Source organism: Harmonia axyridis, chromosome 4 (assembly GCF_914767665.1).
Source record: "Harmonia axyridis chromosome 4, icHarAxyr1.1, whole genome shotgun sequence".
In the NCBI taxonomy this organism is placed as follows: Eukaryota; Metazoa; Arthropoda; class Insecta; order Coleoptera; family Coccinellidae; genus Harmonia; species Harmonia axyridis.
The window spans coordinates 37143290-37287468 of NC_059504.1; the positions used below are offsets into that span (position 1 = coordinate 37143290).

At 33.2% G+C, this 144179-nt stretch overlaps 4 protein-coding genes and 1 long non-coding RNA gene across 6 annotated transcripts; 4 read left to right on the top strand and 1 right to left on the bottom strand.

The window, feature by feature from the left end:
* The first annotated feature begins 4624 nt into the window (after positions 1-4624).
* Positions 4625-54359, top strand: LOC123678918. Of its 2 annotated transcripts, none has more exons than XM_045616187.1 (13): positions 4625-5026; positions 11683-11870; positions 14318-14781; positions 19966-20280; positions 23671-24103; positions 26753-26836; positions 30374-30820; positions 30980-31259; positions 33993-34495; positions 35772-36342; positions 37507-37881; positions 43267-43476; positions 54132-54359. In XM_045616187.1, the coding sequence occupies exons 1-12, from the start codon at positions 4675-4677 to the stop codon at positions 43434-43436; spliced, it is 4182 nt and encodes a 1393-aa protein (XP_045472143.1). In that variant the 5' UTR covers positions 4625-4674; the 3' UTR covers positions 43437-43476; positions 54132-54359. The 2 variants fall into 2 exon arrangements, with proteins under 2 accessions (XP_045472143.1, XP_045472144.1); XM_045616188.1 differs by having other exon boundaries at positions 30374-30700.
* LOC123678920 lies at positions 49620-51811 on the bottom strand. The gene is made up of 2 exons (XM_045616189.1): positions 51577-51811; positions 49620-51502 (listed from the first exon to the last, which is right to left on the bottom strand). The coding sequence occupies exon 2, from the start codon at positions 51423-51425 to the stop codon at positions 50304-50306; it is 1122 nt and encodes a 373-aa protein (XP_045472145.1). The 5' UTR covers positions 51426-51502; positions 51577-51811; the 3' UTR covers positions 49620-50303.
* A 5375-nt stretch (positions 54360-59734) lies between the features above and the next one.
* Positions 59735-96101, top strand: LOC123678702. The gene is made up of 7 exons (XM_045615848.1): positions 59735-60192; positions 66782-66969; positions 75142-75605; positions 86739-87053; positions 91665-92088; positions 94184-94267; positions 95985-96101. Exons 1-7 carry the CDS (start codon positions 59832-59834, stop codon positions 96099-96101), a joined length of 1953 nt encoding a protein of 650 aa, XP_045471804.1. The 5' UTR covers positions 59735-59831.
* Positions 92002-96100, top strand: LOC123678921. The gene is made up of 3 exons (XR_006747315.1): positions 92002-92088; positions 94184-94267; positions 95985-96100. It is a non-coding gene; the product is annotated as an uncharacterized LOC123678921 (long non-coding RNA).
* Positions 96102-96111: 10 nt separating the features above from the next.
* LOC123678922 (E3 ubiquitin-protein ligase TRIP12-like) lies at positions 96112-115095 on the top strand. Its single transcript, XM_045616190.1, has 7 exons — positions 96112-96432; positions 96592-96901; positions 98360-98862; positions 100914-101484; positions 102649-103023; positions 106477-106686; positions 114787-115095. Exons 1-6 carry the CDS (start codon positions 96226-96228, stop codon positions 106644-106646), a joined length of 2136 nt encoding a protein of 711 aa, XP_045472146.1. The 5' UTR covers positions 96112-96225; the 3' UTR covers positions 106647-106686; positions 114787-115095.
* Positions 115096-144179: the final 29084 nt, after the last annotated feature.

Consider the following 144179-nt stretch of genomic DNA (forward strand, 5'->3'; position numbering starts at 1 on the left):
CTCGCCCACATAAAATGTAAGCTTAATTTAATTTTTGCGAATATTTTGGTTTTCAAGAAAAAAATTGAAAACTACTTTTTATGCGACATCTTTAGGGGGCTATAATTAGCGGGAAGGGGCTGAAAAAATGGATATATGAAAGACCCACCCTATTTTTTTCAGATAACTACACGCTTAAAGGTAGCTATATTTATATAGTTTCTTACTTGAATTAAAGTTTTGTTGATGTGGTAATTATTTTGGGCTTAGTACGCAAATTCTAGGGAAGGCTAGCAATATTTTAAAAGTTTCCAGCAATCAAATTCCTAGGTATCGCTCGTTAAGAGGCGTATAAGATAAAATTTTCATGAATATTTCATTGAATGACACGAAAAAAACCATATAAGAAAACTGCAAAATAATAAACCAAATATTAAATACAGAGCACTATCTTCTAAAATTAGTGAATTTTAAAATTGTTTTTTCTAATTTTCTTGGAGCACTTTGAAATATAATGTTTCTGCGTGCGATTATCCATTGTTTGGTTAATTGTTTATCCTTTGAAAAAGTATATTACTTCCCACTTTCAAAATTTTTATTACAGCTTGTGCACGTAGCTACAGCGCATTATTCGGCATTTTAAATAATGATTATTAATCACAAACTCGCATTAAATAACAAAAAACGAAAAGCAGTTCTAGACACTAATGTCCCAAGCACAACTAAAGGGTGTTTTTTAGAGCTATAGAACTTTAAATTGCAATAAAACAACGATGGAATAGTCGATTGACATGAATTTTATTTATCCGCAAGATGATTTCTGGCATATGACCGCCACGGCTGGCTCGGATGTAGTCCAATCTGGACGTCCAATTTTCGATGACTTTTTCCAACATTTGTTCCGTATATCGGCAATAACACGGCGAATGTTGTTTTCCAAATGGTCAAGGGTTTGTGGCTTATCCGCTTATCACAAGACCTTGGAGGCCAATTCACAGGTCCAAAACGTGAAATTAGGCGGTCACCAAACGTGTCTATTGTGGCACAAGCAAGTGACCTTTTGCGCCGTCTTGTTGGAAACACAGCTTCTGGACATCATGGTTGTTCAATTCAGGAATGAAAAAGTTAGTAATCATGGCTCTATCCCGATCACCATTGACTGTAACGTTCTGGCCATCATCGTTTTTGATGAAGTACGGACCAATGATTCCACCAGCCCATAAAGCGCATCAAACAGTCAGTTTTTCGGGATGTAACGGTGTTTCGACATACACTTGAGGATTAGCTTCCCTCCAAATGCGGCAGTTTTGTTTGTTGACGTAGCCATTCAACCAGAAGTGCGCTTCATCGCTAAACAAAATAAAATGGACGTAGTGCGCGTACGTATTCCTCACAGAACCATTATTTTCGAAATAAAATTGCACTATTTGCAAGCGTTGTTCAGGCGTGAGTCTATTTATGATGGATTGCCAAACCAAACTGAGAATAAATCCCTTGACAGCTGTTAAATCGGTCGCCATCTTGAACAGTAATGCCAACTTAAAGTTATATACCTCGAGAAAAACACCCGTTATAATTATACATATAATATGACTTTCACATTTTCACAAACTAAACAGAACAGCCACAAACTCATGATAAACAGCGCAGGAGCACATGCAGAATCCACTCCCAAGCCTAAGAGCATACCGCGTGTAAGTGTATCGCGAACAATTATCTTCATTACAAAAAACAAACAATCAAGGGCGGAGATCTGGGTATTACTAAATTAGAGTTACGGAGGAAAATGAGAGATTCCTTGAATAATTTTAAGAATAAAAAGTCCCATGAATATTGATTTCGAGATACAGGGTTTTCTAGTGCGTAGTACTTTTCAGTAATGCTAACCTGTATCAGTTTATAAAATCTTTATTAATCCTCGCTACGGAGTGGGTAAATCAATTCCAAAACTTATAATTCATTCATTACAGCCAGGGGCGGATCCAGACGATGTTTGAGGGGGGGCCATAGAAATTCACGGCTCATATAGGTTAGCAAAATAGCGGAATTTTTTGTTGGTATCTACTGAGTCAAGTGTTTTTTTTATAGAAAGATGGATTTTAGTAAATCATATCATATTCAGTTTCCAAAATATTTGTGGGATAAAAACAAGTTTCAAAAAAATTTCACATATTTCATAAATATTTGTAAATTTGTTTCATACGAAAAGTCAGGCGCAAGAAAGTATAAAGTGTAGTTCAAAAAAAAACCATTATTTTTGCATGAAGAACAAGGCTTCAATTACCATAGTTAGAATGATCCAATTTGATTCTCTGTTTCGTTCGATAACTACGGTTCCAAGTTAACAGTTGTGCCTTAGAGGAACAGCTGTTCGTAGATAATTCCCTGCCAATTTCACTAAACATACAGTAAAACCTTCCTGGCCGTTTCCGAAGGCTCACCGCGTTTCGACTACGACCGTTTTTGCTTGACGTTGTCATAAATGATCCACTTTTCATCACCAGGTACCAAGCGTTTCAAAAATGGGACGATTTTGTTGCGATTCTGCAATGATTATCAGTGGAAATTCGGTTCATGCGGTTTTTTGCGTTATCTCGTGTGGTATCCATACATCTAGCATCTTCTTGAGATCACCCTAATGCAAATAGTGTTTCAAACGGTTTATTGTGCACTCTCAAGCTCTTGAGCAATCGAAACAGGTCTCGACAATTTCCAAGCTTTTATCGATATTTTCGACAATTGGCTTGGCGTGGTGCATCTTTGACATCGAAATTACCGGAACGGAATCGACGAAACCAAAATTCTACGTGATTGGCTATTACAGTATCAGGTCCAAAAACAACATTTACATTTTCAGCCGTCTGGCTGGTATTTTTGTCTTTATTTAAGAAAAACTATAAAATATAGCGTAGTTTCTTTTCGCTAGTGTTCATCTTTGTGGCGCGCTCAAACTTAACTGAGTCAACTCATCACAAAACTATCAGAATGTTTTTGTAGTGCAAAATCCCATCTTTCTAACGCCATATAGTGAAACCCGATCGAACTTGTACAACGCGAGATACAGATAACTAAAGCCATCTATTGAAAACATAATGAACATATAATCAAATATTAAAATTTAATGAAAATTCTAGTCTCCTATTTTTTGACTAGCGTATCTTTGTATAAAATTTTCAACATTCAAGACTGCTGCAAATGGTTCTATGTATATGCATTAATGCCAATACATTCAACCTGACTTCAACCATTCTAGATCAAATTTTTTTCTCGAAATCAAAAGAAGATACGATAAAACTATAACAAACGAAAAATTATAGTACTGGACCAGAGTTTCTTTTTACATTTTTCTAAATTATCAACGGTTCACCAAAAAATAGTTCTGGAGGAAACAAGCAGGCACCCTTCCAGAAAAAATATCATCCTGTAGATCTGCATTCAAAATTAGCATATCACATGATGAAAACTTTGAATTGGAATATCTATGGCCAATTCAAATGAAATATTTGTGAAGGGAACGTTTTATGAGCAAAAAATTTGAACTTTAACAACTGTATCTCAAAAACAAAGTGTTTGGGGACTTTTTTCTTAAAATGATATCAGAAATCTGTAATTTTCATTTGTTACTCCAATTAAGGAACACCGTCAATTAAAAACAGATGTCTTCACCAATAAATTTCAATTTGAATGAAACACAAAAATTGTAAATTGTATAACACATCCCAGACAATTTTTTATGCGAATTACTCAATTCAGTTCTTTGATACCTACAGTATTGAAATTTTTTGACGAGAATGATACAAAAAATTATAAACCTTGGACGAAGACGAGCTTGGAATGCAATAAAAGTACTCATCCTGAAAGCGATAATAAACTCATAAACCGTAAAAAGGTTCGATTTTTTTACTGCCATGTGGATTTCAATGAAAAGTAAGTATAAGTGAGAGTATTTGAGGAACGGTTTCAGTATTAATTGATAGACAGAAGTAACGAAATTAATACCAGTAAGTTCGAATCCTGTATCATTCCCCAGATTTCGTAAAAATCCGTGTTTAGTAGTTTGAACTTCAAGTTCAAATTTACTGGCATAAATTTCGTTCCTTCTGTCTATCGATTTATAGTAAAATCGTTCTTTAAATGAACTTATCTATCAAAATAAGCCAATTCATTTAACGACACCGTACTAATTTGAATGACAATTCATTTGTTTGGATTGTGGACACTGATAGGAGAACTAAAATGGCGAAATGTGACGTCATCCCTAATAGAGCGTATTCTCATCAACAAATATATTTCGAAATTTTATATTATCTACTAATAGCAGAATAAAACCCATGACAATGTTCTGGAAGTAATTTTCAGTTTGGAGATAATATAAAAATTATAAAAATATTCACTAACAATTTATTAAGCGTCAGAAACATTTAAGAGCCAAAAGATTTCTTACCTGCTGGGCTCAAAATTCTTCCATAGTTTGGGTCGAAAGTAATTGTTTTGGTATTGCCTGTGTGAATAACGAGTACTAACGCCTACAATTCCAGGTATTACCCCACCCTTCAAAAATACGAAAAATTCAGAATTTAAGTACTTCGAAACCAGTGCGTATGTTTCATTTTCAATTTGCATGTACCAGTGTACATCACTTGTTGTTCGTGATGAAAGTTCCATAATATTTTGATTTTTTATGTGTTGTTCAAAATGAACGTCGAACTAATAGGTGAAGGAATTAAAACGTTGTATATCATCAAGAAGAATCCTGCCGAATCTGAGGCTGATGTTCCTTTATCTTCTGATGGAGAAATAGAAGACGACAAACCATTGTCTCATGAAGAATTCGGAGTAAACTGTTTGGAGAAATCTTTTGGAACAAATTACTTTCCATTCAGCTACTATAGACATGATGACGAAGACCTCACATCATCAGATTTTAGCCCCGAATTGGATTTGAATACAGTTCAGGAATCTTTGAAGTATGATCTTGAAAAAGATAGTAAATCAGATGAAGAATATCGCAATAGTGTATGGCATCGTCTGAGTACTTTGATGGAGGGTAAGTAATTTTGTCATTAAAAAAATATTTATTGTCTTTTTATTAAATTTTGAAATTTTATATGACAGCAGAATACATTTTCCAATGTTCTTCTAATTTTTGCTTATCTATGTTAGGGTTTATTTTCAGGATGATACTATTCATGATAGTACTATTGTGATATTCCTATAACGCTGTCGCGACAGTGCTATAGTAACCATCGAGTAGTTAATAAGGTAATAGTTCCTGCGATAGTTACTATCATAGGTGTATAGGTACTATCGTGAGAGTACTCTCATCGTTAAAATGAGACTTTACTCCAATTGTTTCAGGGCTATAAAATTTTGAGAATTTGATTTCATAATCGATAAAAATTATTCTCATTTCAAGGCAATATTCATCATTCAAGTATTTTTATTAATTTCTTTCAATTAATATTCTTCTAGGAAAACCCCTCTCTTCTTAGTTTTAGTTATTATTGATTTAATAATTGTGCTCTTCTCATGAGTAAAAGAAAGTTTTTTCTCAGTATACTTCTATAACATTGATGTTTTCTATTTGTTAGGAATAACATTTATTTGTTATAAACAACCTTGAAATTTGTATAATATACAGAGTATTTCCAAATTAGACGTGAACCTTGGAGGACGTGTTAGTATGACTCATTTGCTGTCATTTGAACCATATTTATTGATATCCGAAAATTAACAGTTTCCGAGATATTTCAGTTCTTGTGTTTTTTAAAAGATTTCTCACCTTACTTAATTTCTTACTTAATTAAAAAAAAAACTTTTTTTGAATAAACTCTTATTATTATCATTATTATATATGTTTTCGCATCTCAGATATCATGAATGCAAATAATAATAACGATGGTGCTTACTCTGTTGTAAAAATACTTATTTCATTATGTCTTGAGAATGGCTACAAACAATAGCCGAAACGTCGTCATTGCTGAATAAAAATAAAGAGTATTTCACTGGAATATATTTGTTTGCATCTAACACCGTTAGATTTTCATGTTTAAAAGATACAGTGTATGAAAGAGAAATACATACATATGCACAAATTGTGGAGAGAATAGATGAAGCAGCAAGAAGATTGATAGTAAATTTCAGACAGAAAGTAACAACTGAGAAAAATAAAAAAGAAGGCAAGTGCTTGTATAAGGAATGGTGGAGGTCATTTCGTTCATAATTTATGAACACATTTTTCAATGAAATTATGAGTTTAATTGCAATAAAAAAATATTCAATTTTCTTTCCTTAATTCAAAAGAGAACTTTATGAAACGAAACTAGTGACTGCATTCTTACGAAAACTTCTTTAGGAAATAAAGAAGGAATTTGTCAAGTTTTTAAAATGTTTTTGTCATAATGTTTCCCAAATTAAAAATAGCTGAATTTCATCCGAGAAAATTATTCAATTCAATTGAACTTGGAAGTCCTTATATACATTCAGTTAACAGATAAAGAGAATGATTACCTATTTATTTATCTTATTCCCCGTAAACCCAAAATTTTTCCCTAAACTTTTGGACAAATCCCCAAATGGGCATTACTGGCCTTGCATTTGAATAATGGCAAGACATCATGTCAAAGTACTCGTACCTGACATTAATGACCCCTTATTTGAATAAGGGCAATACATCATGTCAAATTACTCGTACCTGAGGTCCATCGTTACCCGGTAAGAATTTCAGCTACTATACGGTCGATTAGCTTTCCACGTTAAAGTAACGTTAAAGTTATTTTCTCTAATTCTGTGGTTATTCCGTTCATTCTTCCACATCTTGTAGAACAAAATCGTGCGAGAATATATCAGAAACGCACAGTTTTCATGGTTATATTTCATTATTATATGTTGGTACTTTCCGCCACGGCTTTATCTGTCAATTCATCAATGGACTAGTTTTCATTTTTTTGTTGAGGATTAATTCTAAAAATTTAAGTAAAATGAAACAAAAATGTGGAAGAATCATTGAAATATCTCTAGAAATGAAAAAGTTATGGGACTTTGAAGTTGCGCTTGGAAGAATAATTTCATAGTACGTGTAAGTGTCGTGACGTCACACACTAGACGACTGGTATTCGCAGAGTGCTTACTACGAATTCATTGGTGTACAATCACTTGTGCCGTTCGTGTCGTGTTTTGTTCGTTACACGATGGCTGAAATAACTTACTATATACAGGGTGTTCTGATTTGTTTCCGACAAACTGAAATGGGTAAAAGATCACATCATTTTAAGCAAAAAAGTTCATATGAACATGGGTCCGGAAATGCTTCGTTTCCGAGATACAGGGTGTTGAAGTTGAAAAACTAATTCACGTTTTCTTTAATATGTTTTGACTGCTTCGAAATCCTTTCATGAAATTATTCCTATTCAAATATTTAATTTAAATTTATTTTGAAAATTTCTAAGGCGAAATGCATGCGGATTTTCTATTGCCCACTAATAAGTAGAAGTGGTATGCTATGTAATTATTGTTTTTAAGTGTTCTGAATATTCTGTTTCCTGAAATATTGAGTTGTTGGGATGCTTTACGAATACTGAATTTTTTATTTTCTTCGAAGGTCTGTAAAATCCTATTTCTCTGTGGATGATTTCTTATTTGAATGCTTCGTTCGGGCTTTTGGTAACCAATACCATTTTTATGTATTTGTTGATAAGCTATCCACTTACTTAATTATAATTAATGACACAAACACACTTTTAATCTGTCATTGTGTATAGCCATTTTAAATCTATTGTGATTGGCATGGAAAACCAGAATAATCATGTCAGATTTAGATGTCATTAATTATAATTATAGTCAACTAAGTTAATAGCTCATCAACAAATACAGGAAAATGGTTTTGGTTACCAAAGGCCCGAACGAAGCATACAAAGAAGAAATCATCTGAGGAGAAATAGGATTTTACAGACCTTCGAAGAAAATAAAAAAACTCAGTATTCGTAAAGCATCCCAACAACTCAATATTTCAGGAAACAGAATATTCAGAACACATAAAAACAACAATTACATAGCATACCACTTCTACTTATTAGTGGGCAATAGAAAATCTGCATGCATTTCGCCTTAGAAATTTTCAAAATGAATTTAAATTAAATATTTGAATAGAAATAATTCCATGAAAGGATTTCGAAGCAGTCGAAACATATTAAAGAAAACGCGAATTATTTTTTCAACTTCAACACCCTGTATCTCGGAAACGAAGCATTTCCGGACCCATGTTCATAGAAACTTTTTTGCTTAAAATGATTCGATCTATCACCCATTTCAGTTTGTCGGAAACAAATCAGAACACCCTGTACATACATATAAATTACTTTTTTCTCTTTTTACTTTTTAGTCCTCACTTAAATGTGTTTTGCCATTGATAGACTTCAACAACCAGTACTCAACTACAAACTGTTTATGAAACGTTTTTTGAATAAATCATCGTTATAAGTTGAACCATGATGAAGCAAACTCAAAAGTAGATACTTACTTGAAAAGTTTAACTCCTTTTATTTCTGCACTGACATAAGATGGATTTGAAGAAAAAAACTCCATCACTGCGAATATATCTATTTTAGGCAAATTGTCACTTTGTCCTTTCACGAAGCCTTCTTCCATTATGGTGACATAAAAACAAAACTCGAGTTAAAACTACACTGTACAACTACAAACGGCGCGAGAGCCTTGGCGCGGTTAAGTATTTAAACGCAATTTATGGTGTAGCGATCACAGGCAAGACCAAAGACGTTCCGCGCTAAAATACGTAAATTTAAATAATATATTTCTCAGTCATTTACTGATGGATTTTCAAAATTTTTTCACTGATTTATCAGTTTTGCTCTATATTTTAATTCTATTGTGTCAAATATAGTATAATCAACATCACTAAACTAGTCCATTGGCCTTAAATAAATCAGTTCTGCCAACCAACATTTTTCAATGCAAAAATTACTAAATGATATTTATGGAAATGATTCATTAATTTCAATAAAAATGCAACGAATTAGAGAAAATAATGTATAATACTCGTACAGAAGGCTCATTCTACCACTCGTTCATTCGAAAACTCGCCACTTCGTGGCTCGTTTTCGAATTTTGAACTCGTGGAAGAATATCAATGCCTTCTGCACTTGTATTATAAATAACTATTACGTTCGAGGCTGCAGAAATGAAGGGTACTGATGGTTATCACCCACCCACACCAATATGTAGTTATCTAAGACTGAACTGAGTAATTCGCAGTAATTCGAAAAGTTTTCTGGGCTGTGTTGAACAATTCATTGTGTTTCATTCAAATTGCAATTCATTTGTGAAGAGATCAGCTTTTAATTGACTATATCTACAGGGTGTTCCTAAATTGGAGTTACAAATGAAAATGACAGATTTCTCGGATCATTTCAAGAAAAAAAGTCCTGTAAGATGAGTCCACAAACGCTTTTTTTTTGAGATATAGGGAACAAAGTTTAAGTTTTTCTTCCCTTCACAAGATATTCAACTAGAATTGGTATACATTTTCCAATTTGAAGTTTTCATCATGTGATATGCTAATTCTGAATGCAAATCTACAGGGTAAATTTTTTCTGGAAGGGTGCCCGCTTCTTTCCTCCAGAACTACTTTTTAATGAACCACTAGTAGTTCAGAGAAATTTTATGCGAAACTCTGGTTCATTACTACAATTTTTGTTTGTTGTAGTTCTGTCGTATCTGCTATCGATTCCGAGAAAAATTTCAAACAGCTCTCTATAGAAATCCTCAGTAAAATCCAAATTATCATAAAGATTCAGTTAGGTAGTAGTGAGAAATTGATTAATTATGAGTTTTTAACTTATTTTCTCTAATTCTGTGGTTATTCCGTTCATTCTTCCACATCTTGTAGAACAAAATCGTGCGAGAATATATCAGAAACGCACAGTTTTCATGGTTATATTTTATTATTATATGTTGGTACTCCGAACTTTCCGCCACGGCTTTATCTGTCAATTCATCAATTTGCCTTAAAGAAATCAGTTCTGCCAACCAACATTTTTCGATTCAAAAATCACTAAATGATATTCATGGAAATATTTCATTAACTTCAATAAGAATGAAATGAATTAGAGAAAATAATGTATAATACTCGTACAGAAGGCTCATTCTACCACTCGTTCATTCCAAAACTCGCCACTTCGTGGCTCGTTTTTGAATTTTGAACTCGCGGAAGAATATCAATGCCTTCTGCACTTGTATTATGAATAACTATACCAATTCAGTTGCTGAAATTAATAATGATTCGATAAACTGGTGAAGCATCACAAAAAAGTAGGACAACAAGAAAAACTCTGTATCTCGAAGACTAAAGCGTTTGCGGGATCATGTAAATGGGATATTTTATTCTTAAAATTCTCCTATTCGGGAACACCTAGTATAAGATAAGAACGATAGAATTGGTAATTAAAAAAATTATTTCGAGTAATTAGTTTCAAACTTCGTTATCAAACCTCTTTTTCCCACATTACTGACATGAGTCAACGTTGTCGTCAAAAAAATTTTTTCGATTACCCCCCCCCCCAAGCAAAAAAAGCACTACGTTTTTTGGGAGGGGTCTGTAAGAAGGGGTTACACCAATGATCTAATTTTTTATATTTATAAACAATATCAAAAATTTTGTTTCTGTCAGATCAATGATACGTACAGGGTGGGCAAATAAACGAGGTAAGCGGCTATATCTCAGGATCCACTAATCGTAGAGATTGCGGTAAAAAATTTTACGACTAAAATGTACTAGACAACACACTGGAAATAGTTTTGAAGTTCATACCTCTACCGCTAGGGGGCGTAATAGCTATTGTCGAGTAGATAAATGAATTTTACTCGAAAATGTTTCATATGGAGTTGAAGAGAAAATATCATCACAGTATTCCTTGGAAAATTCTCTATCTTTTTGAATTGTCACTTTCGCTCACTTAGCGCTCACGTCGTTTTTCAACCCATATCGTTTTGGGTTCAAATCAAAAGTCGATCAACTTTTGACAGAATATCTAAATGAAAATTTTGAAAGGATGTCGTTGATTGGTCAATCCTTTGTATAGCTCAACTCTAAGGAGGAAAAGGGACCCATGCCCAACCAAGTAGCCAGAGTTATCTTAAATGAAATCTCAATGAACACACCAGTATTTTTGACATCTGAGGTACTAGAAATCTCTACCCCTCATGGAAAAATAAGTCAATTAGTCAGTCGGCACGAGAAAATATAGGATTGAATTTCGAAAAATTCTCCACTTTAATTGCTACTTTATACTCACTAATCACTGCTACAGAACTCTACTATTTTCAGATTATTCATCTGCTCTTTATTTACAGTAGATTCATCAGTCATTTACCAAAGATATGAATGTTTTGTTATAGTATATCCAAAGTCACTTGGAGGAAGCTGAATATTTCGATTATACAAGTTGTCCAAGTTTCCAGAAATTACTGAATTTAATTTCTTGAATTTAATTATTTTATTTAGTTGACAATTGTATTTGTGATTGAACAATTTGTGTTTGTTTTTGTCTCGCAAAAAAATTTTTCTTTGTTTTTCAATCAATTTCTTTCCTGAAAATTCTTTGTAATTTCGATTAAATGGATCGATTGATGATAATATCCGAATAAGGGTTCTCATGCTAGTTTTAACAACCATTTTTATTGTTGTAGGGGATTATGTTGAACAGTTGAAAGCAATATTCCGGAAAAAACGTCCAACATTCCAATTAGAAACGACCTTGGAACTTCTAAATTATTTATTACTAGCAGATATCAGGATCCTGATTTATGGCGTCATTTCCTTGGCTGATGTCCTGCAATACTTGGAGGAAAATCCGGTGCAACTGATGGATCCAGCGGTAAGTTACTCACTTCAAAAAAGTATACAGAATCCTAATTTTCGATATCTTTCGATCACCAACATGTAAATGTTTTCGATACCCCCAAACGAGTGCCACTGATTTATTTTTTATGTCTATTTGATAATAGCAGAGTGATCAAGTAATTAATTTAATTTCCGTAATAAAAAAATATTTTCATCCTTCATTTGATGGAATAAAGAGTCACTTTCAATCCTCGGGGAATTAAAAGTAAATTTGATCCCTGAAAAATCCATATTAGTTTCTTTGATTAGGTACTGTAATCTTGAACATTGAATAATTATGCATTTCATAAAAAATTTTGAACCAATATGAATATTGAATGCTTAATTAGATTCTCATGATTATTACGAGGGTTGTGTCTAAGGTAATGATCAATATTCATTCTTTTTGACATTTTATGTACCAACTTAGAATTCACCATCATTGTGAATACGGACCTGTTAATCACTTAATAATGTGTTGATCTAATTGGCAAAACAATTAAATGATTGAATCTTAGAGAAACAAGTCTAACGACCCAATTACACATGTATTGAATTTAATGTTTTGCAACTGAAAATCACTGATCACAAGATCAATTTATAAATTAGAAAGAGCTTCATAATTCATTTTCCAAATTTTCCGCATTTCTTCTTTTTGGCTTTTTTTATTGAAATCGCTACAGCTTTCCTCATTCCTATGGTCTATCACGTACCCCATAACATGCTGCTTGAACGCAAGTTTCCTTTTTTTGACTGGTTTCACCAGGCTGGCTTATTAGACGTTTATATGGAAAACTAAATATAATTTTGAGCTGAAAATCTTCATATTGGGATTTGAGATAATGATCTTTCTCCCTAAAATATTTTCAGATCTCTACAACTTCCGGTTATACCGAAAACAGACTATTACTTCCTTATTTCAAACGTCACACCCAGTATATTATTTCATCATTAATTTCGGTAATATGCCATACCTTGGGTAAAAACTCAACAGTTCATGAGTGAATGGGATTCTTATGAAAAAAATGGTGGCGATAAGGACACATTTTTTGGAATTTTTCGACAGAAAAAGGTTTTTTCGGCAACCGTCCGGGAAGTGCTCACTTCCCGGACGCTTTTTCTCTGAGAAAGTAGCATTTCCCGGCCTAGTCCGGAAAGTACGTACTTCCCGGACTAGGCCGGAAAAGAATCATAGAATCCATAACAACCGAGATAACGGCTGACAGTTCATATGAAATTAGTTGTCAAAAATTTGCATGTTTTTTGATCGCAATCGTAATAAAATATGGAAAGCAGCAGCGATAGTGTTATTTTACATGGTTGCCGAAAAAATATTGTACGCAACACGCCCGAAAATGGTTTTTTTGGACTCACAGACTTCCAGGACTCGCTTACGCTCGTCCTGGAATTTTGTCTATTCGTCCAAAAAAACCCTATTTTCCGGACTTGTTACGTAAATTACTATTTTGAGAAAAATTTTATTTTTTCGATTCTGCAAATACGTTGTTTGCGGTTTGGACTAAAAATGTACAGGGTGTTCATAAGAAGACCATGAACTTCATTAATTTTGAACTCGTGGAAGAATATCAATGCCTTCTGCACTTGTATTATAAATAACTATTCCGGTATAACTGGAAATTGTAGAGATCTGAAAATATTTCAGGGAAAAAGATCATTGCAACATGCAAATTTTAAGATCAAAATTTTGATTAGTTTATCATTAACGTCTAATAGGCCATCCCGGTGAATCACTCTGTACCTATATTGGTAAAAAACAGGCCTAAAAGTTAAATTATGAGGAAGAAGAAGATATTTGTGTTGGAGCATATTTCAACACATACCTAACCCATTCAATATCTACATGATCTGGAGTTGGGATCAAATATTAATTCCTTCTACAGATTTTCTATATTAGATTGAAAATTATAGTTATGAATTTAATATTGGAATTTTTCGAGGAATATGGAATATCATCTGCAGAACATAGAATTAATAATTGTGCCAGACCTTTTTTTAGGGTATTTATGTTGCAAGTTGCAGTTCGCCAGTTAGTACGCGGCATTATTAGTTTTTCTGAAACTTGCACTCAAGCGTAAATTATGTTATATTTTATGTTACCAATTCTTTATCCTATATAAATTCACCGAAATATTTTTAATATCTGTATTCAATACCAACACCTTTCAGTTGTTACCTTAATCACATTTCAGAATCTTTTGAGAAACTTGTCACCATTTATACATTTTCACGCATTAGGTCAGTTGATTGTTCATTGAAAAATTGCAAAAAAAATCTATACCTACATATGCTTGATTGTTTGAAATTAATATTTTGTATTTGCTCTTTCTCAAAAGAATATATATATATACCTACATAAGTATCAAAATAACTGCTGGCTGATTACTCATCATTACATTGAACACCTTCTAATTTCGAAAGTAGTTTTCAGCTTTTAGGAAGACGATGCAGATCATCATGAGGAATTGCGATTTCCTAGAAGATAGTGAGAGAATAAAAATACTTCTCTTATTGAATAGAGATAGAACTATTATCGAGAAGTTGGAACTACGTGCTACCAAGCATTTTATAGTCAATCTGCTTACTTTTACTCCTAAATTTTGTTCTGTCCCTGAAGGGGTTTCCTTTGAAGAAATACTTCAAATTATTCATGGAATTTATCTCGAATATATGCATAAGTCAGACATCATTGAAGGTATCACTTCACTAGAAACGACTAATGTATTACACAAGGTACTGAGGAATACCAATGCAATAATACCAGTGAAGCACTGTGTGATGGAGATTTTGTCGATCATTTGTGCCAACAACATGCAAGCAGCTTCAAACCTATTAGGAAATAATATACATCTAACACTTATTGATCTGGATCAACAATATAAATTCAAGTAAGTTGCTCATTTAATTAGTTATATATTATATTGTATATTGAATTTTTATGTTTTTATTGTGCGAAATAAGTCCTCATTCAAGCGGTTTCTTAAAATGGGAAGAAAACAACGAGCTCATCGGGAAATTCATATTATTGTGAGGAATTATGTTTAAGAGGGAATACCACCACGCCACTGCCCAGTTCGAATGGAAATTATTGATTTTTCCTCTGACAACCATCGATGTTTAAGGTGTTTTCACATAATTTCTTCAATATATAATCTACATTGAAAAATGACAATATTTTTAATTTGCGAATGAAAAATGAATGTTGGGAACTCGTTTTTTGCAAAAGAATTGATATGTTTCACGTAAGCGTGTCACTGGATTTTGTGACTTATACTCGAAGCAAAATTGAAAAATGACCCATCAATATCATAGTATTTTTCACGGGCTATCCAAATATGTTATTAAAAAAACTATCAAACCAAGCCATGGAAAGTTATTGAGGAAAATCCGTTTTTCTACAAAAAATTTTTATGCAAATTCAACTGTTCTTCAAAATAAGATGTAGGATAGACAATTTCTCACTAATTGTGTCTTCATTGGAATTTTCAAGAAAATGGGCTTTTATCTTGCAAAATATACTTTTTTCATATTTTCTGAATGATCAATCGATTCTGAATCCGAATATGGAAATAAAGTGATGGTTTTATATATATATTTCAAGTTATTTAATTCATAATCATCGCCAACGAGGTAACTCAAAAAAGATCATTTTGAGTTATCGCACCTTCCACTTGAAAACTGATTACTGAGCTTGCCAGGTGGTTCTTAAAATTTGAAACCTTATGGTACTCAGAATAAAAGAGATAGACCAAACAGATGTGATATATTCGAAATCAGGGGAAAAAGAGCTAATCAAATATAGAAAAATATACAGGGTGTTCCATTTGAAAAAATGAAGTTGCAATCAATAAGTTGCCCACTCTGTATATATTTCGTTTTGTGAAATAATTTTGAAAAACCTTAGTCGATTTCGTGAAACTTTTGTAGAAAACATTTTTTTGTACCTCTTTTAGTAACAAAGTTAAAGGGGGGGTCAAATTATGGTGAAAAACCCGGTACAACATATTCTCGAAAAGCGACTTTATCTTTTAGTAGTTATGCCGATTGATAGCAAACGAATATTCTTAGAACATATTTCGAACGTTTGAGACTCCACAGAATGTTTTTCTATTTGCACTGATGGCATGTAAAGTTATTGGTGAAACACTCTGTGAAATAAATCTGTAGATGTGTTGAAAAATTCGTATTGTTAATCTTTTTGTCAGGTACGACCGAAAACCGTTAGATATACAGGGGGGCTTGACTTACAAAAAAGGTGCATTATTTAAGGATTAGTGTGTTGTTGTTAACAGATCCAAAATATCTCCAATGGTTTTTGTGATATCTCGAAAAGACTGAAAAATGGAGATTTTCTGTATAACTCATTTGTTTCTGGAGATAACTTCACGAAATTCGGTTCGAAGCCATTATCCAATATAAAGATTCTAATGGTGTCGTCTGATTTTTTCTGTTTTTCATTGTTTCAGAGACGCGATTGTCATTTTTTTTTCTTATGGACGCCATATGAGGTAATAAAGAAAAAAAATACGAATCCAATGATGTATCACACTCTACAAAAATATCGCGGTTAGCTACGCAAATTTGAACTTCGTTCTCATTTTTTTGTTCAAGTAGTAGGCTGGTGCCAGAATTGTCAACTTGTTACTTCGTTAAGGTGTTATATGTGAAACCATGACTTGATTCCTGTGAAAACCTCAATCCTGTTTGATAAGTAACGTCCTATTAATTACATACATAGCGTATAACTGGCAATTTCTAACCCTGTATAATTAACAACCTAATTCTTTAAAATAAAGAGTTTCAAAATTTCAGCGAAGTCAAATGTTAATTGGATTTTTAATATGATATAAAATATTAACTATAAGTGAATGTTTACAATTCGAGCTGGGACTTTTTCGCCGTTTTGTATTCGAATAATCATTCTTAAGTTTATTAGATTATTGGAATAATTCTTTCTAACAAATATTCATGTTCGATTATTCATGAGTAGTCCTGAATATTCAACTATTCATTGAATATTCAATGAGTATTCATTGATTATTTAGTGATTATTCAATGAGTATTCATTGATTATTTAGTGATTATTCAATGAATATTCAGTGAATAATCAATGAATATTCACTAAATATGCAGTGATTGAACTCATGTTTCAATGAACCAATGAAATCTGCAAATTTACCATAGTTACGGCGTTTCGATAAGTGAATATACCCTTGACGACGTGGTATAATCGTTTTGGTGATTCGCCTCCCGCCATATTGTGATCATTTACATAATAACGTAATTAGACGTTCGCCAAAAAAAATAAAAGTCAAGCTCAGTGAAATGTCATTGAATTTTTCGAAAGGCATCGCTTTGATTGTAGTTCTATTGATTAATAAGAAATTAAAATTTTATTTATTTCAATTATACAAACCTTTTCATGGACATATTTCGCGAAACAACACTTAAATTGAGCTCTCGTAACTCGGTGTATGATCGAATATTGTCTAATTGATATCATAACTAATTATTCAATCGATATTAAGTAAATATTCAATGATTATTCAGTTAATACTTATTCCAATATTCCACTCAAAAAACCTAGCCACCGAAGACTAAACAGGATCTTCGTATCTAGCAAGAAATATGCATAATTATTCAACAGATCTATTTAACGAACAGGTAATACTGAACACAGTTTACTTCTATCTGATGTAAAAAGTAAAAACTCTCATTATTCTTGGAAAGCCGGGAGAACTTAGGTTTTACAGAAAAAATTGTCAAATTTTTTTAATCAACTTGTCGTTTGAGAAATCCAGAAATTAATTTTTTCGGCAACCGTCTGGGAAGTGCTCACTTCCCGGACGCTTTTACTCTGAGAAAGTAGCATTTCCCGGCCTAGTCCGGAAAGTACGTACTTCCCGGACTAGGCCGGAAAAGAATCATAGAATCCATAGCAAACGAGATAACGGCTGACAGTTCATATGAAATTAGTTGTCAAAAATTTGCATGTTTTTTGATCGCAATCGCAATAAAATATGGAAAGCAGCAGCGATAGTGTTATTTTACATGGTTGCCGAAAAAATATTGTACGCAACACGCCCGAAAATGTTTTTTTTGTCTATTCGTCCAAAAAAACCCTGTTTTCCGGACTTTTTACGTAAATTACTATTATTACATGAGACATGACAACGTACAAAATACAATAGATAAATATGATAAATAAATAGACGAAGTAAAACCTTCGCTGGGACACTACAATCTACATAGACCCATTATTATTATACAGGTACAAAAAGAATGATCAAGCCGATTCTGAGATCAAAAAATCCTTCAAGAATACACTTTCTATGAAAGAATTGAAAAACTTGGTTTTTCTGATTCAGTTTTGTTTGGGGAGGATGTAACTCCAGTTGATATGTGTACATTTTTAGACCCCAGAATAGAAAGATTCGTCGGTTCACAATACGCTCTATTAGAGTGACGTCACCCACCGCCATTTTTGGTTCTCCTGTCAGTGTTCGGAATCCAAACAAATAAATTGTCATTGAAATTAGTACGGTGTCGTTGTAGGAATTGGCTTATTTTCATAATTAGGAGTATTTGAGGAACGATTTCAGTATTATTTGATAGACAGAAGGGACGATGTTAATACCAGTAAGTTTGAATCCTGTATCATTTCCCAGATTTCGTAAAAACCCGAGTTTATTAGTTGAACTTCAAGTTCGAACTTACTGGCATTAATCTCGTTCCTTCTGTCTATCAATTAATAGTAAAATCGTTCGTTAAATAATCTTATTTATCAAAATAAACTAATTTCTTTAACGAAGCCGTACTAATTTGAATGACAATTTGTTTGTTTGGATTCCGAACACTGACAGGAGAACTGAAATGGCGGTGTGTGTCGTCATCACTAATGTATTCAGCGTATTCAGAATCAAACAATATTTGACCACTGAAATTGGGAAATGTAAGAAATGGCAATGCATACGGAACAGGAAAGCAAAGTTTCATATGAAAAAACTCTGCAATCGATCAAAATGACGGCATTAGATTTCAAATGTAGAATCTTATTATTATTATTATTCGAATTCGTTGTTGCTAAATTCATATGTTAGAATCTCATATTCAATTTTTATATTTTTTTATTGATGATAAAATCCTAATTCTATTCATGTTTCTTTGGATTAATACTAGTTTCTACCATTAAATGAATAACTTCTATTAAATTGTAATATCAATAAAACGAATTGTCCATAATAAATTACACAACCTTGTTTTAATTATTCCTGAATAGTGAGTTAAGTGATCATTGAAACTTTCATTCGTAACTTCTCAAATGATTAATTACGCAACTACTCATCACCAGTGAATATTTATGAACAATAACGAATATTCATAAATATAAATATCCAACTACTCACTGAATAGAAAACTATTCACTGAATAATCAGTGAATACTCAACTCAACTATTCACTGTCATGAATATTCAACTATTCAGTGAATACTGGACTATTCACTGAATATTCGACTATTCAGTGAATATTCAATCAATATTCAATATTTAAATAATTCGTTCATGATTCCCAGCCCTATTTACAATAGTGGTATAATTTCAATGAACTTGAACATCATAAGAGAAATGATGAGCCAGTTTATAACTATGATACAGGGTGATTCACTGCGATGGCCTTTTAGACATTTATGGAATACTAATCATAATAATTATAATTTTGTGCTGAAGATTTTATTTTGGGGTTTGAGACAATGAGCTTTTTCCCTAAAAAATTTCAGATCTCTACAACTCGTACCAGAAATAAACTTCTACTTCTTTATTTCAAATGGCACACCCAGTATACTATTACATATTCAGATAGACAATTTCAACAAAGAGGCATACCATCGATATAAACTCAACAGTTCATGATGGGATTTTTATGAAAAAAATGGTGGCGACGAGGACATACATTTTTTTGAATATTTTTGCAGAATAAGTTTTTTCGGAAAAAAAAACTACAACTAACAAATATTGCTTTGGATTTATTATACTCATTATATACCTATTAGTACCATTTATATTACTTTTTAGGATAGAGGCAGTGAAGATGCATCTCGTAACCCTTATTTGGTCACTTCTTCCATGTTTATCAAGAATATACCTCTTCAAATTAAATGATGATGTCCGTGAAGAGACCTTCAAAACTGCAAATGTTATTAAAATGGCGGTATGGCATATTGGAGTAAAAAAAGATAGTCGGGTTCCATTCATTCCCCGATTGAATTATCTTATCGAGCAATCTTACAGAGAAAATGTGAAGGAATTCACTTATTATGACGACGAAGAAATGAAAACTCTTGACTTTACTCGTATGTGTATCATAGATGAGTCAACGGCAAAGGGACTGTAAGTATACAAATTTCACATATAGACATATTCAAACATGTAGTATACAGGGTGGTCACAAGAAACACTCTTTTCCTTCATCAATTCCTTCGAATCGTCCCCGTTTAAATAATACAGGAAAGGATACAGGTTGAAAATCCATAAGAAAAATTGATTTTAAATTATATCTCTCAAATGGTTCCATCGAAAAAAATTATTTTTGGAAGAGAGTTTTTCATTGATATGATCTTAAAACAGAATTCCATCCAAATCTTCCAATTTCTACATTATGACCATCACATTCCATAAAATGCCAGAAAAACAAAAAAACCCAAATCATTTCAATGCTCATTAAAGAAGATCCGACCATTTTGAAAAATAAATGTATTCCTCATATTTTCTCGTATACCTAATGCGCCGTTTTCAAGTAATTTGATCTTGAAAAAAATCATCTGTGAAATTAAAAAAAAATTTTACAACTGGAGTTGGAGTACTGCGTTGGCATTATACAGTCATCAAATAGTTATTTATGCAACAAGTGCAACAAGTGAATGTTTATTGCACTCGACGTGAAATTGTCCGACGAGGCCGTTAGGCCGAGTTGGACAACACGTCGAGTGCAATAAACAATTTTTGCACGAGTTGCATACAACATTTTTTCTACGTTCATGAGAAAAGCAAAAAATGATTTATTGAGGTGCGGCAGTACAGACAGTTTGCTCTATGGAGGTAGACGGTTACAAATCAGATCAGTTTTGAAAAAGGAGTTATTCTCGAGAAGGCATTGTTTGTTTATCTCTGGCTGCTAACATTAATACAAAATAATATAAAATATGTAACTGTTTGAAACGTGTTGCCAATCTCACAGAATATCTGATAAATATGTAGTGGGTTTGAACGTTTATGTTTGTCTTGATGAAAGCACGTTGAAGTAGAATGACAGATGAGTGCAATAAAAACTTTATTGCACTAGTGCAATAAAGAACTTCTTTTTCCACTAAATATAGTTCAATAAAGTTTTGATTTTTGCATAAATGTAGAAAACTACATTTTTTTATGATTCTGAACTTTCTTTCACACTATGGTATTTCAAAATCACCATGAACGTTGTTTGCATAAACAAATATCTATAAAATTTCAAATTACCGTCATAAAAATACTGGAAATTTTACATTATGATTTATTTTTTCCTACAAGCGTGCGTTTCAAATTATTTCTCCACACGCATTTTGAGTCACAAAAAGTCACTTTCCCTCACAGTGCGGAAAACTCCTAATGTTTCTTTTCCGCGCGCAAATATTAAATAAATTAAATTCTGTCATGTCTCTGTGCACCGGCAAGGGCGTAGATTTTTTTTTCTTGAGGGGGGGGTTTGTAAAAACAATTTTTTGAAGACATTGTTTTCTCATATTTATAATGTGAGAAAAAGAGGTTTGATAACGAAGTTTGAACCGAATTACTCGAAATAATTTTTTTATTACCAATTTGATTGTTTTTACCTTGCACTGGGTGTTCCTGAATAGGAGATACGAAGGAAAATGAGAGATTCCTTGGATAATTTTAAAAATAAAATGGCCCATATAAATGAGCCCGCATACGCTTTGATTTCGAGAAGCAGGGTGTTTCTTGTAGTCCTACTTTTTTGTGATGCTTAACCAGTTTAAGGCATCTTTTTTAATCTTCGCTTCAGAGTTGTTGAATAAGAACCAAAACTTATAATCGATTTATTTATCACAGCTACCTGAATGGATTTTTATAATAATTTGGATTTTCCTGAGAATACTATAGAACGCTATTTGAATTTTTCTCTCGAAATCGATTGCAGATACGACAAAACTACAGCAAACCAAAAATTTTAGTACTGAACCAGAGTTTCTTTTCAAATTTTTTTAAACTACCAGTGGTTCATAAAAAACTAAGCGGACACCCTTCCAGAAAATATATACCTGTAGATTTGCATTCAAAAGTAGGATATCACATGAGTAAAACTTTAAATTGGAATATCTATGTCAATTCAAGTTGAATATCTTGTGAATGTGCTATGAGAGAAAAACTTGAACCGTAACTCCTGTATCTCAAAAACAATACGTTTGCGGACTGTTATGATGTTATAGGACTTTTCTTCTTGAAATAATCCGAGAAATCTGTCTTTTTCATTTGTACCTCAAATTTTGTAACACCCTGTAGATTTAGTCAATTCAAAACTGATATTTTCACAAATGAATTGCAATTTGAATAAAACACAATGTATTGTACAAAGGGACAATTTTTCGATGCGAATTACTCAGTTCAGTTCTTTGATAACTGCAGTAATGAAATTTTGTGACGAAAATGATACAATAAATCGAAAACAACGAGTAAGTGTATACCGATGACGAATGCAAAAATCACAGATAGCAAATAAGGGGCGATGTCGAGAAAGCGGTTAGATAAAGGAAACTAATAAACCTTGGACACAGACGATCCCGTAGTGCAATAGAAGTACTCATCTTGAAAGCGATAATAAACTCATAATCCGTAAAGGTGTCGGATTTTTTACTGACGTGTCGATTTCAAAGGAAAGTAAAATGATTATTATTGGTTCATTTTATGGAGAAATTTCCATTCTTTGTCTTTGCGAGATCTCTGAAATTTTATATTTTGAAAATCTTGTGGGGAGGTAATTATCCCCAGTATCCCCCATGTCTACGCCCTGTAGTGAAGAGCGATAGGTGGAAAAAAATTTATGAACAAGAAACGTATTTTAGGAAAGCTGCCGATTCGATATGTCAAAATACACCCTTATAGCTATTCAAAAACAGAATAGCGAACGATTATGGCGGTGACAGAAATTTCCAAAAAAAATTTTTAAACGTATTTGAGGATAATTAAAATTAGGCATATTATTCTTCGAAGTTCTTCTTCGATTTTGGGCATTATCAAACCACGCTTGACAACATCTCATAGTAGTAGTTGGATTTCTCTACGCACGGTTAGCGATTTCTCGAAATGACAACCCCGCCTCCTGTAGACCAATAATTCCGAATTCGTACTCTTTCAAATTCACTTAGATGGCGATAAATTCTGCGTACACGTGCTCTAGGCGTTTTAACAACTGAACATCGACTTTGGATCTCCTCGAACAGCTGATTTGTTGTGAAATTTTAAAAAAATTCGAAAATAGACTACAATATTTAAGTAACAAAAATTGTTTACATGAAAAAATCTTCACGATCTTTGTTTTACCAAAAAAAAAATTTGTAATTTAAACAGCTCCTTCTGGGCGCTGCAGTTTCTTTGTCAGTTAGTATACTTAGTTCGTTAGCTCTAATTGATCGCTATCTGTTACAACTTTCTGAACGTATAACTTTTTTTTTATTTTTCTTTCTACTTGTCTTTTTATAGTGATTTATGGAAATATTTTTTTTGTAGGCCAGTATCTCGTGAAGAGATTGAAATTCACAGACCACTATTCCTGAAGAAAAGCAGAAAACTTGAAGGATTTCATTTCAAAAATCGTGATTTTATTGATTTTTCCTATAAATTTCTTACGAGGAGGTTCTCTCTAACCTTATATAAACAAGAAAAATACTATTGTATGGAAGCGTTGTTGTCTGTTTTAGAGTTAATGAACTATGAACAACACGATAAGCTCTTGTGCTGTGCAGAACCTGAAGAATATGTTTGGAGAGCTGACCAATTAGTTCAAATAATGGTGACACTACTAAAACAACATCCAATGTATTGTCAAATGTTCGCAGTTCAGACCCTATCATATCTAGCATATGCTCATGGTTTGTCCTATGAAAAAATTTTTGATGTGTATGGAATAGGAATATTATTAAAAAAATTCAGTGAAGAGAAGGTAAGTTTATAAGGAATTGACTATTTTTACATTTTTGGCGAGGTGTTTTCAAGCCAATTCGTTGAAATATTGGTTTATAAAATATGTTGTACGAACACAAATAAATACTAAATGTAGAGCAAGTTCCCAGAGCTGTTAGACATAACTTATTTTCTGATGGATGTAATCTTAGGCCAGGTGACTAAATCTAAAAGGTACATTGATTATTTTTGAATGGGTGATTTTCATATTTCAATTTATCCCGAATTTATGCAGCAAAATTCGGGAGGTGAATGCTCGTATGAAATTAAGATGGGTCTTTCCTAAAACAAAATTTCCACAACACACTCCTCTCCGAGATATCACCCTCAAAAGGTGGTGACTAATATTCGGTTTCGACTTTTTTTTGTGAAATTTCAGTGAAACTAGAAGAAATTTATAAACAAAACAAGGATTTTAATTTATAATTTCATTTCATGAAACTTCATCCCGAAAAAAAGTTTTGATTTTCAATTTCACCCCTGTATGTAACAGGAATATTGGAAAAATACCCGTTGTTATCCCTTTGCGAGTAGACAAAAATAACAGAATTTCAAGTTTCCAGCTTCACTGGAATTTTAGAAAAAAAATAAAACTGAATTTTAGTATCCACATTTTGAGGATGATATCTCGGAAAGGGGTGGACTGAGGAAATTTTGTTATAGGGAAGACCCATTTTAATTTCATACGAGCATTCACCTCCTGAATTTTGTTGCATGAATTTAGGAACACCCTGTATGTTTTGTAAAATTTACTGTGAAGTTATATTGAGAGCGTCAGACGCTTTCCACGAACCAAAACTTGAGTTGGAAGCGTCAAGGCTCTACGAAAAAAACATGAACTTTTGTTATTTTTAAATGGCTGATTTTTATATATAATTATTGTAGAATATAACCTTGAAGTCTGAAATTATAACAAAAGCAAAGCAAAGCATCAGACGCTTTTCATGGACCAAAACTTTAGTCTGAAGTTCGGAGGTACTACAAAAAAAATGACCTTCACTTATTTTCAAATGACTGATTTTTACATATTATGTATATAAGACAAACGGATACCTTGAATTAAAGTCATTATGGAGGACTCATATCAAGAGGTTTCAATCGCCCGAGTGCCTTCGTTTGGGATATACAGGGTGATGTTCATCTTATGAGTGGAATTTTACAGTTCAATAATTCTTTAACTAATCCACCGAATAATTTCAAATTTTGAAGTTTTGTCATTCTTTACTTTCGCCTTCCTATTTTTGAAATCGAATAAATCAGATCCGGCCTAGGAAAATTTTAGACTTTTTCTATTTTCGTGGATATTGGATCATCCTGTACGTTAATTTCTTGATTTTATTTCGTTTTCGTAACCACAAAGAATCAATTCATAAACAAAAATTCTAAATCTCTGCTTGGCATCGCCACATAGGGTAAACAATAAACATTCCCTTATGACTGAAACTCCATACTAAAAGAAATCTTGAATTCATCGGTAGAATTATTTCGAAAATTGCAGTTTTTTCACCCTTTACGAATGTCTTCCTTTAATATTACTGAAATCGAATGTATCAGTTCCAGACTAGGAAAGTTTTAGACTTTTTCTATTTTCATGAATATTGGATCACCCTGTACGTGAACAATAGGATTTTTTTCGTTTTTGTATCCACAAAAAAGTAATTCATTATAAAATGGATGATCAATTAACATTTTCTAATAAAAGAAATTTTATAGTTCAAAATATCTTGAACTTGTCGAAAAAATTGGGGACTCAGGAGTCAGGATAATCCCAAATCAGTGATTCATAAAAATTCCTAAGTTAGATTCTGGATAAATGTTTGGTGGGGTATCTACAACAATCGTTTGATTTTGAAGGAAGGCGATAGTAAAGGGTGACAAAACTTAAAAATTTGAAATTATTCGGTCGATAAATTAAAGAGTTATTGAACTGTGAAATTTTACTCGTGAGATGAACATCACCCTGTATATCCAAACGAAGGCACTCAGGCGATAGAAACCTGTTGATACGTGTCCTCCGTGATGACCTTTATTCGTGGTATCTATTTGTCGCATTCTTCCCGGGGAAACACCTAGTATAAGAAAAAACAAATTATTTTCGAGCATATTTTCAATTGTCTAAACTATTTATACATGTCTATGAGAAATATTCATGCGTGAATTATTTTTCCATATTATAATTCTAACCTAATATCTGTGATCATATCTAATGAAAACATTGCTGTATTTCTTTAAATTATTAGATGGTCCTGGAAGATGTCTCGTTAGAAGAAAAAATTAAAATTAATTCTCGTTTGCCAAATTGAATTTCATTTTCTGAATTAACTCAATTTTCAAGGGGGTCATGTCCCCCCCCATCCGAAATGAAACCACCTAATACTAATATGCGTTTCAAGCAGACAATCGACTAATATTTCTATGTTATACGTTATGTTCACAAATACCAATACAAGCTACTTGTATGACATTTACGATCTATTTATTTCGACTACCACTTACCGCTACAGCCATCTACTGCAAAACGGCGGAAGCAAAGTTGTACAGCTTATATGTTTTCTTCAGGATAAAATCGTATCTCAAACCATTTCCAAATTCTTTATAGAAGTTCATATCAATATTGTTTTTTTTTCAGGAACAGTTAAAGAGAATCCACGTTAGCGGAATGGAAAGACTTTCTTCATTGGAATACGAATTCGTAAATTGGACAATAAATCAAGTGAGTTCAACTTCAATTCTAATTAAGGTCAGAGCTCGGCGAGATATTCTCAGCCAATTTCGAATTTCGCGAAATTGAAATACCGCAATCCGCGGATTGCGGTATTTCATCACAGGATCACTGATGGAAGTTACATTTTATGTACAGGGTGATTGTTTATATCCCTTACACTCCCGAATAATTTTCAGCGAAGATTTCATGTATCCACACATTTTTTCTATCACATATGTGGACGAAATGTTAGGTCTAATTCAAAAAACAAAATAATTATGTCATTTTGACAGGTTTTGATTATACTCACGATTGTGATGTTCAAGAGTCTATTAGGTATATGCACAGTTGTGACGGTGTCACAATTGTGAGCACCAGGAGTGCTCGTATACTAAGAATTAACGAAGGAAAAAATAGATTATTATTTTTTATTGAAAAACGAAGCAAAAAAATGTATAATAACAACAATAGGAAATGTTATTTTTTGTATTGAAAATTTGGAAACAATTCCGGAATCATCCACAATATTGAGGATTTACTCCCAAGAGGTAAAACCTATCCCTTGGCATTGTATCTGCAATTGCTGAAAATTTTAACTTTTTGCTCCAACACATGTGAATCCTCGGAAATTAAATACAGCTCATAGTGATGCATGTGATGGAATGCATTCCAAAAAATTTCGTAGTTCTTCGGCATTTGAATTTAGTTTGAGTTCTTTTCCATTTTTCTGTAGATAATATAGTTCGGCAAAGTTCGGAAAAAGAGTCTTCCAAATACCTCCTGAAATAACTCCATGCAGATATAACTTGAACTTCCAAACTTAGACTTCTTCCACGAAAACGTTGCAATACTTCTGGAAAAAGATGCGCGCATTTCGGGTTGTATTTCGCTTTCTTCGATCACTCTTAAGAAAGAGTTGATTGGGAACTATGTTTGGACACGAATAAATCCTCATCTTCATCAGAGGAGGATTTATTCGTGTCAAAACATGGTTTCCAATCAACACATCATCATCGTCTTCAATTTCAAAATCTGAACCAACCTCGTCCAGAAGTTCGAATAATTCATCAGGATTATTCGCCAATCTATTGAGATCGACTTTTTCAGTTCGTTCTGTGAAAAAAAATTAAGAAATTTGAATTGGTAAAGACCAACACTACGACAGACTCCTATTATTTTTTTAATGGTTCACTCCTGACCCTCACAATTGTGTTACTCTTTCAAAACTCTACTGTAGTATATGAAGTAATTATTCAAATTTTATTATCAAGCTTTAAAATAAAACTATGGGGCATCCTCAACAATTTTGCATTGTTTTAAATACAAAAAAAAATTTTTTTCAATATGTGCCTACTTCTTGATGCCATTTCCAACAGGGAAGCGAACACACAACTTCACAGTGTCTGGAATAAACATAAACACCAACTTCCTAGTAAAATGCATACGCAACCCTGTTGGCAGAAACACTCACAATAATGTGATGCAGGATCAAACCCGTTATAACTTTATTTTCGCTCTTATATCCAGTGAAAATAAGACACTCAAAATAGTGAGTATACGGAGCGTAAGGGATATTTCACTTAATATCTATCTCACTAAATATTGGCCCTAAAAAAACGTTTAATTGGGCATAGATGAAGTATTATTTATGGGGATTCATTATTCAGTACTAGGAAATCCAAAAAAGCATTATAAACATAAACGTTTTATGTGAACAGGAAGAGCAATACAAATTGTTAATGAATCATATGTGTCGATGAATCTCAGTATTAGTAGAGGAAATGTAAACGGGGCATCATACATTTGAACATATGATGCAAGAGAGCAGATAAAAACCTCAGCAAAAACTCTGTCTCCCCGTAGATATAGGTGTAGTGATTGTTTTATGTATTTGTTTACAAAATAAGCTGACATATTCATATTGAAGGGTTTCTTCTTCATCCAAATGAAATCCTTTCATCTTTCCTCTTCACCAGAAGTTGACAACGCATATACACTAGGGGAATAAATTAAAGGATCAAAATAAAATTCGAAATTTTAAGAGGTTTTTCAAATAGATGTATTTTCGATAACAATGGTTGTATCTCAATTTGAAAAGAAGCTTTTTGAAGCTTGAAGTTCAAGTTTAGAGATCTCATGATGACAAAATTTTTTCAAGCAACGTGTACCGCTCAATTCTAAGGAATACAGTGTTTAAAATTTCTGCGAAATGTTTTCAGGTGTTATTTTTGGCCTACAGACTTGGACATTTTTTTCCAACTAAACCTCTATATGGATGAGATAACTTGTTCATTCAGCTTCAATATCCTTTTTCAAAATTTCGATACTAGCATTTCTCTCTGAAATATCGAACTTTGAATTGAAAAGGACCTTTTTGTCTTTATCCATCAACATCTCACCATTCAATGTTTGCACAGAAAATTTAGGGGATGTTTTGAAATCTTGAATGAATTCTCTACAAGAAGTAGCTATGGTATTATCGGAAAAAAAATTTCTTCGTTTTCTACATCAATTTGAAAAGTTGATAAAAAAGGGCTTTTGGAGGCTTTTTGAATAATCAAGCGCTGAATTGAAAATATCAAAAAAACCATCAATGTTGAAGTTATAGTGGTTAAGTTGGAAAAAATGTCTGTGGGCCAAAAATAAAAACTAAAAAAATTTTAGATACTGTATTCATTAGGATTGAGCGGTACACGTTGCTCAAAAAATTCTGTCATCATGAGATCTCTAAACAATAAACTCCAAGCTTCAAAAAGCTTTTTTTCTAATTGAGATACGACCATTGTTATCGAAAATACAGCAATTTGAGAAACCGCTAAAAATCTCGAAGTTTATTTCGATCCTTCAATTTATTCCACTAGTATATTATCATTGAATCTGAAAACAAAAAAGAAAAAAACAAGAAAGGAGCAATAAATCTTATAGTTTCCATCATATACCACATTGAATGATGACAATTGAAAGACCACAATAAATTCAAGGAATAGAAAGAATCATATCGAAATTCATAGGCCAAAAACTAACTAATGATTTTCCAACATAATAGGCCAGAGCACAAACAGAACTCAATAGTCAATATATCAATACATAACTGCTAAAAATCCTATTTCACGGAGTTGTTGCACAGTTGGTTTGGGGGTTTCTTGAAAAAGAATGACCACCATGTCATTTTCTATGGCCAATGTCGACAAAATGAATCAGTCCTGTCCTCAGAAATCCCTTCAATATTCAAGGAGATACTATCGGGAGGGTTTCTTCAACCAGGACCGATTCTCCAAGTTATGATATTTCGAATCCTCAGGTGTACCAGGATCGCTACAGGCTCCTTATATTGGGGAATCATCTCCTATAAATTTGTACTGATTGTATGCCATTAAAAAAACGTTGCAAAAATACGAACGTATTACGTAGGTACCCCCCAGTAGAGCCAGTAGAGCAGTACAGTGCTCTAGGCCCTTTTAGGCTTTCCCCTAATTGAGAAGTCCTGCTCCAGACTTTTGAATTACCTAAAAATAATTTTATCCATTCTAACAATTCTTTTTACAGGTGGAAGAATATACCAAATATTATAACCTGGGAAATACACGTTATCCGAATTACGTTGGAAGCAATATATCGAATAGTTATGGGGGATTAACGGAAACAAAACAAGAATTGGAATATTATAAGGCGTCGTTTTTCGACGAAGTAACATCTGATATTCTAAAGCGTCGGTCCGAAGCTATAAAATACTTCATATGGTATTTAACTGGGCCGACTGAAAGTGATCACAGAATTTGTAGAATGCGAGTTTTCCTTGATGTGTTCTTTGGTATTCCTGTGCAACCACAAGGTCAGGAATTCAATTTCAACAGTCTACTTTTCAAGGCAATGGTAAAAAAACTTCATTACTATTTGATTGATCATGAGGATAAGTATTTCCCGAATTTTGAAAAAATTTTTCGAATAGGTATTAACACCTTCGGGAAGATAGGAGATAGGGTATTTATTCCGGTGAGTACGAAGATATGAAAAAAATCTATTTTTCTATATAATATACAAAAATATTTTGTTATTTCGATTATTCATTGAATATTTTTCTCGAGAAACATGCATTCTCGATTTTTCTATTAGATCTGTCTGTCTTTTACAATTATTTTTCTTTTGTTTCAGATATTAGTTCGATGTTCTCCACCAAATCGAGATGTAGAGTTGAATGTTCGGCCGTTTATGACAATTCAAAACTTGCTGCAGTTCATGTACAATGAATCGTGTCATCATCCCAATAAAAGGTTTGCTACCAAATTTACACTTTCATTCAATGGCATCGTACTTTCTCCCCAGATGACAATTTATGAGGTAATCAGGAAATATGCCATTATTCGTAAAGGTGCTTTCAATCAAAAAAATGTATTCCTTTATCGACAATATGAAGCGCCTCTCCCGTCGAATGGTAAGTTAAGTTGGTCATTATATCATAATTATTGAGTAGTACATTGAATTTTTAGAATAGCGAAGTAGTCTCAGAATACTTGACTTTGGATTGAATAACCAAGTTTTTTATATGAAGCCATCAGTATGAAAATGTGGGTATGAATTGAAAAAATGTTTTGAATATGTATTTAATGGCTAATGAACAAGTTAGACTCCACTTGAGATCAAATTCATTTTATGATGCCTACCTGTACCGTAGTTATATTTATCCAAAGTTCATCTCTGTACTGTAACCATGACTTTCTGATCCAACAAAGACTGTTATTATCACTTTAGTGATAACTTTCTGACATGAGAATATTTTATTTTACATTCAATTCTCAATTACATTCTTTATGTTATAGTCATAACTACTTGTGATATTTGGAATTATAAGCAAAAAGTAATGTCCAGAATGAATAATATTTTTTCTTCATAGATCTTAGAAGCATATTATCATTTAGTTTCAAAAAAAGTCAATATTCAATTATTGATTTATCTTAATGTAGCATTGAAACTAAACTATTAAAATAGTTCAATATAAAATCCACAACTTAATATTCTGCTTCTCTCAACTCACTGATTTTTTTTATTAGTTTTCACATTAAACCAGTTATGGCTCTTTTGAAAGTATGTCACTCATATGATCTAGGATGAATTGATCGAAAAGCAAATAAAAATGTAATTTTAGTATATAGTGTATGTTTCGATGTAACCTCTAATGACCTGAAGAAGAATAAAGTAATGAATAATAACAGGGTAGTAACAGTCATTAGTGGGATTTTCAGATCTCGATTGATGTTATTTTATAGGGTGCTCAGTTTATGGAAATATGTTCACACACGGGTACAATTATTAATTTTTTTACTCGACACCGTAGCAAATATTCTTTTATGTGGTTCTTTGTAACAGAGTTATATTTAGTTTCATCAATAAGCGTTCAAATTACTTTCAAGCGTAGGGTTATTCAAATTTCCCGTATTTTCATAATAAAGAAAATTGAATATCTGGATGGAATTTTCTGTTTATGACATCCATGAGAAACTATACTCCAAGAATCATTTCCTTCGATAAAATCATTTCAGAGAGATAAATGAAACTTACATTTTTTTAAAGGGATTTTCAACATCCTGTTTCTTTTCAACCGATCTGAATCGGAAAAAAAAATTGAATTAATATTATGAGCCCACTTTTCGGTTTCGGTAATTTTGACAGATTTCTTCAACTAAATACAGTACAACTTCGATAGTTCGGACAGTCGCTAGCCCGGACACTCCAGTATTCCGGACACTGCTGGGATTCGGGCATTTTAAAATTTTTGCCTCTGAAATCCGGGCGCGAAAATATTCATTATGCAAAACAATAGCATTTTCCTTCCTATACATGTAAAAAACAGTTACATGTCGGTTGGAAACAGCGAGGCGGCAGCATCTTTCATTCTGCACTTTGTTTTTGAGCGTGCCGGACGCAATGGCTGCAGTCAAACGATCACATTAGACACTTACACTCAAAGAAAAGTCTAGCTATCAGGTGGACTGAGGAGAATAATATTCCCCTTGAAGATTTATAGCTTTTGAAAAGGCTTAAAGACAAGGCAATTGATATAGATGCATCCAAAAAGGGCCAAACTAAAATTGATATGTATTTTCCAGAAAAATAGAAGATATTTAATTTTGCATGCATACATAATATGTATGTATACAATATTATAAATACCTACATGTACATATTTACATAACGTGTTACATATACTTATGAGTTTTGTTCAGTTTTGTCTTATTTTAAGAGAAAATAATATTTTTTGTGACTTGATTAATAAACTTCATTTTGATAATTTATGAGTTGCTTTATTTCATAAATTAAAATCACTCCAGTAATCCGGACGCCTCAATAATCCGGACAGGTACCGGAACGATATCTGCCCGGGCTACTGAAGTTATACTGTATTGTGAAAAAAGCGGAAAAAGCTTGCATCCTTAGGGTTTGTCCATTAATCACGTGAGGCTTGAAAGGGGGGGAGGGGTTTGATAAAAATCACGAAAATAACACAAGGGGGAGGGGGGTGTAGTAAGATATCACGTGTATTTATTTTTTCGTCAAACGCGCGATTTTTAAACAAATATTAAGCGGCACGGCGCGGCGTGTAGTGCAAAGCACAGTGCCAACAACTGACCTGCAAGATGCTTATCCAGTTGTTAGTGTTGAAGAATGTCTTGCTAATCCGTGGTCCGAGGACAATATACATTAAATATATTCATGTACTAGTACAATACATGTTTTTCCTTTGATGACACTCTTCGTTTATTATTATTGTTATGGCAATCAAAAAAAACTTGCAACCAGGTGTAGACATTTTAATTATAGTCCTTAATTTCAGAATAAAATAAGATTATAGTTTATACCTGTATTTAAATAAAGATAATATTCAAAAAATTTTAAGATTCGTTGTAGGTACTAAAAATACACGTGATGTTGAGAAGGGGGAGGGGGGGTGGTCTTAAACCTCACTACGTATCACCAATGGGGGAGGGGGGGTTAAAAAATGCTAAAAAAAGATCACGTGATTAATGGACAACCCCTTATAGCTTTTCGATAAAATATGTAATATTTGATGAGAATTATCCGAATTCGCATTTGTAGGTTTAAGAGAATGCATTTAATCTGGTATTTATAAATCAGATATTGGTACTAATCTTAAGTGCGTTATTTTCAGAAGAAAATAATCTAGACCTCAATGAAGAGTTTATGAAACACACATATGTGTTGGAAAATTATCTGCAACCTAGATCATCAGAATGCGAAGAATTGACGGAAGAGGTTAAAAATGCTCTGCACCTTTCAAATATACTATATGGCATCAACAAACATTGGACTACGGCCTACGAACATATTCAACATCAGAATGTCTTGATTGATCCTAGATATTTTACGAATGAGGATTTGACAGAAAGTGTGTTCCACCGTTTGTTAGATCCCTTTGCAGCCTTAATTGGCAAATATCCTCCTTGGATCAAATACATAGTCGACAATTGCCCATTCGTTTTCCCCCTGAGAATGAGAAGATTAGTGTTCAAAGTTCTGAGCTTGGACAGAATCAGAGCGTTGTACAGTATCCTAGGGCAATACAGTAAATACAGTTCATCGGTGGTCATCTACGAACGGCATACTAGGCCACTGATGGTTGATAGAAGTAATATGGTGAACGATGTGAAAGAGGTAAAGAAATTTTATTTATTGTATAATATGAATTAGCGATAACATTTTTTCGATACGCGTTCTAGGTATTGATGTTTATAGTTATACTTGGCAAGTAGGTACATTTTTTTTCGATATTGCACAATAACTACAAAACAACCTTATTGAATTGAAGAAGTGAACCTTGCTTCGATCAGGCTCTGCTTTGGAAAACTCTTGGTAAAATAATGTGCCTTGCTCTGCTTTTAAATGCCTTTTCAACCCAGAAGTCCCGGAATTTTTCATTCTCAGGCCCACAATTCAATTATATAGTATACATATAGTATACATTATCATTTTTGTTTTTGCTGTTGATTCTGGTGTCCACTTCAATATAAAAACAAAATCACAGAATTTCTTTGTGATAATATGGCCCTTAGTACCACTATCATGCATTGGTGAATGCTGATGCTCTTTCTTTTGCTGACTCTATCGCAGGCAACTACTGTTTCATTCTCAGTTTTGCAAACGATGTCTTAAATACTGGTGTGTCGCCAATCACAATCGAATTAGCTTCGGCTAGCTCGAAGCCAGTACAGGGTACAGAGATAGAATCTTAGTATATTTTGATTATATAGCACCTTTCCTTTACAAAATATTCACCTTAAATTTGGCATAGATATTCCATTTTGAAGTTTTAACCATGTTATATGCTAATTTCAAGAGCAAATCTCCAGGGTGATATTTTTTCTACAATAGTGGCCGCTTCGTTTCTTTCCTTTGGCCATTTTTTTTTTTTTTGGTGGACCACTAATACATCAGAAAAATATGAAAAGTAGTTTTGGTCCATTGCTATACAATTTGTAACGAAGATTAATAAAAATTCGATAAACTGGTAAAATCATCTTAAAAAGTAGGACCACAAGAAACGAAGGAACACCCTGTATCTCGAGAAAGCCCATATATATAGGACTTCCACTTCTTAAAATTGTTCAAGGAATCTCTCATTTTTCATTGTTCTTTTTCATTTAGGAACTCACTCTTTATTTAACTTGTACACACTGTGGATACTTAACTGATTGAAGAACTTTTAAGTAACAACTTTATCTAACCTTTAATCATGGACACTTTATTTTGTTGTCATATAAACCAGTCAATAGACCACATATTTTGTATCATCAATCTAAAACGAACCGACAAAACATTTTTTGGTGTGGCCCTCCTTAGGATAACATCATGTATGAGAATTTCATGGAATCATAATTCTTGAGTTATTGCAAATTTCATTGATTTCAATGATCGAATCTTTTTTTTTCAGTATTTGCTGCATACGAGACCCTCTAGTTTTTTGAAGGTAATTTTCAAAAATGAAATAGGTGAAGGTAGAGGTTTAATCACAGAACTCTTCAATTCGATCGGCAAGGAACTGCAAAAAGACAAATATAACATTTGGACTTCCACCGAAGAAACCCTAAATGGATTCGTTCAGTTCAACGAAGGGTTATATCCAAAACTGGAATTCTGCTCCCATTTGGACTTTTACGACGAGAGCTCTTCCAATGGAGCTGATATATTCATCACCATTGGTGCAATTATGGCGAAGGCTTTAATGGAATTCTCTTTGTTTGAATTGCCATTAGCAACCCCAATATTTAAATACTTGCTGAATAAACAATGTCTAAATTTCGATGATCTGAAATATGTGCATCCTGCAGTCCACAAGGTATTGGGATATATAAGACAATTGATTACAGAACGTGAGAAAATTTTAGACGACAACGAACTGACAGATTCCGAAAAGTCATCTTTAATAAAGGATCTGACTATAAATGGAGATAGCCTTGAATCTTATAACCTGAACTTCGTTTTTCCGGGTCATGAGGAAATTGGTAAGTAAAAACATTTTACAGTTCAATACTGGCCGATCTAGGGAATTTTACAGAGGCGGCATCACTCGATGGAAATTAATATAATCAATGGACTAAACTTGGTGTCCTCAGTTCGAATGACTGTGAGATAATTCTGCAGAACATTTCAAAAACAACTAAAGATATCATTCTCCGATTGATACAGATCCTAACTTAATTTCTATTTTCCACAGACACCCGGGATGTCAATAATTACTGAATGAACTATTCTTGGTAGCTGTTTACCTGACCCTCGACTTAATTTCCATCAATCTCAAACGCTCAATTTTGAATGATAAATGGTTTCTAGTTGGAAAAACTGTGAGACAGCACTATACGGCAGATTTTTCGAATTCACCCGTGGCAAAACTTCACAGCTGTTACCATGAAATAATAATATATTGTGCAATGAGTGGGGAAAGTCCAATTTTTCTCGCGAGTTTGGAAGTTTGTGACACGAACCTGAAAGGCGAGTGCCGCAAACATAAATACAAGCGAGAAAAGGACTTTCTCCACATGTTGCATACTATACTCTTCCTACAACTGCACAAATTTCAATAATTCAAGTAATGGACTTGATTCAAATCAAAATGGCCTTCGTTGACAGTATGTGCTTATTTATTGCGTTTCCATAGAAACGACTCAAAAGCCCAATTTCATTGGTCTACCAAGCGAGGTGTGGGCAAAGTGCTGTGAGAAATAACATTTCCCACAGTATGAGCAAAACATAGTTTTGAAATTGAGTAAGCTATGAAGAATACGCTACTTTTCATAGGAGTTGTAGGAAAACACTTTTATACTACAGTTTGTAGTATAATAGCATAAGACCTTTTTATGAGCATATTTAATAGGCTGAGTCGAGGGCTGAGTACAAAGAGTATAATATATATTGTTAACAATCCCTCATTCTAGCGGATCCGCGGGATTGATAATTTTTATCACGTGGGATGGCTGGATTGATAGTTTGATGCGGGATTGGAATCCCTAATTCGGAGTAATGAAAATATATAACCGACATTTCGTTGGTCCACTATTTACGGGACACCCTGTATAAATTATAATTTTTGTTTGATTGCCAATCGTAGAGTAGGTAGACATTTTCGAGTCGCTTGTTTTCCACAAAATAACATATGTATTTCTACACAGAATTGATCCCTGATGGAGCGAATACATCAGTTGACATCATGAATGCTCATATCTATGTAGATGCTATCATGAAGAAATTGTTCGTTGGCGTACAGAAACAGATGAGCGCCTTGAAGTGGGGGTTTGATCACGTAATAAAATTAAGTAAACTCAACATGTTCGAGCCAGAAGAATTAAAACACATCATTTTTGGAAAGGAAGATGACACTTCCTATTGGACTTACGAAAATTTGATAAAATACGTGCAATTAGAAGATTGCACCGTAGATGATATTGAAATACAACACCTTTTCGGTATATTATCCTCTGCCAAGAAAGAAACGAGAAGAAACTTCTTGGAATTCGTGACCGGCCGTTCGCGTTTGCCAATGGGTGGTGAGTAAACTATTTTTAATTCAACATTGATATTAATGATAATTTTTATGATAATAATATCTTTATTCGCTCAAAATTACAGAACTACAATTTTAACATACATAAACATACCTACCAGAATTTATACAATTGCTCGGCTACGGTAATATATCTAACGAGCGTTCATTAAAATTGGTGGTCAATAGTGCTATGGAGAAATTAGAGTTGATTATCTGTGAGTGTGAGTACCGCTTAGCTTATACCTTAAGGGTGTTCAATACCTTGTTCATACCACTGCTATTTCAGTGCTAATTTCAGTGCATTCCAATTCCAAAGTACAGGTCGGATTCATTTCATTTTTTGAGTGAACAATGACGTGATATAGTGAACTTGAAGATCCCGTCTCGATTTCCAAAAAAAAATCGATAGTATTCCGCAAATCGAACTTTGAAATTGAACACTTTCTTTAAATGACTATTCAGCTTCAGAGAGACTTCTCATTTCAAGTAACTCATCCACAAATGTTCAGTGATATTATGTGTTTTGAATTGGTGCAAAAATTTTTTTAAAATTGCTTGATTTGCTCTAATTGTAGATGATTTTCATATGGAATTATGCTTTTTGGAACGCCTCCCAAAGGTTTACGCCTTTTTGCAACATGAACGCCAATAGAATCTTGGACTGTATTTTATGGCTCGAGATGAATGACACTTTTATGATTTACGAGGGTAGGGTTTCTCTGATTGGCTAAAATTGTGTACATTACTAGTTTATGACAATATTGCACTGAAGAATAGGGAAAGGTAGAAAACTTGTTATGAAATCATTGTTAGAATTAGAAACGATACTGTTCCTAAAATATATATGCTAGCTGATTTTATTCGTAATGATGTCTGGAGAAGTACATTTTGAGCGCTTAGTATCATAAAGAAAATTTCAAAAGTCATAAAGAAATTAAGATGAAAAAAAGGTATCTGGATTTTTGCCGAAATATGGAAAATTATTAATATTTCAGAAATCTGACAAAAAATTCTCAAAAAAAAAAATTTCTTTTGAAAAACTCCCTATTCCCGAAACTCTATCTACAATATTTACCATTTAAATTTAACCCTGAAAATAGGCAATTCTTGATTAAGAAAATTTTCTGGTACTTCCTTCATTAATATTAACTTGAAAAAATTTATAGTAAAAATTTTTCGCTTCGTGAAGCCATTCTTGTATACATACCTCCTTGAAAATTTCATGTCATAAAAGTTTAAGAAATTGCAATATTTTTTTTAAATAATCTTTTTCGTTAACTCAACTCTCTTGATTTATTGCCCTAGAGAAAGAGAACAATATACATCTCTTTCAACTCGAAGAGTTGAACGTTAAATCGTTATTCCAAATTTGAATTTAAAGCAAAGAATTGTGAAAAATATTGAGAATTTTTCTACCTGAAGTAAAAGAAATATTACCAATTCAAAAGATGATTGAATCGAATATTACTTATCTTCACCTATAGCCAATAAGAGTATTGCTGATTCCTATAAGCAATTATTTATATGTATATTATATTTCCTTGAGATATTAACGAGTCCAACTCATTGTTACATTAAATCCTGTTCTGTCCCCACAATGTCAGAAAGAAGTATGGTCTAAAATTTCTCAATTTTCCTGATTCACATGGTAGAAGTTCATCCAAATATATGCCATATTTTATTCCATCATTGAATTAGGCAAATCGAAATGATAAATATAAAAAAGTATGTAAATTTCATTCTATTCAGTTCATAAAAGGTATAAAAAAATATCATGTCTTTATATCTTTTTTTTTCGGAAATTTAATGTTCTTGCTGATAGTCAGCATGGTTTCACGAAAGATAGAAGTACCGAGACTGCTATATTTGAGTTGCTGAATTCTGTTCTTTTGGCGCTTGAGAGTAATGAAGTTCCATTGGCTTTGATGTTCGATTTGACCAAGGCTTTTGATTCCGTCGAGCATAGAACCTTATTGGCTAGACTGGAGTTATGTGGGATTAGGGATATCTCTTTGAAATTTGTTGAGAGCTACCTAAGCAATCGACGTCAGAGGGTTGCCCTCGCTCTAGATGGTGCAGTCCACTTCTCTGGGGAACGATCTCTTACTAGGGGCGTTCCTCAGGGAAGTGTACTGGGCCCTTTGCTTTTTATTGTTTTTGTGAATTCCCTTTGTAATATTAAGACCTCTGCTAATTGTAAATCGATTCTTTATGCTGATGACAGCAATTTTTTGATTATATCAGGTGATGTCGAGTCCTGTAGCAGGGCTGGAATGGATACGGTTTTGTCTATTGATAGATGGTGTAATGAAAGTGGTCTTATTCTAAATCATGGCAAGACTCAAGGTATTTTCTTTTATGACAGCCAGTCGGTGAAGAACTATCCTCCTTTTTTGTGTCATGGTAACGGTCAAATTAAATTAGAGGATTCTGTTAATTTTCTGGGAGTTGCTCTAGATAAACACCTGCGGTGGGATCATCAGGTGTCTAAGTTGGGAAAGTCTCTCAACTCTTCGGCGTACTTGATTTTCATGATCAGGGACAAGTTGGAGAGTGCTGTAGTGAGAGCTCTCTACTTTGCTAGTTTCCAGTCTGTGCTAGCATATGGAATTATTTTTTGGGGCAGTTCGTCTGGTGCCGATGAAATTTTTCTCATCCAGAAAAGAGTGATGAGAATAATGAATAGGTTGGGCTTTCGTGAGTCCTGTCGCGGAGTTTTCAGATCCAATGGAATCCAAACCGTCTTTGGTCTTTACATTTATCGCCTATTTATCTTCCTTAAGTTACGGAAAAACTATTTTTTGCCATATGTCAATAAAAATAATACTCGACAGGTTTATCCTTTCCTTCTTCCTATTCACAGTACTACTAGGTTTGAAAGGGGACCACTTTATATGGCCATGCGTTTATTTAATTTGCTTCCTAAGCAAATACAGGTTGTTGAAGATATAACCTTGTTTAGAAGGCGCATTTACAATTTTATTTTGGGTTGTGAACCTTATTCAGTTGATGAGTTTATTTCATTTTGTAGAAAATAAGCTCTTTTATGACTTGTCTCTATTTTATTCGTTTGCATTGATTTTGATGTTGTGAATAATTTTTGAGATTAATAAATATTATTGTTATTGTTATTGTTATCTTTCAATCAGATGATTTTGACATTTGACCATCTCAGTGTAATAAATCACCTATTTTATTGCTTTTAGGTTCTTGACAGATTGCCCTCAGTAGCATCTCTGTTCGAATCAAGAGAAATCATATATTCTTCTCTCTGTAATGCTTTCTCCTCTACGGGCTTCTGAAAAATCACGTGACACTAGGTCCATGGATATTAGGTCTATGTGTATGACTCACTGATGACGAATCCGTCCTCAACTTCGATTCTGGTCAGTCCTATTTATGACAACTAGATGGATTTATGAGGTTATGAAAATAGTTTTATGATATGCAGCCCTTTCTCACTATCTATAAATCAAACTAAAACCTTATGAAACGTCATTTGTTAGAATATATAAGAAAAGATATTTGTAGATAATTCAATTTTGAAGGCATAACTTATTCCATTTATGAAAAGGAGCTGTCTAATTAGTATATTTCTATATATATTCCTATACCCACTTTTGTGGTCTCCAAAGGCGCATAAAATAAGAACTCGAAAGCTTCTCGAATTTTTCATTCTAGAAATCTCAATATGCACTATTTATGATTTTCTCTGTGAAATCATACACTCAGAGATAATCATATATTTTTTTCTATTATCCATATTCGATATACGTCCATGACAGTGGTTCATTGTCATTTCTGTATTCACAATATTTACAGTAATTATCTTATTTAGTAATATATAACTAAACAAATATAACAAATTTTCCTTCTTTTGAAGAAGTTTTCCAAAGAATTTTGCTTACTCATAATAAGATTGTGATATATAAGGTTGTTACATATAATGGATATTCCTTCTGGGGGGTATATATCCCCCTTATCCCCCCCCCCTAGGATACGCCACTGTATCTTAACTGAACTGAATTTCTAAAGTTTACAGAAACACAAATTTACTCTTTGCTGGGCTTCATCGAGAGTTGAGATTTTATTAGGGGCAATAAATACCAAACAGGCGGTTCTTCAACTTGAATGGGTGTGCCAGGTACAAATCTACCAAAAATTTTCGGGTAGCTCCATCTAGCGGAATTGCAGTTTCAGCGCAAAGTAGTCTACAACCTTAATCTTCCCAGATTCGAAGTATGTAAACAAAATGTTAGTGATATGGAACAAGCCCGTTGTCACAGTAAATCAACTCGAATTTCTCCACAGCACTCTTGACCATAAATTTGAATGATCGCTCGTTATATAAAAACTTGAGGCAAATGAATGGTTTACACAAAGTCATAGAATTTCTATAGAAGTACATACCTGGTTAGATAGAGAGAAAACTTTGTTGGTCTTTACATTCATGCTTTGCAGGAAACTTTCTCGCACTATTTTTGTTTCAGAAAATATCACAGGGTCTTAAATAGTTATATTTCTTACTATCGCTGAAAATAATCCTTAAGAGGCATCAGCACCATGTGGCTGCTCAATTCAAAACGAAATTAGATATATTTCTTTTCACAAATCACCGATTCTAATGGGGTTTTCACAGAATTTCCTTACAATAATCTACATGGTAAAAAGTGAATATTTTCAATTTGCGAATGAAAAAAAATCTGGTAACTTTTCTTTTTTCGCAAATAAAAAGGGTGATATAGTATGTGCTTTGTATAAAGCACTGATATATTTTTAAAATATTCATGACAAAACCTAACAAAAATCATTACGGAAGGGGTAAATTTGTAATATTAATCCTTATTAAGGAACAATTGACTACGCCACTGGAACGTTTACTGAAACACTACTTGTCAATTTTACAGGTTTGTTATTTTCCTATCACACTTTATCATCATATTGTTGTAATAGAGAACAACACAACGCTATTTACCTCTAAGGGCACCTCTATCTTTTCTTTTCTCTGATCAAAAAACTGTCAGATAATTCATAAATTATCCAACTACATATAATTCTCATGGACATATATATTTCTATAGCAACCATTCCAACAATTGCGATTTCTGAAAAATTCGTTTCAATTTATCACTACAGGATAAATAAAAAGATTGTGGGAATTGTAATAATTTGCGAATACAATATTCTCGCTACGCTCGGCTTCGAACTATCAGCCGCGGCAGTCAATCCACTACTTTGCTGCCTAGTAAAACAGATAACTATTACCAATTTATTTTGGTTTAGTGACACTTCATGAAACGAAAAGAGTGAGATAGAGTTAGAAAAAAATCATAAAATAATAATTTATCAGTTGGATTTTCTTTAACACAATTTTTTGTCTTTGTAGGTTTTGCAGTATTAAATCCACCATTGACGATTTACATTTATGAAGGTTATCCTGCGGCGCACACTTGTTTTCACCGGTTTGATTTGAAACGAGGCATGGTCCATTGTGAATTGAAGAAATTCATCGAGGACATAATTCCTGAATCGCTAAACTACTTTGGCTTGGTCTGATGTTGATAGCGCTAACATGGAAGAAGTACGCATATATATGGTAGGTAATTATACTGAATCTACATCAAAAATTCTCTGGCAATGGACTAGTTTTCATTTTTTTGTTAAGGATTAATTCTAAAAATTTAAGTAAAATGAAACAAAAATGTGGAAGAATCATTGAAATATCTCTAGAAATGAAAAAGTTATGGGACTTTGAAGTTGCGCTCGGAAGAATAATTTCATAGTACGTGTAAGTGTCGTGACGTCACACACTAGACGACTGGTATTCGCAGAGTGCTTACGAATTCATTGGTGTACAATCACTTGTGCCGTTCGTGTCGTGTTTTGTTCGTTACACGATGTCTGAAATAACTTACTCTTTACATACATATAAATTACTTTTTTCTCTTTTTACTTTTTACTCCTCAGATAAATATGTTTTGCATTGATAGACTTCAACAACCAGTACTCAACTACAAACTGTTTATGAAACGTTTTTTAAATAAATCATCGGTATAAGTTGAACCATGATGAAGCAAACTCAAAGGTAGATACTTACTTGAAAAGTTTAACTCCTTTTATTTCTGCACTGACATAAGATGGACTTGAAGAAAAAAAACTCCATCACTGCGAATATATCTATTTTAGGCAAAGTGTCACTTAGTCCTTTCACGAAGCCTTCTTCCATTATGGTGACATAAAAACAAAACTCGAGTTAAAACTACACTGTACAACTACAAACGGCGCGAGAGCCTTCGCGCGGCTAAGTATTTAAACGTAATTTATGGTGTAGCGATCACAGGCAAGAGCCGTGACGTCACAGACCAAAGACGTTCCGCGCTAAAATACGTAAATTTAAATAATCTATTTCTCAGTCATTTATTGATCGATTTTCAAAATTTTTTCACTGATTTATCAGTTCTGCTCTATATTTTAATTATATCGTGTCAAAGATAGTATTACCAACATCACTAAACTAGTCCATTGTCGTGGACTATGCCTTCTCGTCTTTCGCTTTTTGAAAGTCAGCATTCACTGTCTTTCCTCTTTGTAACATTATTATCCCCCCAGAAATTTTGATTAACTAGTCCGCAAAGCACGCTGCACACTGTATACTCAGTGTTCCAGGGGGACCCCGAGGACTCGGAGGGGTCTACGGTGTCATGAGGAATAATAATAATAATTTATTGATTTGATTATTTACCCTGTTCACTTTTTTTTGTAAGGTGAAATTTGATTTCAGTGTTGTTACTGAATATATTTATTGTTCACGATATGAACTGTCATTTGATAGGCAACGTTTCGGGCAGTGCCTATTTTCAAGCCTGTAAAATATATAAAAAACAGACCTAATAAACATACAATGGAACTAACAACAATCGAACAAGTATATAATATAGGTAAACTTTTTATATTGAATAGAGATCTAATTCCATATGTTCACTAATTGCCTTCTTATTTAGATATACATCTACATTCTATTTTTGTTTCACATACTCATTTCGTCGGACGTTATTGTGTTGATGAAGTGAGGTTATGATGTTTAATAGACATATACAAATTAAAAATCTATACAGCAAATTAAAACTATTAAAAGCACTGACACCCACGGATGAAACGTCGCATGTGGTATACAAGATTAATTGTAATGATTGTGAAGGTGTATACAGAGGGCAGACGGAACAAAAACTGAAGGACAGACTAAAAGGACACAAATATTCCAAGACACCGACTGCACTATTTAAACACAAGACCTCGCATGAGCACACATTCTATTACGAACAACAGAAATATTAGACAGAGAACCACACAAAAAATCTAGAGAATTTCTCGAAATGATACGTATAAAACAACATGAAAATTTTATTAACGACAGAACCGACATAAAGAATTTACATAAAATGTATTCCACACTACTGACCAACATTGAACAGACAACCGGACATTAGAAAAAAGAAGATATCGAAGTTGACCAACAACCAACTCTATTAAACATCATAACCTCACTTCATTAACACAATAACATCCGATACTCCGACGAAATGAGTTTGTGAAACAAAAATAGAATGTATATGTATATCTAAATAAGAAGGTAATAAGTGAACATATGGAATTAGATCTTCCAGCAAACACTGGGAGGTAACTGTGAAGTACCATGGAAGTAACTTTGCAACTAAAAGCTCGCATGCGATGTATTAAAAACATTGCCTCCCGCTCGCATTTGCAGCGAAATGTCCGCGACATCATGTACGCATTTCAAGTCGTTGTGTTGTTCAAATTGAGACATGAAAAAATATCCCCAAAAAAACATCCATTTGTTGTCACTTTTATGGAAGTTTTTGAGTCAATAAATGTCTTTTTAATAACCACATTGGGTCGTTTCATGCGAGGTCTCTTTGATATCTCTATATTCCATTCCCTTTTTCACCACACATAGAGAATATTATATCAATTTCAATAGGAAGTTCGATTATGATTTCATTAGGATATCATTATTAGACTTCTCAATTCTATTCTTTTTTTCACTACACATAGAGTACACATACTGACTTCCATATAAGATAAAATTTTGAACTTAATAAAACTTTTGGGACAGCGTGACGACTTGGTCGATGGTGGGGTTTAATCAGGCCTCAATCTGCCAACTCCTGATTAACCTCGGGATAACTATAACGGGACATGCGCTAACTAGGTCTTAATCTGCCTACTCCTAGTTAGCGGGAAAAATAAATGGTTTACTAACTAGGCCTCTATCTGCCTACTCCTAGATAGACATATATAATACAAGACAGAAATGCTACATGATGTAGGTTGCTATTTGACTGGGATTCCTCGGCTTATCTCCGTTTAAGATGCTTACTTCGAGGCTTAAGTAGATTGTTGCGCCCTCTGTTGGGGGAAGCGTTAACGTGGTTGGCAGCGCCACCATGACCGTAACGCAGGAATCTGTAATCCCCACAAAACATTACTTTTGTGATATTCATAAAAAAGTCCCTTTGGCACTATACAGTGTGTTTCCAAATTGTATGTATGACTTTGTACAAGATATTCTACCCATTGAATAAATGATATTTAATATAGGTCAAATGCCTTGTATTGTTCAAATTCGGACAAGGATTCCTATATAGAATATCATTTATTTAATGTGTAGAATATCTTGTACAAAGTCATACATACAATTTGGAAACACACTGTATAGTGCCAAAGGGACTATTTTATGAATATCACAAAAGTAATCCTTTAGAAATTTGTACATACAATTTGGAAATGGGAAATGAAGTAATGAAACATCCATATAATAAATAATTATTCAATCTAATATAAAAAAACAAACACGTCACAAAAAAGTGAAATTATCTCTCATAAAATAATAAAATTAACAAACAGAGCCGGTCTTCATTTGACCACTTATAAAAAAATACTATATATATTTTAATTTATTGGTTTTTTGGTGATATAGCTATATCACCAGCCACATGGCAGACACCAACGCACAAATAAAACTGAAAAAACGGGAAGCCTATAGCTATTGTAGTTTTCGAAATATCGCTCGATCAGCCAGAAAAGGGACCAAGTGAATACGTAATCTGTATTTTGTTGCAAAAATGCTTCTATTAGGATCACGTTCTGGTTTCACCGACGACCTCTCGGATTGCTCTGAATCGTTTGTTTTTGTTTATTACATCCAGATGAAGGAGAATAAATAAATATTCGTCGGACTCTTTGAGGGCTGGATATTTCAGTGCCACAGATGGATAATTGAAAATAATAATGTGCAAAGTAGATATTACTATTACATTCACCAGAATAAACAGCCACATTGGGAACATAAAGTGACCCACTCAAAAAGGATTTGAAATATCATCCAATTCATGTTAACATTGTGTAGTTCTCAAAAAGACTTCGTTGCGAAGTCGCTCGATGGTAAACTTTTTAACTACTAATTTACCACTTTCTATGGGGATGGCATTGTGGTTATTTATTAATATCCTCAAATTATTATCACTGCATCTTCGAATTGTTGTTAACAAAGCAATGTCGCAAAATAAATATGTTTAGAACAAGTATGCGTAATCGCAATGAAGATATCTGTCAATGTGCAATTTGAGACTTCGCGAAACTGCCAAGTGATGTAACGTGTTTGCTGGGATCTATATTCAATATAAAAAGTTCACCTATATTATATACTTGTTCGATTGTTAGTTCCATTGTATATTTATTCGTCACTGTATGCTCAGTTTCATTGTATTGATCTATGCAGTTATGAGCTACAGTTGTCCATGCATGCTTATTTTTTCCTTCGTTCGTTGTACATCTTATCTTATTTACTAAGGTTTGGTTGAGTCTTTCATTTAAACCATTCGAAAATGGTGCATTAACTCCTGTAAAAATCATTGTAATCCCTTTTTTCACTAAAAAATTTTTGAAATCTTTAGAGTTTATACCTGGATATTGATCTGTCAAAAGTATTTGAATATCGTGATCTTTTAGTACATTTTCTGTTAGTTTAACAAAATCATTTGCATTTTGTGTTTTCGATGTTAATATGTAAGCATACCTTGAAAAGTGATCTACTAGGAGGTGTAAATATTTTTTCGTGGATCTTGAGCCACCAAATCCACCTATTGTGTATATGGAGACTATTTCGAATGGTTTTTTTGCGGGCCCAAGATGTGACATTAAGCCAATTTTGTTTTGTCCTCTTGTTTTATTTTTTATGCAAACCTCACAATATCTACATATTTTTCTTATGTTTTCTGATATATTTGCTGCTGTATAATGAGTGAGTATTTTGTTTTTCATTTGATTTATTCCAATATGACCAAATTCATTGTGTGTGTCCCTAATTAGTTTTTCACTGAATTCTTCTGACAGTAAAATTTTCTCTTTATTTCTTGCTTTTTTATAACACAAATTATTTTTACTGTCCATTCTCAGTCCATTTTTATTGATTTTTATATCTTTATTCTGCTTCTGGTCTTCTAAAATATCCTCTAATTTTATTAAGTTCACCACTTTTATCTTGTCTTCTTCTTCTTCTTCAGCGTCTAGCACCGGGTTTCTGCTTAAGCAATCTGCTTCTAAGTTATCCTTGCCCGGGCGATAAATTATCTCAAAGTCAAATTGCGCCAAGTAATAAGTGAGATCTCCTAGTTCTTCGTCAGTTCTAGCTTTTATATTCATCTTTTCTAGAGGTTTGTGATCTGAAAATACTTTGAAGTGTTTACCTATAAGCCAATGTTGCCAATACTTTACGGATTCTTTTATTGCTATACATTCCAAATAAATTGCTTTTTTCTTTTTCTGTGATTCGTTCAATTTCTTGGAAAAATATGCTACTGGTTTTTCTGTTTTACTATTTTCGTTCAGTTGTGGTTGTTTTAAAACGGCACCTATGCCTTGCAAGCTTGCATCTGTATATATATGAATCGGTAAGCCTGGATCGAAAATGGCTAAAACTGGTTGGGTGCAAAGAAAATTTTTCATATAATCAAATACATTTTGACATTTTTCTGACCAAATGAATTCCTGTCCTTTTCTCAGTAAATTATGTAGTGGGTCTAAAGTTATTGAATTTTTTGGTATGTATTCGTTGTAAAAATTAATTTTACCCAAAAATTGTCGAACATTTTTTCTATTTTTTGGCACAGGAAAATTTCTTATCGATATTAAATTATCCTTCATTGGCGAGATCGTGTTATGTTTTATTATGTGGCCTAAATATTGTACTGAGTCGAGTGCGAATGTGCATTTCGAGAGTTTTAATCGAAATCCTTCTTTCATGATTGCTTCTAATAACTGTGTCAAATGATCTATGTGTTCTTCAAAGGATTTTGAAAATATTAAAATGTCGTCTATATAGTTAACTGTGAACTCTGATAATTTGTGTTTTCTTATTATATTACTAAGAATTCTTTGGAAAATGGCCGGAGATGTTTTCAATCCGAATGGTAGGCAAGTCCATTGGAAGTGACCTTCTTGGGTTACAAATCCCGTTTTTCTTCTATCTTCAATTCGTAGAGGGATTGACCAAAAAGCAGAATTAATATCGAGCTTTGAAAAAAATTTGCAGTTTCTTGTTTTGATTACTAGGTCTTCTATTAATGGGAACGGTTGTGATTGAGGGACTATTATTCTGTTTAAATCTCTAAAATCTATGCATAATCTTGATCTTCTATTTTCATCTTTTTTAAAGGCTAAAGTTACCGGGGCAGCAAAAGGGCTATATGATTCTTCTATCAAATTTTTTTCAAGTAATTGAGATATTTGTACTTCTATTTCTTTCTTGTCATCAATTGTACATCTATAAGGCCTTTTACTACAATATTTATCTACTATGAGATCAATTCTTGCTTCATAGTCTTTTACGGTACCTATATCGTACTTATCTTTAGCAAAAATATTTTTATATTTGTTTACTAAATCTGTTATAACTTTTTTTTTCAATATTATTCAAATGATTCATTGAAATATTAAAAGTATTTATCTCTACATGTTCATTAAAATTAATTTGATACTCATTCATTAATATATTAGATTCGGAATCTTTTTGTTCTATCTCTAATCTTTCATTTTGTATCAACTTAAATTTTTGAATACAATCTAGGCCTATAAGGAAATTGTACTTGAAATTTTCATTATTGATTATGAACACGTTTACATATTTTTCTATATTTAATATTTTTATTTTTAATTTTACCATACCATCTGTTTCATGAACACCATTAATCGTTCTCAAATTAGTTTTCTTTTTATAGCCATTTTTTGTCTTTACATTAATCAATTTAGCATTTATCAATGATATATTTGATCCTGGATCATAAATTGCAGGTATTTCCAAAATATCATTCAACCTAATTTTGAGTTCAATTAATGGTGGTACGATTAGTTTTTTGTATCATCGGTACTTAATTCTACATCTAAAGTTAAGTTATTTACTTGTCTCAGTTTGTTACCTTTCTTTTCTGGGTCTCTAAACCAACATTCCATTTCGGGATGAAATCTTGTTCCTTTGTTATTATCTTTGCATATTTTACAAGGTATTTTTTCCGTTTTTCCTTTAAAGTCAGGCTTAAACTTTTTGACTTCTGAATTTTTTTTCATGGTTAAATGTTCTAATTTATTCAATTCATTATGTAGATCTTCAGATTTTACTATTTTTTCTCTATCAATTTTGTCTAATATGAAGTTGGGTAAACCCATAGCAATAAGATCAACAAGCGTATCACTATCCATAGTTTTTCTTACTTGTAATAGTAATTTTTCCTTCTTCATAGAATATTCTAATAGTGAGCCCGCTTGATATCTAAATGCTATTGCATATTTTATTGGAGACCAACCTTTACATGAGAAAGTCTTACAAAAATTTTCTCTCCAATCATTCCATTCTGCTGTGATAGTGAGTTTCAATAGAGTACAATCATACCAATCTGCAGCAACTTTTTCCATAAATGATTTCAAAATTTCTATTTTATTACAATTTTCATCAATTTCGAATCTTTCACATTCTTTTTCAAAACTTCTTAACCATTGCTCTGCATTTGCATTTTTTCCATCAAATTTTCCGATAGTAAATTCTGTGGCCAATTTACCCACATTTCTCTCTCCACTATTTTCTTGGTTTTTCTTCAGTATCTTCTCTAATAATTTTTCTAATGAATGTTCTGGAGCACTAGTACTTGTAGTTGTGTCACTGCTTTCTTCACTCACTTCCTCTAAGTATACGCTTTCAAACTGGATATTTCCATCCTCATCGAAATAAGTATTTCTCATTTCTTTTGTTAAACTCACCCACACTCTCCTTGTTTGGCCTCTTTGTGAGCAAGTTTTCTTGATTTTTGTATATGCCGCAGTTTTTAGTAATTCTACATGTAATAATGCATTTGAATACTCATTTGGGATTTTGAATGTATTTCCATCCGTTGTAGTTATTCTGGTCACACAAAGCACATTTGACTTCCCATCTGAAGCAGCCAGCATTTTGAATGTGAACTTCAACTTTTCCATAGTGATTTAAAACCAGAATGTTGTTTTATAATGTTATTAAGTATCTTTCTGGTTGTAATAAAAACAGCTGTGTTTCTCTGTAAATAACAAAGCTTTTATTATTATATACACTATTTACACTTACATACATGATCTAGAATATTAATCCTACCTGTAAATAACAAAGAAACAACATTCAATGTTCTTATTCACTAATTTGTCGTTAGATAAATTTCACAATATTGCAACTCACTGTATTCGGAATGAATTCATCGATCATACTGATGATACGTTTGCGAATTTAACAACGTTCCGTATTGGTATTAAGCAATCTGATTCATTGACCTGACTACTCGCGTAATTCAATCAGATCGAGGAAATTCCTTACATATATTTTACAGGCTTGTTGCCTATCAAATGACAGTTCATATCGTAAACAATAAATATATTCAGTAACAACCCTGAAATCAAATTTCACCTTACAATAAATACTAATAGTGGGCCCTATTCTGTAACTCGAATAGAAATGAACGAATCGGATCGTAATTTGAGAAATCGGGATGTTTCACTTCTATCGCGTCCAAATTTGGTATTCTGTATCCAATTCGCCTTCTAACGCCAAATTTAATTCGTAATTGATATCCATAGAAATTTCACTTGAGTTAAAGAATACAAATTCGAAACGATTCTGGTGCATTTCTATTCGATCCATACCATCTCTATTCGATTTGAAGTTACAGAATAGGGTTGAATAGCTCTTTATTTCCAAATCATGAGATACAAGCAGAACAATGAAGCACAAATGAAGAGAAAAAGGTCAAATAACATTTACATACCCCTTAACAGCAGAAATCTTCTATATTATATGGCTCTAAATTTAGCAATAAACTAAATATCTTTTTCTTGAACAGTTTATAATCATTCATTTATATATTGAAGAACTTTAAACATCTGTATTCAAGCTGCTTTTGTGCTGAATTTATTTTGCATTTTGGAAAATTATATCGTAATGTTCTTGTGTTATATCTATTTTTGATATTTTGATATGGAAGAAAAAGGAGAATCTAAGCAGGTCCGACCACATTCTTCAGGCGGTAAACAAGGCCAAAAGAACCTCATTCATGGTTCAGAAAGCTTTTGGTAGATGTGATCCCTCCACATGTGCTATCCTTTATAAACTTTACGTAAGACCCATATTGGAGTATGCTGTCCCTGTGTGGGGGCCATCATCGAGTAGAGACTCAGCATTGTTGGAGAGCGTCCAGCGATGGGCAACTCGTCTACCCTACGGCATCTTACGTCCCAGTTATGGTGAAAGACTGTCCATCATGAATTTGCCCACATTCGATGACAGGAGGCTGCGTGGTGATCTCATCATAACTTTCCGTGCTCTCCACAAGTTTTTCGGAGTTGACCTCAGTGGTCTCTTCAAGTTGGACCTGGATGACCGTCTTCTAGTTGATGCTTACAAGCCGAGGAAGGAGAGTTTCAAAACATCTCAAAGACAGTTCTTCATCACAAACCGCATGTTTTCCGTTTGGCAAACAACTCGTTCTTAAAGCGTTGAAACCACTCTCGGCACGTTTTTCCACTAATAGCGTCCTCACCATAGCTATTTGAGAGAATTCGATGAGCCTCATCCGCAGATTTCTTCATATTAAAGCTGAAAATTAAAACCTCCTGCAAATGACGGAAATTTGGCTGACATGTTTATTCGAAAATAACTTAATGATGCAGACACAAATCGAATAATGTTTCGATGGCGTTATGTTTACAAATACCTAAACTTATTGTATGACATCTACGATCAATTACTTCGATTATAACTTACTGCTACAGCCATCTATTGCAAAAAAGCGGAAGCAAAGTTGTACACCAAATAGAACGGAAGAAATAACAGAAATTTTAATTTTGCGCATTCTCAACGTCCTTCCTTTCATCTAGAAAACCAGAATTGTGTATGACATAATCTAAGGTTCCATGCCAAATTTTATCAAAATATAATAAGACTTCTATAAGTTTAGGCTGTAACAAGGATGTGTGGATATACATATACCGACAGACAGACACTAAACCAAAGCTGTTATGACTTGAAACGAATTTTGTAAGTATAAATTTTTTAAATCGGAGACCAAAAGTGATTCCAATGTTTCCACTACCTTTGGTTTTCTATTTCAAAATTTCCGTTTGCTAAATGCGTTTAAGATCTTTCTGAAGAACTTGAATTTGATGTGGATATCGTGTTTGGGCTGTAGATGCATGATACCATACAATTTAGCTCTCTCTTTCTTTAGGGTCCGCCTTGAAAATACGTAAACTTGTAGTTCCCGCCTTCCGATCATTCGACTTTGCCGAAATTAGTTTTGTATGTTCGGATTGGGTCTTGAACGATTTAATTTTTTCGGATGTAGGTCTTGTTTTGACTATGTAGACAGAATTTTTCGGAATTTTTATATCATGCGTGCTTCTTGTCCGGTTACGATTAAATTTGATTGGTACAGATTTTCAGGTTGAGATATAAATGATTTCGTAGGAATTTCAGCTCTTTCAAATAAACGATACTCTTTGAGTGCAAAAATAATCTATGATAATCTATTGAGGACTGACTTCAAGAACAAGAGAGCGTGATACCTAGTTCCACAACCGTTGCGGCTGAGTTTTTTATTAGTGATTTGTCATGTAATGAGTTTGTGAAAATTTTTTAAAATTTGTTATTTTATTTTTCAGACTTCAACCCTTGTGGTCAGAGAAAATATATATACCAAACAAGGAATACTTTTTAAGGAAATATTGGTGCGAAAAGAATTTTAAAATCCATTTGTCGGCAGTGTGATTATGCCCAAATTTATTTATTTTATTATATTTTACTATGTATGGTTATTTTATTAAATATTTAAGAATAGTTTTTCGATATTTATGTTATAAAGGGTGTTTTTTTAGAGCTATAGAACTTTAAATTGCAATGAACCAACGATGGATTATTCGATTGACATGAATTTTATTTATCGCAAGATAATCTTGTGGCATTATATTTTAAATATGATTTCTGGCATATGACCGCCACGGCTGGCTCGGATGTAGTCCAATCTGGAGTCTGGACGTCCAATTTTCGATGAATTTTTCCAACATTTAAGGCCGTATATCGGCAATAACACGGCGAATGTTGTCTTCCGAATGGTCAAGGGTTTGTGGCTTATCCGCATAGACCAATGACTTTACATAGCCCCACAGAAAGTAGTCTAGCGGTGTTAAATCACAAGATCTTGAAGGCCAATTCACAGGTCCAAAACGTGAAATTAGGCGGTCACCAAACGTGTCTTTCAATAAATCGATTGTGGCACGAGCTGTGTGATATGTTGTGCCGTCTTGTAGGAACCACAGCTCCTGGACATCATGGTTGTTCAATTCAGGAATGAAAAAGTTAGTAATCATGGCTCTATACCGATCACCATTGACTGTAACGTTCTGGCCATCATCGTTTTTGAAGAAGTACGGACCAATGATTCCACAATGTTGACGTAGCCATTCAACCAGAAGTGCGCTTCATCGCTAATGGACGTAGTGCGCGATACGTATTCCGCACAGAACCATTATTTTCTAAAAAAAATTGCACTATTTGCAAGCGTTTTTCAGGCGTGAGTCTATTCATGATGAATTGCCAAACCAAACTGAGGATACATCACTTGACAGCTGTTAAATCGGTCGCCATCTTGTACAGTAATGCCAACTTTAAGTTATATACCTTGAAAAAAACACCCCATATTTGTGTGATATATTTTTAGAATACATATATTAGTTTTGTGATATGAATTTAGTGAAATATAACATGACCTAATATATACCTAATGACTCATTTACCGATACCCATACCATAATTTTAATTCAGACTTTATTCAGCAGTAGTTGAATGAAATGTAAATTATAATAATTGTTTCTTGTGACTGAAAATCCTCCACCTTTTTAATATGGATACCCGAAAAATTTTTGAAATGGAAAAAACTCAACGCAGTTTTTGGTTCATTTTCTCTTGAACCCTTCGGCTGATTTAAGTTTTTTTAATTTTTATTTTGATTGAAATAGGACTTCACTTTCAAGAGTGTCCAATTTGGCTCTCTCTGTGTACAAGAGCCTAGAAATGGGGGGTACTAGGGGTAGCTCTTTCAATTTGAAATTTTCATCATGTGATATCAAATTTTGAATGTAAATCTACAGGGTGATATTTTTTCTGGATGAGTGCCCGCTACTTATCAGCAGAACTTTTTTTCGTGGAACACTGGTAGTTTAAAAAAAAATGTAGAAATAAACTCTGATCCAGTACTAAACTTTTTGGTTTTTTGTCGTATCTGCTACCGATTTCGTGAAAAAAATTGCAGAATTTCCTCAGTAATCCTCAGGAAAATTAGTTCAGAAATCCAATAAGCTGTGATAAATAAATCACACTTATTTACCCAATGTGTAGAAAATAATAATGAAGGTTCTATCAACTGTTATAAGCATCACAAAAAAAGTAGGACTACAAAAAACACTCTGTATCTAGCAAACAAAACCTGTGCGGCCCCATGTTTGTAGGACTTTTTAATCTTAACATTTTTCAAGGAATCTCTCATTTTCCTCTGTACCTCCACTTTGAGAACACCCTGTATAAGGTAAGAACAATCGAATTGGTAATCAAAAAATGCTATTATTTCGAGTAGTTTTTTGTTGAAACTTCATTATCAAACCTTTCTTTCTTACATTACGGATATACAAATTTTGGAAATCACCTGAAAATAAACTTTGAATAACATTGTATGATATATCGTCGAATTCAGCGTTAAAAGTTATTTCGAAAAGTGTCATAAAATATACAGGTCCGTATTGAAAAAATTAGGTTGAGGGTGGCCCAGAGAGCACGAAACGTTGAATACGAAATCTGATTACGTCAAATTGAGAACAATTCACTGTCGAATAAAAAATTCCTGTAACATTTTCTGATAATATTTGAAATAAAGTGGGAAAAAAAGAAAAATCATAATGACAGAATTTACTTTTCTTATGATATCTCAATAACCGGCCCTGATAATTTCGATTTGTTTGAACTGCTTGATAATGCTTCTATGCATGCAACTTTTTCTCCATCTGACCGACCTTCTAATTCTTATGGTTTAAAAGTTACCAATACAATCCCATTGAAAAAGTGGCTGTATATGTAGTTTCTTACCTTAAATTAAAGTTTTGTTGATATTGATTTTAGGCTTAGTACACAAATTCTAGGGATGGATAGCAATATTTTAAAAGTTTCCAGAATCCAAATTCCTCGGTATCGCTCGTTAAGAGGCGTATATATACATGAAAACCGGGTTGAGATCTTTTGAATTATTTCGCCTGGTGCTCCAATATATTTTTGTTATATTTTTGGGCGCCCCTGCCGACCTTGCGCCCGTGGCTTGTGCCACCTTTGCTACTTCCTAGATACGGCTCTGAAGGATAGTAGGGAAAAAATATTTGTTGTATAATTAATTATTTTTGAAAACCGATGAGGTAAATGTTTCCTTAAAGACTGTTAAGACAGACTTTACTTTACTTTGATCAATGATAAATAATTATTTTGATAATATCAGTTTTGTAAAGGAAAGTAGAGATAAAACTTTTATAAATATTTTATTAAATGAAATGAAAATGAGCATATAAAAACACTGCAAAATAATAAACCAAATATTAAATACAGAGCACTATTTTCTAAAATTAGTGAATTTTACAATTGTTTTTTCTAATTTTCTTCGAGCACTTTAAAATATAATATTTCTGCGTGCGATTATTCATTGTTTATCATTTGGAATAGTTATTTATAATACAAGTGCAGAAGGCATTGATATTCTTCCACGAGTTCAAAATTCAAAAACGAGCCACGAAGTGGCGAGTTTTGGAATGAACGAGTGGTAGAATGAGCCTTCTGTACGAGTATTATACATTATTTTCTCTAATTCATTGCATTTTCATTGAAATTAATGAAAGATTTCCATAAATATAATTTGGTGATTTTTGCATTGAAAAATGTTGGTTGGCAGAACTGATTTCTTTAAGGCAAATTGATGAATTGACAGATAAAGCCGTAGCGGAAAGTTCGGAGTGCCAACATAGAATAATAAAATATAACCATGAAAACTGTGCGTTTAAGATATATTCTCGCACGATTTTGTTCTACAAGATGTGGAAGAATGAACGGAATAACCACAGAATTAGAGAAAAGTATATTACTTCACACTTTCAACATTTTTATTACAGCTTGTGCACGTAGCTACAGCGCATTATTCGGCATTTTAAATAATGATTATTGATCACAAACTCGCATGAAATAACAAAAAACGGAAAGCAGTTCTAGACACTAACGTCCCAAGCACAAATATAATAATATGACTTTCACAGTTTCACAAACTAAACACAACTTCATCAAACTCGTAATGAATAGCGCAGGCGCAAATGCAGAATACACTCCCAAGCCTAAGAACGAATGTCAGCATAAGTAAGTGTATCGCGAACAATTGTCTTTATCTCCATTACAAAAAACAAACAATCAAGGGCGTAGATCTGTTTTTTCTTGGGGATAATCGAAAACAAATTTTTTGACGATAACGTTTACTCATATCTGTGATGTACAAAAAAAATTTTGATAACCAAGTTTGAACCAAATTACTCGAAAAAATTTTTTATTACCAATTCGTTTGTTCTAACATTATACTGGGTGTTCCTAAATTAGAGCTACGGAGGAAAATTAGAGATTCCTTGAATAATTTTAAGAATAAAAAGTCCCATGAATATTGATTTCGAGATATAAGGTTTTCTAGTGCGTAGTACTTTTCAGTAATGCTTATATCAGTTTATAAAATCTTTATTATTCCTTGCTATGGAGTGGGTAAATCAATTCCAAAACTTTTAATTCATTCATTACAGCTAACTAGCTGGATCCTAATATTAATTTGGATTTTCCTTAGGATTACTAGATAAATGTTTGAAATTTTTTTCTCGAAATCAATAGCAGATACGATAAAACTATAACAAACGAAAAAGTATAGTACTGGACCAGAGTTTCTTTTTACATTTTTCTAAATTACCAACGGTTCACCAAAACAACACATCCCAGACAATTTTTTATGCGAATTACTCAATTCAGTTCTTTGATACCTACAGTATTGAAATTTTGTGACGAGAATGATACAAAAAACCGAAAACAACTGGTAAGTGTATACTGATGACGAATGCAAAAATCACAGATGGAAAGTAAGGGGACGACAAAGCGAATAGATAAAGGAAAATTATAAACCTCGGACGAAGACGAGCTTGTAATGCAATAAAAGTACTCATCTTGAAAGCGATAATTCTCTCATAAACCGTAAAAAGGTTCGATTTTTTACTGCCATGTGGATTTCAAAGGAAAGTAAAATGATTATTGGTTCATTTTATGTAATAATTTTGTTCTTCGTCTTTGCGAGAATTCTACCCTAGTACCACCCCTATTTCTACGCCCTTGCAAACAATTCACGCTCTATTAGTGTGACGTCACGCACCGCCATTTCAGTTCTCCTGTCAGTGTTCGGAATCCAAACAAATAAATTGTCATTCAAATTAGTACGGTGTCGTTGAAGGAATTGGCTTATTTTCATGAGTAAGAGTATTTGAGGAACGGTTTCAGTATTAATTGATAGACAGAAGTAACGAAATAACCTAATACCAGTAAGTTCGAATCCTGTATCATTCCCCAGATTTCGTAAAAATCCGTGTTTATTAGTTTGAACTTCAAGTTCAAATTTACTGGCATAAATTTCGTTCCTTCTGTCTATCGATTTAGAGTAAAATCGTTCTTTAAATGAACTTATTTATCAAAATAAGCCAATTTATTTAACGACACTGTACTAATATTGAATGACAATTCATTTGTTTGGATTCCGGACACTGACAGGAGAACTAAAATGGCGAAATGTGACGTCATCCCTAATAGAGCGTATTCTCATCAACAAATATATTTCAAAATTTTATATTATCTACTAATAGCAGAATAAAACCCATGACAATAATCTGGAAGTAATTTTCAGTTTGAAGATAATAAAAAATTATAAAAATATTCACTAACAATTTATTAAGCATCAGAAACATTTAAGAGCCAAAAGATTTCTTACCTGCTGGGTTCAAAATTCTTCCATAGTTTGGGTATGTTGAGGTAAATTTTGCATTTCGAAAGTAATTGTTTTGGTATTGCCTGTGTGAATAACGAGTACTAACGCCTACAATTCCAGGTATTACCCCACCCTTCGAAAATACGAACAATTCAGAATTTACGTACTTTGAAACCAGTGCGTAGGTTTCATTTTCAATTTGCATGTACCAGTGTACATCACTTGTTGTTCGTGATGAAAGTTCCATAATATTTTGATTTTTTATGTGTTGTTCAAAATGAACGTCGAAGCAATTGGTGAAGGAATTATAACGTTGTATATCATCAAGAAGAATCCTGCCGAATTTGAGGCTGATGTTTCTTTATCTTCTGATGGAGAAATAGAAAATTCGGAAGACGACAAACCATTGTCTCATGAAGAATTCGGAGTAAACTGTTTGGAGAAATCTTTTGGAACAAATTACTTTCCACTCAGCTACTATAGACAAGATGACGAAGACCTCATATCATTAGATTTTAGCCCCGAATTGGATTTGAATACAGTTCAGGAATCTTTGAATTATGATCTTGAAAAAGATAGTAAATCAGATGAAGAATATCGCAATAGTGTATGGCATCGTCTGAGTACTTTGATGGAGGGTAAGTAATTTTGTCATTAAAAAAATATTTATTGTCTTTTTATTAAATTTTGAAATTTTATATGACAGCAGAATACATTTTCCAATGTTTTTCTAATTTTTGCTTATCTATGTTAGGGTTTATTTTCAGGATGATACTATTCATGATAGTACTATTGTGATATTCCTATAACGCTGTCGCGACAGTGCTATAGTAACCATCGAGTAGTTAATAAGGTAATAGTTCCTGCGATAGTTACTATCATAGGTGTACCTAGGTACTATCGTGAGAGTACTCTCATCGTTAAAATGAGACTTTACTCCAATTGTTTCAGGGCTATAAAATTTTTAGAATTTGATTTCATAATCGATAAAGATTATTATCATTTCAAGGCAATATTCATCATTCAAGTATTTTTATTAATTTCTTTCAATTAATATTCTTCTAGGAAAACCCCTCTCTTCTTAGTTTTAGTTATTATTGATTCAATAATTGTGCTCTTCTCATGAGTAAAAGAAAGTTTTTTCTCAGTATACTTCTATAACATTGATGTTTTCTATTTGTTAGGATTAACATTTATTTGTTATAAACAACCTTGAAATTTGTATAATATACAGAGTATTTCCAAATTAGACGTGAACCTTGGAGGACGTGTTAGTATGACTCATTTGCTGTCATTTGAACCATATTTATTGATATCCGAAAATTAACAGTTTCCGAAATATTTCAGTTCTTGTGTTTTTTAAAAGATTTCTCACCTTACTTAATTTCTTACTTAATTAAAAAAAAATTTTTTTTGAATAAACTCTTATTATTATCATTATTATATATGTTTTCGCATCTCAGATATCATGAATGCAAATAATAATAACGATGGTGCTTACTCTGTTGTAGAAATACTTATTTCATTATGTCTTGAGAATGGCTACAAACAATAGCCGAAACGTCGTCATTGCTGAATAAAAATAAAGAGTATTTCACTGGAATATATTTGTTTGCATCTAACACCGTTAGATTTTCATGTTTAAAAGATACAGTGTATGAAAGAGAAATACATACATATGCACAAATTGTGGAGAGAATAGATGAAACAGCAAGAAGATTGATAGTAAATTTCAGACAGAAAGTAACAACTGAGAAAAATAAAAAAGAAGGCAAGTGCTTGTATAAGGAATGGTGGAGGTCATTTCGTTCATAATTTATGAACACATTTTTCAATGAAATTATGAGTTTAATTGCAATAAAAAAATATTCAATTTTCTTTCCTTAATTCAAAAGAGAACTTTATGAAACGAAACTAATGACTTGCATTCTTACGAAAACTTCTTTAGGAAATAAAGAAGGAATTTGTCAAGTTTTTAAAATGTTTTTGTCATAATGTTTTCCAAATTAAAAATAGCTGAATTTCATCCGAGAAAATTATTCAATTCAATTGAACTTGGAAGTCCTTATATACATTCAATTAACAGATAAAGAGAATGATTACCTATTTATTTATCTTATTCCCCGTAAACCCAAAATTTTTCCCTAAACTTTTGGACAAATCCCCAAATGGGCATTACTGGCCTTGCATTTGAATAATGGCAAGACATCATGTCAAAGTACTCGTACCTGACATTACTGACCCCTTATTTGAATAAGGGCAATACATCATGTCAAATTACTCGTACCTGAGGTCCATCGTTACCCGCTAAGAATTTCAGCTACTATACGGTCGATTAGCTTTCCACGTTGAAGTTATTTTCTCTAATTCTGTGGTTATTCCGTTCATTCTTCCACATCTTGTAGAACAAAATCGTGCGAGAATATATCAGAAACGCACAGTTTTCATGGTTATATTTTATTATTCTATGTTGGTACTCCGAACTTTCCGCCACGGCTTTATCTGTCAATTCATCAATGGACTAGTTTTCATTTTTTTGTTGAGGATTAATTCTAAAAATTTAAGTAAAATGAAACAAAAATGTGGAAGAATCATTGAAATATCTCTAGAAATGAAAAAGTTATGGGACTTTGAAGTTGCGCTTGGAAGAATAATTTCATAGTACGTGTAAGTGTCGTGACGTCACACACTAGACGACTGGTATTCGCAGAGTGCTTACGAATTCATTGGTGTACAATCACTTGTGCCGTTCGTGTCGTGTTTTGTTCGTTACACGATGGCTGAAATAACTTACTATATACAGGGTGTTCTGATTTGTTTCCGACAAACTGAAATGGGTGAAAGATCACATCATTTTAAGCAAAAAAGTTCATATGAACATGGGTCCGGAAATGCTTCGTTTCCGAGATACAGGGTGTTGAAGTTGAAAAACTAATTCACGTTTTCTTTAATATGTTTCGACTGCTTCGAAATTCTTTCATAAAATTATTCCTATTCAAATATTTAATTTAAATTTATTTTGAAAATTTCTAAGGCGAAATGCATGCGGATTTTCTATTGCCCACTAATAAGTAGAAGTGGTATGCTATGTAATTATTGTTTTTAAGTGTTCTGAATATTCTGTTTCCTGAAATATTGAGTTGTTGGGATGCTTTACGAATACTGAATTTTTTATTTTCTTCGAAGGTCTGTAAAATCCTATTTCTCTGTAGATGATTTCTTATTTGCATGCTTCGTTCGGGCTTTTGGTAACCAATACCATTTTTCTGTATTTGTTGATAAGCTATCAACTTAGTTAATTATAATTAATGACATCTAAACCTAACACACTTTAAATCTGTCATTGAGTATAGCCATTTTAAATCCATTGTGATTGCCATTGAAAACCAGAATAATCATGTCAGATTTAGATGTCATTAATTATAATTATAGTTAACTAAGTTAATAGCTTATCAACAAATACAGGAAAATGGTTTTGGTTACCAAAGGCCTGAACGAAGCATACAAAGAAGAAATCATCTGAAGAGAAATAGGATTTTACAGACCTTCGAAGAAAATAAAAAAACTCAGTATTTGTGAAGCATCCCAACAACTCAATATTTCAGGAAACAGAATATTCAGAACACATAAAAATAACAATTACATAGCATACCACTTCTACTTATTAGTGGGCAATAGAAAATCTGCATGCATTTCGCCTTAGAAATTTTCAAAATGAATTTAAATTAAATATTTGAATAGAAATAATTCCATAAAAGGATTTCGAAGCAGTCAAAACATATTAAAGAAAACGCGAATTTTTTTTTCAACTTTAACACCCTGTATCTCGGAATCGAAGCATTTCCGGACCCATGTTCATAGGAACTTTTTTGCTTAAAATGATTTGATCTATCACCCATTTCAGTTTGTCGGAAACAAATCAGAACACCCTGTACATACATATAAATTACTTTTTTCGGCAACCGTCCGGGAAGTGCTCACTTCCCGGACGCTTTTTCTCTGAGAAAGTAGCATTTCCCGGCCTAGTCCGGAAAGTACGTACTTCCCGGACTAGGCCGGAAAAGAATCATAGAATCCATAGCAACCGAGATAACGGCTGACAGTTCATATGAAATTAGTTGTCAAAATTTCCATGTTTTTTGATCGCAATCGCAATAAAATATGGAAAGCAGCAGCGATAGTGTTATTTTACATGGTTGCCGAAAAAATATTGTACGCAACACGCCCGAAAATGGTTTTTTTGGACTCACAGACTTCCAGGACTGGCTTACGCTCGTCCTGGAATTTTGTCTATTCGTCCAAAAAAACCCTATTTTCCGGACTTGTTACGTAATAGTAATTTACGTAACAAGTCCAGAAAATAGGGTTCTTTTGGACGAATAGACAAAATTCCAGGACGAGCGTAAGCGAGTCCTGGAAGTCTGTGAGTCCTAAAAAACCATTTTCGGGCGTGTTGCGTACAATATTTTTTCGGCAACCATGTAAAATAACACTATCACTGCTGCTTTCCATATTTTATTGCGATTGCGATCAAAAAACATGCAAATTTTTGACAACTAATTTCATATGAACTGTCAGTCGTTATCTCGGTTGCTATGGATTTTATGATTCTTTTCCGGCCTAGTCCGGGAAGTACGTACTTTCCGGACTAGGCCGGGAAATGCTACTTTCTCAGAGAAAAAGCGTCCGGGAAGTGAGCACTTCCCGGACGGTTGCCGAAAAATTACTATTTTCTCTTTTTACTTTTTAGTCCTCACTTAAATATGTTTGGCCATTGATAGACTTCAACAACCAGTACTCAACTACAAACTGTTTATGAAACGTTTTTTGAATAAATCATCGTTATAAGTTGAACCATGATGAAGCAAACTCAAAAGTAGATACTTACTTGAAAAGTTTAACTCCTTTTATTTCTGCACTGACAGAAGATGGATTGGAAGAAAAAACTCCATCACTGCGAATATATCTATTTTAGGCAAATTGTCACTTTGTCCTTTCACGAAGCCTTCTTCCATTATGGTGACATAAAAACAAAACTCGAGTTAAAACTACACTGTACAACTACAAACGGCGCGAGAGCCTTGGCGCGGTTAAGTATTTAAACGCAATTTATGGTGTAGCGATCACAGGCAAGACCAAAGACGTTCCGCGCTAAACTACGTAAATTTAAATAATCTATTTCTCAGTCATTTACTGATGGATTTTCAAAATTTTTTCACTGATTTATCAGTTTTGCTCTATATTTTGATTCTATCGTGTCAAATATAGTATAATCAACATCACTTAACTAGTCCATTGGCCTTAAATAAATCAGTTCTGCCAACCAACATTTTTCAATGCAAAAATTACTAAATGATATTTATGGAAATAATTCATTAATTTCAATAAAAATGCAACGAATTAGAGAAAATAATGTATAATACTCGTACAGAAGGCTCATTCTACCACTTGTTCATTCGAAAACTCGCCATTTCGTGGCTCATTTTCGAATTTTGAACTCGTGGAAGAATATCAATGCCTTCTGCACTTGTATTATAAATAACTATTCTCTAATTCTGTGGTTATTCCGTTCATTCTTCCACATCTTGTAGAACAAAATCGTGCGAGAATATATCAGAAACGCACTGTTTTCATGGTTATATTTTATTATTATATGTTGGTACTCCGAACTTTCCGCCACGGCTTTATCTGTCAATTCATCAATTTGCCTTAAAGAAATCAGTTCTGCCAACCAACATTTTTCGATTCAAAAATCACTAAATGATATTTATGGAAATATTTCATTAATTTCAATAAGAATGAAATGAATTAGAGAAAATAATGTATAATACTCGTACAGAAGGCTCATTCTACCACTCGTTCATTCCAAAACTCGCCACTTCGTGGCTCGTTTTTGAATTTTGAACTCGTGGAAGAATATCAATGCCTTCTGCACTTGTATTATAAATAACTATACCAATTCAGTAGCTGAAATTAATAATGATTCGATAAACTGGTGTAGCATCACAAAAAAGTAGGACAACAAGAAAAACTCTGTATCTCGAAGACTAAAGCGTTTGCGGGATCATGTAAATGGGATATTTTATTCTTAAAATTCTCCTATTCGGGAACACCTAGTATAAGATAAGAACGATAGAATTGGTAATTAAAAAAATTATTTCGAGTAATTAGTTTCAAACTTCGTTATCAAACCTCTTTTTCCCACATTACTGACATGAGTCAACGTTGTCGTCAAAAAAATTTTTCGATTACCCCCCCCCCCCCAAGCAAAAAAAGCACTACGTTTTTTGGGGGGGGTCTGTAAGAAGGGGTTACACCAATGATCTAATTTTTATATTTATAAACAATATCAAAAATTTTGTTTCTGTCAGATCAATTGTCGAGTAGATAAATGAATTTTACTCGAAAATGTTTCATATGGAGTTGAAGAGAAAATATCATCACAGTATTCCTTGGAAAATTCTCTATCTTTTTGAATTGTCACTTTCGCTCACTTAGCGCTCACGTCGTTTTTCAACCCATATCGTTTTGAGGTCAAATCAAAAGTCGATCAACTTTTGACAGAATATCTAAATGAAAATTTTGAAAGGATGTCGTTGATTGGTCAATCCTTTGTATAGCTCAACTCTAAGGAGGAAAAGGGACCCATGCCCAACCAAGTAGCCAGAGTTATCTTAAATGAAATCTCAATGAACACACCAGTATTTTTGACATCTGAGGTACTAGAAATCTCTACCCCTCATGGAAAAATAAGTCAATTAGTCAGTCGGCACGAGAAAATATAGGATTGAATTTCGAAAAATTCTCCACTTTAATTGCTACTTTATACTCACTAATCACTGCTACAGAACTATACTATTTTCAGATTATTCATCTGCTCTTTATTTACAGTAGATTCATCAGTCATTTACCAAAGATATGAATGTTTTGTTATAGTATATCCAAAGTCACTTGGAGGAAGCTGAATATTTCGATTATACAAGTTGTCCAAGTTTCCAGAAATTACTGAATTTAATTTCTTCAATTTAATTATTTTATTTAGTTGACAATTGTATTTGTGATTGAACAATTTGTGTTTGTTTTTGTCTCGCAAAAAAATTTTTCTTTGTTTTTCAATCAATTTCTTTCCTGAAAATTCTTTGTAATTTCGATTAAATGGATCGATTGATGATAATATCCGAATAAGGGTTCTCATTCTAGTTTCAACAACCTTTTTTATTGTTGTAGGGGATTATGTTAAACAGTTGAAAGCAATATTCCGGAAAAAACGTCCAACATTCCAATTAGAAACGACCTTGGAACTTCTAAATTATTTATTACTAGCAGATATCAGGATCCTGATTTATGGCGTCATTTCCTTGGCTGATGTCCTGCAATACTTGGAGGAAAATCCGGTGCAACTGATGGATCCAGCGGTAAGTTACTCACTTCAAAAAAGTATACAGAATCCTAATTTTCGATATCTTTCGATCACCAACATGTGAATGTTTTCGATACCCCCAAACGAGTGCCACTGATTTATTTTTTATGTCTATTTGATAATAGCAGAGTGATCAAGTAATTAATTTAATTTCCGTAATAAAAAGTTATTTTCATCCTTCATTTGATGGAATAAAGAGTCACTTTCAATCCTCGGGGAATTAAAAGTAAATTTGATCCCTGAAAAATTCATATTAGTTTCTTTGATTAGGTACTGTAATCTTGAACATTGAATAATTATGCATTTCATAAAAAATTTTGAACCAATATGAATATTGAATGCTTTATTAGATTCTCATGATTATTACGAGGGTTGTATCTAAGGTAATGATCAATATTCATTCTTTTTAACATTTTATGTACCAACTTAGAATTCACCATCATTGTGAATACGGACCTGTTAATCACTTATTAATGTGTTGATCTAATTGGCAAAACAATTAAATGATTAAATCTTAGAGTAACAAGTCTAACGACCCAAATAAACATGTATTGAATTTAATATTTTGCAACTGAAAATCACTGATCACAAGATCAATTTATAAATTAGAAAGAGATTCATAATTCATTTTCCAAATTTTCCGCATTTCTTCTTTTTGGCTCTTTCTATTGAAATCGCTACAGCTTTCCTCATTCCTATGGTCTATCACGTACCCCATAACATGCTGCTTGAACGCAAGTTTCCTTTTTTGACTGGTTTCACCAGGCTGGCTTATTAGACGTTCATATGGAAAACTAAATATAATTTTGAGCTGAAAATCTGCATATTGGGATTTGAGATAATGATCTTTTTCCCTAAAATATTTTCAGATCTCTACAACTTCCGGTTATAATAATTGAACAAAAGAACATATTGATTGATGAACTTAAGGATAAAATAAGTATACTGAAAAGGCATAACAATCTTTTAGAAAAACTGGAAACAAAAATTTTGTCAGAAAAAGCAGGAATTGCCGACCCAATATCAAAGTCAATTCCTGTAAGAGAAGCACCATCTCTTATTGTGAATGAAAACTTAAAAAAAGCGCCATCTGTAAATGAAAGTGAAAATTCCAAAAGTGGAAAGATTGTAAGAAAGAAGAATACATTCGATAATGTAGAGGAAAATGGACGAAACAGTCGAGGAGTTCGGTCGAGCGACATCTGTTTACCATCCGCTGATCGAGATTCAAATCTGACTACAGATATAGAGCATGTTGGCAAAGAAAAACCAGTTGGATCACAGAATGCTCCAAATGTAATGCACAGTGCAAATGATAAATTCTTGCGAGATAGACTACATCGAAAAAATACTACTGGCTCAATTATAGGTAGTAGAAATGTTGAGGGTGAATTTAGGGGTGCTGTTCGTCTGGCATGGCTCTATGTGGGAAACGTTAATGAAAATACAACTCTAGTCAGCATACAAAAATTTCTTGAAAGTCAATTTCCCGAAAATAAATTTTTAGTGGATGAAATTGAAAAGCATGAGAACAACCACAGTAGAAATAAATCTTTCAAAATTGGGTTTGATGCGAAAATGTTGGAGGAGGTAAGACGACATGAAATATGGCCAAAAGGAATTTTAGTTAGGAAATACAGGTTTTTTCACCACAAGGAAAAAAGAGAGCAGAGAATTTGAGCTGCAATTTCAAACTCTTGAACTTGAACATACAGAGTATTTCTAGAAAAATTGACTCGTTAAGTGCATGTTTAGCGGAGAAAAAGGCAGATGTGGTATGTTTGACGGAGCACTGGCTAAAAGGCGAAGAAATGAATGCATTGAAAGTAAAAAACTACGAAGTAGGTTCCGCATATTGCAGGAAAAATGCAAAACATGGCGGAGCAGTCATTTTGGTCAATGAAAAATTGAAATACAGAAATATTCTAGAAATAGTGAATACCACAATAGAACAACATGTGGAAATTGCTGCGGTTGAGTTAATGAAACAGAAATCCATCGCAGTAGCAGTGTACAGACCACCAACAGGAGATTATGAACTATTTTTGGAAGTGGTGGATGGAATATTGTCGATGATATCGGAAAAATATAGCAAGCACGATGTCTACATTGCTGGTGACTTCAATGTAAATTTTCTATTAGATAACGCTGAAGTGAAAGACTTGACAGATCTCTTGAAGTCTTATGGCTTGAAAATAACAACATTGTTACCGTCGAGAATAACTAGGGTTAGTTCTACCTGTATAGATAATATATTTACCAATAACGGTATAGAAAATATTGTGATGGAAACTACAGAAGTGCACCTCTCAGACCATAAAGCGCAAATACTCACAATATTAAAAAACCGAAAAGTATGTACCAAGGGGAGAAAAACAACAAGGATAATTAATGATGACAATATAAAAGCATACAGAGAAAGGTTGATTCGGTATTCATGGCGGGACTTTTCAACAGAAGCGTCAGCAGAAGATTCATTTGATAAGATGTACAACATCCTCATTAAAGAATTCGATGAGTGTTTTCCTTACAAATATGCTACGAAGAAATGCGATGGATTTTACTTGACAGAGAAATTGAAAAATATGAAAAACAATCTGGATGCACTGGCCGTTCGAGCGGTGACTACAAAGAGGGAAGAAGACTATCAGGTGTACAGGCTGCATAAACAAAAATACCATCAAGAGATTACGATAGTTACCAAAGAAAGAAATGCCTCACATATTGAAAGTGCCAGTAACAAACAGAAAGCTATATGGAACGTCATAAGGAAAGAAACCACTAGAGGGCGGAAGCAAATACCGGATACGGCTCTCAACGCAGAAGATTTCAATAACTACTTTTGCGAGTTGGGAGCAACTATTGCGAAGGAAATACTACCAACGACTAAAACAGCCCATGAATATCTACGAGATACAAATATTAATAACTCACGTTCATGTTTCTTTCATCCTACCACGCCTCACGAAATTGAGCTAGTTATAGATGGTCTTAGAGCAAAGGAAACGAAAGATATAGATGATCTCTCGACGATATTATTAAAGAAGGTGAAACAACAGATATCATACCCCCTGGCACAGATTATAAATAAATGTTTAGAGGAGGGGATATTTCCGAGTAGCCTAAAGAGAGCACGAGTGGTTCCTGTATATAAAAGTGGAGATGCGGGTCTACAGCAAAATTATAGGCCAATATCAATATTACCGGTGTTCTCCAAGGTGGTAGAGGTGGTGATCAAGAAGAGGCTGGTAAATTTCTTTGAAAAAAACAATTTCTTTTCACAACGGCAGCATGGTTATAGGAAAGGAAAATCAGTAATGTCTGCGATTTGGGAAGTAATAAAGCTGTTGTGAGCCATGCAAAACATGGCGGAGCAGTCATTTTGGTCAATGAAAAATTGAAATACAGAAATATTCTAGAAATAGTGAATACCACAATAGAACAACATGTGGAAATTGCTGCGGTTGAGTTAATGAAACAGAAATCCATCGCAGTAGCAGTGTACAGACCACCAACAGGAGATTATGAACTATTTTTGGAAGTGGTGGATGGAATATTGTCGATGATATCGGAAAAATATAGCAAGCACGATGTCTACATTGCTGGTGACTTCAATGTAAATTTTCTATTAGATAACGCTGAAGTGAAAGACTTGACAGATCTCTTGAAGTCTTATGGCTTGAAAATAACAACATTGTTACCGTCGAGAATAACTAGGGTTAGTTCTACCTGTATAGATAATATATTTACCAATAACGGTATAGAAAATATTGTGATGGAAACTACAGAAGTGCACCTCTCAGACCATAAAGCGCAAATACTCACAATATTAAAAAACCGAAAAGTATGTACCAAGGGGAGAAAAACAACAAGGATAATTAATGATGACAATATAAAAGCATACAGAGAAAGGTTGATTCGGTATTCATGGCGGGACTTTTCAACAGAAGCGTCAGCAGAAGATTCATTTGATAAGATGTACAACATCCTCATTAAAGAATTCGATGAGTGTTTTCCTTACAAATATGCTACGAAGAAATGCGATGGATTTTACTTGACAGAGAAATTGAAAAATATGAAAAACAATCTGGATGCACTGGCCGTTCGAGCGGTGACTACAAAGAGGGAAGAAGACTATCAGGTGTACAGGCTGCATAAACAAAAATACCATCAAGAGATTACGATAGTTACCAAAGAAAGAAATGCCTCACATATTGAAAGTGCCAGTAACAAACAGAAAGCTATATGGAACGTCATAAGGAAAGAAACCACTAGAGGGCGGAAGCAAATACCGGATACGGCTCTCAACGCAGAAGATTTCAATAACTACTTTTGCGAGTTGGGAGCAACTATTGCGAAGGAAATACTACCAACGACTAAAACAGCCCATGAATATCTACGAGATACAAATATTAATAACTCACGTTCATGTTTCTTTCATCCTACCACGCCTCACGAAATTGAGCTAGTTATAGATGGTCTTAGAGCAAAGGAAACGAAAGATATAGATGATCTCTCGACGATATTATTAAAGAAGGTGAAACAACAGATATCATACCCCCTGGCACAGATTATAAATAAATGTTTAGAGGAGGGGATATTTCCGAGTAGCCTAAAGAGAGCACGAGTGGTTCCTGTATATAAAAGTGGAGATGCGGGTCTACAGCAAAATTATAGGCCAATATCAATATTACCGGTGTTCTCCAAGGTGGTAGAGGTGGTGATCAAGAAGAGGCTGGTAAATTTCTTTGAAAAAAACAATTTCTTTTCACAACGGCAGCATGGTTATAGGAAAGGAAAATCAGTAATGTCTGCGATTTGGGAAGTAATAAAGCTCACAACATCAGCTTGGGATGATCATGATATGGTGGAATTGGTGTGTCTAGATTTAACGAAGGCCTTTGACACCGTCGATCATGATGTGTTACTCGACAAATTACACCATTATGGAGTGAGAGGGGTGGCCCATAAACTGATAACTTCATACTTGTCAAATCGGGAGCAGATAGTAACATGGTTAGATCAAAGATCGAGTGTTGGAAGTGTCAAGATAGGTGTTCCACAGGGTTCGGTGCTCGGGCCGATCTTATTTCTGGTATACATCAATGATTTGATGTGCAGTGTTGAAACTTATGGAGGCACCCTGTATGCCGACGATGCTTCAATTATGGTCAGAGGCGCGAACGCTGCGGAGATACGAAATCATGTGATAACAGTCTTGGAGCGCATGGCGGAGTGGTTTCAGGCCAACAAACTGAAGGTGAATGAGAGCAAAACACAACACCTCTTGCTTTCACATTCGGTACCAACATCTGAACCCATCAAGTTTCTCGGAGTCCATCTGGAAAATAGGTTAGGTTGGAAGACCAACATAGATTCTCTGATATCAAAATTATCAGTAGCAGTTTTCACAATCCGAAGAATGAAAATGTGTGCTTCAACTGTAGTAGCTCGTCAAGCGTATTTTGCCAACTTCCACGCAGTAGCCTCCCAGAGTATCCTTTTATGGGGAGCGACATCCGAGGCATTAAGGGTGTTGAGACTTCAAAAGAGAGCAGTAAGAGCACTATATGGTCTTGCACCTAGGGATAGTTGCAGGGAAACTTTTGTAACCGGAGAAATTCTGACCGTGCCATGTATGTACATTCACACCTGCCTCAAATATGTACACAAAAACGTCCGCCAGTTTCCAAGAAATTCAAACAGACATGCCTATAATACGCGAAACAAGGCAGCCCTGGAGACACCTTTCCATCGTCTGGCATCTACTCAGCGATTTGTTGATCACTGGGGTCCTGTATTCTACAATATGGTACCTGATCGTATAAAGGCTCTAAATGAAAAACGTTTCAGCACGGAGGTGAAGAGGGTGCTATTGAGGACGGCGATGTATGAGGTGACTGAACTTTTCGACTGTGATATTTTTGATGTTTGATATTTCATGTTTGTACAAAAATATTGTTATTTGTGAAACTGTTAAACTGTCCTTTTTGACATTTTGATATTATTGCTATTCTTGACGTTTTCCTGTATGTTTATACTGTGAAATAAATAAATATTATTATTATTATTATTATTATACCGAAAACAGACTATTACTTCCTTATTTCAAACGTCACACCCAGTATATTATTTCATCATTAATTTCGGTAATATGCCATACCTTGGGTAAAAACTCAACAGTTCATGAGTGAATGGGATTCTTATGAAAAAAATGGTGGCGATAAGGACACATTTTTTGGAATTTTTCGACAGAAAAAGGTTTTTTGAGAAAAATTTTATTTTTTCGATTCTGCAAATACGTTGTTTGCGGTTTGGACTAAAAATGTACAGGGTGTTCATAAGAAGACCATGAACTTCATTAATTTTACGTTGGGATTGTTGAGAAATCCATAAACCAATGCAATTTTCTATTACGAATAATTCATTACAATTCTTGAAATGTCAAATTTAGTTATGGAAACACCGAATTTTAGTTTCTTTCTGTCTTTTCCGGAAGTCACAGACTACTCCACACAGTTATAAGTTGCGGTTTTTCCTCATTTGAAGTTCTTCCTTGATAACTCATAGAGTGTTCATTTTAGGTATAGGTTTTGCTTATGTATCCCCCACTAATTTTGTACGAAGAATCGACTGAAATAATAACAAATATAGGTTCTTATTCGAAAATCTTCAGTTTTGATTAATTTGAGTTGTCCAAGTTCATGATCTTTTTATAAACACCCTGTAGGTACATTTTTTGTCCAGACCGCAAACAGTCTTATAATACTACGTATTTGTTCGAAAAAGAAAAAATATTTCCGAAAAAAGCTCTTTCTGCCGAAATATTCGAAAAAATATGAGTCCTCATCGCCACCATTTTTTTCATAAGAATCCCATTAGCTCATGAACCGTTGAGTTTTCACTCAAGCTATGGCCTATTGCCGATATTGTCATCAAAAAAGTTATCTGATGATGCAATAATATACTTGGTGTGCCATTTGAAATAAGGAAGTGGTAGTTTGTTTCTCTAATTCTGTGGTTATTCCGTTCATTCTTCCACATCTTGTAGAACAAAATCGTGCGAGAATATATCAGAAACGCACAGTTTTCATGGTTATATTTTATTATTCTATGTTGGTACTCCGAACTTTCCGCCACGGCTTTATCTGTCAATTCATCAATTTGCCTTAAAGAAATCAGTTCTGCCAACCAACATTTTTCAATGCAAAAATCACTAAAATATATTTATGGAAATATTTCATTAATTTCAATGAAAATGCAATGAATTAGAGATAATAATGTATAATACTCGTACAGAAGGCTCATTCTACCACTCGTTCATTCCAAAACTCGCCACTTCGTGGCTCGTTTTTGAATTTTGAACTCGTGGAAGAATATCAATGCCTTCTGCACTTGTATTATAAATAACTATTCCGGTATAACTGGAAATTGTAGAGATCTGAAAATATTTCAGGGAAAAAGATCATTGCAACATGCAAATTTTAAGATCAAAATTTTGATTAGTTTATCATTAACGTCTAATAGGCCATCCCGGTGAATCACTCTGTACCTATATTGGTAAAAAAACAGGCCTAAAAGTTAAATTATGAGGAAGAAGAAGATATTTGTGTTGGAGCATATTTCAACACATACCTAACCCATTCAATATCTACATGATCTGGAGTTGGGATCAAATATTAATTCCTTCTACAGATTTTCTATATTAGATTGAAAATTATAGTTATGAATTTAATATTGGAATTTTTCGAGGAATATGGAATATCATCTGCAGAACATAGAATTAATAATTGTGCCAGACCTTTTTTTAGGGTATTTATGTTGCAAGTTGCAGTTCGCCAGTTAGTACGCGGCATTATTAGTTTTTCTGAAACTTGCACTCAAGCGTAAATTATGTTATATTTTATGTTACCAATTCTTTATCCTATATAAATTCACCGGAATATTTTTAATATCTGTATTCAATACCTACACCTTTCAGTTGTTACCTTAATCAGATTTCAGAATCTTTTGAGAAACTTGTCACCATTTATACATTTTCACGCATTAGGTCAGTTGATTGTTCATTGAAAAATTGCAAAAAAAAATCTATACCTACATAAGTATCAAAATAACTGCTGGCTGATTACTCATCATTACATTGAACACCTTCTTATTTCGAAAGTAGTTTTCAGCTTTTAGGAAGACGATGCAGATGATCATGAGGAATTCCGATTTCCTAGAAGATAGTGAGAGAATAAAAATACTTCTCTTATTGAATAGAGATAGAACTATTATCGAGAAGTTGGAACTACGTGCTACCAAGCATTTTATAGTCAATCTGCTTACTTTTACTCCTAAATTTTGTTCTGTCCCTGAAGAGGTTTCCTTTGAAGAAATACTTCAAATTATTCATGGAATTTATCTCGAATATATGCATAAGTCAGACATCATTGAAGGTATCACTTCACTAGAAACGACTAATGTATTACACAAGGTACTGAGGAATACCAATGCAATAATATCAGTGAAGCACTGTGTGATGGAGATTTTGTCGATCATTTGTGCCAACAACATGCAAGCAGCTTCAAACCTATTAGGAAATAATATACATCTAACACTTATTGATCTGGATCAACAATATAAATTCAAGTAAGTTGCTCATTTAATTAGTTATATATTATATTGAATTTTTTATGTTTTTATTGTGCAAAATAAGTCCTCATTCAAGCGGTTTCTTGAAATGGGAAGAAAACAACGAGCTCATCGGGAAATTCATATTATTGCGAGGACTTATGTTTAAGAGGGAATACCACCACGCCACTGCCCAGTTCGAATGGAAATTATTGATTTTTCCTCTTACAACCATCGGTGTTTAAGGTGTTTTCACATAATTTCTTTGATATATAATTTACATTGAAAAATGACAATATTTTTAATTTGCGAATGAAAAATGAATGTTGGGAACTCGTTTTTTGCAAAAGAATTGATATGTTTCACGTAAGCGTGTCACTGGATTTTGTGACTTATACTCAAAGCAAAATTGAAAAATGACCCATCAATATCATAGTATTTTTCACGGGCTATCCAAATATGTTATTGAAAAAACTATCAAACCAAGCCATGGAAAGTTATTGAGGAAAATCCGTTTTTCTACAAAAATTTTTTATGCAAATTCAACTGGTCTTCAAAATAAGGTGTATAGACAATTTCTCACTAATTGTGTCTTCATTGGAACTCCCGGTTTTCAAGAAAACGGTTTTTTTTTCTTGCAAAATATACTTTTTTCATATTTTCTGAATGATCAATCGATTCTGAATCCGAATATTGTAATAAAGTGGTGGTTTTATATATATTTCAAGTTATTTAATTCAAAATTAACCTGAGTAAATTCAGATTCCATATTCGGAAAATATATCCCTGTTGTCTATGGTTCTATAAATATTAGATGGTCAGATTATCATTCGCGATTATAATAGAAGCCACTATCGTGATTAAAGAAGAAGAAGGAGAGAGAGATATTATAATAGAAGCTTTATATTTTAGCTTATATTATAATCGAGAATGAAAACTCTAAAATTTGACAATCAAATATTTATTGAACCACAGACATATGTAAACAAATCTTAGAACTATGGAACATGCTAAATGCTACCAAAGCTCACAGAAAATCAGCTCTAATTTCTCCACAGTATTCTTGACCACGAATTTAAATGAATGCTCGTTATTTTCCGACTAGGAAATCTGAATTTCCTCAGATTGATCAGAAGCGGATTCAGAATCGATTGAACATTCAGAAAAGATGGGAAAATATTATGAAATAATTTCTGCAGGAAAAAATCTTCTGTTTTCTCGAAAACCGGAAATTCAAATGGAGAAACAACTGATGATAAATAGCCTCTAGTCCATCTTATTTTGAAAATTAGTCAAATTTGCAAAACAATGTTTTTTTGGTAAACGGTTTTTCCTCAATAACTTTCTATGCCTTGGATCGCTAGTTTTCCTTAAACATATTTGGATAGCCCGGGAAAAATACAATCATGGTGATGGGTCACTTTTCAATATTGCTCGAAGGATAAGCCACAAAATCCAGTATTCCGCTTACGTGAAACACCCTGTACAAAGCACTGATACATTTTTAAAATGATAGTGAAAAAAAACATTCAAAAAATCATTACAGAAGAGGAAAAACTATAATTTTGTGAATAAAATAATCGACCATCGTACAGTGCTGCCCTCCATTCATATGCTTTGTGAGGGAAAGAAGATAAAGTGAATGTACAACTTCATACAACACTGATCATCGCAGGAAAGCCTAATACAGGGAGTTTCACGAATTACTGAGAAGTGTACAGGCTTTCAGTGCAGAATGCATATGCAGGATATTCTTTGGAGTGGGAAACAATTTTCGAAAATATTTCCTTAGTACATACATACAGGGTGTTTCATCATAAACTGGACAAACGTATATATTCGTGTAGAGGACATCGGGACAATCATTTTTGCCTTATACAATATATCCCGTTTTCGACGCATAAGCGAGATACAGGGTGTTAAGGGTGTTCAATACCTTGTTCATACCACTGCTATTTCAGTGCTAATTTCAGTGCATTCCAATTCCAAAGTACAGGTCGGATTCATTTCATTTTTTGAGTGAACAATGACGTGATATAGTGAACTTGAAGATCCCGTCTCGATTTCCAAAAAAAAATTGATAGTATTCCGCAAATCGAACTTTGAAATTGAACACTTTCTTTGAATGACTATTCAGCTTCAGAGAGACTTCTCATTTCAAGTAACTCATCCACAAATGTTCAGTGATATTATGTGTTTTGAATTGGTGCAAAAATTTTTTTAAAATTGCTTGATTTGCTCTAATTGTAGATGTTTTTCATATGGAATTATGCTTTTTGGAACGCCTCCCAAAGGTTTACGCCTTTTTGCAACATGAACGCCAATAGAATCTTGGACTGTATTTTATGGCTCGAGATGAATGACACTTTTATGATTTACGAGGGTAGGGTTTCTCTGATTGGCTAAAATTGTGTACATTACTAGTTTATGACAATATTGCACTGAAGAATAGGGAAAGGTAGAAAACTTGTTATGAAATCATTGTTAGAATTAGAAACGATACTGTTCCTAAAATATATATGCTAGCTGATTTTATTCGTAATGATGTCTGGAGAAGTACATTTTGAGCGCTTAGTATCATAAAGAAAATTTCAAAAGTCATAAAGAAATTAAGATGAAAAAAAGGTATCTGGATTTTTGCCGAAATATGGAAAATTATTAATATTTCAGAAATCTGACAAAAAATTCTCAAAAAAAAAAATTTCTTTTGAAAAACTCCCTATTCCCGAAACTCTATCTACAATATTTACCATTTAAATTTAACCCTGAAAATAGGCAATTCTTGATTAAGAAAATTTTCTCGTACTTCCTTCATTAATATTAACTTGAAAAAATTTATAGTAAAAATTTTTCGCTTCGTGAAGCCATTCTTGTATACATACCTCCTTGAAAATTTCATGTCATAAAAGTTTAAGAAATTGCAATATTTTTTTTAAATAATCTTTTTCGTTAACTCAACTCTCTTGATTTATTGCCCTAGAGAAAGAGAACAATATACATCTCTTTCAACTCGAAGAGTTGAACGTTAAATCGTTATTCCAAATTTGAATTTAAAGCAAAGAATTGTGAAAAATATTGAGAATTTTTCTACCTGAAGTAAAAGAAATATTACCAATTCAAAAGATGATTGAATCGAATATTACTTATCTTCACCTATAGCCAATAAGAGTATTGCTGATTCCTATAAGCAATTATTTATATGTATATTATATTTCCTTGAGATATTAACGAGTCCAACTCATTGTTACATTAAATCCTGTTCTGTCCCCACAATGTCAGAAAGAAGTATGGTCTAAAATTTCTCAATTTTCCTGATTCACATGGTAGAAGTTCATCCAAATATATGCCATATTTTATTCCATCATTGAATTAGGCAAATCGAAATGATAAATATAAAAAAGTATGTAAATTTCATTCTATTCAGTTCATAAAACGTATAAAAAAATATCATGTCTTTATATCTTTCAATCAGATGATTTTGACATTTGACCATCTCAGTGTAATAAATCACCTATTTTATTGCTTTTAGGTTCTTGACAGATTGCCCTCAGTAGCATCTCTGTTCGAATCAAGAGAAATCATATATTCTTCTCTCTGTAATGCTTTCTCCTCTACGAGCTTCTGAAAAATCACGTGACACTAGGTCCATGGATATTAGGTCTATGTGTATGACTCACTGATGACGAATCCGTCCTTCTTGAAATTTAAATACACTTATAAAATATTTTTTCTCCGATTGACAACAAATTTCAATTTTGCAGACACATATCAATCAGTAAAGTATTACTTTTCCTGCCTACGCAGCAAAGTAAGTACTTTCATGCTTAGGCATCATCAGAAATGATTAATGGGAAAAAAAAATTTCAAACTACAATTATTATGGACATATACATTTCCATGACAACCAACCATACGAACAATTGCAATTTGTATGAAATTTCATTTCAATTTATCACTACAAAAAAAATTAAAAGATCAATACTTATACATGGCCGAGCGAGTTTATCCGATTTGAAAAAATTATTAAATATTGAACTTAGATGAGCTGAATATATCTGTAAAAACCCCAAGTGTTCCGATAGACAGAACAAAATACAATCTTTTTTTTCTATTCTGTTACTCTTTTCTTATTGCCTTCACTAATTTTTTTACGTGTCAAATGTCAAATAATCATTTTGAATTTCAGTAGAATATCAGAAATTCTCATCCAAATAAACAAACCGACAACAATAACCTAATAAATCACATGTCTTATATTCCTATACCCACTTTTGTGGTCTCCAAAGACGCATAAAATGAGAACTCAAAAGCTTCTCGAATTTTTCATTCTAGAAATCTCAATATGCACTATTTATGATTTTCTCTGTGAAATCATACACTCAGAGATAATCATATATTTTTTTCTATTATCCATATTCGATATACGTCCATGACAGTGGTTCATTGTCATTTCTGTATTCACAATATTTACAGTAATTATCTTATTTAGTAATATATAACTAAACAAATATAACAAATTTTCCTTCTTTTGAAGAAGTTTTCCAAAGAATTTTGCTTACTCATAATAAGATTGTGATATATAAGGTTGTTACATATAATGGATATTCCTTCTGGGGGGTATATATCCCCCTTATCCCCCCCCCTAGGATACGCCACTGTATCTTAACTGAACTGAATTTCTAAAGTTTACAGAAACACAAATTTACTCTTTGCTGGGCTTCATCGAGAGTTGAGATTTTATTAGGGGCAATAAATACCAAACAGGCGGTTCTTCAACTTGAATGGGTGTGCCAGGTACAAATCTACCAAAAATTTTCGGGTAGCTCCATCTAGCGGAATTGCAGTTTCAGCGCAAAGTAGTCTACAACCTTAAACGTCAATTTTGAGCAAGATTCTTATGGGTGTGGTCAGTTTTGTATAACACTCAAAGAAACGGTTTTTGGTCAAATCTCAGTATTTTTGGGTCCTCTATTCAGAAAAGTTGATGAAATCCGAAAAAAGGATTACAAAATGGCGGAAAACCTGCAACGTTCCTAATATTTTTTTCCGGTGGTCAAATTGAATTTTAGTTTCTGAATGAACACAATTTTCTAAGAATTCCTGTGCAAAAATTTTTTCAAAAATCGAACACAAATTTTTTTTTACATGTCTACAGCGATAAAAAAATTTCACCCGAAATGGATGGAATTTTGTAAAATTGTACTCCCTCAATTATCAATCACGAATATGAAAACAGAATTGTAAAATATTAAACGGTTTCGTTACTACAGCCATTCACATGTTTCGTTCAAACCTCCAAAAAAAAAAATTAGAATGGCTTCTTAGAGTCAAAATTATTTAATTATTCTTATTGCCAAAAATTCCGGATGCTAAAATGTATTTATACAAAAAAAAATTCGGTGAAACTTAGTTGGGAGTCGAACCCTCGATTCCAACGTATTAATGAAGAAATTAAGACAGTTCTAAGGATATTAATATTCGTTGCTAAGCAACGGAAGTTCGTAGCTCATAGAATTCTACTGGTTTTTGAATTTCACTAAATATAATTTCGCAAGTATCGTGACACGAATTTGTTTGGAAACGAAAATGAAATATTCTCTTTTGGAAAAAAATGATATTGTGCAGGCTTATTATGAAGCGAATTGCTCTGGCAGAAAAGCAAGGGAAATTTACTCCCGCAGATTTCCAAGCAAAAATTTGCCAAACTTCAAAACTTTTTATGAACGCAAATTACGTGAAGAAGGAAGTTTGCACCGGAAAAAGAAGGAAACAATAAGAACAAACGATGATCGCATCCTTAATTTAGTAGGAGATAACTCAATGATTTCAACAAGAACTCTTTCGAACCACCCTTTAGTGAATAAAAGTAAAACTACTGTTTGGAGAGTACTCAAAAGGAACAGCTTTCATTCGTTCCATTTCCAACTCTGCCAAACTTTAGAAGACGGTGATTTTCATAGAAGAAAAGAATTCTGTCAGTTTATTTTGAGAAGAGTACGTGGAAATAGGGATTTTCTCCATCAAATTTTATTTACGGATGAAGCTACTTTTCATAGGGATGGTTTCTTCAACAGAAAAAATAATATTTTATGGCATAGAGAAAATCCGCATGCCACTGTATCAAAAAATAGCCAGAAGAGGTTTTCAGTTAATGTTTGGGCGGGAATAAAAGATAAATTCATTATCGGACCATACATTCTTCGTCAAACATTGACTGGAAACGGCTATTATCACTTCCTGACAGAGATTCTGCCAGATCTTGAAGATATTCCGCTGAGTCAGATTCAAGGCATTTGGTAACAGCATGATGGTTGCCCTGCCCACACAACTCGAGATGTAAGAGGGTATCTAGATGAAGAATACCCACGCCGATGGATTGGCCGATTAGGACCTATCGCATGGCCTCCTCGTTCACCGGATCTCACACCACTTGATTTTTATTTCTGGGGACATCTCAAAAGTCTTGTTTATGATAAGAGAGCTCCATTAAACTCAAAGGAAGAACTTATTCAACGAATTGAATCAGCTGCCGAGGAGATCCGGCAAAACCCCGAAATGATACGTTCAGCGGTCGATAGTGTTGCGAAAAGGGCGAGAATGTGTATTCTTAAAAATGGAAACATCTTCGAAAACGATTTATAAATTGATTTTTCCACTAAATCTGTTTTTTTTTGTGTTTATAAAATGTAGAATTATTAGTAAAAAATTCAGGTTTATTCCTTGAATAATTCGTTTAATAATAAGCATGAACCATGACATTTTTTCCAAAAGAGAATATTTCATTTTCGTTTCCAAACAAATTCGTGTCACGATACTTGCGAAATTTTATTCAGTGAAATTCAAATAACCAATAAAATTCTATGAGCTACGAAATTCCGTTGCTTAGCAACGAATATTAATATCCTTAGAACTGTCTTAAATTCTTCATTAATACTTACGTTGGAATCGAGGGTTCGACTCCCAACTAAGTTTCACCGAATTTTTTTTGTATAAATACATTTTAGCATCCGGAATTTTTGGAAATAGCAATAATTTAATAATTTTGACTCTAAGAAGCCATTCTAATTTTTTTTTGGAGGTTCGAACGAAACATTTGAATGGCTGTAGTAACGAAACCGTTTAATATTTTACAATTCTGTTTTCATATTCGTGATTGATAATTGAGGGAGTACAATTTTACAAAATTCCATCCATTTTGGGTGGAATTTTTTTATCGCTGTAGACATGTAAAAAAAAATTTGTGTTCGATTTTTGAAAAAATTTTTGCACAGAAATTCTTAGAAAATTGTGTTCATTCAGAAACTAAAATTCAATTTGACCACCGAAAAAAAAAATAGGAACGTTGCAGGTTTTCCGCCATTTTGTATATTTATTTGAGAGATACAGGCTAATTTGTGTATTTTATCTAAAACTTTCAATCGGCATAACTCTTGAACGCCTGTATGGATTTTCATGGAGAATTGAAGAAATGAGTATGGAATAAAATCCATAATATTCATTTTTAGTGACTTGTCGATAACGCAGCTCTGGACTGAGAAAATAATATTTTTTTTCGGCAACCGTCCGGGAAGTGCTCACTTCCCGGACGCTTTTTCTCTGAGAAAGAAGCATTTCCCGGCCTAGTCCGGAAAGTACGTACTTCCCGGACTAGGCCGGAAAAGAATCATAGAATCCATAGCAACCGAGATAACGGCTGACAGTTCATATGAAATTAGTTTTCAAAAATTTGCATGTTTTTTGATCGTAATCGCAAAAAAATATGGAAAGCAGCAGTGATAGGGTTATTCTACACGGTTGCCGAAAAAAAAAATGTACGCAACACGGCCGAAAATGGTTTTTTTGGACTCACAGACTTCCAGGACACGTCCAAAAAAACCCTATTTTCCGGACTTGTTACGTAAATTACTATTATGTGACATGTACAACAAATTCTCGAAAAGCGACTTTACTTAGTAGTTATGCCGATTGATAGTAAACGAATATTCTTAGAACATATTTCGAACGTTTGAGACTCCACAGAATTTTTTTAATTTGCACTGATGGCATGTAAAGTTATTCGTGAAACACTCTGTAAAATAAATCGGTAGATGTGTCGAACAATTCGTATTGTTAATCTTTTTGTCAGGTACGACCGAAAACCGTTAGATATACAGGGTGGTGAATCACAAACAAGTTGCGTTATTCAAGGTTGGTGTTAACAAATCCAAAATATCTGTCTTTTAATGGAAATTGTTTTAATATATATAATAATATCAATGTAAAAAAATAATGTTAATTTGTGATCAGTGTACCAACAAAATTCAATCTCCAATGGTTTTTGTGATATCTCGAAAAGACTGAAAAAATCGAAATTTTCTTCTCTTCTGTATAACTCGTTTGTTTCTGGAGATAACTTCACGAAATTCGGTTCGTAGCCATTATCCAATATAGAGATTCTAATGGTGTCGTCTGATTTTTTCTGTTTTCCATTGTTTCAAAGACGCGATTGTTATTTTTTTTTTCTTATGGACGCCATATTTGTTCTCCTTATGAGGTAATAATGAAAAAAAATTACGAATCCAATGTATCACACTCTACAAAAATATCGCGGTTAGCTATAGTGAACTTCGTTTTTATTTTTTTGTTTAAGTAGTAGGCTGGTGCCAGAATTGTCAAATAACTTGTTACTTCGTTCAGTTGTTATATGTGAAACTATCATTTGATTCCTGTGAAAACCTCAATCCTGTTTGATAAGTAACGTCCTATTAATTACATACATAGCGTATAACTGGCAATGTCTAACCCTGTATAATTAACAACCTAATTCTTTAAAATGAAGAGTTTCAAAATTTGAGCGGAGTCAAATGTTGATTGGATTTTTAATATGATATAAAATATTAACTATAAGTGAATGTTTACAATTCGAGCTGGAACTTTTTCGCCGTTTTGTATTCGAATTATCATTCTTAAGTTTATTAGATTATTGGAATAATTCATTCTAACAAATATTTATGTTCGATTATTCATGAGTAGTTCTGAATATTCAACTATTCATTGAATATTCAATGAGTATTCATTGATTAGTCATTGATTATGTAGTGATTATTAAATGAATATTCAGTGAATAATCAATGAATATTCAGTGATTGAACTCATGTTTCAATGTACCAATGAAATCCGCGAATTTACCATAGTTACGGCGTTTCCATAAGTGAATATACCCTTGACGACATGGTATAATCGTTTTGGTGATTCGCTTCCCGCCATATTGTGATCATTTCCATAATAACGTAATTGGACGTTCGCCAAAAAAAAAAAAATAAAGGTCAAGCTCAGTGAAATGTCATTGAATTTTTCAAAAGACAGACCTTTGATTGTAGTTCTATTGATTAATAAGAAATTAAAATTTTATTTATTTTGATTATACAAACCTCTTCACTCGACATATTTCGCGAAACTACACTCGAGTTTAGTTCTCGTGACTCGGTGTATAATCGAATATTGTCTAAGCTCTTACGATATCATAACTGATTATTCAATCAATATTAAGTAAATATTCAATGATTATTTAGTTAATAGTTATTTCAATATTCGACTCAAAAAACCTAGCCACCGATGACTAAACATCTTCGTTGATATCTAGCAAAAAATATGCATAATTATTAAACAGATCTATTTAACGAACAGGTAATACTGAACAAAGTTTACTTCTATGTGATGCATAAATGTAAAAACTCTCATTATTCTTGGGAAGCCGGGAATACTTAGGTTTTACCGAAAAAATTGTCACATTTTTTTAATCAAATTGTCGTTTGAGAAATCCAGAAATTATTTTCATTACATGATACATAACAACGTACCAAATACAACAGATCCTTAAATAGACGCAGTAAAACCTTCAATCACACACTACAATCTACATAGACCCATTATTATTATACACGTACAGAAGAATGATCAAGCGGATTCTGAGAACCTTGAATCCTTCAAGAATACACTTTCTATAAAAGATTCAAAAAACTGGGTTTTTCTGATTCAGTTTTGTTTGGGAGGATGTTACTCCAGTTGATGTGTGTACATTTTTAGATCCCAGATTTAAAAGAATAGAAAGATTCGTCGGTTCGTAATTCAGAATCAAACAATATTTGACCACTGAAATTGAGAAATGTCTAGAAATGGCAATTCATACGGAACAGGAAAGCAATGTTTTTAATAAAAAGCTCTGCAATCAATCAAAATGACAGCATTAGATTTCGAATGTAGAATCTTATTATTATTATTATTCGAACTCTTTATTGCTAAATTCATATGTTAGAATCTCGTATTCAATTTTTATATTTTTTCATTGATGATAAAATCCCAATTCTATTCATGTTTCTTTGGATGAATAACAGTTTCTACTATTAAATGAATAACTTCTATTCAATTGTATATACCAATTTCAATATATGTAATTTCCAGTAATTTTAATATCAATAAAACGAATTGTCCATAGTAAATTACAAAACCTTGTTTTAATTATTCCTGGATAGTGAGTTAGTGAAACTTTCATTCGTAACTTCTCAAATGTTTAATTACTCAACTAACTACTCATCACCAGTGAATATTTATGAACAATAACGGATATTTATAAATATAAATATCCAACTACTCACTGAATAATTAGTGAATACTTAACTCAACTATTCACTGTGAATACTAGACTATTCACTGAATATTCGACTATTCAGTGAATATTCATAAATATCCGAATAATCCAAAACGCAATTATTCGAATAAATATTCAATCAATATTCTATATTTAAATAATTCATTCATGATTCCCAGCCCTATTTACAATAGTGGTATAATTTCAATGAACTTGAACATCATAAGAGAAATGATGTGCCAGTTTATAACTATTATACAGGGTGATTCACCGCGATGGCTTTTTAGACATTTATGGAATACTAATCATAATAATCATAATTTAGTGCTGAAGATTTCATTTTGGGGTTTGAGACAATGAGCTGTGATTTTGATGAAAAAAATGGTGGCGACGAGGACATACATTTTTTTTGAATATTTTTGCAGAATAAGTTTTTTCGAAAAAAAAACTACAACTAACAAATATTGCTTTGGATTTATTAAACTCATTATATACCTATTAGTACCATTTATATTACTTTTTAGGATAGAGGCAGTGAAGATGCATCTCGTCACCCTTATTTGGTCCCTTCTTCCATGTTTATCAAGAATATACCTCTTCAAATTAAATGATGATGTCCGTGAAGAGACCTTCAAAACTGCAAATGTTATTAAAATGGCGGTATGGCATATTGAAGTAGAAGAAGATATTTGGGTTCCATTCATTCCCCGATTGAATTATCTTATCGAGCAATCTTACAAAGAAAATGTGAAGGAATTCACTTATTATGACGACGAAGAAATGAAAACTCTTGACTTTACTCAGATGTTAATCATAGATGAGTCAACGTCAATGAGACTGTAAGTATACAAATTTCACATATAGACATATTCAAACATGTAGTATACAGGATGGTCACAAGAAACACTCTTTTCCTTCATCAATTCCTTCGAATCGTCCCGGTTTAAATGATACAGGTTGAAAATCCATAAGAAAAATTGATTTTCATTTATATCTCTCAAATGGTTCCATCGAAAAAAATTATTTTTGGAATAGAGTTTTTCATTGATATGATTAATCTTCTCCTAAAACAGAATTCCATCTAAATCTTCCAATTTCTACATTATGACCATCACATTCCATAAAATGCCGGAAAAACAAAAAAACCCAAATCATTTCAATGCTCATTAAAGAAAATCCGACCATTTTGAAAAATAAATTTATTCCTCATATTTTCTCGTATACCTAATGCGCCGTTCTCAAGTAATTTGATCTTGGAAAAAATCATCTGTGAAATTCAAAGAAATTTTTACAACCGGAGTTGGAGTACTGCGTTGGCATTATACAGTCATCAAAATACATTTTTATTTATTTATTTATTTATTTAAATGTATTACATCCAACAGGCACATGCCCAATTACAGGTGTAAGTAACATGAAAAAATGACCAAATAATGATAACTAACGGAATCGCTGTCCGCAGAAAAAAAAATCAATATCAATTTTCTATCAGATAATACAATTTTTTCTTAAACTCATTCAAGGACAGAAAAAAAAACATCAACTGAAGGGACATTGTTCAGGCTTCTACACACCGACAAAACAGGACTGTGAAAAAGGTGTACAAATGATTTATATCTGAGTACTAGGTTTCATGACTCATTAGTTTCGTAAAAGCACTGCAATTCAGGAATATTGAAATCACCCATAACAACAGTGTTGTCGACGTGTTCGAAGCCTTCTAAAAATTCGAGTAGTTCATCATATTTCATATAATTAGGAATATACAATAAAAGTAAATGAATTGACACACTTTGCGAAATAACCAATTTAACACAAATAACATCAACAGATTGCAGAGGACATTCAACGTCGCATATTTCTGATTTATAATAATTACTGTCAATGGCAATTATAACACCACCCCCGCGACAACCGTATGATCTATCTTTACGATATACCACAAAGCTATCTGGGAATAGTTCTGAACTTAATAAGCCGTCTCTTAACCAGGTTTCGGATAATGCAAAAATTTTATAATCACTAGCCAATACATTCTTTAAAAATACATGAGTTTTGGTATTTAGTCCTCTGCAGTTCTGATAATATACAAATAGATCATCATTGAGAGTTACACTCCGCTTGACTGGTTTTTTTTACTTATTACTTGAACACCATTTATATAGCCCACAAAAATATCTTGCTCTCCATTGTTTTGTCGTGCCTTAAGATCATTCCAAACTTCACAATGATATTCTCTCTGATTCGGTGTTAGGTCTGCTCGAATATTGACATCTTTGTATACATCATAGTTCGCAAGTTTCTTTTTGTTCCTCAACATAAGAGAAACGTTGTTAACATCCGGAAAATGAACTTTAATTGGACGCGATTTATTTGGCTGGGAGCGTCCTAAGCGATTAACCTTTATATCCCCTACATTTACGTTAGGAATAACTATTTTACATATATCAAGGACATAATTGAATTAATTTGAAACATCATCAGAATTACCGAAAATCAAAATGTTATTTTCTCTCCTTCTTATATCGTTCACTTCAGACACAATCTGTGCGATGTTTGGGGATTCCCTCCTGAAATCATGCACTTTTTTGTGGAGTTCATCAACATGTTCTGACAAAAAAGTAATCTCTTCTGCATATTTGTGGTCCATTATCTCGATGCCTTTTTTAACTTCGTCGAGTTTTGATTCGAATTGGCCCAGTTTTACGTCAATTGAATTCTGAATATTGATCGAAACTTTATTAGCGATCTTATTTATGAAATCATCATTCATACAAATCTGCTTGACCATTTCTTGAGCCAGAATTTTAATCTCTGCCTGTTGTTCTCGTGTGAGTGGCATGATGACTCATAAATCGCTTAACCCTTGATATTTTCCCAAAAAAAAACTACTTCTGAAGTAACTGATATGCACACTATACAATTTGTAACTGATAGAAAAGCGTTTTTATAGATATCAACAATTTATTCGATTTTATACGGAGATCCAAGAAAACACGTCTAGCGTGTACCCAACATATATCACTAATGATATATATGATATGATTTTTTTATGATTCTGAACTTTCTTTCACCCTATGGTATATCAAAATCACCATGAACGTTGTTTGCATAAACAAATATCTATAAAATTTCAAATTACCGTCATAAAAATACTGAAAATTTTACATTAAGATTTATTTTTTCCTACAAGCGTGCGTTTCAAATTCTTTCTCCACACGCATTTTGAGTCACAAAGAGTCACTTTCCCTCACACTGCGGAAAAACCCCAAATGTTTCTTTTCCGCGCGCAAATATTGAAGAATAAATTAAATTCTGTCATGTCTCTGTGCATCGACCAGGGCGTAGATTTTTTTTCTTGGGGGGGTTAATCGAAAAAACATTTTTTGAAGACATTGTTTTCTCATATTTATAATGTGAGAAAAAGAGGTTTGATAACGAAGTTTGAACCGAATTACTCGAAATAATTTTTTTATTACCTATTTGATTGTTCTTACCTTATACTGGGTGTTCCTGAATAGGAGATACGAAGGAAAATGAGAGATTCCTTGGATAATTTTAAAAATAAAATGGCCCATATAAATGAGCCCGCATACGCTTTGATTTCGAGAAGCAGGGTGTTTCTTGTAGTCCTACTTTTTTGTGATGCTTAACCAGTTTAAGGCATCTTTTTTAATCTTCGCTTCAGAGTTGTTGAATAAGAACCAAAACTTATAATCGATTTATTTATCACAGCTACCTGAATGGATTTTTATAATAATTTGGATTTTCCTGAGAATACTATAGAACGCTATTTGAATTTTTCTCTCGAAATCGATTGCAGATACGACAAAACTACAGCAAACCAAAAATTTTAGTACTGAACCAGAGTTTCTTTTCAAATTTTTTTAAACTACCAGTGGTTCATAAAAAACTAAGCGGACACCCTTCCAGAAAATATATACCTGTAGATTTGCATTCAAAATAAGGATATCACATGAGTAAAACTTTAAATTGGAATATCTATGTCAATTCGAGTTGAATATCTTGTGAAGGTACTATGAGAGAAAAACTTGAACCGTAACTCCTGTATCTCAAAAACAATACGTTTGCGGACTGTTATGATGTTATAGGACTTTTCTTCTTGAAATAATCCGAGAAATCTGTCTTTTTCATTTGTACCTCAAATTTTGTAACACCCTGTAGATTTTGTCAATTCAAAACTGATATTTTCACAAATGAATTGCAATTTGAATAAAACACAAAGTATTGTACAAAGGGACCATTTTTCGATGCGAATTACTCAGTTCAGGTCTTTGATAACTGCAGTAATGAAATTTTGTGACGAAAACGATACAATAAATCGAAAACAACGAGTGAGTGTATACCGATGACGAATGCAAAAATCACAGATAGCAAATAAGGGGCGATGTCGAGAAAGCGGTTAGATAAAGGAAACTAATAAACCTTGGACACAGACGATCCCGTAGTGCAATAGAAGTACTCATCTTGAAAGCGATAATAAACTCATAAACCGTAAAGGTGTCGGATTTTTTACTGACGTGTCGCTTTCAAAGGAAAGTAAAATGATTATTATTGGTTCATTTTATGGAGAAATTTCCATTCTTTGTCTTTGCGAGATCTCTGAAATTTTATATTTTGAAAATCTTGTGGGGAGGTAATTATCCCCAGTATCCCCCATGTCTACGCCCAGTAGTGAAGAGCGATAGGTGTAAAAAAATTTATGAACAAGAAATGTATTTTAGGAAAGCTGCCGATTTGATATGTCAAAATACACCCTTATAGCTATTCAAAAACAGAATAGCGAACGATTATCGCGGTGACAGAAATTTTCAAAAAAAATTTTTAAACGTATTTGAGGATAATTGAAATTAGGCATATTATTCTTCGAAGTTCTTCTTCGATTTTGGGCATTATCAAACCACGCTTGACAACATCTCATAGTAGTAGTTGGATTTCTCTACGCACGGTTAGCGATTTCTCGAAATGACAACCCCGCCTCCTGTAGACCAATAATTCCGAATTCGTACTCTTTCAAATTCACTTAGATGGCGATAAATTCTGCGTACACGTGCTCTTGGCGTTTTAACAACTGAACATCGACTTTGGATCTCCTCGAACAGCTGATTTGTTGTGAAATTTGAAAAAAATTCGAAAATAGACTACAATATTTAAGTAACAAAAATTGTTTACATGAAAAAATCTTCACGATTTTTTTCTCCAAATTCAATCATTTACTTCAGGCTATACTATCTTTGTTTTACCAAAAAAAAAATTTGTAATTTAAACAGCTCCTTCTGGGTGCTGCAGTTTCTTTGTCAGTTAGTATACTTAGTTCGTTAGCTCTAATTGATCGCTATCTGTTACGACTTTCTGAACGTATAACTTTTTTTTTATTTTTCTTCCTACTTGTCTTTTTATAGTGATTTATGGAAATATTTTTTTTGTAGGCCAGTATCTCGTGAAGAGATTGAAAGTCACAGACCACTATTCCTGAAGAAAAGCAGAAAACTTGAAGAATTTCATTTCAAAAATCGTGATTTTATTGATTTTTCGTATAAATTTCTTACGAGGAGGTTCTCTCTATCCTTATATAAACAAGAAAAATACTATTGTATGGAAGCGTTGTTGTCCGTTTTAGAGTTAATGGACTATGAACAACACGATAATCTCTTGTGCTGTGCAAAACCTGAAGAATATGTTTGGAGAGCTGACCAATTAGTTCAAATAATGGTGACACTACTAAAACAACATCCAATGTATTGTCAAATGTTCGCAGTTCAGACCCTAGCATATGCTCATGGTTTGTCCTATGAAAAAATTCTTGATGTGTATGGAATAGGAATATTATTAGAAAAATTCAGTGAAGAGAAGGTAAGTTTATACGGAATTGACTATTTTTACATTTTTGGCGAGGTGTTTTCAAGCCAATTCGTTGAAATATTGGTTTATAAAATATGTTGTACGAACACAAATAAATACTCTCGTAAATATATTTGTAGAGCAAGTTCCCAGAGCTGTTAGACATAACTTATTTTCTGATGGATGTAATCTTAGGCCAGGTGACTAAACAGGTACATTGATTATTTTTGAATGGGTGATTTTCATATTTCAATTTATCCCGAATTTATGCAGCAAAATTCGGGAGGTGAATGCTCGTATGAAATTAAGATGGGTCTTTCCTAAAACAAAATTTCCACAACACACTCCTCTCCGAGATATCACCCTCAAAAGGTGGTGACTAATATTTGGTTTCGACTTTTTTTTGTAAAATTCCAGTGGAGCTAGAAACTACTGAATTTTGTTGCATGAATTTAGGAACACCCTGTATGTTTTGTAAAATTTACTGTGAAGTTATATCGAAAGCGTCAGACGCTTTCCACGAACCAAAACTTGAGTTGGAAGCGTCAAAGCTCTACGAAAAAAACTTCATTTATTTTTAAATGGCTGATTTTTATATATTATTATTGTAGAATATAACCTTGAAGTCTGAAATTATAACAAAAGCAAAGCATCAGACGCTTTTCATGGACCAAAACTTCAGTCAAAAGTTCGGAAGTACTACAAAAAAAATGACCTTCACTTATTGCCAAATGACTGATTTTTACATATTATGTATATCTTGAAAAACATTCCATGGACCGGAACTTTAGTAACACGCTTCAAAGCTCGACGACAAATAAATGAACTTTATCTACTTCCTGTTACTTTTCTACTTTGTATCTCACTTATACTACGAAAACGAGGTATATGTCTTATGACAAAAATTATTCTCCCGGTGTCATTTATATATGACTATATAAAGAATATATATGTTTCTTTAGTTTATGTTGAAACACCCTGTATAATGGACAACATATTGGTTTCGAATGATTTATGATAGGAATCATTAAATATTCCTTATTTCTAAAGTTTTAGACCTTTTCTATTTTCATGAATATTGAATCACCCTGTACGTGAACAATAGCATTTTTTTTTCGTTTTTGTATCCACAAGAAGTAATTCATTATAAAAAGGATGATCAATTAACATTTCCCTATGAAAGAAATTTTATGGTTCCCAATATCTTGAACTTATCGAAAAAATTGGGGGCTCAGGATAATCCAAAATCAGTGATTCATAAAAATTCCTAAGTTAGATTCTCGATAAATGTATGGTGGGGTATCTACAACAATCGTTTGATTTTGAAGGAAGGCGATAGTAACGGGTGACAAAACTATAAAATTTGAAATTATTCGGTCGATAAATTGAAGAGTTATTGAACTGTGAAATTTTACTCGTGAGATGAACATCACCCTGTATATCCAAACGAAGGCACCCAGGCGTTAGAAACCTGTTGATACGTGTCCTCCATGATGACCTTTATTCGTGGTATCTATTTGTCTCATTCTTCCCGGGGAAACACCCAGTATAAGAATAAACAAATAATTGTCACGCATATTTTCAATTGTCTAAACTATTCATACATGTCTATGAGAAATATTCATGCGTGAATTATTTTTCCATATTATAATTCTAACACGCACCTAATATATGTGATCATATCTAATGAAAACATTTCTGTATTTCTCTAAATTATCAGATGGTCCTGGAAGATGTATCGTTAGAAGAAAAAATTAAAATTAATTCTCGTTTGCCAAATTGTATTTCATTTTCTCAATTAACTCAATTTTCAAGGGGGTCATGACCCCCCATCCAAAATGAAACCAACTAATACTAATATGCGTTTCAAGCAGACAATCGACTAATATTTCTATGTTATGCGTTATGTTCACAAATACCAATACAAGCTACTTGTATGACATTTACGATCTATTTATTTCGACTACCACTTACCGCTACAGCCATCTACTGCAAAACGGCGGAAGCAAAGTTGTACAGCTTATATGTTTTCTTCAGGATAAAATCGTATCTCAAACCATTTCCAAATTCTTTATAGAAGTTCATATCAATATTGTTTTTTTTTCAGGAACAGTTAAAGAGAATCCACGTTAGCGGAATGGAAAGACTTTCTTCATTGGAATACGAATTCGTAAATTGGACAATAAATCAAGTGAGTTCAACTTCAATTTTAATTAAGGTCAGAGCGAGATATTCTCAGCCAATTTCGAATTTCGCGAAATTGAAATACCGAAATCCGCGCTTGAAGTTCAAGTTTAGAGATCTCATGATGACAAAACTTTTCAAGTAACGTGTACCGCTCAATTTTAAGGAATACAGTGTCTAAAATTTCAGCAAAATTTTTTCTGGTTTTATTTTTGGCCTACAGACTTGGACATTTTTTTCCAACTAAACCTCTATATGGATGAGATAACTTGTGCATTCAGCTTCAATATCCTTTTTCAAAATTTCGATACGAGCATTTCTCTCTGAAATATCGAACTTTGAAATGAAAAGGACCTTTTGGTCTCTACCCATCAACATCTCACCAATCAATGTTTGCACAGAAAATTTAGGGGATGTTTTGAAATCCTGAATGAATTCTTTACAAGAAGTAGCTACGCTGCTACGTTATTCTCGGAAAAAAAAATGTCTTCGTTTTCTACATCAATTTGAAAAGTTGATAAAAGAGGGCTTTTGGAGGCTTTTTGGATAATCAAGCGCTGAATTGAAAATATCAAAAAAAACCATCAATGTTGAGTGTGCGTTTTACTGTTCAATATCACCAAAAAAATCCCAGAGAATTTCAATTGTTTCTGTGCAAACATTGATGGGTGAGATATTGATGGTTAAAGACAAAAAGGTCCTTTTCAATTCGAAGTTCGATATTTCAGAGAGAAATGCTCGTATCGAAATTTTGAAAACGGGATATTGAAGTTATCTCATCCATATAGTGGTTAAGTAATAAAAACTGAAATAATTTCGCAGAAATTTTAGATACCGTATTCATTAGGATTGAGCGGTACACGTTGCTTGAAAAATTCTGTCATCATGAGATCTCTAAACAATGAACTTCAAGCTTCAAAAAGCTTTTTTTCTAATTGAGATACGACCATTGTTATCGAAAATACAGCAATTTGAAAAACCGCTAAAAATCTCGAATTTTATTTCGATCCTTTAATTCATTCCACTAGAATATTAGAATTGAATCTGAAAACAAAAAAGAAAAAAACAAGAAAGGAGCAATAAATCTTATAGTTTCCATCATATACCACATTGAATGATGACAATTGAAATACCACAATAAATTCAAGGACAAGAAAGAATCATATCGAAATTCATAGGCCAAAAACTAACTAATGATTTTCCAACATAATAGGCCAGAGCACAAACAGAACTCAATAGTCAATATATCAATACATAACTGCTAAAAATCCTATTTCACGGAGTTGTTGTACAGTTGGCTTGGGGGTTTCTTGAAAAAAAAATGACCACCACGTCATTGTCTATGGCCAATGTCGACAAAATGAATCAGTCCTGTCCTTAGAAATCCCTTCAATATTCAAGTAAATAGTATCAAATCTGCTCCGAAATCAGGAGGGTTTCTTCAACCAGGACCGATTCTCCAAGTTATGATTTTTCGAATCCTCAAGTGGACTAGGATCGCTACAGGCCCCTTATATTGGGGAATCATCTCCTATAAATTTGTACTGATTGTATGCCATTAAAAAAAAAATTCACAAAAATACGAACGTATTACGTAGGTACCCCCCCGTAGAGCAGTACAGTGCTCTAGGCCCTTTTAGGCTTTCCCCTAATTGAGAAGTCCTGCTCCAGACTTTTGAATTACCTAAAAATAATTTTATCCATTCTAACAATTCTTTTTACAGGTGGAAGAATATACCAAATATTATAACCTGGGAAATACACGTTATCCGAATTACGTTGGAAGCAATATATCGAATAGTTATGGGGGATTAACGGAAACAAAACAAGAATTGGAATAGATATTATAAGGCGTCGTTTTTCGACGAAGTAACATCTGATATTCTAAAGCGTCGGTCCGAAGCTATAAAATACTTCATATGGTATTTAACTGGGCCGACTGAAAGTGATCACAGAATTTGTAGAATGCGAGTTTTCCTTGATGTATTCTTCGGTATTCCTGTGCGACCACAAGGTCAGGAATTCAATTTCAACAGTCTACTTTTCAAGGCAATGGTAAAAAAACTTGGATACTATTTGGTTGATCATGAGGATAAGGATTTCAAGAATTTTGAAGAAATTTTTCGAATAGGTATTAACACCTTCGGGAAGATAGGAGCTCAAGTTATTCCGGTGAGTACGAAGATATGAAAAAAATCTGTTTTTCTATATAATATACAAAAATATTTTGTTATTTCGATTATTCATTGAATATTTTTCTCGAGAAACATGCATTCTCGATTTTTCTATTAGATCTGTCTGTCTTTTACAATTATTTTTCTTTTGTTTCAGATATTAGTTCGATGTTCTCCACCAAATCGAGATGTAGAGTTGAATGTTCGGCCGTTTATGACAATTCAATACTTGCTGCATTTCATGTTTTCGAATTCATATCTGTATTCTTACAATGGATGGTGTCATCATCCCAATAAAAGGTTTGCTACCAAATCTGTACTTTCATTCAATGGCATCGTACTTTCTCCCCAGATGACAATTTATGAGGTAATCAGGAAATATGCCATTATTGGTAACGTTTTGGGTGCTTCCAATCAAAAATATGTATTCCTTTATCGACAATATGAAGCGCCTCTCCCGTCGAATGGTAAGTTAAGTTGGTCATTATGTCATAATTATTGAGTAGTACATTGAATTTTTAGAATAGCGAAGTAGTCTCAGAATACTTGACTTTGGATTGAATAAAGCCAGAACTGAGTTTAATATTTTTATATGAAGCCATCAGTATGAAAATGTGGGTATGAATTGAAAAAATGTTTTGAATATGTATTTAATGGCTAATGAACAAGTTAGACTCCACTTGAGATCAAATTCATTTTATGATGCCTACCCATACCGTAGTTATATTTATCCAAAGTTCATCTCTGTACTGTAACCATGACTTTCTGATCCAACAAAGACTGTAATTATCACTTTAGTGAAGTTTACCTTCTGACATGAGAATATTTTATTTTACATTCAATTCTCAATTACATTCTTTATGTTATAGTCATAACTACTAGTGATATTTGGAATTATAAGCAAAAAGTAATGTCCAGAATGAATAATTTTTTTTTTCATCGATCTAAGAAGCATATTATTATTTAGTTTCAAAAGAAGTCAATATTCAATTATTGATTTATCTTATTGTAGCATTGAAAATAAACTATTAAAATAGTTCAATATAAAATCCACAATTTAATATTCTGCTTCTGTCAACTCACTGATTTTTTTCATTGGTTTTCACATTAAATCAGTTATGGCTCTTTGGAAAGTAGGTCACTCATATGATCTAGGATGAATTGATCGAAAAGCAAATGAAAATGTAATTTTAGTATGTAATGGTATGTTTCGATGTAACCTCTAATGACCTGAAGAAAAATACAGTAATGAATAATAATAGGGTAATAACAGTCTTCAGTGGATTTTCAGATCTCGATTGGTGTTATTTTATAGGGTGCTCAGTTTATGGAAATATCTTCACACACTGGTACAATTAATTATTAATGTTTTTACTCGACACCGTAGCAAATATTCATTTATGTGGTTCTTTGTAACAGAGTTACAAAGTTATATTCATTTTCATCAATAAGCGTTAAAATTACGTTCAAGCGTACGGTTATTCAAATTTCCCGTATTTTCATAATAAAGAAAATTGAATATCTGGATGGAATTTTCTGTTTATGACATCCATGAGAAACTATACCCCAAGAATCATTTCCTTCGATAAAATCAATTGAGAGAGATAAATGAAACTTACATTTTTTTTAAGGGATTTTCAACATCCTGTTTCTTTTCAACCGATCTGAATCGGAAAAAAAAATTAAATTAATATTATGAGCCCACTTTTCGATTTCGGTAATAGACCCGGATGGGTTTTGACAGATTTCTTCAACTAAATATTGTGAAAACAGCGGAAAAAGCTTGCATCCTTAAAGCTTTTCGATAAAATATGTAATATTTGATGAGAATTATCCGAATTCGCATTTGTAGGTTTAAGTGAATGCATTTAATCTGGTATTTATCAATCAGATTTTGGTACTAATCTTAAGTGCGTGATTTTCAGAAGAAAATAATCTAGACCTCATTGAAGAGTTTATGAAACCAACATATGTGTTGGAAAATTATCTGCAACCTAGATCATCAGAATGCGAAGAATTGAGGGAAGAGGTTAAAAATGCTCTGCACCTCTCCAATATACTATATGGCATCAACAAACATTGGACCTCAGCTTACCAACATATTCAACATCAGAATGTCTTGATTGATCCTGAATATTTCACGAATGAGCATTTGACAAATAGTGTGTTCAACCGTTTGTTAGATCCCTTTGCAGCCTTAATTGGCAAATATCCTCCTTGGATCAAATACATAGTCGACAATTGCCCATTCGTTTTCCCCCTGAGAATGAGAACATTTGTGTTCAAAGTTCTGAGCTTGGACAGAATCAGAGCGTTGGTCAATATTATAGGGAAATACAGTAAATATCGTTCAGCGGTTTATATCTACGAACGACATACTTGGCCATTGATGGTTGATAGAAATAATTTGGTGAACGATGTGAAAGAGGTAAAGAAATTTTATTTATTGTATAATATGAATTAGCGATAACATTTTTTCGATACGCGTTCTAGGTATTGATGTTTATAGTTATACTTGGCAAGTAGGTACATTTTTTTTCGATATTGCACAATAACTACAAAACAACCTTATAGAATTGAAGAATTGAACCTTGCTTCGATCAGGCTCTGCTTTGGAAAACTCTTGGTAAAATAATGTGCCTTGCTCTGCTTTTAAATGCCTTTTCAACCCAGAAGTCTTGGAATTTTTCATTCTCAGGCCCACAATTCAATTATTCTTTAGTATACATTATCATTTTTGTTTTTGCTGTTGATTCTGATGTCCACTTGAATATAAAAACAAAATCACAGAATTTCTTTGTGATAATATGGCCCTTAGTACCACTATCATGCATTGGTGAATGCTGATACTCTTTCTTTTGCTGCCTCTATCGCAGGCAGCTACTGTTTCATTCTCAGTTTTGCAAAAGATGTCTTAAATACTGGTGTGTCGCCAATCACAATCGAACTAGCTTCGGCTAGCTCGAAGCCAGTACAGGGTACAGAGATAGAATCTTAGTTTATTTTGATTATACAGGGTGGCCATTTGAAAACGAAACAGACGAGATCACAGACGAAATAAAGTTTTTCGATAGAAATGCTCGGACAGGTCGATTTCTGTTTCGAGGGGGACAACTTAAGATGTAAGTTACGGACGCATAGCGCTTCAACCCTTGCTGCTACAACCCTCACCCCCAATTTTTGAATAGGGAAGATGGGGTGAGTGATACCTCAATTTGAAGGTATTTTCATTTTATGCATTGGTTCTCGAAATATTTATGCGTTAGTTAGTTAGAAAGGAAGCCACAGTCATGGTTGTTTTGAAGCTCAAAACGATTTTTCACAAAAAAACACTACAAGTGCCATGAAAACACCACTTCATTTTCAAATACTTAGTTAAGGATATTTCGAGAACTAATGCATAAAATGAAAAAACAATTACTGTGCTGAAATCAGTATAAAAATACCTTTCAAATGAGGTATCACTCACCCCATCTTCCCTATTCAAAATTTGGGGGTGAGGGTTGTAGTAGCAAGGGTTGAAGCGCTATGCGTCCGTAATCTACATCTTAAGTTGTCCCCCTCGATACAGAAATCGACCTGTCCGAGCATTTCTATCGAAAAACTTTATTTCGTCTGTAATCTCGTCTGTTTCGTTTTCAAATGGCCACCCTGTATAGCACCTTTCCTTTACAAAATATTCACCTTAAATTTGGCATAGATTTTGAAGTTTTAATGTTATATGCTAATTTCAAGAGCAAATCTCCAGGGTGATATTTTTTCTACAATAGTGGCCGCTTCGCTTCTTTCCTTTGGCAATTTTTTTTTTTGGTGGTCCACTAATACATCAGAAAAATATGAGTGGTAGTTTTGGTCCATTGCTATACTCTTTGGTTTCTTGTAGATTTGTCGTATCTGATAACGATTTCGAGAAAAACAATTCAAAGAATTCTAAAATTCTCAGGGAAATCCAAATTATTATGAAGAGCCTGTAGGTAAGCTGTGATGAATAAGTGAATTATAAGTTTTGGTACTTATTTAAACAATTTGTAACGAAGATTAATAAAAATTCGATAAACTGGTAAAATAATCTCAAAAAGTAATAAGAAACGAAGGAACACCCTGTATCTCGAAAAAGACCATATTTATAGGACTTCCACTTCTCAAAATTGTTCAAGGAATCTCTCATTTTTCATTGTTCCTTTTCATTTAGGAACTCACTCTTTATTTAACTTGTACACACTGTGGATACTTTAACTGATTGAATAACTTTTAAGTAACAACTTTATCTAACCTTTAATCATGGACACTTTGTTTTGTTGTCATATAAACCAGTCAATAGACCACATATTTTGTATCATCTATCTAAAACGTACCGACAAAACATTTTTTGGTGTGGCCCTCCTTAGGATAATATCATGTATGAAAATTTCATGGAATCATAATTCTTGAGTTATTGCAAATTTCATTGATTTCAATGATCGAATCTCTTTTTTTCAGTATATGCTGCATACGAGCCCCTCTAGTTTTTGGAATGTAACCTTCAAAAATGAAATAGGTGCAGGTAAAGGTTTAAAAAAAGAACTCTTCAATTCGATCGGTAAGGAACTGCAAAAAGACAAATATAACATTTGGACTTCCACCGAAGAAACCCTAAATGGATTCGTTCAGTTCAACGAAGGGTTATATCCTAAACTGGACTTCTGCTCCCATCTTGACTTCTACGACGAGAGCTCTTCTAATGGGGCTGATTTATTTATCACCATTGGTGCACTTTTGGCGAAGGCTTTAATGGAATGGAATTTATTAGAATTGCCATTAGCAACCCCAATATTTAAATACTTGCTGAATAAACAATGTCTAAATTTCGATGATCTGAAATATGTGCATCCTGCAGTCCACAAGGTATTGGGATATATAAGACAATTGATTACAGAACGTGAGAAAATTTTAGACGACAACGAACTGACAGATTCCGAAAAGTCATCTTTAATAAAGGATCTGACTATAAATGGAGATAGCCTTGAATCTTATAACCTGAACTTCGTTTTGCCGGGTCATGAAGGAATTGGTAAGTAAAAACATTTTACAGTTCAATACTGGCCGATCTAGGGAATTTTACAGAGGCGGCATCACTCGATGGAAATTAATATAATCAATGGACTTAACTTGGTGTCCTCAGTTCGAATGACTGTGAGATAATTCTGCAGAACATTTCAAAAACGACTAAAGATATCATTCTCCGATTGATACAGATCCTAACTTAATTTCTATTTTCCACAGACACCCGGGATGTCAATAATTACTGAATGAACTATTCTTGGTAGCTGTTTACCTGACCCTCGACTTAATTTCCATCAATCTCAAACGCTCAATTTTGAATGATAAATGGTTTCTAGTTGGAAAAACTGTGAGACAGCACTATACGGCAGATTTTTCGAATTCACCCGTGGCAAAACTTCACAGCTGTTACCATGAAATAATAATATATTGTGCAATGAGTGGGGAAAGTCCAATTTTTCTCGCGAGTTTGGAAGTTTGTGGCACGAACCTGAAAGGCGAGTGCCGCAAACATAGTTACAAGCGAGAAAAGGACTTTCTCCACATGTTGCATACTATACTCTTCCTACAACTGCACAAATTTCAATAATTCAAGTAATGGACTTGATTCAAATCAAAATGGCCTTCGTTGACAGTATGTGCTTATTTATTGCGTTTCCATAGAAACGACTCAAAAGCTCAATTTCATTGGTCTACCAAGCGAGGTGTGGGCAAAGTTCTGTGAGAAATAATATTTCCCACAGTATGAGTAAAACATAGTTTTGAAATTGAGTAAGCTATGAAGAATACGCTACTCTTCATAGGAGTTATAGGCAAACACTTTCATACTACAGTATGTAGTATAATAGCATAAGACCTTTTTATGAGCATATTTAATAGGCTGAGTCGAGGGCTGAGTACAAAGAGTATAATATATATTGTTAACAATCCCTCATTCTAGCGGATCCGCGGGATTGATAATTTTTATCACGTGGGATGGCGGGATTGATATTTTGATGCGGGATTGGAATCCCTAATTCGGAGTAATGAAAATATATAACCGACATTTCGTTGGTCCACTTTTTACGGGACACCCTGTATAAATTATAATTTTTGTTTGATTGCCAATCGTAGAGTAGGTAGACATTTTCGAGTCGCTTGTTTTTCACAAAATAACATATGTATTTCTACACAGAATTGATCCCTGATGGAGCGAATACATCAGTTGACATCATGAATGCTCATGTCTATGTAGATGCTATCATGAAGAAATTGTTCGTTGGCGTACAGAAACAGATGAGCGCCTTGAAGTGGGGGTTTGATCACGTAATAAAATTAAGTAAACTCAACATGTTCGAGCCAGAAGAATTACAACACATCATTTTTGGAGAGGAAGATGACTCTTCGTATTGGTCTTACGAAAATTTGATAAAATACGTGCAATTAGAAGATTGCACCGTAGATGATATTGAAATACAAGACCTTTTCGGTATATTATCATCTGCCAAGAAAGAAACGAGAAGAAACTTCTTGGAATTCGTGAGTGGCTGTTCGCGTTTGCCAATGGGTGGTGAGTAAACTATTTTTAATTCAAAATTGATATTAATGATAATTTTTATGATAATAATAATGTAAGAGACACTTGGATGTTTTATATGTGATGAGCTCGGTAGATACAACATTCAAACCACAGTATAAACGAGCAAAAAAAATATATGAAGATACACTTGCAAAACGAAAGGCAGAACGTTTTCAAAAAGAAATAGAAAACTCAGACAATAGAACAAAAACTGTATGGTCCATAATAAATAACATAAAGAGTGGTTCAGGTATACCCAGAGATATCCAGATGGATGGAGATGGTGAGATGATTGCAAATCATTTTAACAGCTATTTTCTGAACTGTACAGCAGACTTGTTGTCTGCTTCACCTGTAGGAGACCACCAAACTTATTTCGAGCAAGCAGATAGATCAATGTTTCTCAAACCAATAACAGAAACTGAGATAATAAAAGTAGTGAATAGCTTGAGTAATAAACACAGTAGTGGTTATGATGAAATACCAACTTCTTTGATGAAATTTTGTATTCATGAGGTCATTTCACCCCTAACTTTTGCCATCACCACATCTTTCAGAACAGGGGTTTTTCCAGACAAATTAAAACTGGCAACTGTAAGGCCTTTACATAAAAAAGGAGATGGGTCAGGTGTGGAGCATTATCGACCGATAAGTTTGCTGCCCTGTTTTTCCAAAGTGTTTGAGAAATGCATGAGTATCAGATTGATGGAGTACTTTTTGGATAATGATATGTTCTATAGGGGCCAACATGCCTACATGAAGGGAAGGGGAACTCAGACTGCTCTGTATGAATTTACTGAGTCAATCTTACAAGCACTGGAGAATAAAAGCTACGTGATGGGTTTATTTTTGGATCTGACAAAGGCTTATGACTGTGTAAATCATCAGCTTTTGTTGAAGAAACTGAAGCTGTATGGGATAACTGGGGTTGTTATGTCCTGGTTGAGGTCGTATCTATCGGGAAGGTTGCAGCAGACTGTTGTTACTGAAAAAGGAGTATCTGTGAAGTCAAGGATAGGGATGGTTGAGATGGGCATTCCACAGGGAAGTATAATCGGTCCAATTTTGTTCAATATATATATTAATGACGCTCGGGAGTGTATTGTTGGACGGAATTGCTCGTTAACTAACTATGCCGATGATAAGAACATATTAATAACTGCTCAAGAAATGCAATCATTACTCAATGATTCGGATAGGATTTTTAAATTATTTTCTGAATGGACTTCAAACGAAAGACTGATTTTAAATGAAAATAAAACGAATTGTGTCATATTCAAAACCAACAGATCTAATCTTGAGTGTCCAAATACAATAAAACTAAATGAATCTGAAATTAATATAAGTACTGAAACTAAGCTCTTAGGATTAACGATAGACTCAGTTCTATCATGGGAAGCTCATATAGAAAACCTCAATAAGAGATTGAACTCGGTTTGTTATACTTTGAGAGTTATGTCACAATATCTCGGCAAAGATGGCCTGAAGATGATTTATTATTCAAATTTTGAATCCCTCGTTAGATATGGTTTAATTTTTTATGGTAGTGTCAGAGCAGTGGACAATATATTTAAGACACAGAAAAGAGCAGTCAGGACAATAAATAAACTTGATTTTAGAGCTTCATGCAGAGGTTATTTCAAGAGTAGCAATTTTCTAACAGTAATAGCGCTACACATTGAAGAGTGTATAATGTTTCTTTTCAAGAATAGAGATTACTTCAGTTCAAATTTGCCATCACATTCTCATAATAATAGAAATTGTTTATATGTATATCCAGTTCATAGATTGACTGTAACGGAGAGAGGAGCAAAGTATTCTTGCATGAAGTACTATAACAAATTGCCACCAAGAATAAGGCAAATTGATCAACAAAATAGATTCAAAAAAGAATTACACAAGTTTTTACTAGATCTTGAACCGTATACAATCCATGAATATCTCAATTCTCCAACATAGAATTTATATTTGTTTTTTTCTTTGACATATATTTCGTTCTGATTATATATATATTGTAAAAGTGTATGTGTAAGATTTTCGAAATAAATATTATTATTATTATTATTATTATTATTAATATCTTTATTCGCTCAAAATTACAGAACTACAATTTTAACATACATAAACATACCTACCAGAATTTATACAATTGCTCGGCTACGGTAATATATCTAACGAGCGTTCATTAAAATTGGTGGTCAAGAGTGCTGTGGAGAAATTAGAGTTGATTATCTGTGAGTGCGAGTACCGCTTAGCTTATATCTTATATCTTAGCTTATCTTCCCAGATTCGAAGTATGTAAACAAAATGTTAGTGATATGGTACAAGCTAAGCGATACCTGTTGTCACAGAAAATCATCTCAAATTTCTCCACAGCACTCTTGACCATAAATTTAAATGATCGCTCATTATATAAAAACTTGAGGCAAATGAATGATAAGTTAACACAAAGTCATAGAATGTCTATAGAAGATACCTAGTTAGATAGAGAGAAAACTTTGTTAGTCTTTACATTCATGCTTTGCAGGAAACTTTCTCGCACTGTTTTTGTTTCAGAAAATATCACAGGGTCTTAAATAGTTATATTTCTTACTATCGCTGAAAATAATCCTTAAGAGGCATCAGCAGCTCAATTCAAAACGAAATTAGATTAGAGATCTTTTCACAAATCACCGATTCTAATGGGGTTTTCACAGAATTTCCTTACAATAATCTACATGGTAAAAAGTGAATATTTTCAATTTGCGAATGAAAAAAAATCTGGTAACTTTTCTTTTTTCGCAAATAAAAAGGGTGATATAGTATGTGCTTTGTATAAAGCACTGATATATTTTCAAAATATTCATGACAAAACCTAACAAAAATCATTACGAAAGGGGTAAATTTGTAATATTAATCCTTATTAAGGAACAATTGACTACGCCACTGGAATGTTTACTGAAACACTACTTGTCAATTTTACAGGTTTGTTGTTTTTCTATCACACTTTATCATCATAGTGTTGTAATAGAGAACAACACAACGCTATTTACCTCTAAGGGCACCTCTATCTTTTCTTTTCTCTGATCAAAAAACTGTCAGATAATTCATAAATTATCCAACTACATATAATTCTCATGGACATATATATTTCTATAGCAACCATTCCAACAATTGCGATTTCTGAAAAATTCGTTTCAATTTATCACTACAGGATAAATAAAAAGATTGTGGGAATTGTAATAATTTGCGAATACAATATTCTCGCTACGCTCGGCTTCGAACTATCAGCCGCGGCAGTCAATCTACTACTTTGCTGCCTAGTAAAACAGATAACTATTACCAATTTATTTTGGTTTAGTGACACTTCATGAAACGAAAAGAGTGAGATAGAGTTAGAAAAAAAATCATAAAATAATAATTAATCAATTGGATTTTCTTTAACACAATTTTTTGTCTTTGTAGGTTTTGCAGTATTAAGTCCACCATTGACGATTTACATTTATGAAGGTTATCCTGCGGCGCACACTTGTTCGCGCCGGTTTAATTTGAAACGAGGTATGGTCCATTGTGAATTGAAGAAATTCATCGAGGACATAATTCCTGAATCGCTTAACTACTTTGGCTTGGTCTAATGTTGATAGCGCTAACATGGAAGAAGTACGCATATATATGGTAGGTAATTATACTGAATCTACATCAAAAATTCTCTGCCAATTGTCGTGGACTATGCCTTCTCGTCTTTCGCTTCTTGAGAGTCAGCATTCACTGTATTTCCTCTTTGTAACATTATTATCCCCCAAGAAATTTTGATTAACTAGTCCGCAAAGCACGCTGCACACTGTATACTCAGTGTTCCAGGGGGATCCCGAGGACACGAAGTGGTCTACGGTGTCATGAGGAATAATAATAATATTATTATTATTGATTTGATTATTTACCCTGTTCACCTTTTATTGTGAGGTGAAATTTGATTTCAGGATTGTTACTGAATATATTTATTGTTTACGATATGAACTGTCATTTGATAGGCAACGTTTCGGGCAGTGCCTATTTTCAAGCCTGTAAAATATATAAAAAACAAACCTAATGAACATACAATGGAACTAACAACAATCGAACAAGTATATAATATAGGTAAACTTTTTATATTGAATAGAGATCTAATTCCATATGTTGACTTATTGCCTTCTTATTTACATATAGGTACATATACATTCTATTTTTGTTTCACATACTCATTTCGTCGGACGTTATTGTGTTAATGAAGTGAGGTTATGATGTTTAATAGACATATACAAATTAAAAATCTATACAGCAAATTAAAAGCACTGACACCCACGGATGAAACATCGCATGTGGTATACAAGATTAATTGTAATGATTGTGAAGGTGTATACAGAGGGCAGACGGAACAAAAACTGAAGAACAGACTAAAAGGACACAAATATTCCAAGACACCGACTGCACTATTTAAACACAAGACCTCGCATGAGCACACATTCTATTACGAACAACAGAAATATTAGACAGAGAACCACACAAAAAATCTAGAGAATTTCTCGAAATGATACGTATAAAACAACATGAAAATTCTATTAACGACAGAACCGACATAAAGAATTTACATAAAATGTATTCCTCACTTCTGACCAACATTGAACAGACAACCGGACATTAGAAAAAAGAAGATATCGAAGTTGACCAACACCCAACTCTATTAAATATCATAACCTCACTTCATTAACACAATAACATCCGATACTCCGACGAAATGAGTTTGTGAAACAAAAATAGAATGTATATGTATATCTAAATAAGAAGGTAATAAGTGAACATATGGAATTAGATCTCTATATTCAATATAAAAAGTTCACCTATATTATATACTTGTTCGATTGTTAGTTCCATTGTATGTTTATTAGGAGTGTTTTTTATGTATTTTACAGCCTTGTTGCCTATCAAATGACAGTTCATATCGTAAACAATAAATATATTCAGTAACAACCCTGAAATCAAATTTCACCTTACAATAAATACTAATAGTGGGCCCTATTCTGTAACTCGAATAGAAATGAACGAATCGGATCGTAATTTGAGAAATCGGGATGTTTCACTTCTATCGCGTCCAAATTTGGTATTCTGTATCCAATTCGCCTTCTAACGCCAAATTTAATTCGTAATTGATATCCATAGAAATTTCACTTGAGTTAAAGAATACAAATTCGAAACGATTCTGGTGCATTTCTATTCGATCCATACCATCTCTATTCGATTTGAAGTTACAGAATAGGGCTGAATAGCTCTTTATTTCCAAATCATGAGATACAAGCAGAACAAGCACAAATGAAGAGAAATAGGGTCAAAATAACATTTACCTACCCCTTAACAGCAAAAATCTTCTATATTATAGGGCTCTAAATTTAGCAATAAACTAAATATCTTTTTCTTAAACAGTTTATAATCATTTATTTCTTTAAAGAAGAACTTTAAACATCTGCATTCAAGCTGCTTTTGTGCTGAATTTAATTCACATTTTGGAAAATTATATGATAATGTTCTTGTGGTATATCTATTTTTGATATTTTGATATGGAAGGAAAATACCTAGGTGTAATTGTGATAGAGAATCTAAGCTGGTCCGACCACATTCTTCAGGCGGTAAACAAGGCCAAAAGAACCTCATTGATGGTTCAGAAAGCTTTTGGTAGATGTGATCCCTCCACATGAGCTATCCTTTATAAACTTTACGTAAGACCCATATTGGAGACTCAGCATTGTTGGAGAGCGTCCAGCGATGGGCAACTCGTCTACTCTACGGCATCTTACGTCCCAGTTATGGTGAAAGACTGTCCATCATGAATTTGCCCACGTTCGATGACAGGAGGCTGCGTGGTGATCTGATCATAACTTTCCGTGCTCTCCACAACTTTTTCGGAGTTGACCTCACTGGTCTCTTCAAGTTGGACCTGGACGACCGTCTGCTAGGTGATGCTTACAAGCTGAGGAAGGAGAGTTTCAAAACATCTCAAAGACAGTTCTTCATCACAAACCGCGTGTATTCCGTTTGGAAAACAATTCGTCCCTAAAGCGTTGAAACCACTCTCGGCACGTTTTTCCACTAATAGCGTCCTCACCATAGGTATTTGAGAGAATTCGATGAGCCTCATCCGCAGAATTCTTCATATTAAAGCTGAAAATTAAAACCTTCTGCAAATTACGGAAATTTGGCTGACATGATTATTCGAATATAACTTAATGATGCAGACACAAATCGAATAATGTTTCGATGGCGTTATGTTTACAAATACCTAAACTTATTGTATGACATCTACGATCGATTTCTTCGATTATAACTTACTGCTACAGCCATCTATTGCAAAAGAGCGGAAGCAAAGTTGTACACCAAATAGAACGGAAGAAATAACAGAAATTTTAATTTTGCGCATTCTCAACGTCCTCCCTTTCATCTAGAAAACCAGAATTGTGTATGACATAATCTAAGGTTCCATGCCAAATTTTATCAAAATAGAATAAGACTTCTATAAGTTAAGGCTGTAACAAGGATGTGTGGATATTGCACATGTCGTTCGAGTGAGAACAGTCGTCTGCTTGTGCTCTTCATTTGTTTTTATTTTCTAAGATATCCTCAAAATAGTAATAGTAATTCATTGATATTTGTGAGGTCGAATTTAAGAGTGTTTTTTTGGTGAAATATTTGTAATCGTTTTGGTTCAAATGGCTAAACCAGCTGCAAATATTAAAGAGTTGAACGTTCGCATTGACAAATTGTCAGAAGAATTCAAAAAGGGAATTGATGGTTTCAAGGATGAATTTTTGAAATCACAATCTACTGCTATAACGTTCACTAACACGGATGTGAGTCCCTTGGATCTCCTGAAGAAATTTGAAAATAGGATCAATGATGCTATTAATGAGATCAAGGTTGACATAGATTCACTCAAAAATAATGTCAACACGGTGAAGAAAAAGCAACAGAATTTGGAGATGAAACATAATATAAATTTACTACTTGTACATGGAATTTCTGAATCGGAAAAGGATTTAGTTGAAAGTGTGGTTAAAATTTGTAATAATAAAATTGAGGTACAGGTGAAAAAGGACGATTTAAATCAGTGTTATCGAGTAGGGAAGAAAAAACTAGATTCTGATAAGCCTAGACCGGTTGCAGTACAGTTTCTTAGAAGATGGAATCGCGATGCTGTATTTGTAAACAAACGTAAACTCAAAGGAACTAAATTACTTGTAACTGAATTCTTGTCGTTGGAAAATTTGATTTTGTTCAAACAGGCTAGAAAAATATATGGAAAATCTGTTTGGACACATAATGGTATAGTTTATCGTGATGTGAAAGGTCAAAAGACGGTTATAAACTGTGAACAGGAACTGAAAAATGTTTCGGTTTTGTTGAGTTAACTCTTTTCATTTCCATTGTTGTTAATAATTCATTAAAGGGGGAATATTGGAATTACTATTTTATAAATTTAATTTTTGATTATTATCTGTATTGTTTGAGGATCATGATTGGCAAACGTAAGTTGAACCATTTCTCAAATTTTGAGTATATTTAATGATCAAGTGTGAATTTTGTTGAGCACTATGACTGCTAATAGATTTGTGCATAAGTCGGTGATTTTTTGTATTTTACTTGCCTGCCCTTTGAGCCTCGCTGCCTCATTGGTTTATTTTTGTTTTGTTTTGGGTTAAAATATATATCTTATTTTTTTTTCTTCTATTTTCATTATTGAAATAACGAGCACTCGTATATAGAGAATAGAACCTCTATTTTTTCTCGCAGCATGTAGTAATTGATATATGTATATATATATATATTTATTTTTTTTTCACTGCTCGCATTTTTTTCTTTTCTATATTTATTTGTTTACTTAACTATTTATCAATTTTATTATTTCTATAGAAATGAAATTTGCACATCTAAATGCCAGATCTGTTTTAACTAGTTTAAGTGAGATATCAACGCTTATTTTGACTCATGACTTTGATGTCTTAACTTTGACTGAAACTTGGCTCTCTTCTGGCCTTAATAGTGATATTCTGCATATACCAGGTTATGTCTTCGTGAGGAAGGATAGAGAGGGAAGGGGAGGTGGAGTTGCGGCTTATATAAGGCAAACATTTAAACATCAAATAATTTCAATTGGACAGCAGGTGAGTGGAGATACTGAGTATCTAATTATAGAGTTAAAAGTTGGGTCTCGCAGGATAGTTATTGCTACCTTTTATCGTCCTCCTCATTTTAATTTGAGTAGTTTTGTGAATGACGTTGACATCATATTTGATAGTATTTCACCAGCTGCGGACGAGATATTGTGTCTCGGTGATATGAATGTTGATTTATTGGGACCAGAAGGTCCTTTGACGACTTGCCTGGGTTCTTATGGCTTGAGGCAGTTTTTGAATGAACCAACAAGAATAACTCGGTCTACTTCAAGCTTAATTGATCCGATATTTTTCACTAGAGAGGATTTGGTCACTGAGGTTGGTACAGTGGATACATCTGATATTTCTGATCACCGGTTGGTTTACGTTAAATTGAATTTGAAATGTGTAAAAATGAAGCCTAAATTTATAAAATACCGTGACTTTCGTGGTTTTGATCTCATAGATTTTCGTAGAACTCTGGAAAATCTTCCTTGGCATCGTTTGATAGCTGAGGATGATATTGATAAGAAGATCGACATTTTTAATTGCTTAATTCTAGAAATTTTTGATAAACATGCACCACTTATTGAGAGAAGAGTTACTAAACCTCCGGCACCATGGCTGACATATAATCTCAAATTATTAATGAAGCAGAGAGACACAGCGCTTCAAAAGTTCAAAAGAACACGTTCGTCAGGTGATTGGGAACTATACAAACAAATTCGTAATTGCACAGTTTCTATGATTAGGATTGAGAAAAAAAAATATTTTGAATTGATAAGCGCTCAGCACAATCCCTCAAAATCTTGGAAAGCTTTACGTGATCTCAAAGTATGTTCATTGAATGTCACTAATTTACCATCTCTTTCTGATCCGGATGCTATAGGAAACCATTTTTCATCTCTTTCAAATGCTAATAATAATTGTTGTGCTTCAAAGATTCAATTCTATAATGAACACTCACACTCCTCTAATACCTATAGCTTCTCTCTTACTACAGTTGAACAGATTGAAAGTATCTTGAATGGGATGCGAAGTAACGCCGTTGGAGTTGATGAAATTTCACTGCAGATGATTCAATATTGTGGACCATTTATTGTTAAATATATTGTTCATATCATAAATGTGTGCATTGAATCTTGCTATTTTCCTCATTTGTGGAAGGTTTCCCTGGGTAAACCCATTCCGAAGGTAAGGAACCCCTCGTCTTTTTCTGATCTAAGAATTATCAGTATACTGCCATTCTTATCGAAGATTTTTGAGAAAGTACTTCATAATCAAATGATACATCATCTGAGATCAAGCAATATATTACCAGACTCACAATGTGGTTTTAGAAAAAACTATAGCACTGCTACTGCACTTGCTGCTGTGACCGGTGATATCATGGAGGCCTATGATGAGGGGTTGTCCAGTATCCTCGTGCTGCTGGACTACTCAAAGGCTTTTGATACAATCAACCATGAATTGTTGATTGCTAAAATGAAATATTACGGCTTTGATCTTACGTCGTTGCAATTGATCAGATCTTACTTAAGTAACAGAACTCAGTATATATCCAGCAATAATACTTTGTCATCTCCGACTAAAATTCTTGCTGGTGTACCCCAAGGTTCAGTGCTTGGACCATTGTTATTTATAACTTATACTGCTGACATAATGAGATCTATAACCCATTGCAAATTACTAGCTTACGCAGATGACTTCCAACTATATTATCATTTTCCTAAAGAATCATATGAAGAGGCTTCTCGTGTAATCAACAATATTTTACATCTTGTGCAAGAACTATCTACCGTACATAATTTAGTCCTCAATCCAGAGAAGTCAAAGGTAATGTGTTTTGCCAACAAATATACTGCTAGTTTCCTCAAATCAAATATGTGTATTGAATTGAATAATCATCGCTTGGAATTCACTGATGTCGCTAAAAATTTGGGTTTAATAATGGATACTGATTTACGCTTTTCAGAACATCTAAAGACTTTACTCATGAGGGCATATTCAAACTTGAGACTTATATACCCCAACCGGCATATACTTGATATGAAGACCAAGAGAACTCTTTGTGAATCTCTTGTCTTATCCCAGTTCACATATTGTGATTTTATCTATGGGCCGTGTTTGACTAAGATTAATCGCGATAGAATACAAAGAGTGCAGAAGTCGTGTTTCAGGTTGATTCATGGTGTAAAGAAGTATGATCCTATTAGTTATAAAATCAGGGAGGATGAGAGTCTTTTTATGGAATCGAGGAGGAATTATCACCTAGGTACTTTCACTCATAAGCTTCTTTGTAATGCCGAGGCTCCACCTTTCCTCAGGAAGAGATTCGTTCGTCATAGTAACGTTCATTCGAGAGTTACAAGATTTCAGGATAAATTTGTAGTGCCGAGACATAAAACGGCTTTATTTCAGAGAAGTTTCATCTTTCAGTCAATAACATTTTACAACTCCCTACCGAATGAGTTCAAATTGTTGAATATCAATAAGTTCAAGTATAAAGTTAAAAAGTATTTGTTGTGTGAGCAATAATTGATGTATATTATTTCAAGGGTGTGTATGGTTGTAATCTTCATGCTGTGGATTTCGGGTGCTCGTTGGGTATACATTTCATATTTTGTTTTATATGTAGGTATATATTGCTGACTTGTTAATTATTATGTACTTGTTGGATGCTAGCTCATTGCCGGTTTTGGGAGGGTTGAGTTTGAATAGCAGTCTGCTAGACTTCGCCTTCCGCTGCTAGGTGATGGGTTCATGTATTTCTCTATTTTCTTTTGTGAAATAAAGACGTCATTTATTTATTTATTTATTTATTTATTTATATACATATACCGACAGACAGACACTAAACCAAAGCTGTTTAAGATGACTTGAAACGCATTTTGTAAGTGTAAATTTTTTAAATCGGAGACCAAAAGTGATTCCAATGTTTCCACTACCTTTGGTTTTCTATTTCAAAATTTCCGTTTGCTAAATGCGTTTGAGATCTTTCTGAAGAAATTTGGTTTCATGTCTGCCTGTAGGTAGGTGTGTTCGCAAATCATTGTAACAGCCTTAACTTTACAATGCTAATCCGATTTCAATGAAATTTGATGTGGATATCGTGTTTGGGCTGTAGATGCATGATACCATACAATTTAGCTCTCTCTTTCTTAAGGGTCCGCCTTGAGAATACGTAAACTTGAAGTTCCCGCCTTCCGATCATTCGATTTTGCCGAAATTAGTTTTGTATGTTCGGATTGGGTCTTAAGCGATTTCATTTTTTCGAATGTAGGTCTTGTTTGGAGTATGTAAAGAGAATTTTTCGGGATTTTCATATCATGCGTGCTTCTTGTCCGGTTACGATTAAATTTGATTGGTACAGATTTGCAGGTTTGGATATATATGATTTCGTAGGAATTTCAGCTCTTTTAAATAAACGATTATCTTTGAGTGCGAAAATAATCTATTTTAATCTATTGAGGACTGACTTCAGGAACAAGAGAGCGTGATAGTTCCACAACCGTTGCGGCTGAGTTTTTTTATTAGTGATTTATCATTTAATAAGTATGTGAAAATTTTTTAAATTTGTTATTTTATTTTTCAGACTTCAACCCTTGTGGTCAGAGAAAATATATTAACCAAACAAGGAATACTTTTTAAGGAAATATTGTTGCGAAAAGTATTTTAAAATCCATTTGTCGGCAGTGTGATTATGCCCAAATTTATTTATTTTATTATATTTTACTATGTATGGTTATTTTATTAACTATTTAACAATAGTTTTTCGATATTTATGTTATAAAGGGTGTTTTTTTTTAGAGCTATAGAACTTTGAATTGCAATGAACCAACGATGGATTATTCGATTGACATGAATTTTATTTATCGCAAGATAATCTTGTGGCATTATATTTTAAATATTATTTCTGGCATATGACCGCCACGGCTGGCTCGGATGTAGTCCAATCTGGAGTCTGGACGTCCAATGGTCAAAGGTTTGTGGCTTATCCGCATAGACCAATGACTTTACATAGCCCCACAGAAAGTAGTCTAGCGGTGTTAAATCACAAGATCTTGGAGGCCAATTCACAGGTCCAAAACGTGAAATTAGGCGGTCACCAAACGTGTCTTTCAATAAATCGATTGTGGCACGAGGTGTGTGACATGTTGTGCCGTCTTGTTGGAACCACAGCTCCTGGACATCATGGTTGTTCAATTCAGGAATGAAAAAGTTAGTAATCATGGCTCTATACCAATCACCATTGACTGTAACGTTCTGGCCATCATCGTTTTTGAAGAAGTAACGACCAATGATTCCACCAGTCCATAAAGCGCACCAAACAGTCAGTTTTTCTGGATGTATATAACGGTGTTTCGACATACACTTGAGGATTAGCTTCACTTCAAATGCGGCAGTTTTGTTTGTTGACGTAGCCATTCAACCAGAAGTGCGCTTCATCGCTAATGGATGTAGTGCGCGATACGTATTCCGCACAGAACCATTATTTTCTAAAAAAAATTGCACTATTTGCAAGCGTTTTTCAGGCGTGAGTCTATTCATGATGAATTGCCAAACCGAACTGAGAATAAATCACTTGACAGCTGTTAAATCGGTCGCCATCTTGTACAGTAATGCCAACTTTAAGTTATATACCTTGAAAAAAAACACCCTATATTTGTGTGATATATTTTAAGAATACATATATTAGTTTTGTGATATTGAATTTAGTGAAATATAACATGACCTAATATATACCTAATGACTCATTTACCGATACCCATACCATAATTTTAATTCAGACTTTATTCAGCAGTAGTTGAATGAAATGTAAATTATAATAATTGTTTCTTGTGACTGAAAATCCTCCACCTTTTTAATATGGATACCCGAAAAATTTTTGAAATGGAAAAAACTCAACGCAGTTTGTAGTTCATTTTCTCTTGAACCCTTCGGCTGATTTAAGTTTTTTAATTTTTATTTTGATTGAAATAGGACTTCACTTTCAAGAGTGTCCAATTTGGCTCTCACTGTGTACAAGAGCCTAGAAATGGTGGGTACTAGGGGTAGCTCTTTCAATTTGAAGTTTTCATCATGTGATATTAAATTTTGGATGTAAATCTACAGGGTGATATTTTTTCTGGAAGAGTGCCCGCTACTTTTCCGCAGAACTTTTTTTCGTGAAACACTGGTAGTTTAAAAAAAATGTAGAAATAAACTCTGATCCAGTACTAAACTTTGTCGTTTTTTGTCGTATCTGCTACCGATTTCGTGAAAAAAATTGCAGAATTTCCTCAGTAATCCTCAGGAAAATTAGTTCAGAAATCCAATAAGCTGTGATAAATAAATCACACTTATTTACCCAATCTGTAGAAAATAATAATGAAGGTTCTATCAACTGTTATAAGCATCACAAAAAAAGTAGGACTACAGGAAACACTCTGTATCTAGCAAACAAAACCTGTGCGGCCCCATGTTTATAGGACTTTTTAATCTTAAAATTTTTCAAGGAATCTTTCATTTTCCTCCGTACCTCCACTTTAAGAACACCCTGTATAAGGTAAGAACAATCGAATTGGTAATCAAAAAATGCTATTATTTCGAGTAGTTTTTTGTTGAAACTTCATTATCAAACCTTTCTTTCTTACATTACGGATATACGTAAAAGTTTTTGTAAAAAAAAAATTTTTCGATGTATTTCCAGTTTTTTACAATAAAGTCTCGAATTTTGGAAAAAAAGTTGTACGCTTCTGTATTTGTTGTATTTTAATATATTTATCTACTTATCAGGATTTTAAACATTCAGGTAAAAATTAAAACAAAAATTAAATAGTAAATCGATTGTTTGATATGAAAAAAAAAATAAGACAATTGGCAACTACAACACAAAATCTAATTTGGTTTTTGAACCCTTCGAAAACCTTGTAATCACAGTGTCCTCGTCAACATCAATGTTCCTGTGAATGTTCAGGAGGACTAAACTAAACTAAATCTCGGAGAAACCAGATAGAAAAAATCCCAGAAATATTTGCACAAACAACAACAAGGAGTAATAACATCAACAAACTTTCAAACGAGCCGACTGCGACAGGTACAGCCGACAACCATAATTACTTCTGCAATTTCAGTTTTGAAACTCGAAACATTATACCTGTTTTTTTCCGATTCAAATCTCGGAAAAAACTTTAGATAGAAAAAATTCCAGAGAAATTTGTCCTTTCTGGTCTACTAATAACAGCAACAACAAGGGTAAGAAAATCATCAAACAATCAAACGTGCCAACAGTAACAGCTACAGGTACAGCTGAAATTATATCAGCAATTTCCTTAGAACATAGAATTTATTCTATGCAATTTCAGTTGAAACACATTAGGGATTGTAAACCTATTGCTACAAGCTATTGATTCATTTTTATGGTACCCTTATTTGTATTCTTTTTTGAAGATGGGAACTCGCTCACATATTAATTCTTCAAAAAAAATTGTTCATGACGTTGCACGTTTGTGTACCAATTAGGTCATTTTTGTAGACTTCGACGGAAAAAATGTGAATTTTGTAATTTACAGCTAATATTGTTATTAATTTCATTTCGTACCTTCTTTGCTTGCAACGCATAATGAGTACTATGTTGTTCCATATTGGGGGGTCATGACCCCCTTGACATTTAAAAAAATTCAGGATGTTCATTCTGTTACCTTATACGCTAAATTCTACTCTAGAAGATGATTTGCTGAGATTTTCTAATAACCGTTATAATGTAATGGAGCCTCGACTGAAGTAAAGAGCTTTTAGGTGTTTTCAGAGAGAGATTTCATATCGGGTCTCACTTAATAATTTCTGACTGAGAAAAATGAAGATTTACTCATAGGAACGAAACAATCATCATTGTTCAACTCAAAATGAATATACAACAGTTTTCCTTCAAATTGTCTCAGAGGATTCTGAATTATGTTATTTAGGAAAAATGGCCTTTATGGAATAATCAGTAATAATATCACAAGAGCATAGCAAATATCACTCGACTGCGCTCTCGTGATGTTTCGCGAACTTCGTCGAGTGAAGAGGTTCGTATAATCAAAATATTTTGTCTATACCCGAGTGGTATTCGTTACGATTATTTTCAATAACTATAAGCAAAGCACTGCATTTTGATAATTCAATGACATTTCACTGAGCTTGACTATTATTTTTTGGAGAACGTCTAAGAATGTTACTATGGAAATTATTACAATATGGCAGATTGTTATTACGAATCGAAATGCATGAAAAAATAGGGTGTTCCATTGAAAAAAATATAATTTTATGAAATATTATGTCAATTTTTTTTTTGTTTTCGGCGTCGAGAAGGCCACTAAAAATGCTACCAGTTTGCCCTTTAACCGACATCGTAGCATCAATAATAACGGAGTTGGCAATGGTGCCGATTTAATTTGGAAAACCCTGTATACTTGATACTTTTTCTACGACCACATTCATTTCCATGAAAACTGGTGGCAAATCTCGACACAATTACGAATCGTCAAAAGTTATCGTCACAGGTCTAAATTTTTTTATTTGAGGGCTGGGATTTATTTCCCAACGTAATTTGTATTTTTTCAATCTTGTTCACGCCCATTTCTTAATTTCGTATTATCATTATTGTTATTCATTTATTACAATTTTCACCCGCTCTTGAAATTCCGCTAATAGCAGAATAGAAAACCCGCTATATCGAAACTTTAGTTTCTCCCGCTATAGATTTGTTCGCAATAGTATAGTTAGTGTTAGTGTTAGTAAATCTTCCATTTATTCTTGGGACCCAACTTATTTTCGGTTTGTATATTCAGTTACAAAGATGATTTATAAGGGGGTGTAAATCAGGAGATTACAGATGATGTTATATGCATAAAGAAATCTGCAGGTATACATTTTGAATAGTTGCCATTCTTGAAATGAAAAATTAAGTGGTTAGGAACCAAAATAACGGTTATTTTGGTTCTCAACCGTTATTTTGGTTCTTAAATAAGGGTATGGTCCGTATATCGCCGAGAATTTCAGAGCGGTTACTAGTGGTTTTCAATGTTTCAGGTTACCTGCTTAGTATTTACGGGCCGCTTGACACTTGTCAATGGTCAACTAAATTTTTCACTAATAAAATTTTGGAGATTATAAATGGTTGAAATATTCATAAACAATAATCTGAAAATTTAAATGACAACTGCCAACCGGAGTGGGGTGGTTACCGAATCTAACCAGAAAGAAAGACCCCCGTTAAGCTAGCAGAACCACTTTCGAATTTTCGATTTCATTTTTAGCCATAATTTTAGGCTCATTTAAGAGTCCGTTCACGCGGCGCAAATTCAGGCGTTTTCTTAACTAATTCGGTCTTGATTTTCTCAGAAACGGTAAACGCTATCGAGATGATTCAAAACAATATTGGAAGGTCTTTATCCCTTGTATGATCGTTAGGTAATAATTTCACTTAAAGTTGCAAATTAATTGTATTATTGACGTAGAAAGAACGATTTTCAATACCAATTTTGATTAATTTATTGTCGCTTCAGTTGACCTAAATTCGAAAATCTAATACAACATGGTCATAGCCTATTTTTTCTTCTTTCCAATGATACCAATAAGAAATATATTACATCATAGTTACTCAAAATTCTATGTGACGTTGTAAATCTGTTTCAAGTACCAGAATTGTGAACTAAAAATCGTTGCTCCTCCCTGAGGGGCGTGGCTTGTAGCTATCAGGACCGTCTTTTAGGAAATATATTCTTGAAAACCTGAATTATTTGTTACGAACAAAAAAAAATATTTTGTCGCTTGAACCTGCAAGTTCCTATTCCAGCATTGATTATCTTTAAAGCCATATGTCTGATTTTCATGTTACTTTCTCGAATGAAAAATGAAAAAATGTATTCCTCATGGAAGGTTTCGGATTGGATGCAATAGTCAATTAATTACTTCGGACCGAAGGTTCGTAAGTTTGAGAAAAAGTAGATATCTGTTATTGAAAAAATCGATTCGGATGTAATGATGGCTGGCAAATTACCTTGCTTTTAACATATTTCATATAATACAAAATTTGGGTAGTTCAGAACCTATCTAAGATTCGGTATTGTGCTACTGCTTGAGAATAATACTTTAAAAGTTAACAAGAAGTGATTTCGTGTAAATTTATTAGAGTTATTTCAAGATTTCATTGTCACCTCAGATAAACATCAGTTGTAAATAAAGGTTATTCGGTACTCTTTTGTGTACCGTATTATTTCATTGCTGGACAATTTGACAGTTTCTAGGTAGGTTCAGCATTGCATAGGTACCTGAAAGAAGGCATTTAGGAGTAAAAATTTAAAATGGTCTATTTTTGTACCTATACGTATATTTCTACTTACTCATTGATTTTATGTAGAAATGAAGAATATACCCGTCATTGAAATAACCATTTTCAAACTGAAATTCCTAGAATGGTATTCTCAATTTCGGGTTGAGGTATTACTAGAAGTTTTCATATCTATTTGTCCTGTGCAGTTCTCCTTATAATTTTGTTTATGTGTATTGAATTGAACCTTTTATGCAGGGAAATATCTTTGGATACATTCTGAATTGTTTATATTCAGCAATTTCTTTAAAAGAACATTCCAGTCACTCCGTTATTTTTGAATAAAATTTATCTGATATGCGTTTGGTGAAGGAAATAAAAATAGGGTTTCAGTCGAAAATAGTTTTCGTACGCATTATGTGTAGAATTTCGAAATGGTATGAATGTCCCTTGTTTTTCATTTTTACTGTATAAAGAAAGAAAGACAATTTTTTACAATGATTTCAAAATAAAAGACTACACAATGAAGTATGTATAACACCAACAGTGCATACACGCTATGAAAATTGAAATTCATCTTCGACAGCCATAGAAGCTGAAGGATTTTGTTCCAGTTTACCTATGTACAAATTGATACAGCAAAATGATTGCCGATGGAGACAGTAGTTGTTACAAAAAAAAAATTCTCTATACTACTCTTGTTATAAGAAGCTTAATTTTTCTGTTTTCGTCAACAGTTGAAACCATAGAAATAATGAGACTCTTAGATGGTACAAAACCTTATTATTTTATGGAAAAAGGTATTTGACCATCTTCCATTATTTATATTGATACGATACCATACGATGTTATATATTTTCGAAATCAGGAAAGATTGAGCTTTCAAAAAATAGCATAGAAATCTAGTGTTCCCATTTGAAAAAACATAACTTTGGGTCATAGCTTCATAATTAAAAACCCTTTTGAAAAGACGAGCAGGCCACTGGATTTTACGTAAAGAAGTGCCTCTATGTTGTTTTTATTTCAGAGCTCTATCATCAGTATTCGCGGAGATATCAATGTTTTCCGATATCGCCATTTTTCAAATTTTCGCCTATAACTCGAAAACAAAAGAAGGTAGCCAAAAATGAATACCTACTACTCTTGTTGGTTTCCCAGAAAAAGAGAACTAGAATGGGGTATCAGATTTTGTCTTTATCCTCTGGTTCAAAAGTTGAAGTGCTAAAACATCGAAATTTGCCCACCTTGTATAGTTCAGAAAAAAGAATGTACCAATCATTTACTGAGCTACTACTGTAACGAATTACGAGAACTCTCGAAAGCACGTAGTGTTCTAGGGCCGGTGAAGAATGTGACAAACTACAGTTCTCTGCAGGGTCAGATAATTATTGAGAAAATTGTGAGAAATATCGATTAAAACAAAGTCATAATTATTATTTTCAAGTTCAGGGACAATTAAATATAGCTGAAAGAGAAAAATGCCTTTGTCGTATGGACTTTGAAGGACTTTTTATTTATCGAAGTCAACATCGATGAATAGTTTTTCGAAAAAAAAATTTTATTAGGAATTCCCAATACAAACTAGAACTTCAGGATAAGCAAAATTGAAGAAAAAAAAAAGGCAATTTGAAATATATCATTATGAACCAAGCTGATTTTTTTTTATTATTATAACAAAGTACTATTCCTCGAAACTGTAGATATTTATGAAATGAGTTCATCAACATTCACAATGAAATTTTGGATTAGATATTTCAAAATTCACGCCATTTAATTCATGAGGATTTTTACAATTCAAGAAATGAGGATAATGGTATATCAAAGCGTATTTGGATTCTCAATTCGATATCAAGTAATTATGGAAAGTAGAGAGTCTTTTTCGAAACCTAAAAAAGAGTTCGTATTTCTCAACTCTTAGCTCTTATTATAAAGAAACCGTCTTTACAACCATAATCATAGGTGACCATTTGACAATCATTTCATTTCATCAAAATGTCAAAAATGCGGCCGCAAATTCCGACAGGCACTAGTAGAACACGAGAAAGAAACGAGATCATCCCAATGCGTTACAAATTCATTCTCTCTGGGCTGAGGGCCTAATACGTTCACGATATTTTTACCACGATAGTCGACGCCCACCCGCTCTTACCCCTTTACGTTGCGACCCCTCTGCTTCCCAAGCAGTGTGGTGTAAACAGAATCTTAAGACTAATTTAGTACCCTATTCAAACATTTTTTGATCCTGAATTGTCGGAGAAGTCGCAGGTGCTAGCGTTAAGCTAGCAGAACCAACAAGCTAATCGATATCTTACTGGAATCTCTTCGACGCTAGCTACCAAACGCTGGAAGAAACGCTTCGTGAGTGGCGGGCATTATGGAAAATCTGAGTACACCATAAATTTACGCTCTCGTACCAAATTTCTGAATTTACGTTTTTTTTTGAAGAACCCTGGGTTCTGCTAGCTTCACGGTTGAGCTAGAAGAACCCAATCGTAAATAAAATCCTCAGAATAATTTGAATGACATAATAAGTTTAGACTCTATTCAAACAAATTTATTACCTTATTACAGAATTTTTTGCTCCTCCGATTACCGAGAACTCATGAGTACTTCTACTGCATTCATCCCATTCCGTCAGTACGTGAAAAATGCAAATCTCATGAAAATGGAAAAAAATTATTGCGGCATAATTTTAGGCTCTACTCAAACTAATTTATTAACCTTTTCCGTAATTTTTTGCTCCTCAGATTACCGAGAACCCATGAGTACTTCTACTGCATTCATCCCATTCCGGCAGTACGTGAAAAATGCAAAACCCATAGGAATATGGCAAAAATTATTACGCCATAATTTTAGGCTCTATTCAAACTAATAAATTAACCGTTTCTTGAGAAGGGTAATGAGATTTATTAAACTTTCCTCATCTGGTTTTTTTTTTCCATGGTGTATTACGCATTAAATAACAAAAAAGGGCAGTCCTCATCTGGTTTTTTTCAGTCTCAGAGCTATAAAAGCTAATAAACATGATTATTCTGGGTTTCTAGCAAATTCAAGTTGAAAGTATAGAAATCTGTACTTCTCCGTATCCCAAGTAAAATAAATACCTGAAATGGGTCTATATGGGTCCTAGCGAAGGTTTTACTGGCTTCTATTTGAGAATCTATTGTATTTTGTACGTTCTCATGTAATAAAACTAATTGCTGGATTTTACAAACGACAATTTGATTATAAAAATATGACAATTTTCTCGGCGAAACCAGGGGTTTGGACTTTCCAAAAATAACGAACGTTTTAACATTTATGCATCAGATAACAGTATTACCTGTTCGTTAAATAGATATGTTATATAGTTATATATATTTTTTTGCTAGATATCAACGAAGATCCAGTCCAGTCATATGTGGAATATTCGAATAATTATTAACTGAATAATCATTGAATATTTACTTAATAATCACTGAATAATCAGTCATTATATCATGAGAGTATAGAAAACATTCGATTGAACACCGAGTCACGAGAGCGCAACTTTTGGTGTTTCGCGGAATACGACGAGATGAAGAGGTTTGTATAATCGAAATATATCGTCTATACTCGTTATGATTATAACACGAATAATAATTTTAATTTCTTATTCATTAATAGAACCATAATCAAAGCTCAGCCTTCTGAAAATTCAATGACATTTCAGTAAGGCTGACTTATATAATTTTTTTCATATTTATATTCGATTTGTATTTTTCACGAACTGTCGGAATGGGAAGAAGTAGAAGTACTCATGTGTTCTCGGTAATCTGAGGAGCAAAAACTTCCGGAATAGGGTAATTAATTAGTTTGAATAGACCCTAAAATTATGCCATAATAATTATTTCCATAATCATATGAGATTTGCATTTTTCACGTACTGCCGAAATGGGATGGGAGAACTCATGAGTTCTCGGTAATCTGAGGAGCATAAAATTCCGGAATAGGGTCATTAATTAGTTTGAATAGTGCCTAAAATCATGTTGTAATAACTTTTTCCATATTCATATGAGGTTTGCAGTTTTCACGTACTGGTGGAATGAAATGAATGTATAGTAGTAGAACTCATGAGTTCTCAGTAATCTGAGTAGCAACAGATTCCGGAATAGGTTAATTAATTAGTTTAAATAGAGCCTAAAATTATGCCATATTAATTTTTTTCATATTCATATGAGATTTGCAGTTTTCACGTACCTTCTGCCGGAATGGGATGAATGCAGTAGAAGTACTCATGAGAACTCGGTAATCAGAGGGGCAAAAAATTCCGGAATAGGGTAATTAATTAGTTTGAATAGAGCCTAAAATTATGCCATAATAATTTTTTCCATATTCATATGGAATTTTCAGTTTTGACGTGCCTACTGCCGGAATGTGATGAATGCAGTAGAAATACTCATGAGTTCTCGGTAATCTGAGGATTTAAAATTTCGGAATAGGTTAATTAATTAGTTTGAATAGAGCCTAAAATTATGCCGTAATGATTTTTTCCATATTCATTGAAATTTGCAGTTTTCACGTACTGACGGAATGGGATGAATGCAGTAAAAGTACTCATGAGTTCTCGGTAATCTGAGAAGCAAAACATTTCGGAATAGGGTAATTAATTAGTTTGAATAGAGCCTAAAATTATTATGTTATTCGAATTATTCTGAGGAGTTTGTTTACGATTGGGTTCTGCTGGCTTTACCGTAAAGCTAGCAGAACCCAGGGTTTTTTTTAAAAAAACGTAAATTCTGAAATTTGGTAATGGGTTCCAACGTGAGCCTAAAACGAGCCTAAAATTATGGTGTAATCAGATTTTCCATAAAATACCGATTAGCTTGGTGGTTCTGCTAGCTTAACATTAAGCTAGCACTGAAGAGAAGTTCCGAAACGATTGTGAAAGTAACTATCATTCCAGTTCTTAAAATGTTATCACCAACAATTACATCGGACAAAGCGTGAGTAACAATTTACTTATGAAGAAATTTATGAAGCGACATCGACTAATTAGTCGATGTGGCAAGCAATTCAAGCAAATGAATATACTTCAGTAATTATATGAAGCAAAAACAATAACATTAGTCTAAGAGACTAAGTAGTAGGAGAGACACAAATGAGTTCAGTTTAAAAAGTTTAAATTATTCCTGATGAAAAAATTTGTTTTGATGAAGAATGAAAATATTTTGGCATTATCTGGAATAGTTTGAACGGCTTGAGAACTTTCAAGGCATATGTAGGGGGACAGTGTGATCTTTAGTCGGGAAAATGTATAAGAAAAAAAATGAGAATTTCAAAAGCTTATTTTTGAATATGTAAAATTTTTTTACACAACAAACCATTAAAAAAAATTAAAAACCAACACAAACACGTAATAATCAGAAATGACAAAATAATAAATATATTTTTCTGACCCTCGTCTTAATTTCCACCAATCACAAACTCTCCATTTTGAATTAAGAATGGTTTCTAGATGAAAAAACTGTAGTACTGTACCTGTCAGCAGTTTTTCGAGTTTACCTGCGGAAAAACTTGACAGCTATTGTCATGAAAGATTAGAATATCTTTGAAAACAAGTAATTATGGTCTCATGAAATAGTCTTGTCAAATGCACTTTAAACCCTTTCAGTCATGGCGTACACTACATCATAGCCCTGCAGTATACACAAAAACAGGGCCCCCGCAACCGCGCGTGTAACGCCGGCACCGCACGCGGGCGCCACTCTAAAAGGGCGCCAAAACCTCTTATAGACCGCAGGAAGAACCGATGGACCGAAGGTTTTCGAAAAAGATTCTTTCAAATTTTTCAACAATTTTTTTTTCCAAACTTCTTTCTTGCAATTCATACAAGTTTTCGAACGTCGCAATCGGCATGAAATAGCCAGATATTGGTTTACAAAAACGCATACTCGATGCTAATCCTAGGGCATTTTTTGCGCTATGTGCTGCACACAGCTTAAATTTAACTGAAAATGATGCTGCTAAGATTTCAAATAAAACAGTGGACTATTTTGATATTGTAAAATAACTTTATATATATTTCTCTTCATCCACAAAAAGATTGGAATGTTATAAAAAAGCATGATCCTCAGTTACGTCTAAAACCCCTAAGTGATACTAGATGGTCAAGTAAAATTGATGCTAAAGTTTCATTTGATTCAAATATGTGATAGCCTTTTAGAAATAGCAGAAAATGATACTTTTAACATAAAAACTAGACATAAAGCAAGTTCTCTTTTATTAAATATTCATTCTTTTAAATTTATTTGACGTATCATAATTTCTTATGATGTTTCATTCCAGATTAATATTTTAAGCAACATAATGTAAAGTGTAGCGATTGACATTAAAGTGTGCCAAAACCCTTTGAAGGATTTAGTTGATCATTTCAAAAATTATAGGGATGATAATGTTCTCGAGGAAAAACTTGCGGGAGCTGGAAAACTAGCAGCTGTTCTTGAGATAGATCAAGGTTTTTCTCCATTATATACTGTAAGACGAAAGTATAAACCAAAATTGTTCGATTATGAACAGACGGAAGATCCAAAAATCGCTTTTAAAATAAATTTCTTTTAGAAAATAATTGATCAAACACTAAGTTCCTTAAATAGTAGATAACGTTAACGTTTTTTGTTTTATTTGTGATATTCTTAAATTAAATGACAAATATCTATTGAAATGCTATCATGCTCTTCAACAAAAGCTAACTGGTGACAGGAAAAAAAGAGACTGACGTGAAAGAAAATGATTTATTCAACGAGATAAAAGCCCTAAGATTGTTTTCATTATCTGAAGCGAAAATCCTCTCGAAATTATACAATATATTTTTGAAAATAATCTAACTTCTTCTCTACCGAATCTTAGTATTGCCTCAAGAATCCTTCTCACTTAACCTGTGTCCTGTGTCTGTTGCTTCTGGTGAGAGATCATTCACTGAATTAAAAATTTTTGAAAACTATTTGAAGTCTACCATGTTTTAAGAAAGATTTTCTGGATTGGCAATCTTAGATATAGAGCAAGAGATGCTCGATAAAATTGATTGATTGATAATATCAAAGAATTTGCAGCAGCCAAATCTAGAAAAACATCCATTCAATTCCTGGATTGATCCTAATTAAATGTTTATGCCTTTATGAATAATTTATAGAAGAATACAGCTTAAGTTTTGAAACACATTTGAAATGTATCATGCTACAAATAACACCATAAAGTTCTTAAGGTAATGGGGGTTGCTGATAGATTTTCAACCATTCTACAATAAATTCTCAACAAAATATGTTCCGCGCACGCGGGCGTTGATGTCCCTTGCGGGGGCCCTGCACAAAAAACACGAGCTAGAGAAGGAAAGAAAAATCAACGAAAATCAATGGAAATATGTGTACACTGTAGTGTACGCAATGACTGAAAGGGTTAACAAAAAGCGTTGGTGCAGGTACAAAATCCTCGTCTTCGACTCGGCTTTTTTTAGCCACCAGCTAAAAGTTAGTTTAAATATTACATAGCAACGTGTTTTTGCGATTTTTTCCTGAAAAATTAGATGCCCTTATGATATTACTTAGGAAAATGTTTTCTACGTGCAAATATTGCAAGATGTGACTCATCTGTCATATTTAGTTTGTCGACATCTTTATTACCCTTTTAGCAACGGTACGGTCAACACGTAATCCTGTTGCATTATTTGAGTAGATACGAAGCTGTAAAGGGTTTCACAATGTGTAGTTACCTAAAGTTAACCGACAGGTACGGCTGAAATGGCAGAAAAGTGTATGCATTGCTTACTTGTTAGTTAACTCATCAAGATACTATATTCAGTTTTCAAGACTTACCGGAAATCTTTTTCAAGAGAATAAAGAATTATACAACATGAGGATCTAGAAATTAGCAAACATTTGCATTTTATTGTTATAGGTCCTAGAAGCATTAGGATTAGGTATACGAGAAAATGGCTAACGGTGAAAATTATTTTTTGTTGTTATTCGAAATTATATATTTTAAAAATTAATGAATGAGTGTTAAATTGAAGATTATTTTTTGTATTAAAATTATGTCTTCAATTAATAGGCGATATTTTGTCAAGTACCTTCTTTTTTGTCAATTACAGTTTTTATAACAAAGGAAGAGTTTTTGGTTGTTTTTTCGTATGTTCAAAAGATTGATTAATTTCATTGAATAATCGATAACTGAACGAAAATTGTTAATTTTATTTGCTATAGAGCAGGGCCGGCGTTAGAGGTGAAACAGTGAAGCGACTGTTTCAGGCGCCTCTATTCGAAAAAAAATTTTGACGTCATTGTGTAGGAAAAAAGGTTTCATAATTAACCTTGTTCTATGAGGGTGTTCGTTTGTATAATGGTCTCCCAGAGGAAATTAAGACGGCACCATCTTTATGTGCATTCTGCGGACGATTGAATGACCACTTCAGAGAAATGTGAATGATTATATTATTGTTGTGTTGATTTTCTATTTCTTGTACTAGCCGGGTGCTAAATAAATTTTATTATTATTATATATAATGAAGTTTGAACCAAATTACTCGAAATAATTTTTTTCTATTGATAATTGGATTATTTCTATCTTATACTTATACTGGGTGTTCCTGAATTGAAGTAACGAAGGAAAATGAGAGATTTTTTTAAAATTTTTCTAAACTACCAGAAAAAATTCACCCTGTCGATTTGCATTCAGAATTAGGATATCACATGATGAAAACATTGAATTGGCATATCTATGTCAATTCGAGTTGAATATCTTACGAAGGGAAGGCGCTATGAGAGAAAAACTTGAACTTTAACACCTTTATCTCAAAAACAAAGCGTCTGCGGATTCATCTTATTGGACTTTTTTCATGAAATGATCAGAGAAATCTGTCATTTTGATTTGTATCTCCAATTCAGGAACAACCTGTAGATATAGTCAATTCAAAACTGATGTCTTCACAAATAAATTGCAATTTGAATGAAACACAATAAATTTTACAACACACCCCAGACAATTTTTCGATGCGAATTACACAGTTCAGTTCTTTGATAACTGCATATTGAAATTTTGTGAGAAAAGTTATACAAAAAACCGAAAACAACGGGTAAGTGTATACCGATGGCGAATGCAAAAATCACAGATGGCAAATAAGCCGAGAAAGCGGATAGATGAAGGAAAATGATAAACCTCGGACAAAGACGATCTTGTAGTGCAATGAAATACTCATCATGAAAGCGATAATAAACTCTTAAACCGTAAATGGATCCGATTTTTTACTGACGCGTTGATTTCAAAGGAAAGTGAAATGATCATTATTGGTCCATTTTATGGAGAAATTCTAGTTCTTCGTCTTTGTGAGATTTCTGAAATTTTATATTTATCTTGGGGAAGGGGGGGAGGAATTACCCCCAGCACCCGCCTTCATTTTTACGCCCCTGAATTCTTACGTAATAAATCAAAGATACCTACAGCGTAAAAAGATAGTAGGTAAATAGAACCACATTTCGTTTTATTCGATCTGACTTTTGTCCAAAAACAGGCACGTAAAGTATTATTATTATGTTTTTATTGAAGGTAATAGTAATTTACGTAACAAGTCCGGAAAATAGGGTTTTTTTGGACGAATAGACAAAAGGAGTCTGTGAGTCCAAAATAGTATATTCTAAAACAAGTTGCAGAATGGGCTCCTATTCCAACACGAATGCGAAATTCGAAAACGAGCGACGGAGGAGCGAGTTTTGGAACGCATGAGTGTTGGAATTGCCTTCTGCAACGAGTATTAGACGATATTTTCTCTATTTCAGTCAAGTTTTGCGAAATATTGTCGAAATTCAATGAAAAATTCAGATTATATATCCTAGTGACTTTTGTATTGTATCTTGGCAGTTGGTGTAACTGTTACGAAAATTGACAGATTACGGAATTTGAATATGAATCGTATGTTTCGAATTTAGACATAATTTACAATTACACATTAAATTCGTGAATTATGTCTGACGAAATCGATTGAACACTACCAGAATTATGAGAATTTGCGAATATATAGCGAATCATTTCTCTCAATCCCCAAATTATATTATATTGACAATTATTGACGTTTGTTGGAATTTGATAGGATTGGAAGTCAGCATAGACAACCACAAAACGAAAAATATATCTGAGAACGATGCTGTAATGAGTTCATTACAGCACTGTTTTTTAGAACTGTAATGAACTCATTACGATACAGAAATAGAGAAAAACCATTTTCGGGCGTGTTGCGTACAATACTTTTTCGGCAACCATGTTAAATAACACTATCGCTGCTGCTTTCCATATTTTATTGCGATTGCGATCAAAAAACATGCAAATTTTGACAACTAATTTCATATGAACTGTCAGCCGTTCTCTCGGTTGCTATGGATTCTATGATTCTTTTCCGGCCTATTCCGGGAAGTACGTACTTTCCGGACTAGGCCGGGAAATGCTACTTTCTCAGAGAAAAAGTGTCCGGGAAGTGAGCACTTCCCGGACGGTTGCCGAAAAAATGATTTTTTTACCGTTCCTACTTTTTTATGAAATGTGATATTTTGTTTTATTTTTATGCTTTAGTATAAATAAATTTGATTTTTTTTTGGATTTTTTGTTTTAATTAGGTCTTTTTTTGACATATGTACCTTGTTGTATTTGTATTTGTTCAGTTTTGCTGTTGTATTTCATTCAAAAATCTTAAAAAATACCGGTATAGTATATATCAAAATATTTCAATGTTCTTTATTCACTAGAATTAATTTTTTTTAAGCTCGATTAGAAGACATCATCGAAACAGGTGATGTTTTTTGTTAGAGGGAGCGGTTTGATTGATACTTTTTCAGCAGGGGCACTAAAAATTTCTTTGCTTCAGGCGCCAAAATTGCTAGCCCCGGCCCTGCTATAGAGTATATACAGTTCTTTGTTTCATTCATAATTTCAAGAAATATTTTTAATGAGTTATTGTGAACAAATTATAGTCTAATTGTAAACAAATTATAGTCTAACACACATTTATCTTCTGATAACGAACTAGCCCGTTACTTTGTGATAGTTCATTTTATATGGAATATGAAAATTATTTCGTTTTTATTACTAACTATCAAAAAGTAACAGAGGCTGAAGATGACTAATACATACATATTACACATTTTCAAAATATTTAAAGATTGATAAAATTCGAGAAAATCACTAAGGGTCAGGAAGTTTTGAGCGATCATTCATTTAAATATATGAGATGTGATCTATTATGATATCATTGTTGTTTGTAAGTTAATCTACACGAAGAAAAGATTCGATCCTGAATTTCGACATAATCATTTTAGTGATTCTTTAACATATACAAGTTTCGTAGATGTTTGGCAAATTGCAGGAGTTTTAGTAGGAGATGTTACCGATTGTGTGGATTTCATTTAATAAATACAGAATTATTTGTAAATACCTTAATACCAATAATTTTTATTGGAGCTACTGTAGCTGTGGTTACAATACTTTCCTCATTCGGAGATAACATTCATCAAAAGTCCAATATACCAAAAAAGATCCAACAAAAATCGGAAATAAGATACCCCCTCCTTTGAAATACACACATCGGAAAAGTCTAAGGATATTTCAGTATATCTCGCATGGTAAATCGCATATTGCTTTTATCTCAAGTTTTTTGCAGACTATCAATTGAAATCATCATGCGGAATGAATTTTGGTTGTATACATATGCTAGCCAAGAAAATATGGGAGATATGATAAAAATAAAAAAAATGAATGTCGCAGTTAAAATTTCTGTATTTGATTTTAATCATTTCATGCATTCGTTAGATCCATTTTGGGTTATAACATCGACAATATTTTTCTATCAACTTCTTTTTATTATGGAACGACATCATTTAACTTTGGAAGAAATGAATCGAGTGGTTGGTTTACTTGAAGGGGGCATGAGACAAGTCGATGCAGCTGAGCGAATGGGTGTTTCACAAAGTGTTATAAGTCGTTTGTGGAGGCGTTTCAGAACAACTGGAAATCCTGCCGAAAATCATCCAGGACGTGGACGTTGTACAACTACTATTCAAGACAGATTTTTGGTTTTGACCGCCCGAAGGCAACCCACTATAACGGCTCCTGAGTTGGTTATGGAATTTCAACGGGCTCATAATTTGACCATTGGGCGAGATACTGTGAGGAATCGTCTTCATGAAGCCGATCTTCATTCCCGACGGCCCATTAGGTGTCCACCATATTCCAGAGGAAATCGCGCTGCAAGATTGAATTGGTGTCGTGAGTTTCAAAATTGGGGTGTCAATGAGTGGTCCACAGTTTTATTCACAGATGAATCAAGATTCGGATATCATCCAGATTCTCGTCGAATAAGACTATGGAGACGATCTGGTAATTTAGAACGCTTGAGACACGTCCAGGAAGTACACCGTTATAGAGGTGGTACAATTATGGTGTGGGGAGGAATTTCCATTGGACGTAGAACAGAGCTCGTTTTTCCTGATGGTTTTCTAAGAGCTCGGCAATATTTGGAAAATATTCTGCAACCAATTGTACAACCTTATGCAGAAGCTGTTGGTGAAAACTTCCATTTGATGCATGACAATGCTCGTCCCCATACCGCTCGTATTGTGACACAATGGTTGGATAATGAGGGAATTGATGTTTTGCCATGGCCAGCACAATTTCCGGACCTGAATCCGATAGAACATGTATGGGACATGCTTCAAAGAAGGATTACGCCAAATATGGGAAACGTCCAAAATGTTTTAGAATTCAGGGAGCTTCTGACAGCTGAATGGACAAATTTAAATCAGGAAGACCTAAACAATCTGATTTTGTCTATGAATCGTAGGTGTAGAGCCGTAATTAATCAACAAGGAAGCCACACATTGTATTAAATGCCAAACTTGAATTGATTTTCGATAAAAAATTACTAAGAATAATTACTATGTTTTTCGCAATTTAGAGACTTCGATTTTTTTCAGTTTTTCACTTTTTCATTATAAAAATTTCGGTTTATTTGAAGTATATAAACAATTATTGAATACATCTATACATAATTTCCTCGAATTTTCTTTCATTTAACTCAAAACCAATCATTTCGAAGAATATCCTTAGACTTTTCCGATGTGTGTATAACAATATTTGACAAGGGGTGATATGTTTAATGTAAGAAATGTATATAAGCTTTTTAACTAGCTCAAATCTAAGTCCAAATAAATATTATTAAATAAATACAAACTAAATACATTTATTATGTATCATATAACGTCATTCATTTTTATAGAATAACGTCAAAGTTTTTTTCAAACGACTTAAAATTGAATTCCATAACAAAAGAGCTGTTGAACGATATAATTATTTGTTATGAATAATTCGGATCTCTCGATATTTATTATGATAATTATTATAAATTGTTATGTTAATGAACTCCAAAAATATCTAATTGGTACAAGTTATTATGTTAATAAAATATGATAAATCTTTTATTTTTTCTATGAATTTGGTTCTAAAAACAAAAATCACAGTATTCAGAAAAAACTGTATTATTCACATTTTGTCAAGACTATTACTCCTTTAGAATATATTTTTGTTTTACAAATTTCAATTTTTTAGAATTTGATTCCTTGACATTGAAAATTATATACAGGGTGGCCACTTTTTCAATGTGATTGTATTGGCAACTTTTAAACCATAAGAGTTAGAAGGTCGGTCAAATGAAGAAAAAGTGGCATGCATAGAAGCATTATCAAGCAGTTCAAACAAATCGAGATTATCAGGGCCGGTTATTGAGATATCATAAAAAAGTAAATTCTGTCATTTTGATTTTTCTTTTTTTCCCACTTTATTTCGAATATTATCAAAAAATGTTACAGAAATTTTTTATTCGACAGTAAATTGTTCTCAATTTGACGTAATCAGATTTCGTATCCAACGTTTCGTGCTCTCTGGGCCACCCTCAACCTCATTCTTTTCAATACGGACCTGTATATTTTATGACACTTTTCGAAATAACTTTTAACGCTCAATTCAACGATATATCATTAAATGTCATTCAAAGTTGATTTCCAGGTGATTTTGACCCTTATCCAAATTTCCTTGGGTCGGATCTGTAGTGAATGCAATTCATCAAAAACTGCTGTTAATAAAATATTCATACATACGCGAATACAATGATTTTAAATTTGAACACCAAGCCTTCAAAACTTATATCGTAATGATATCAAAATAAAGTTCGATTCTGGAACAAATGACAAATCCAACAATAGTGATTTCTCGCGAGTCGCGAGAAGATTGAGAATGTATTAGAAGGTATTCAAGAAGACGAAATAAGCAAATGTATAAGAAGTATGGGTTCCAGAACCGTTGAGTGCATTTTACAAAATGGTGGACATTTCGAACACTTACTTCATTCATTTTCATTTACTTTCGAATAATCATTCGATTTTTCTTTCATTAAATGATAATTCGTTTAATTATTATGAATTGAAATATGTAAATAATTATTACTTGTTTCTTGATTTGATCCTGATATGTTCCATTTAGTTCAAGATGAGTAAGTTGATTTTCTCATCGAAATGTATTGCTTGTTGTTAATTAAACTAAAGGTACCGAAATGTAATACAGATCCGACCCAAAGAAATTTGGATAAGGGTCAAAATCACCTGAAACTCAACTTTGAATGACATTGTATGATATATCGTTGAATTCAGCGTTAGAAGTAAAGTATCATAAAATATACAGGTCCGTATTGAAAAAAATGAGGTTGAGGGTGGCCCAGAGAGCACGAAACGTTGGATACAAAATCTGATTATGTCAAATTGAGAACAATTTACTGTCGAATAAAAAATTCCTGTAACATTTTTTGATAATATTTGAAATAAAGTGGGAAAAAAAGAAAAATCAAAATGATAAAATTACTTTTCTTATGATATCTCAATAACCGGCCCTGATAATCTCGATTTGTTTGAACTGCTTGATAATGCTTCTATGCATGCAACTTTTTCTCCATTTGACCGACCTTCTAACTCTTATGGTTTAAAAGTTACCAATACAATCCCATTGAAAAAGTGGCCACCCTGTATATTCAACCAATGTCTATATAAAGTTTTCGTTTTGAAATCATTCTAAAAGTTAACTTTCACATTATGTCTGGGCACTTTATTCACAACTTGAGAAGAGCAAACATTTTTTACCTAATATTTTATCAGGAATGGTATTCTCAGACACTGGCAAATTATAAAGGATTAATTTATGTGAGACGTAATATTGGATCGAATTTGTGAAAAGATGATAAATGATTTTATTTATACCTACTTTGTGTATTTATCGGTACCTTCCTACAACAAGAAATTTGAATTCATTTGTATTTTAAGCTTATATTAAAAAAACGACCTGTTTATGTGCTTTGGGGTCTAGTCCCTATAATAATATGAAACAGATAAACGTACCGTACTCACAAAGGAATTCCACTGAAGCTTGTAAAAATCTCATTGCATTTGCATTTTGCAAATGTATACACCGAAGGTCCGTTGACATGGCAATTACCTTCCTATCTCAATAGAGACTTCTTGGAAAAAATACTTAGTCCAAAATTTAGAAAGTTTCGCACATTCCCCACTTCTTTTGAAACTGAGTATTTGAATGAGGGTGCCAAGCCAACATCTTACTCGCAGTGATTATTCAAGTGCCCAAGTGCAAGAAGTCGTCTCTGGTCATTAAACAATTCGATTTTGAGTTCTCGTGATAACTACAATTTTTGTTAATAAAATTATAGATCGAACATGTCTGCAATAATTCAATTGATGAATTCTTGTTCCATAAACGATATTTCCGGATCTCTAAATACATACTACGGAGACTATGACACCCTCCATTATAGTCTACAAATTTTGGATGGAACGGTGCAATCATGGGAGTTAGAGTCAGAAGAACTGATTGAATCAATAAGAGAAGATCTGGAACATCCTTCCCATTATGAAGATATAGACGAGGAGTATATAAGGGATGCCGGGGGTATTATAGGACATTTTCTGAAGAGTGAGTAAACTGAAAATTTCTTATTTTTTTTATCCCTCATTTTTTCTTCAGATCTATAATGATCTTGGATAGATTCTGATAATTTCCATTATCTACTTGATAATTGTATAACGATAAAAATTACGAAATAAAATATATTAATAACTTGGAGACCGTATTAGTTGATTTTCAATAATCAATATGGCAAAAATTAAAGAATAATCAGGAAATAATTACATCAATTACTTTCCTTATCGAGAAATGAATCTACCATTTTTTGAATGAATTTAAATAAGTGAATAAAGCACAAAACCTGTATGCTTTTAATTTGTGGTTAATTGGTTATTGACTGACACTGAAATAGTATATTGTGCAACAAGTGGGGAAAGTCCAACTTTTCTCGCGAGTGTGGAAGTTTGTGGCACGAGCCTTTCAGGCTCGTGCCACTAACACACGAGCGAGAAAAGGACTTTCTCTAATTCTGTGGTTATTCCGTTCATTCTTCCACATCTTGTAGAACAAAATCGTGCGAGAATATATCAGAAACGCACAGTTTTCATGGTTATATTTTATTATTCTATGTTGGTACTCCGAACTTTCCGCCACGGCTTTATCTGTCAATTCATCAATTTGCCTTGAAGAAATTAGTTCTGCCAACCAACATTTTTCAATGCAAAAATCACTAAAATATATTTATGGAAATATTTCATTAATTTCAATGAAAATGCAATGAATTAGAGAAAATAATGTATAATACTCGTACAGAAGGCTCATTCTACCACTCGTTCATTCCAAAACTCGCCACTTCGTGGCTCGTTTTTGAATTTTGAACTCGTGGAAGAATATCAATGCCTTCTGCACTTGTATTATAATAGTTATTTATAATACAAGTGCAGAAGGCATTGATATTCTTCCACGAGTTCAAAATTCAAAAACGAGCCACGAAGTGGCGAGTTTTGGAATGAACGAGTGGTAGAATGAGCCTTCTGTACGAGTATTATACATTATTTTCTCTAATTCATTGCATTTTCATTGAAATTAATGAAATATTTCTATAAATATATTTTAGTGATTTTTGCATTGAAAAATGTTGGTTGGCAGAACTGATTTCTTTAAGGCAAATTGATGAATTGACAGATAAAGCCGTGGCGGAAAGTTCAGAGTACCAACATAGAATAATAAAATATAACCATAAAAACTGTGCGTTTCTGATATATTCTCGCACGATTTTGTTCTACAAGATGTGGAAGAATGAACGAAATAACCACAGAATTAGAGAAATAACTATTCTCCACATGTTGCACACTATACTTTCCCTACAACTGCACCAATTTCAATCATTCAAGTAATTGACTTGATTCACATCAAAATGGCCTTCGTTGACAGTATATGCTAATTCATTGCGTTTCCATAGAAACGACTCAAAAGCCGAATTTCATTGTTCTACAAAGCGAGGTGTGGGCAAAGTGCCGTGAGAAATAATATTTCCCACAGTATGCGCAATATATAGTTTTGAAATTGAGTAAGCTAAGAAGAATACGCTACTTCTCATAGCAGTTGTAGGAAAAAAGTTTATCAGAAACTTCAATTTTCCAATTGTTTAAATAATCTCAATTGATGTTCAACTTTGAAAACACGAGTTTGTTCAAATTTTCAGTAGAAATAACTCGAGGACATATATGAGCGTGCTACAGATTTCATTTTTTCCATTCCCAAGTGGGATGAATGTAATTTATTCAACATATTTTTCTTCAATTCGGGAAGTATGATGATGCCATGGTCCCATTATAATAAATTATTCTCAACACTCAACACCTATCTAACTGAAAAATATTTTCTGAGAATTGAATCCCGTTTTCATAATTCGGCCAACCTTTGCGTTCAAATTGACAAAATTTTTTATAGATTTTATCACCTTCAATAACTTCACAAATTTCTTCGAAATGTACACAACATTCTGTCAATTTTAAGAAATAATTAGAGTAATCTAATTCAGTTAATTCGTAATTTTCATCGCATTTATTCTTAGACGGACATCGAGATAAGAAATCAGCAATATTGTCTCTTGAGTTGACATGAACAATTTTATAATCGTAATTCAAAAGTATTACTGCCCATCGGCGTATTCTATTAGCTGAATATAATAATAATAAAGGTCTTTATTCAATTAATTTCTAAAAAATAATAACAAATTTCTTACACCTATAGAAATAATTGAAAGGGCGAGATCCAGCACTCTGCATTGAGCGTACTGTTCAATCTAACCCCCAAATATTGTGGGATTCCCTTCTTAGGATTGAAAATAACCATCAAAGGCTTATTGTTAGTTACTTAGGTAAATTTCCTACCATATAAATATTCATTAAATTTCGATAAACCAAAAATTATAGCTAAACCTTCATGTTCAAACTGTGAATAATTCATTTCCGATTTCGAAAATGTACGAGATGCAAAAGCAATTGGCTTTAGTTCCCCACTGGGTAAAGCATGGCTATTCCATATGGACTAGCATCGCATGTTACCATCAAATCATCAATTCATATTCTGGATTATGATGAATTAAAGTTTTCGAATTCGACTGGCACATTATTTGTTCTCACGAGAAGCATTATTACATTCCTCACTCCAATTTCTCACAGAATCTTTCTGTAACAATTGATGTAAAGGATGAAAAATTGCAGATAATTTAGGAACGAATTTACAGTAAAAATGGACCATCCCGAGAAATATGCAATACTTTTACATTTCTTGGAACATCCGCATCTTTTATTGCTTAAACTTTATCTTTTCCTTATGAATACCTTCCTTACGAATGACGTAACCTAAAAACTGGATCATTTGTTGAAAAAATTCACATTTTGATGATATTGTAACGTTTGAAGGACTTTTTGAAGGCGTTTCTTTTCATCAGGGCCAAAAATCAATATATCATCTAAGTAACAAATTTTTCCGTTCAAATTATACAACAATTCCATCGTTGTTGCAAATTTAGAGGGCGTCGTAGGTAGACACACCGTATGGAAGTATCTGATATTGAAATTAAACCCTTATGAATCGATATTGTGACTAATTTTTTCAGTTCTTCTGATAATTCCAACAGTGCTTGATCTAAATCAATCTTAGTAAATATTGTGGCACCTTGCAGTTCTACTAGCAAATCTTGAATATTTGGTATAGGATATTACTCAATTTCAATTAAGAGGCTGATGGTTATGCGAAAATCACCCCAAATTCTAACATCGCCAGATTTTTTCAATATTGAAACAATTGCCGTTGACTATCCAGATTGACTAATTCTATTTCTACCTTTTTCTCTATATCAAAGGGTATAGGACGAGCTCTAAAAAATTTAGGAGAAACATCTTCATCGATTAATTTCAATGATTTTACATCCTTATTGGATTTAATTAGTTTGCCATCGAATAACCCTTTAAATTTCTCATGTGAATAATCTGATTTGCAATGAACAAAATTTATCGAAGACAAATTCATCTTATGGATTTTCACAAAATCTCTTCCCAAAATTGAGGGACCTCCGTTACGAATTATATAGATTTTCGAAATTGTAAGTTTTTGGTTATAAATAATTCACAATAAACAAAATCCTATTGTTTGCATTCTTGCTCCATTATAAAACTTGAAATTATCCTGTGAATTATGCTTTTCAACATTGGAAAAATTATAAAACGTAATACCGCGAGTGCTTCAAATATTATCCTTAATTTTTTCTTTTCCACGAAAATTTGTTTATTTGGCAAGAACATGAAAACAAACTGATTAATAAAATCACGAGTGCGTTAGGACGAGTGATTTTATCTCTATTCGGTTTGTTTGAATGTTTTTGCCTCAAATAAAGAAGTTTGAGTGAAGAAAATAAAAAATTATCTGATAAAATTTGAAGAACGAGTTGTATTTGAGACTTTTGAGAGAATTATTGTTTCAACAATTTGAATGTTCAATATTTTATTGATTGATGGAACTGAATCGGTTTGTGTTCATTTCTCAATAATGCACTTGAAGCTGTCAATAATGACGAAATCAATGTATATTTTTGACGTTTCAATGTAAACAAGGTATTATCGATATCGATGAGGAGGTAGTATTATCACAAGTAATACCACTAGAGTATATTTTGAAAATTATCCAGAGTCGAAGACGAGGGATAATTCTCTAAAAATATTCATGAGCGTGAAAAAATTTCCGGATTTAATTTGACCTCGTGTGGTATTCGGTAAGAAAATAATACACCAAATGTGTTTATTTCCAACAACATCAATTTTCGTCTTCATCAAGTAGTCTAAATCAAGAACAAGCAACAAGCCATAGTATATAATAATTGCGTTTTTAATATAAACATTAATCATAATGGTCCAAAGAATTTATAAGACATGTAAGCTTGTTGTTGAAATGAAATTATCATGTGAACAAATAAAGTTTAGATTGTCGAAAGAAAAATTTCTGTCATTTTAAACGTCAAAAAAATTTCCAATATAATTCGCTGTTGGGTACCCACGAGGAAAACATTTCCACTAAAATGGTGATGGTGATCTGTCAGAAATATACCTTCTGATTGGTTAAAAATCACATGTGTGGAATTTTCAGTATAATGTCGACTGATTGGCTAGAATAATTAATAATTGCTATAAGTTGAAATCACCAAAATGTCAGATTTTGATATGAAAATGTGCATATTGAAATTTGAGACAATGATCTTTCTCCAAAAAATATTTTCAGATCTCCACAACTTCTGGTTATACCGGATACAGACTACTACTTCCTTAGTTATATTTCTTCCGAAAAATTCACAAAAAATGTGTTTCCTCACCGCCACCATTTTTTTCATAAGAATCCCATTAACTCATGAACCGTTGAGTTTTTAACCAAGGTATGGCATATTGCCGAAATTTTTGTCAAAAAATCTATCTAATGATAGTATAATATACTGGGTGTGCCATTTGAAATACGGAAGAAGTAATCTGTTTCCGGTATAACCGGAAGTTGTAGAGATCTGATCATATTTTAGGGAGAAAGATCATTGTTTCAAACCATAATATGCAAATTTTTAGCTCAAAATTGTGGTTAGTTTTCCATAAACATCTAAGAGGCCATCCCGGTGAATCACCCTGTATTACAAATAATATTCGAGATAACTTAATGACAATCGAAAGCTATTGTCATAAAATTATGAAGCAATTCTCAATGCCCAAGGAATATTCGGTGAAAAATTTTTTGCCAAAAATAATTTATGACTTATTAAAATTTAACTAAACATTAGATTCGTTGTTGTTCTCTAATCTCTACTATTGATGATCAATTAACATTGCATCGTGCGAATCTCGGGCTGATTTAAATACCATATTGTTAAGCGGGTCAATCATAATGTTATAGTCATTATAGTACCTACTTATTTGCAAAAGTTCGCACAAAACGTTCCACATAGTCTTCATCATTGCTTCTATATATTCGGTACCATATTTCTTTCTCATATTGATCGCCCAATCTTCTAGTATCTACGTCAATTCTTCTCAGCTGTTCATTCAATTAATATTCTCGATTGCAGCAAACATTCATAAATATTTCCCAAATATATTTGTGACTGTATTTTGTATTTCTGGGAATTTTTCTTTGATTAGCGTATTTATACTTTGTTATACTTAATACTTCGAACCTTCGCAATGCCAAAACGTGACGTTTTGAAATTTATTCGGAATGAAGTGGTCAAACTCAATCGTGTTGTCATAGTTATTGATAATTGCACTGAATGCAATGCATGATTGGAGGTAAAAGTTTCATATGATACAAAATGATAAGATCACCCTGTATATTTTTTGCCCTTTGAAATCCAAAGTTATTGCTATAATACAGGTGGCTGTGAGTGCTACTCTTTGACGTTTCATTAAAAAAAAAATTAAAAATTATAATCTCTGTTTTTTTTTCAGCCTACATTCAAACAGAGGATGATGAGAGTTGTAAGTAAATTTTGATTCTAATAAAATATTGAAATTCTTAAATGTGCTCTTGAGCGTTCGTCCTTCGAAAACAACGATAATGTTCAACTTACTAAAATACGATTCTTGAAATCGCAACCTTGGATATACCTACACAGTTCTCAGGTCAACAAGAGTGGAATTGACACTCAAACGTTTCTGACTTCATGTCAGTGTTTTACTCATTTTTTTCATATTCTGCTTCAGTTTGTTGTGATTTTGATGATTCTGTAAACAAGAAATTTGCATGTACCTTGAAATAATTATTCTATAGGGCGCGTCAATAGTGCTCCATCGATCGATAACGATTGTAAGGCTAGGAGAATGATTCGAATTTTGACGAAGTAGATAGCACTCACCGCATACGCTTAAATTATTTTTGACACTACAGAATGATAATGCCCATTTTTTATTTCCTACTCATAAGCTCCATGAAATTATGATCTCGAAATACCCCACTTGTCATAATTTATCTTTGGTACTTTTGACGTAGGCCACTTTTTTCGAAAAATTTCATGGTTATAATGGTTTAACCTAAAGAGCATATTTTGAAAACCGTTGGAGATAATTGTGTGCATTATTTTTATTGAATTCCCGAAGAGTTTTCAGTCTTCTGCAAATTCATGGTGGTCCGAAAGCAAGGGCGTAGAATTAGGAGGGTAATTACGCCCCCCCCCCCAAGGTTTTCAAAATATAAAATTTCAGAAATCTCGCAAAGACGAAAAAGGATGATTTCTCCATAAAATGAATCAATAATGATCATTTTACTTTCCTTTGAAATCCACATGGCAGTAAAAAAATCGAACCTTTTTACGGTTAATGATTTTATTATCGCTTTCAAGATGAGTACTTTTGTTGCACTACGAGCTCATCTTCGTTCGAGGTTTATTATTTTCCTTTATCTATCCGCTTTCTTGGCATATGGTAATTTTTGCATTCGTCATCTGTATAAACTTAACCATTATTCTCGGTTTTTGTATCATTCTTATCACAAAATTTCAATACTGTAGTTATCGAAAAATTGTCTGGGATGTGTTGTACAATTTAGGTATTGTGTTTTATTCAAATTGCAATTTATTTGAACATCAGTTTTAAATTGACTATCTACATGGTGTTCTTAATCTGACGGTACAAATGAAAATGACTGATTTCTCGCAGCATTTCAAGAAAAGAAGTTCTATAACATGAGTCCACAAATGCTCCGTTGTTCAGATACAGGTGTTCAAGTTTTTCTCTCATAGCATCTTCCCTTCACAAGATATTCAACTTGAATTGGCATAGATATTCCAATTTAAAGTTTTCATCATGAGATATCCCAATTTTGAATTCAAACCTCAAGGTGAATTTTTTCTGGAAGGGTACCCGCTTCTTTCCTCCAGATTTTTTTTTTGTGAACCACTGATAGTTTAGAAGAAATTAAAAAGAAACTCTGGTTCAGTACTACAATTTTTGGGTTGTCGAAGTTTTGTCGTATCTGCAATGAATTTCGAGAAAAAACTCAAACAGCTCTCTATAGTGATTCTCAGGAAAATCCAAATTATTTCAAATATCCAGGTAGGTAGCTGTGATTAATGAATAAACTATAAGTTTTGATACTTATTCACCAACTCCTGTAGCGAAGATCAATAAATAAACTGATCGATAAACTGGTGACAAAATAAGTGTAATAATAAGTAGGAATACAAGAAACACTCTGTATCTCGA

What these genes read in the sequence shown, in the direction of transcription:
- LOC123678918 (XM_045616187.1), top strand. Translation starts at nt 4,675, where the DNA reads ATGAACGTCGAACTAATAGGTGAAGGAATTAAAACGTTGTATATCATC. An exon ending in GATCAACAATATAAATTCAA is followed by an intron (nt 14,782 to 19,965) that starts GTAAGTTGCTCA and finishes ATTACTTTTTAG; the next exon opens with GATAGAGGCAGTGAAGATGC. An exon ending in TCCGGGTCATGAGGAAATTG is followed by an intron (nt 36,343 to 37,506) that starts GTAAGTAAAAAC and finishes ATTTCTACACAG; the next exon opens with AATTGATCCCTGATGGAGCG.
- LOC123678920 (XM_045616189.1), bottom strand. Translation starts at nt 51,425, where the DNA reads ATGGAAAAGTTGAAGTTCACATTCAAAATGCTGGCTGCTTCAGATGGG.
- LOC123678702 (XM_045615848.1), top strand. Translation starts at nt 59,832, where the DNA reads ATGAACGTCGAAGCAATTGGTGAAGGAATTATAACGTTGTATATCATC. An exon ending in GAGTCAACGTCAATGAGACT is followed by an intron (nt 87,054 to 91,664) that starts GTAAGTATACAA and finishes TTTTTTTTGTAG; the next exon opens with GCCAGTATCTCGTGAAGAGA. An exon ending in AAAAATTCAGTGAAGAGAAG is followed by an intron (nt 92,089 to 94,183) that starts GTAAGTTTATAC and finishes TTTTTTTTTCAG; the next exon opens with GAACAGTTAAAGAGAATCCA.
- LOC123678922 (XM_045616190.1), top strand. Translation starts at nt 96,226, where the DNA reads ATGCGAGTTTTCCTTGATGTATTCTTCGGTATTCCTGTGCGACCACAA. An exon ending in TAGGAGCTCAAGTTATTCCG is followed by an intron (nt 96,433 to 96,591) that starts GTGAGTACGAAG and finishes CTTTTGTTTCAG; the next exon opens with ATATTAGTTCGATGTTCTCC. An exon ending in TTCGCGTTTGCCAATGGGTG is followed by an intron (nt 103,024 to 106,476) that starts GTGAGTAAACTA and finishes TTGTCTTTGTAG; the next exon opens with GTTTTGCAGTATTAAGTCCA.